Source organism: Balaenoptera borealis (genome assembly GCF_965194805.1).
Source record: "Balaenoptera borealis genome assembly, chromosome: 12".
In the NCBI taxonomy this organism is placed as follows: domain Eukaryota; kingdom Metazoa; phylum Chordata; class Mammalia; order Artiodactyla; family Balaenopteridae; genus Balaenoptera; species Balaenoptera borealis.
The window spans coordinates 63,999,387-64,107,936 of NC_138869.1; the positions used below are offsets into that span (position 1 = coordinate 63,999,387).

General features: G+C 35.9%; 1 pseudogene across 1 annotated transcript; it reads right to left on the minus strand.

The window, feature by feature from the left end:
- Positions 1-44,041: 44,041 nt before the first annotated feature.
- On the minus strand, positions 44,042-78,058 carry LOC309607984 (6-phosphogluconate dehydrogenase, decarboxylating pseudogene; annotated as a pseudogene). The gene has a single exon. The product of its transcript is annotated as a 6-phosphogluconate dehydrogenase, decarboxylating pseudogene (transcript).
- Positions 78,059-108,550: the final 30,492 nt, after the last annotated feature.

The following is a 108,550-nucleotide window of genomic DNA, read 5'->3' on the forward strand; positions in this document are numbered from 1 at the left end:
GTAGCTTTAAAAATAAGATAGGAGAGAGGAACCAAGATGGCGGAATAGAAGGACATGTTCTCACTCCCTCTTGCGAGAACACCAGAATCACAACTAACTGCTGGACAATCATCGACAGGAAGACACTGGAACTCACCAAAAAAAGATACCCCACATCCAAAGACAAAGGAGAAGCCACAATGAGACGGGAGGAGGGGTGCAATCAGAGTAAAATCAAATCCCATAACTGGTAGGTGGGTGACTCACAGACTGGCAAACACTTATACCACAGAAGTCCACCCACTGGAGTGAAGGTTCTGAGCCCCATGTCAGGCTTCACAACCTGGGGTTCCGGCAATGGGAGGAGGAATTCATACAGAATCAGATTTTGAAACCTAGTGGGAATTGATTGCAGAACTTTGACAGGACTGGGGGAAACAGAGACCCCACTATTGGAGGGTGCACACAAAATAGTGTGTGCATTGGGACCCAGGGAAAGGAGCAGTGACCCTGGGGGAGACTGAACCAGACCTACCTGCTAGTGTTGGAGGGTCTCCTGCAGAGGCGGGGGGTGGCTCTGTTTCACCGTGGGGACAAGGACACTGGTGGCAGAAGTTCTGGAAAGAGTTCCTTGGCGTGAGCCCTCCCAGAGTCTGTCATTAGCCCCACCAAAGAGCCCAGGTAGGCTCCAGTGTTGGGTTGCCTCAAGCAAAACAACCAAAAGGGAGGGAACACAGCCCCACCCATCAACAGTCAAGTGGATTAAAGTTTTACTGAGCTCTGACCACCACAGCAACAGCCAGCTCTACCCACCACCAGAGCCTCCCATCAAGCCTCTTAGAGAGCCTCAACCACCATAGGGCAGACAGCAGAAGCAAGAAAAACTATAATCCTGCAGCCTGTGGAACAAAAAACACATTCACAGAAAGACAGACAAGATGAAAAGGCACAGGGCTATATACAAGATGAAGGAACAAGATAAAATCCCAGAAAAACAACTAAATGAAGTGGAGATAGGCAACCTTCCAGAAAAAGAATTCAGAATAATGATAGTGAAGATAATCCAGGACCTCGGAATAAGAATGGAGGCAAAGATCGAGAAGATGCAAGAAATGATTAACAAAGACCTAGAAGAATTAAAGAAAAAACAAACAGAAATGAACAATACAATAACTGAAATGAAAACTCCACTAGAAGGAATCAATAGCAGAATAACTGAGGCAGAAGAACGGATAAGTGACCTGGAAGACAGAATGGTGGAATTCACTGCTGCGGAACAGACTAAAGAAAAAAGAATGAAAAGAAATGAAGACAACCTAAGAGACCTTGGGAACAACATTAAACGCAACAACATTCGCATTATAGGGGTCCCAGAAGGAGAAGAGAGAGAGAAAGGACCCGAGAAAAAATTTGAAGAGATTATAGTCAAAAACTTCCCTAACATGGGAAAGGAAATAGCCACCCAAGTCCAGGAAGCGCAGTGAGTCCCATACAGGATAAATCCAAGGAGAAACACAACAAGACACATAGTAATCAAATTGGCAAAAATTAAAGACAAAGAAAAATTATTGAAAGCAGGAAGGGAAAAATGACAACATACAAGGGAACTCCCATAAGGTTAACAGCTGATTTTTCAGCAGAAACTCTACAAGCCAGAAGGGAGTGGCATGATATACTTAAAGTGATGAAAGGGAAGAACCTACAACCAAGATTACTCTACCCAGCAAGGATCTCATTTAGATTTGATGGAGAAATCAAAAGCTTTACAGACAAGCAAAAGCTAAGAGAATTCAGCACCACCAAACCAGTTCTACAACAAATGCTAAAGGAACTTCTCTAAGTTGGAAACACAAGAGAAGAAAAGGACCTACAAAAACAAACCCAAAACAATTAAGAAAATGGTCATAGGAACATACATATCGATAATTACTTTAAACGTGAATGGATTAAATGCTCCAACCAAAAGACACAGACTGGCTGAATGGATACAAAAACAAGACCCATATATATGCTGTCTACAAGAGACCCACTTCAGACCTAGGGACACATATCGACTGAAAGTGAGGGGATGGAAAAAGATATTCCATGCCAATGGAAATCAAAAGAAAGCTGGAGTAACTATACTCATATCAGATAAAATAGACTTTAAAATAAAGAATGTTACAAGATACAAGGAAGGACACTACATAATGATCAAGGGATCAATCCAAGAAGAAGATATAGCAATTATAAATATATATGCACCCAACATAGGAGCACCTCAATACATAAGGCAACTGCTAACAGCTATAAAACAGGATATCGAGAGTAACACAATAATAGTGGGGGACTTTAACGCCTCACTTTCAGTAATGGACAGATCATCCAAAATGAAAATAAATAAGGAAACAGAAGCTTTAAATGACACAATAAACCAGATAGAATTAATTGATATTTATAGGACATTCCATCCAAAAACAGCAGATTACACATTCTTCTCAAGTGTGCACAGAACATTCTCCAAGATAGATCACATCTTGGGTCACAAATCACGCCTCAGTAAATTGAAGAAAATTGAAATCATATCAACCATCTTTTCTGACCACAATGCTATGAGATTAGAAATGAATTACAGGGAAAAAAACGTAAAAAGCACAAACACATGGAGGCTAAACAATACGTTACTAAATAACCAAGAGATCACTGAAGAAATCAAAGAGGAAATCAAAAAGTACCTAGAGACAAATGACAATGAAAACACGACGGTCCAAAACCTGTGGGATGCAGCAAAAGCAATTCTAAGAGGGAAGTTTATAGCTATACAAGCCTACCTAAAGAAACAAGAAAAATCTCAAGTAAACAATCTAACCTTACACCTAAAGAAACTAGAGAAAGAACAAACAAAACCCAAAGTTAGCAGAAGGAAAGAAATCATAAAGATCAGAGCAGAAATAAATGAAATAGAAACAAAGAAAACAATAGCAAAGGTCAATAAAACTAAAAGCTGGTTCTTTGAGAAGATAAACAAAATTGATAAGCCATTAGCCAGACTCATCAAGAAAAAGAGGGAGAGGACTCAAATCAATAAAATTAGAAATGAAAAAGGAGAAGTTACAACAGACACTGCAGAAATACAAAGAATCCTAAGAGACTACTACAAGCAACTCTATGCCAATAAAATGGACAACCTGGAAGAAATGGACAAATTCTTAGAAAGGTATAACCTTCCAAGACTGAACCAGGAAGAAACAGAAAATATGAACAGACCAAGTACAAATAATGAAATTGAAACTGTGATTAAAAATCTCCCAACAAACAAAAGTCCAGGACCAGATGACTTCATAGGTGAATTCTATCAAACATTTAGAGAAGAGCTAACACCCGTCTTTCTCAAACTCTTCCAAAAAATTGCAGAGGAAGGAACACTCCCAAACTCATTCTATGAGGCCACCATCACCCTGATACCAAAATCAGACAAAGATACTACAGAAAAAGAAAATTACAGACCAATATCACTCAGGAATATAGATGCAAAAATCCTCAACAAAATACTACCAAACAGAATCCAACAACACATGAAAAGGATCATACACCACGATCAAGTGGGATTTATCCCAGGGATGCAAGGATTCTTCAATATACGCAAATCAATCAATGTGATAAACCATATTAACAAATTGAAGAATAGAAACCATATGATCATCTCAATAGATGTAGAAAAAGCTTTTGACAAAATTCAACACCCATTTATGATAAAAACTCTCCAGAAAGTGGGCATAGAGGGAACCTACCTCAACATAATAAAGGCCATATACGACAAACCCACAGCCAACATCACTCTCAACGGTGAAAAACTGAAAGCATTTCCTCTAAGATCAGGAACGAGACAAGGATGTCCACTCTCACCACTATTATTCAACATAGTTTTGGAAGTCCTAGCCACGGCAATCAGAGAAGAAAAAGAAATAAAAGGAATACAAATTGGAAAAGAAGAAGTAAAACTGTCACTGTTTGCGGATGACATGATACTATACATAGAGAATCCTAAAACTGCCACCATAAAACTGCTAGAGCTAATTAATGAATATGGTAAAGTTGCAGGATACAAAATTAATGCACAGAAATCTCTTGCATTCCTATACACTAATGATGAAAAATCTGAAAGAGAAATTATGGAAACACTCCCATTTACCACTGCAACAAAAAAATAAAATACCTAGGAATAAACCTACCTAAGGAGACAAAAGACCTGTATGCAGAAAACTATAAGACACTGATGAAAGAAATTAAAGATGATGCCAACAGGTGGAGAGATATACCATGTTGTTGGATTGGAAGAATCAATATTGTGAAAATGACTATACTACCCAAAGCAATCTACAGATTCAATGCAATCCCTATCAAATTACCAATGGCATTTTTTACGGAACTAGAACAAATCATCTTAAAATTTGTATGGAGACACAAAAGACCCCGAATAGCCAAAGCACTCTTGAGGGAAAAAAATGGAGCTGGAGCAATCAGACTCCCTGACTTCAGACTATACTACAAAGCTACAGTCATCAAGACAATATGGTACTGGCACAAAAACAGAAATATAGATCAATGGAACAAGATAGAAAGCCCAGAGATAATCCCACGCACCTATGGTCAACTAATCTATGACAAAGGAGGCAAAGATATACAATGGAGAAAAGACAGTCTCTTCAATAAGTGGAGCTGGGAAAACTGGACAGCTACATGTAAAAGAATGAAATTAGAACACTCCCTAACACCATACACAAAAATAAACTCAAAATGGATTTGAGACCTAAATGTAAGACCAGACACTATAAAACTCTTAGAGGAAAACATAGGAAGAACACTCTTTGACATCAATCACAGCAAGATCCTTTTTGATCCACCTCCTAGGGTAATGGAAATAAAAATCAAAATAAACAAATGGGACCTAATGAAACTTCAAAGCTTTTGCACAGCAAAGGAAACCATAAACAAGATGAAAAGACAGCTCTCAGAATGGGAGAAAATATTTGCAAATGAATCAATGGACAAAGGATCAACCTCCAAAATATATAAACAGCTCTTTCAGCTCAATACTAAAGAAACGAACAACCTAATCCAAAAATGGGCAGAAGACCTAAATAGACATTTCTCCAAAGAAGACATACATATGGCCAAGAAGCACATGAAAAGATGCTCAACATCACTAATTATTAGAGAAATGCAAATCAAAACTACAATGAGGTATCACCTCACACCAGTTAGAATGGGCATCAACAGAAAATCTACAAACAACAAATGCTGGAGAGGGTGTGGAGAAAAAGGAACCCTCTTGCACTTTTGGTGAGAATGTAAATTGATACAGCCACTATGGAGAACAGTGTGGAGGTTCCTTAAAAAACTAAAAATAGATTTACCATATGATCCAGTAATCCCACAACTGGACATATACCCAGAGAAAACCATAATTCAAAAAGACACATGCACCCCAATGTTCATTGCAGCACTATTTACAATAGCCAGGTCATGGAAGCAACCTAAATGCCCATCGACAGACGAATAGATAAAGAAGAAGTGGTACATATATACAATGGAATATTACTCAGCCATAAAAAGGAATGAAATTGAGTCATTTGTTGAGACGTGGATGGATCTAGAGACTGTCATACAGAGTGAAGTAAGTCAGAAAGAGAAAAACAAATATCGTATATTAACGCATGTATGTGGAACCTAGAAAAATGGTACGGATGAGCCAGTCTGCAGGGCAGAAGTTGAGACACAGACGTAGAGAACAGACATATGGACACCAAGGGGGGAAAACTGTGGTGGGGTGGGGATGGTGGTGTGCTGAATTGGCAATTGGGATTGACATGTTTACACTGATGTGTATAAAACTGATGACTAATAAGAACCTGCAGTATATAAAAACAAACAAACAAAATAACTAATACTAAAGTTTCATTGGGTTATTTGTATGGAAATATGTTAATATAAATGTTTCAGACATTACATGAAATTTCTAAAAATCTTACATGTTCTGGTATAATGTTATAAGTCATAATTCTAGTTATTACTTTAAAATGTATATCTCAGAAATAACTAAATTTCCTTGTCAATTGCATTATTATGAACTTTCATCAAATCTTTAACCGTGGTCATTTCTAAGTCTTTTGTCCTTTACAGACAGTTCTGAGTGTATTCTGATGCTTTTGCAAATATGTTCCTATAAAAGGGTTTCACCTTCAAGAAATTCATGGAAAAGACTCTGGCAAGTACAGGTTTCTGGTAACTGACTGTACTGCTGAACTGAATGAATAAGCATTTTCAGAACTCTAATGAAAAGCTGATGAACTCATAAAAGTGCTAACAAAAGATCGAGATAAAAAAAATTAATTACATGGGACTGAGTGAAAAAAAAAAAAAAAAGAGAGATATTTTGTATAGTCAACCAGGACAGTACCTTCCACTGGAGGTCAGTAACATATATACTGCAAGTTGAATATTGGAAGAGAGAAATCTAATTTTATGACCACTCATAAATATTTTCAAACTAGGACAATGATATGGGTAATAAAACATTACATTCAGGATGCAAACAAGTCACCTACATGGGTCAGGAACAATTTCCTTTTGCCTATGTATTCAACATTTGATTTGTGTGTGTGTGATGTGATGGTAGAAAAAAAAAAAAACTTGTAGATAACACAAAGGGTACGTTCCAGAATATGGAAAAATATTTCCTCACATTTAGGATTACTTTTAAAAAGCAACATAAAATAAACTAAATTAGTTATAAAGGCCACTCTTATCAGCATGATGGGGCTGAACTCCAACTTATGACTACATTCTCTACTTGGTTGATGTCACTCAAGATTGTAACGTTTTTGTCTTGATAAGAGTGATGGGGGAAAATAGAGGTTGGCCTGGTTTTCTAAAGAAAAGCATATTTGTTCCCACTGTATCTTACAAGATCGATATAAGTGTAAAAGACAATAGTGACCAGAATATAACATTCAATAAAGTATTTTTAAACTTAAGTTTTCAAATTAAACTCATGACAAAATCTCAGAAGAAAAAGAAAAGAACATAGCACACTGGAGAGATCTCCATTTCCCCTCCAAATTTGTCCTCTACACTTACCCACCTGTTCTCTGTCTCTGATCTGGATGGACTGGATCATCACACAGAAAAAGGGTTTCCCTGCCCTCTGGATTCTGGGCATATTGATCGATAGGGAGTCCTACAACAGATCAGAGGAAAGGACATGAATATGAGCAGTTTATTATTTACTCCTCTAGGCTAGATGTTTCCCTGACAAAGGAAGGCGGCGCCCTAACTTGATGCTGAATATGGACGCACATCACCTGTGTCTTCTGCCTGGTCACTCAGTTAGTCTGGGCATCAGCCTCTTAGGCTCTATCTGAAGTAAAATGGCTAAACTAGAGGAACAATGCATTGGCATCCAGAGCCCATATTCTAGCAAATATCTATTTTCTAATATAAACCATTCACTTTAATGTATTTTATCACTATTTTCTTTGACTTATGCCCACACCTGAATATTCCCCCAATGTTTACTTCAACACCATGGTTCCCATGCATTTCCAAGTGTTAGAAACAACAAAGCAAAATTTTTAAAGAGGTAATGAGGGCAATGGAAGATTGCAACTAACACACTTCCAAAAGTATTCCCCTTCCCATCAACTATCGAATGACTTCTCACCTGCTCTCCTTTTAAAATTTCTCCTCCATAAACCACATAGTAATAAGCTCACAAAGTATGAAGGGCCTCCTCGTGGCAAGCTACACTTCTTAGAGTCAAAATTTGGAGAAATATGGTTGTTATGTAGTGGGATAATACTTAAAGATTTTAACTTGAAAGTCCCTCTTTTCCATCTTCCATTTTCTTACTGGCAGAAAAGCTCTTCCTCGTTTTTTGACCCTGAAAAGAGCATAATCACACCCTAGAATACTGAAAGGTGGATACATTTCTTTGACTAGAGCACACATAAGAGTCTGAAGCCAAATCATTTTATCTTTGCCATATTTCTAAAGTTGGGAAAAAAATGTTTTTGTTATGGTTTTTGAGTTTCAAAAGGACTTAGCTTTAGAATCTGAGGCCAAATGTGGAGGACAAGAAAAACAATTTACAAAAATTAATGAGAAAGTTTAGAAGATCACATATTGGCATAAATTCAACTGCTTTGCATGTATGAAGATTATCAAAGCCTTCCTTGAGTAAGGAAGGAGCAGACGTGGAGAAGATCAAAGGGAAGCTGAACTGGGTTGAGGTGCTGCCTGGGCCCTGGACAAGGTGCCCACTGTCTTCCCTGCAGGGACAGAGTCCCTGTGGTGTGGTCACAGCCCTTCACTTCATTGAGGAAATGAAGGCCTCTAGCTCTACCAGTAAAGTAAATCTTGGAGCCACTACAAAGTTTTTATGGAAGAGAACTTACTTTCAGTAATTCCAAACGTTACCCCTAAAAGTATGGTCACAGTTTTAGACTTAGCTGTGTTTGAGTGACTCCCCAGTAGATTGTAAACTCAGGACACAATGCCCACAGGCACATGGCAGGCACTCTGTAGGTATGATCCTTAAATGTTTATTGAATGAATAACTAAACCTTGTAATGTAGCTTTTCTTCACTTTTGTGGTGATGCAATCGGTAGAGCTAAAACACAGCAAGATTTTCAGGGAGTTACAAAAGTCTACATTTGCCAATAATGTAATACTTTATGTTCATTTTACATGTAAGGATACCATCCACAGAATGTTTTTAAACATACTTTTTAGCTTCAAAATTATTTATATTGTGTGATTTTACCAATAAAACCCAAAACACAATTTTCAAATTAAATCAGATTTTCCATTCTGATAGACTTTCTCAGTAAGTTTAAAGGAATTAGCAGATCGGCAATCCTGGCAAATATGGGAATCATTCAATTCAATTTGGTTAGAAGGCAATTCCTTTATACCCTCTTAGAGTGAAGTTGTTCTCTCTTATATCTTATATACTCCAGGGTTGTTGAGGGCTATGTCAATGGTTTTGCATTGGTGTGGAAGTAGAGAAAACACTTGTAAAAATGTCTTAATAGTTGTAGAGATTGGTGCTTCCTTGTTTATCCATACTTTAACGCAGTATGGATTCTAGCTGATAATGAAAGAATGGACTGCGTGGGTCCTTTTAGCTCTACAACTGTGTATAGATTCACCCTGCGTTATTGATTCACCCACTCAGCTACCGTCCTTCCCTTCACAAAGGCTTTACAAATGCTGCCCACGACTGGTGCTGAAGAACCCCAAAGGTCAACTGAAAAACACACAGCATTTTTTTTCTGAATGTCTGCTGATACAGTCATGACATTTTTTTCTTTTTAATATAAAGTCATCAATACTCCCAGAAGCTATGAATATCTTATTCACCAGCGTCCATTAACTACTACATACTTAATACAGTGAAACAGAGTTAGCATTGCACTTGCTTTGAAAAAAAATGTGGCTAAAATTTTATTTAAGAAACATATAGTTATTTTCTAATGTAATCCTAAATATAATTTCAAGGAAAAAATGTTGAATACAAATATGTTTTGAAAGCACAAATTCCAAATATTCATATCTGTTTTTATATCATAGGAAATAGCAGTTACAGATTCAGAAACAGAATCTTACTTTTCCAAATTAATGCTTTCAAAAAATATTTGGGTTTTATGCCACTTCTTGTGCAAATTACAGTTGGATTATCACTGGTTGTTTTATTTCATAATCTAGTAGCAAACCTCTGAAACTTAAAAAAAATTATAGTAGTTCACTTTGAAGAACAATTTTTAAATCTACATTAAGTATATATTTAATATATTACTAAAACTGTATATTAACATACTATTTAATATATTAAAATTATATATTAAATATACATATATATAGTCATTCTCAGTTAAAATTGTAACATGGAAAAAAGTCTATTGACTATGCCAAATTCTTTTCTAATAAGTTTCATGAGAGAGACTTACAAATTAATTATTCTACAAGGATTGTTGTTTGTTTGCTGTTGGGTTTGATTGAGGTTTCAACTTTCTCATTTACTTAAAAAAATCTAATTATTTGTCTTACTAATTTATAAACCAAAAAGATAAAGCTTTGTAGGATATTTGATAAATTCTTCCTTGAAATAACAAAGAAGACTAATATAATAGTAGTTAATGGCTATTTAACAGAGTATGTTTTCCCCCAAAGAATTAAAATGTTTACCATTTTATCTCTAATTATCAGAATTATATTTAATTTAATTATACTTATTCAATAAATGCTATGTCTATATAATATGGGAGAATCAGTCATTTTGATCTTGGATGTCCTCGGCCTGTAGTGGCTTGAAGCAGGGTTTTGGTTCCTGGCCAGGGATTGAGGTCGGGTTGTGGCAGTGAGAGCACCGAATCCTAGCCATTAGACCAGTGGTCAGTGACAAGGCCCTGGCCCTTCGGCTTTGCAGAAAAGAATTCCCACAAAGACAGAAAGTAGTGAAACAAGTAAAGTGTTCATTAGGAGGAAAAGAGTACAGTGCATGTGGATAGACACACAGGCAAACTCAGAGGGAGAGTCGCACCCTTGTGGTAGAATAGATTACTTATATGGGGCATTTCTTCTGGGTTTCCTTTGGCCAATCATTTTGATTTGCCTGGTTCTGAGTCTGTATTTGGTTTATCGCAGGATCCTCCCATGTGTGCACGAGCGTCTCTCAGCCAAGATGGATTCCACGGAAGAGGCCTATGACTGGATTTGACATCACTCCCCTTTTGACCTCCAAGGAGCTTTCTAGTTGGTAAGGTCTCTTTGACTTCAAAAATGAGAAATATGTGGTCGCTTATCTTTTATCTGGGCAGCGCCCAGCCTACTCTCTCGATTGTCCTGCTATTCTCATCTTGGAGTATATCCACAGGGAATGAATCTCCAATTGCTTACCCTGGGGGGCCCATCTACCTCCTACCTCAATTTGGTTAAAAACTGATGTAATTGGTTTAAAGGCCCTGCATATGTCTACTAATAGGTGATAGGACTTATTTTTACTACTATAAACTGAGTAGTACCAATGAGGACAATGTACTTCACTGACATTAATGTAAATTTAACTGGCCTCATTTGTTATCCATCTTCCACATGTTTCGTGTTTATCAGATATTTTCTATGGAGCTCCCAGTACAAAATAATGTTTCCAACTTTAATTCCCTAATAATATAAGTCCCTATAAAAGAAACAATAGCCCTTGCTTTACTTTTAACTACTTTAGTTCAGTTTTAAAATTCCTTGATATTTAAGTTAAATAATTTTTCTGACATGTTTATGGGTAAACTTTATTAGCATCCTTTCTAAAAGTCTTATGTATGTGATCCTAAAAAGACATATCTTTTCAGGTTGCCTATTATTCGTTATCTATTTCTATTCAACAAATTTCACTTTGAGTAGTAAGAGTTATGGGAGTTTTAGAGGATATTAAGAAGTTGACATGTTGTAGAATCAGTTCTACAGATTTGGTGCATATGAACTTTCTAAGCAGAAGTCAGATGAATGTAGATTATAAAATGAGGTACCTATTCACTTCATGATGCAGTTTCTGCCTCCAACTTTCTAATGACTATAAGTTATTACCATTAGACTGTGGTTTGGAATTTAGAGAGAAAGCAAAATTCCTAGTCTGTGAAAGAATTAAGCACCAAATCAGGTCACTTTTACTTTAAAGAAGATTTCTTTTTACCTACACTTTTCCTAAGGTAAGCCTTAGTCCTTACTTCCTCCTGGCTGCCAGGGGGATTTGTGCACAGTAGGAGAAATGCCCCACAGCCAAGGGGCAGAGGGGCGAGGGGACAAGGGCTTAGACTGAAGAAACATTTAGGGGAGTCAGTAACAACTTCTGAAAGAGCACTAAGACTGGTTAAACATGTTATGTCAGATTTATACCTAATGTTTCAAAATTTTGACCTTTCACGGTACACAAAAAATTTGGACAAAGGAGCCAATTCAGGTTAAGTATTTTATAGTATTTTAGTCATAAATAGACACTTAAAGTTTAAGACCCTCTGCTAATTATAAAAAAATTCCAGTAGATATTTTTCCATCCCAGAGGAAGCTCTATTATGACTTGAGTCCTCAAGGTAAGCCACTTACAACAGCCTCATTAAAAAAATCACTTGAAATATTTCAACCTTCTTAGTAAGTTAAGTTATATATTTGACTTATTATAGCTTAGTAAGTATAACTTAGTAAGGTAAGTTATATATTTGACTTATTATAGCTTTTCTTATTGCAAATTGTGTAAATCTGGAGATAGGCATTATGAGTTTTAAAAGAATAACAATAGGAAAACTTTCAGAATAGGATCGTCAAACTTTAAGGCTCTCTTGAAGACATTAAGATTACCCGATGTGTTTTCAAGGTGCTTTCTCACATATTTTTAAAAGAATGGTGATTAATACCTGTGGCATTTTTAAAAAGTCATTTATTCTTTGAACGTATTTTTTTTGTTTACTTGAATAACTGAACTTTTAAAAATTTTTATCATTTTTTCTTACTGGTATTGTTGAAGAGCAGATACCTGAATATATGAATTAATGAAAATATTGGCATTATTATTTTTAACTAATTTTAAATTAATATATAGAAACTTCTAAATGTAATTTTTATCATCTCAAACTAAGCATTGAAGAAAACCTTCAAATAATTTTAACATAAGCTAAGACTTTGCAGTTTTCCTATAAGACTCAGAAAAATAATACTAATTGTAATCTTCAGATTTTCTCACAATTTGAAGAAATCTCCAGAATTCATGATCTTAACTTTCTCAGTTTTGATGGGTAAATACAGTCAGTAACAAGAAATAAGGTGGTATTTCAATGGATAAAAATAGAATAAAATGATTTATTTATTTTGTTTTTTGTCTTTCACATCTCTACTTCTATGCTTATTATATTACCAATAACATCTTTCCATAAATGCTGAGGTGGTCTAACCAGCATCCATTCCTTCTTTCCTCCTTTAAAAAAAAATTAGTCTGTGTTCTGAGTATTCTAAGCCAATCATATTAACCTTTGACAATGGTTGTTTTTTTTGTTTGTTTGTTTCAGAAAGTCAGAGTTAAGCCAAAGGTACTTTGCATTCTCCTGGAGATTGTTACTGTCCTAGGAGAGGATATATAGATCAATGAGACTGAAGAAGAGGGCTTACTAAACTCCAAAATTAGAAGAGAGTTTCTTTTTCTCACCATAGGCGAATAGGATAATGTTGCCCAGTTGGTGAACTAGAGCAAAGCCAAAACTAGACCAAAAAGAAAGAAATGCTGAGTGGTAAAGAGATAGAAGCAGAGCCCTGATGGTGTGAGGCCAGGGTCCTGTCCTACCTCCAGACCTCCTGCTCTGTGAGATGAGAAACAATATTATATTCAAGATTTATTTTACATGTAGCCAAAAGCATCCTAAATGATACACCTTCTTAAGCATATCTTTAAGTATATTGTAGCAAATTTTTACTGTTAAAAATTTATGTTTATTGTTCATCCATTCATTTTAATACCTCAGATGACTTCCACATTAATCAGATAAAACAAAAACAACCTATTTTATTCTTCCAGTGACCTGACTAGTCTGAGAACTTAAGACTGGTTCCTACAAAAAGTACAAATGGTACTACATCCTCACTGCCTCTATCATAGGGCAGTACACTGTCACAGTGGGTAATTACCTGCTGAGGATGGATGCCTGTTGTGGTATCAATAGCTCCTTTTGGATCTGCTAGCTGACTTCTAGGTCCCCTCCAAGTTTCTTGTTAAGAAAGCCTAAGAATTATGGTTTTCTCTGGATATATGCCTAGGAGTGGGATTGCTGGATCATATGGTAACTCTGTTTTAAGTTATATCTGGAGAAAATCATAATTCGAAAAGATACATGCACCCCAATGTTCATTGCAGCACTATTTACAATAGCCAAGACATAGAAGCAACCTAAATATCCATCAACAGATGAATGAATAAAGATGTGGTACATATATACAGTGGAATGTTACTCAGCCATAAAAAAGAATGAAATAATGCCATTTGCAGCAACATGGATGGACCTAGAGATTATCATACTAAGTGAACTAAGTCAGACAGAGAAGGCCAAATATCATATAATATCACTTATATGTGGAATCAAAAAAAGTGATACAAATGAACTTATTTACAAAACAGAAACAGACTCATAGACTTTGAAAACAAACTTATGGCTACCAAAGGGGAAAGGTGGGGGGGATAAATTCAGAATTTGGGTGTAACATATATAAAACTGAATCTCTTTGCCATACACCTGAAACTAACACAAGATTTTAAATCAACTATATTCCAATATAAAATAAAAATTAAAGAAAAAAGAAGAGTGAAAGAATGTAAGGAGAGTTCTTGAATCCAAACTCCTTTCAATTAAAGGGGGAACACCAAATTGGACCAATCTCATCCTCTGCTTAAAAATAAATAAATAAATAGCTGCAACAACAACAACAACAAAAAGAAATCCTAAGATGATGACTTTGTTCTCAGGAAAACATGCAGGCAAGAATTTCCCCTCAGCCTCAAGCCTTCATAGTGTCCTCCACTTCTGCCCTGGTTCATCTTTCAATCAAACACATACCTAACCCTCACTGACTCATAATCCAATCTCTTATCAATTTTACATCAGATATGTGAGTTTATTTTTCAGTAGCTTATTTCCTTCTAAGGCCTACTTCTATTCGCAAGAGTTTATCAGCTCCTACTTGATTTTCCTTCAGATAGAAATGAATAATGTATTAAAATTAAAATTAGAATATCTTCATGACCAAGTCTCACTAAATTGCACAAAATGAGCTCTAATTCACTTTCTCATATACATTGATGCCCAAACATACAAAATAGCTAAATTTAAACACCTTCAACATGAATATTACCGTCCTATTTTACCAAGAATGGATCATAATATCTTTCAGTAATTCCTCAGTACAAACAGGCTGGCAACTTGTTCTTTCCTCATAAGAAAAAAAAATCACAAAAGGAGTTTTAAGCAGTCTCTTATACATCAAAAATATTCACTGAATACTCTACATTCATGGAAATTTTAAGTGTTTAAGTGGATATGTAGATGCACAGATGATGTGAATGCAAGATGTGACTCTTGCATTCAAGTGAGTCAAAAAGGCTAGAGAAAGAGAAATAAAGCAAATGAAGAAATAATTTAATGTTAAGTAAAAATTTACAGCACCAAAGGAGAAGAACAGAAATGGTAGAAAAGAAACGAGGAAGGAGAAAGCATTTCCAGTTGAGAAAGACATTCAACTGATTAGGTGACACTTTGACTAATTTTATTTCATCATTTACAAAAAGGTGAAGTTACTCTACATGTGTAAGTTAAGGCAAAAAAAAAAAATTAAGATTTATCGTTAAAAAATGGGTGAATACTATTTGCTAAAGGAGTGTGTCTGAAATTGACTTTTTAAATTACTGTTTAAATTAAGGACATATGAAAGCATTATTTTCTACTTCTTTTTCGAAGAATGTCTTTCATTCCAAAATTTCTGTTAAAAATAGGAAACTGCAGTTGAAATTGTCTACCTTAGAATGTTAGCCATTATTTAACCTGGATCTCCCAGAAACTGTGCTTTAGAATATATTCTAGTTTGTAAAAATTGAGACCAGAAGACATCTTTAAACAGAATTCTGTACCCCACATAACCAACCTTCAAGAATAAAGAAAAATAGGAATTTTTCAGATTAAAAAAAAAAAAAACTATGAATTTTTCACCAGTAGACCTGCACTACAAGAAAGGCTAAGTAGACTAAAAGAGTATGATACCAGATCAAAACTCAAATCTTCAAGAAAATCTGAAGAAAATTGAAAATGATATACATATGGGTAAATTTAAAAGACTGTTTTTCCTCTTAATTTAATTAAACATATATTACAGTTTAAAATATAATATTGTCTTGTGACAGATAGGACTCATGTAGCTGTAATATGACAACTATTATGTATGCAATGGGAGATGGGATAAATAGACCTAGGCAGTAGCAAGATTTCTACATTCAGTGTGAAGTGGTACAATATTGACTCTATATATACTGCAAGATTTGAAGGATACATATTGTAATTCCTAGAACTACCACTAAAAAAAATGCAAAGTGAGATAGGTAAAAAACAATCAATAAATTAAGACTTTATTTGAATTCGTATTTAATAATTCTAAACAAGGCAGAACAAATGAAAAGGCAAAATAACAGCAACAGAAACAAAAACAAAGACAAAAACAAAAACAAAAACCAAAAGTAAAATTGTAGACCTAAATACAACCGTATAATAATTAAGTGCTCACTAACTAAGGGCTCGGAATAAAAGCCAGCCATTGACTGTCAACATGGATTTAGAACAAACAAATGAAAACTAACCCTGTGCTACTGACAAAACCTACTTTAAAAACAAGTTAGTTAAAAGTATGGGAAGGAAAAATAGATGTCCCATGCAAACAGGAAATATAGAAAGGTGACATGGCTGCTTTAATGTCCTATAAAGTAGACTTCAACACACAGAGGACAATCAGAAATAGAAGCTGCATTTCATATGATAAAGCTTCAGTAAATTGAAGAATCTGTATTGTAAATACATAACTTACAATAAGAGAGCTTTAACTAAGTGAAGAATCAAATCAAATGCTTTTGTTGTTTTGGGAATTAAAACTTTTATCCCTTTCAAGAGAAAGCTTTGAGCTATTTGTGTAAATATATTGAATTCATGTGGGTGAGATTTTAGAATTCCTTCATATTAAAGATCAGCCAAGGAAATTAAATAATTTTGCAAATAATCTAACTAAACCCCCAGCCACAAAGACATTTTAAAGAAAGGAGTAGGTAACCGCCAAATACTTTTTCACTTTGAAAATGTGTCTAGGACACTTTTTCGCATTTCAAACTCTCCACCTATTCCTGAAAGAGGCTGGAGTCAAGGCATAGATTTACTTTCCTGTCTATATCTTCTCAGGTGGGTTTTTGAACAGTTGGTATCTTTTGCTGCAACCAAATCTAAAAGATCGCCCTCCCTTAGATACAGAAACAGCCTTAGGATGGAAAATAGACCCTTATCGAAACGCTTATCAAAAATAGTATTTGGAATTCAACAGTATGACAGTTTTGGGGTAAGGGAAAGAACACTTGGTTAGCAGGACTGTGAGCTTTCCTGGCTCATGCACCTATAACATACGGGGCTGTGATAAAGGAGCTGAAGGCTTTCTGAGCCTCATTTTTCTCATCTGCAAAATGCAGGTTACAAAGTATGTGGCTCAAGGTTTTCCCCACCTCTGACCTTAGGGACTTTGTCTTACAGATATGGTGGAGAAGGACGACAAGCATCTTCAAGCAAGTAGTACACTTAGTGCGTTATGTAGCAGAGAATTTGTAAATTGCTACCAACACTAAAAAGTATTTTGTGTTACACAGCTTGTTCATTTTTACATTTTCTTAACAACAACAACAAAAAGAAATCATAAGTATTCAATAAATCCATGACAGTTTTTTTTTTCTTTTCCTAAAAGAAGAATATCTTAATTGTTTCTATTTTTAAAAAATCACTTATTTCAATGTCACCATATCCTCAATAATGTGGAAACAAAGCAGATTTAGATTCACACTGAGTCTTTACTTATACTGACTTTTATGCTTGCATAATAGAGCAACACAAAGCATTTATGTGTAAAATACATGAAAGACAGTGCTGTGAAATACAAAGCCAGTTAAGTCTGACTCAGAATTCACTTATTATTTCCACTTACCCTCAGAGATATATAATACTGAAATAAATCACTAGAATTATTTTACAATGGTGGCAAATGTCAAAATTACAAACATCTGGGCTCATTTAACTTTAAACACAAATAAAAGATTTTCATGTCCAACATGACATATGTTCTATAAGATACACTGGATAAAAATTAGATCTGAAGGAAGGATATTAACATGTGATTTGAGAAAATTCAAATGGCAATGAATACAAGGTACTGATTTTCATCTCCTTTAAAAGTTTGACACATTTATAAAGAATTTACTATTACATGCAGCATTTGTGTTTCAATTTGAAATTTAATATTTATGAAATATAGAACATATAACAATTCTATGTTCATGCAAATCCTGGTTTCTCTAAAATTTAAATAGCTTAATAAGGAATAAGAAGTATATTTTACTTCATAATAGAGACTCATTCATTTCTTTTAATGAATAAGATAGCACATTTTCTTATTTTGTAAATGGTAATCTGTATTTTGTGCTCTAATATGTAAACCTGAATTTATATTATCCTTATATGAAAACTCATCTAAATAGTAACCATAATGTTAAAGATGACTGTAAAATTCTTCCATTATTAAATATCTTAGATTTTGAGTAAATGTTATTTTCTAGTCTTTCTTTTTCATTCTCCTAATTACTTTGACTAGATTTCACATCTGAACTTTCTTGCTAGATCAATCAATTCTGTTTAAAATAAGTTGGTCCAATTTAATCTCTGTTATAGTATTAAGGGGACATTCCCCTAAGAACTTATAAATAAAAGAAATAAGATTACTCCGAGACTTAATCTTTAAAGTCAACACCTAAGAAAAGAGTTATGAAGCAGCTTAGAAAAACACACTGGCTCTCAGCCCTGTGAGACTGGCACATACCATGAAGGCTTAGGTACCCCACAAGTCCACAACCCTCGGGAGGGAAGCTGCCCAAAGCAGGAACTTGTTCACAAGTATCCATATCTTCTGTACTTAGACCGCAGATCAGCATTCTAACCAAGGCAGTCATCACATACTGAAAGTAAGAAGACAGATGGCTTATGGAGAGAGACGGTCTGGGAACCCCACCCAGTATGGGTGTTTTCTCTTAGTAAGTGTGAAAAGTGAAATAAAATGGAGTCACTTGTGTCAGGGGGTTTCAAGTGGAGCAGGAGGCAATTAAGGAGGTGGACCTTACCTATGTCCTCACCAGATGGGAGCATGAACTTTTGAACTGGATCAAACCACAAATATTCCAAGGACTCTGCTAGGAAACCTGCAACTTGTTAACCTCGCTGCCTTTTCCCTCCCTCTAGTGATGGTCTTAGGGATCAATAGCCTTCAGCCAAGGCTAGCTTCTGCCTCCAGCTCCAATTAAAATTCTTTGTAATGCAAACCTTCCTTCTTTGCCTTTAAAAGCCCCTGACTTTTACTTCCTAGCAGGACACTCTGGGTTGCTAGCTGAATCTCTGTGCCCCAAATTTCAATTCTTTGATCCCAAATAAAGAATTTTATTTGCTTGATTATCACCTTCTAGTTTTATTTAGGTCGACCTAAGAAAGAGACCAAATTATATCCTCTCTTGGGATTCTGATGTGAGACACTCAGAGAGGACTGGAGACAACAGAAGAGAAATACACAGAGAAGCTGGGTTGATGCAAGGTCATTAGGGTTACTGCTGTATCACGATATATATTCAAGTCCTCCACAGTTGACTCATATCAGTTACAAAAGAATTCCTTGCTTGTGATCTCATAATAATCCTGCATTCCTCATCACCTATGGAAATCTGAGTGGCTTCTTTGCAACTTCAGTGAGCCAGTGCTAACAGAAGACTGAAACTCATTTCAATGCATTCCCATCTCTAGAGAAAGAATATACCTATAAAAGAGTGGGTTATTTTGCCAGGGAAACATAATGGAAGGAAAGTCACAGAAGAAAATGTAGGCAGTATCCATCCAAACATGGCCCACGGGAGAGGAAGCCTAAGATGGCAAGTGTTCTGGTCCAGTATAAAACCATCTCTGCTGTGATGTAGATGCTTCCATCTCTTTTTAGTCTGAAGGCACAACAGTTCAATTAATCTAAATCCTCTATTCTTATTTTATGGCTTGTAAACAAGCTTAGATTATGCTTTTGTTTCTCATGTATGTGAGTCTACAAGAATAAAATGCATTAATCAATGGGACATAAGTATTCTCTGTGTAGCAATAATTTTTCATCTTGAATTGATAAATTGACACTCTTACTTGTTTACATCAGTTGAGTTACTTTGGTTAATGAAAATGGAACACCCAATGACTATATATATTTTCAGACAAAATAAGATTTCTAGGTCTGCAAAAACTAGGGGCCAGAGCCAGTCCATTTTAAATTGACCATGATAATAAGTGGTCCCTAGTAGGTGACCTAGTAGAGTTTTAGGAGACAACCAGCAGCCAAAAATTCCATTGTCATGGTCTGTACGGGAGACACTTCTCCACCTGCCTAAATTTCCACAGTCACAGTTGGAAGAGGGATGAGGTCCCCATCCATTGTCACTGAAGAGGCAAGTAGATGTGGTCCATTATAATATATTATATATATTATTATATATAATAATGGTCCATGGAAGTCCATTATTCCCTCCAGACCAGTCGTTTCAGTGCTTTCTCTGTTGCTACCATCTGCATTGTCACCATCATCTCATCCAGAGCTGCATTCATTGCCAACCCCATTACTGGAATCTAACAAATATAAAGAATTCCAAATCTAACAAATGTGAAATACTTCTCATTTATGTAGCATTTTCTGGTTCTTTCCCTTATTTCCTATCTCATCCCAAGATTAATGAGTTGGCATAAATTCTGAGTGTTCTCTAAGCTGTGCTTCTCCACGTGCAATGCAAGCTCCTCCTGCATCAGACTCACTGCTCTGTCTGTCGAAATCAAGAGCCTAAGCTCCCAAGGGAATTCTACCCATACTGAGATTAGATAAACATGACTCTGAACTGAGAATAACAGCACATGGCCCTAGTTCCTCGGATTCTGGGAGAATTATGGCCTGCTGTTCTTTCCCAAAGTTTTAGCCAGTGGCTCCCAGCCTGACTGCCTATTTGAAATACCTGGGGACACACCAAAGCACAGCCTCACCCCACACCAACTATATCAGAAGCTTTGGGAAAGAGGTTCAAAGAATAGGATTTATAAACCCCCCCACTGATGATTCTAATGTACATCAAGATGGAAAAACCACTATTCTAGCCTGTATTCTTCACTGTTAATGTATGTTTATTCTTTCTCTGGGCTTTGGTGAGGAACTTCAGTGCGATCATCAGATATTAAGACATCTTAAGTATGTAAATTAAAGCCACAAACACAGACTTTATTAGGAAAGTGGCTATTCATCATGAAAATATGCAAATATAAGGGAAAAATAAATTAATGTGCCCATAAATAAAGAGAAGTAAGTTGTCTCAGCCCAATAATACTCACCACCTCAGATGTTGCCTGAAAGTTGACTGCTTCTGGGAATAAATAAATATCATTGGCACACTGTTTTTTCCAGTTACATTGTTGTTTTGTTAATGAATGTAGGTAAGTGTAGAATCCTAGAATGTTACAGGTCTACACTGTCTGACACAATAGCCACTAGACACATGGGACTATTTAAGTGTAAATGAATTAAAACCAAATAGAAAATTTTGTTTCTCCTGTGGCTAGTGGCTTATACAAAACAGTGCAGTGATAAACCATTATCCATCACATGCAGAAAGCTCTATTGGACTGTGTTATAGACCTTATAGTTTGTTCCACTTTACAAATGAGGAAAATAAAACACAGAAGATTTAAGTGGCTTGCCCCATCCAAGAAGAGCTAGAGAATGAAATCCAAGTTCAGTATTCTGTATACTGTTATGAGTTAATGAGTACATCAATAGTTGTGATGATGATGATCATATTAATAATTGGCATGATAGTAAAAATTATAATAATAAGCCAGACTGTCTTCTGAAAGTGTATACTTCTGTTAATTTATCTAATTTTCACAGGAAACCAAAAAAGCTAGGTTTCAATATTATACTTACTTTAGAACCATGGTAGCAGTGCCACAGGGGTTATCCAAGGATGCACAGCTGTTAAGTGACAGAAATGGAATGACCATATATATACATTCATATATATATGTGTGTGTATGTGTGTGTATGCGATATTATAAATTATTACATAAAGCTAATATAAGAGATTCATTATATCAATAAAGCTTAATCACAGCATTTAAAAAAATTGTGTTGTTATAAAACATTTGAGGTGCCACCAGATATAATTCTCAGCCATTGTACCAGGCAATTGTTTAAATAGACCACTTAGAAATATTATTGTGAGTTCATTTACTTAATCAATATAAGGGACCATAAAAAGATACACTTCAGCCTACCCCTGTCTCATTGGGAATGAAATTCCCAATTTTAGTGCAATGCTTCAGACAAGAAATTCTATTTAAGGAAGACATACTTAGAATAGGCCTCAATTTCAACAAGAATTCAGCTCATCTAGATTAATTGCTTTTGTGGAGGCATATTAAAAATCTGGTCTCTGTGTATATGTGTACACACATTGGCAGGAGCATCAGCTTATTGTTGACAAATGCAGAGCAACATATATTGATAAATATTTCTAATTATTTAGTTTTTACTATATATTTTATTTCAAGCAGTGTAGGATCCCCATATTCTACTTTCTTATCCTGAGATATTGTATTGGGTGTGTTAGTAGAACTTTAATTTGTTTAAACATTTGCAAGGAAAACTAAATCAATCTGTGTGAGAACACGTAACTGGAAATAAAAGACAAAGACTAAGACATAGCCATCTCTGTAATAAAAAAAAGTCAGTTTCTTCGTACTTGCTGTAGAACAAAAAAGAAATAAAAATAACAGCATTTTGGTTTCTGAACTACAATTGCCACTAATTGCCCTGGAATGTTCTAATGATGTCTAAAGAACTATTTTGGGTATTTTTCCCAGTGGATTTTCCCATGCCTTGGATTTTGTGATCTTACTAAACCCACAACTTCTGCATGTTGAGTGTGACAGACACTGAGAATTCCCTACTCAATGGCCATCCTCCTCCTCTTCTTTACTAACAAACTTGAGCATGGTGTCCACCTGAAAAACTGTATTTCCTGGCTGCCCTTGCAAAGAAGGATGGCTAATAAATGGAAAGGAAATTTGTTGGATGGAGCTTCCTTCTTGCCCTCCTTCTTGTTTCTGTTCTCTGCCTTGAACTCAGTTGTGATGGCTGGATTTCCAGAAACCATTTGGATTATGAGACATAATTATGTGCTCACTATAAAAGGTCAGAAATCTTGAGGAGGTAGAGCCAGTGATGAGAGTTAACCTGCCTCATCAACCTTGGACTCCCTACATCTGAATTTGCTCTATGTTAGAATCTTGTAAACTTCATTCAAGCCATTGTTATCTCTGGTATCTACCTCTAAAATCCAAATGAAATTTCTAACATATTCAGTTTTACAAAACCCTGACAACCAAGTCACAAAGATCAAATAAAACAATGATGAAAGGTAGCATGAGAATTATATATATTGTGCACATTTTAAATTTTTTAACTGATGAAACTGAATTATATTTACTAAATTATAATTTTTTTAAAAACAACAAAATAATTTTAAATAAAATCTAAAATATCTAAATCATCTCAAGGAGAAGTTGAAAACGAAACAGAACAAAAACTCTTAAAGTGGCAAAATTTTTCAAAGAATTCACTCCAAGGAGAATGTAGGGCTCAGAAATATTTATAGAGAAGTTTCCTCAAATTTTCAAGAAACAGATTATCCCCATTCTGTATGACTAGTTCACAACATGTAGAAAAAGACGAAGTGCTACCAAATTTGTTTTTCAAAGCTATTACTATGCTGTACCAAAACCTAAAAAGTGAACATTTAAAAATATATATATTAGTATATATTATATATATTATATATTAGTATATTTTGAATAAATCAATGAATAAATAGCCCATATATTATTATGCTGGGGCTCAGAGTTTTAGCTACCAAACTTAAAGGACCAGCAGCCAGGCTGAGCCCATCAAAGTAGGAGAACAAGTTCAGATGACCTTTCCTGAAAAAAAGCCATTTTCAAATTCACTCACTACTGGTTTCCCATAGTATGTATCTTTTAGAAAACAAGTTTCATTGACTGGTTGAAGAAGGTATTGTGAAAATAATAACTCAGACACTACTATAAATTGTATTAGGAAAAAAAAATTCTACTGCAAAAAACAAACAATCTAAAAGAGGCTTAAATCCACTAAAAGGTTTTCATTTGTTTGTTTCATCCCATTTTTCTCACTTAAGAAATTCATAAAGTAAGTGGTCCCAAACTGGTACCGTTAAGGTACTCCAACTCATTATTGTTTTGATACAGATTTTGTCCTTATGGCTAAAAACATTCACCTCTCTGCATTTTGTAGCATATTATAGGCAGACAGAAGATAAAAGGACAAAGCCCAAAAGGTGATGCTAACTGAGTTTGCCCAGTTTGCAAAACTTTCCCTGTGCAGTGACTTCTGCCTATTTCAGTGAATTTCTCTGTGGCTGGCATCAGTACATAGTCACCACCCTTAGACCAAGGTGGAAGGAGTAGAGAATGGAGGTTGGGTCCCAACCAAGAGTGCCCACTATGCTAATCTGTGACCAGTCACTGTTCAAATGAAATTGATAGTTCAGGGCTTCAATTGTGTTAGATGATTTTATTCCAAACTGTTCATCCACACAGAAAATAAAAGCATCTCAATGTCAGAAGAGAAAGATGTGTTAACTGCCAAACACAGTAGGATCTCTTGCCATTGCTTTCCCAGAGGTGGTAAATGAATTACACGTATTAATGACATAGGAAGGAAAATTTATTAGAAGCTCAATGACAAATATGAGTGGTGAGGACACATATGTTCAGTTATTAAATGTTGTCCTTGTAGCAGTATTATAAGTTCAGAAAAGAAAATAATATCTGACTCAGGAATAGTAACAAAGCACCATGAAAATGAATACTGTTATAATTGTCCTTGTAGCAGTATTATAAGTTCAGAAAAGAAAATAGTATCTGACTCAGGAATAGTAACAAAGCAGCATGAAAACCGATACCAGTATAATATGTAAATGTGTATTTTTTATTATTTTAAAAATTACTTCCTGATGTACTACATTTTATCAAAAAGATACTGTGAATATTCAAACCTCACTGTTCAGTAGTATCAACTGGCACAAAAGGAAAATCTGTTATAAAAATAGATAACGTTTTTGAGTGTTCATATATTCTATTCTGTAGGCTAATCATTTTACATATGTTAATTTATTTAATCTTCAGGGCAACAGTAAAAGATACAGTGATGATTAAGTTTATGTATCAAACTGACTGGGTCATGAGATGCCCAAATCAAACATTCTCTCTCAGTTTGTCTGTAAGGATGTTTCTGGGTGAGACTGGCATTTGGAATCAGGGACTCTGTTAACAGGCTTCCCTCCTGATGCAGGTGGACATCATTCAGTCTGTTGAGGCTTCGATAGAGCGGAAGGTGGGGGAGGGAGTAATGTGCCCCTTTTTTTCTGCATCACTACTTGAGCAGGACATCTCACCTCATCTTCTGCCCTTAAACTGGAATTTACATCAGCGGCTGCCCTGGCTCTCAGGCCTTCAGACTCAGACTCAGACTGAGTTACTCCACCAGCTCCCCTGGGTCTTCAGCTTGTAGATGGCAGACCTGGAACTTCCCAGCCTCCAAATGCTGTGAGACAATTCCTCATATCTCTCTCTCTCTCCTTCTGTGAGTGTATGTGTGTGTGTACATATATATGTGTGTGTGTGTATATATATATATATATATATATATATATATATATATATATTCTATTAGTTCCATTTCTCTGAAGAGCACTGATTAATGTAGATATTATTTTTGCTGTAGTTGTTATTATTATTATTACGTCTCAGTTATGTCCAGTTTTCAGTTCAGAAAAAGAGAGGTTGAGTTATTTCCTCCAGGTCATACCTACAGTAAGTAACTGGACAAAGGCCCAGTGACTCTGCTGTCATTTGGATAATCTAAAAGATCGTGAAATGATCAGATGATAGACAGAAAACACAAAATTGTCAGTTCAGTAAGTATGGGCAGAAGCAGCTCTGACACCAACTCCTCCTTTGACATGGAAGTCAAATTATATAGAAAACCCTTTCTCCAGAGATTTTGAAAGATGTCATTTTTGTAATAAGAAAATTACTCCTCCTCCTAAGAAAAAGAGTGGAAGCAAAAGGAAAAAAGTAACTGATGTGGTATTTTGATTTTTCACATTTATTGACACCAACAACATCTAGATGTAGTTTTAGGCTTGTATGCTTCCATTGACTTTCACTTTGGGATGTACAGGACTCTCTGTCTTTAGTTTGGGTGCAGTGGTCCACAACAAGTTCATAATTACTTGCCAGTGGTCCTTTTTCATTTGCTGGACTGTATACTCACTGGGCCTTAAGTCCAGAATTTCTTACACTGCACTTCTGGGAAATTTGTTTAAAATCTTGAATTTTTTCTTTGATAAATTTCTCCCATCCATTTCTATCTCTTTGGAAAGCCTATCATTGGGTGTTGAACCTCCCACATTAATTCTATAATTTTCTAATCCTTTCCCTCCCTATTTGCCATTTCTTTGTCCTTTTTCTTTCCACTTTCTGGGAAATAGTTTTCAACAGAACTTCTATTAAATATTATATTCTTACTCTTAGATTTATAATTTCCAAGCATTTTACTTCTAAAACAAAATAGTTTTTGTTGACTAAATATTTTTAATAGTATCTTGTTCTCATTTCTTGTAAACAATATATTCTCTTTTCACTCAGAGGATGTTAATTATAGGTGTCTTTGAATTTTTCTACTCATGCCTGTATTCAACTTGTATTCTCTGAGTTCTTTTTGTTGTTTGTTTTGGTCCCTAGTTTTATTGTTTGCTATTATTGTTAGACACTTGCCCCAAATGTAAGGTAATCTTTTGTCATCCTGTGATATTTAAGAGTGAATTATTGTTAATGCTTATTGGAAGCAACATGTGATTATATGGTTTGTTTCTGGTACACTACACAGTAGAGAGATCAAAAAGGAAATGTTTTGCTTTTTTATAGGTGCAGCCCCAATATATTAATTTCTATAGATCGTGTCAGTTCCATTAATAATGAATCCTCTCATTTCTCCCCTGGATTAGAAGGTGATGGTGGTAGGGTCATCACAGATGGAGTCAAGTAAGAGAAAAATGGCTGAATATATCCATGTTAAATACACACAACTGTATTTGAATCACCTATTTTCAGCACAGTATGCAATCTCTAAAATACTCATTATCTTCAATTATACACCGTTTTTTTTCTCTAGGCTTCACCTAAGAACAAATGCAATTCTGCAAATGCCTTCACTAGTCTCCCAATTACCCAAGCTTCAAAATACATCACTATCATCAGTTGCTTTTCCTTTTTGAATGCACATAATCTCTTGTCACATACTTCCTCAGAAATAACACGTCTAAGTACTGGTTCAGCTCTGAACCAGTCCCCCAGTGATTCTCTTGCTTTTATCCTCATGATCACAGGATGGCTGCAGAAGCTTCAAGTGTTAGGTCCCCTTTGACATTACCCAATGCCAGAAGAAAGGGAGATACCTATCCTTAGTCATTTTAATTTATTTTGAGTAAGAGAATCCGTCCTAGAAAACTCCCAGAAAGTTTCACCTCAGATCCCATAACCAAGATTACCTTCTATGCCCAGGCACTTCCTGCAAGCAGGATAGGAAACTGTGTCTGACTTTTTTGGGTTTTGTGATTAGAGGTTTCTTCTACCAGCCAGGAACTGGGAGTTTGGAGAATGGTGAGGCATCACCTCATTTGCCAATTATCCCATTAAATTATTAGTGGAAAAGCTGTCTTTCAATTTGTAGCAGCACTTTTATGTTTGTCACTTGTTCAGTTTCTTGTTGGTGTTGCCATCTGTTTCTTTTTGTTCCTGTAATGAGAAGACTTGTCAGAGGGAGAAGAGAAGGTCTTTAAATAAAACACATAAGTGGTTGCTCAGACCTCAGTATGAGCTACTAAGAAAACATGGAGAACCCTGATCACAAAACAGCACCATGTTCCTGGGAAGAGTAGTTCTCTTCCTGAGATACAGAACAGGGGATCAAGGAGTTGATAGTGATTTTTGGTAGTACTTTGACTTAATATCTATTTAATCAGTAAGGTTTCATCCAATAATACACTTGTATCGATGACACTTAGTACCATCATTTCCTTAGGAAGGAGAAAAAGTGGGCATGGAAAATGGGATGCCACTGATCTGGGAAACTGAATGCAGCTTCATTGATGGGACTTTGCAGGAAGAAAAGAGGAAAAAATTCCTCCCTGCTATACCCATAGAAATCTCTCTTCTCTGAACTCTTGTTAGAGTGAATAGTAATTTAAAAATAAGTAGATTTGTGATTATTCTCCAATAACTGTCAATACTGTCTCCTTAGAAAAGTTTTGTTAAAACAATTTCTGAACCAATCACATAGCCCCTCTGACTGCATCTCCATAAGCCGATCATGAAAAGAAGAGCTCTAGGGTGAGACAAAGCAAACAGAATGCTCCTCGGTCCTTTACCTTGGGAAGGGTGTTCTCAGTACTTGTTCACCTAGAAGAAAATTAAACATTTAAATATCTTTGACATTTAAAAGCTATTTAAAAAGAATTAAATTATACTGTTGATAACTTATGTTCATGCAGCACTTTCTGTTTTTCAAAATCCTTTTAACTACGTTATCTCTCATTTAGTAGAAGAATCATCAATATTTAAAGTTACTTGCAGAAAGGGCACAACTAATGAGCATAGGTCCCTCCAAAAAAGGCTCCAGGACTCACACATACCTCCCTTCTCTGTAAAGCTGACCTCACCAGAGGAAACCATGGCCACAAGCAGACCAATCCTGCATGAGCCACGACTGCATGGACTCCCACTGTGGCTCTCACTGTCATTTTGCCAGCGGGGTGGCCCCATAACTAGAACCCTCACCTGCCACAAGATGCCTCCCATCCCCTGAGACCAGAGGCTAGAGCATGTCCTCTCCACTGATGGTTCTGCTACTTTGCTGTGACCTCACCATCATGGTAGTAGTCACCCTAAGGTTAGAAAATAACTCCATCATCACTTAGACACATAAATTATAAAGAGTTTATGTGTATAAACCATTACAAATGTATGTGGTACATGTAAAAATGAGAAATTCTCACTTATGATTACTATCAGGTCATTTATTTTTCATGCCACACACAATCGCAGAAGAGTTTTGGGAATGAGAAGATAAAGATACATAAATCTCTGTTGCTCCAAGCTAATGCGTTTCTATACATTTCACGGTGGCTCTTTGGCATGAAGTCATGTCTTAGTCTTTAGTTCAGATCTGTTACTACAGTGACCATATCATCAAAGGGCATCAGGGTCATACCTGATGGATTTGGTATTGCATTTAGGTGCATTTTCTAGAAACAATGTTTTAAGAAATATCTTAGAATTCCCAAAGTAGGTAGACCACTGAAAAGAAACCTATTTTTTTCTTCTGGAAACTTGGAAGTGAACTGAGCCCCACTCTTGGTCTGTGCCAAGGCATTTAGTCTGGATCCAATTTAGGTATGTTCAAGTTAGTTTTTCCATAGGCTGTGAAAACTTGAAGAAAGTATTTGTTGCTGGAAAGTCAGGAAAAAAAGTATAAATTACATTTCTCAAAGTTTTATCTAACTAGAAGATATGCTCAATAATTTTTCTATTTTAATTATACTAAGCTTAACTACTCGATATATAAATACAGACATAGCTCCACTTATCTGTGACTGGGTTAGAACATTTTTTAGAACAGTTTGCTTTCCTTGTAAATGGGTAAAAATTGCAAGGCTTGTACTATTAACTTAAAACATGTTGATAATTTTAGTAATAGAACAAAATGATTACTTAGTTCAATGAATATCCTGGTGCCTTTGTGAATAATAAAGTTTTATTTAAGGGAGGTACTCATTAACAACTATAAAAAGAGAATTTTTGTCCAGTGTTCTGTGATTTAAAATGCTGTCAGTGCAAAAAAAAAAAAAAAAAAGAAAAGAAAAATTCAATAACCAAACTATAATAGGAATAGAAGAGAGGTTTATTTGAGTCAAACTGAGAACTATAGCCGGGGAGACACAGATACAAGAAGCACTTGAATTGTGTTCCTCCAGACCACAAAATGGGGGAAACTTACAAAGGCAAAACCCACAAAATTACATAAGTTGTTTGTCAAGAATTAGGATGGGAGCTGGCAAGAAGTAAGGGTGCTTGTTAAGCCATGATTCTTTGGGCTCTGAAATGGTTGCATCGTTACAATGAGAGACCTTGAGACCATAAGGTTGCAGGTGGCAGCCGCCAGCAGACATTGTTTTGAGAATGGCTGGTGGAGTTTGATATAATTCAAAAATTCAAGTTCTCAGTGATGTAGGATGTGTCTGAAACCACAGCTGCAATGGCCACGTGACTCCATTTTGGATGCATGAACCACAGTTACTCCATTTTGGTTTTTAAGTGCATTCTTTTTTTAATGGTTAAAGCAGATGTACAACGTATGTCTGATAGGCCACAAACAGGCTGTTTTGGTTAGCCTAAAGTTCAAGTCAAATCATGTATAAACCAGATTGACTTCCCTACACCTCAATATGTGAAAAATTCTTCCATCAATGCTTATACATATATCAACTCATTTCTTCCTCACAAGCTTGAATTAGTTGGTCTAGATGAGAGTTTTTTGCTTTGTGACAGAAATGTTTACTTTTGGAAATCTGAATTCCCATGTATTAGGAATTCAGTCCCAAGTCTTTTCACACTAAAACCTATGTTCGTTCTCATTTTACCCTGCTCCCTCTGATTTTAGAGCATAAACAAATCCCCATTCAGAAAAACACACTTTCAAATCAAATGAAATAGGAGAAAAAAATGCAATGAAGAGCTTGAGAATAAAATCCTACATAACTTGAGAATAAACTCATAATTCACAAAACAAGTTTGCATCTCTTATCCTAATGTACCGCCTGTGTTATAAAAGCATATTTTCATAATTTATTCATGCTGCTATATTATTTCTCTCAATATAAATCCAATGTACACTTCTTTGACTTAGCAAACGTTTTCCAGTAAACCTGACAAAGTTCCCCGCTAGCTGACACTGATTGGTAATAGACAATCAGAAAATCCTGCTGCTGCCGAGCCTTAGAATGCTTTGCCCTTGTTTAAGAGAAGAGACTCATTCCAGTTAGAGACACAGTAAAAGAAGCTCTGAAAAAGACACTCAGTGCTTGATATGTAGCATGTCCCCATTGAATAGAAAGCAGGTGTTGAATGCAGGAAGGATTAACACTAGTAACTAACATTTCAGGAGGGCCAGTGGGGAGAAATTTCAGCCTTCCTCAAGTGACATTGCCACGGACTTGGTGCCCTGGACACAGACTCTGAAGCAGATTTGCTTCAAGGAAGTTTCCTGGGACGACTCTCAGAGGCAGCTCTTGTGAGGAGTGAAGGAAGAGGGATAGGGCAGAGGGAGAAATTGACCTGCCGTGCAGAAGTGGCCCTTCAGGGGTGTCCACCCTGAGGCAATGGCACCCGTCCTCTGGACTCCTCATCAGTCAGTTTAGCTCACACATCAGTGAGTTTAGCTGTGATCTGTCAGCAGCCTAAAGTCCTAGCAGTTGGCAGAATGAGGACCTCAGCCACAAAAGAGGAATCCACACAGCACACAGCACCCACTACACACAGCCGCTTTTCTTATGGGTAGAAGTAGGGAGGAGTTCTTTTCAACAATTTGCACACAATGGGAGTTTCCATTTAAAAAGCCTACTATATGCCTTGCAACATACATAAGTTATTGCTTTAGTTAATCATCAAAACAACCTCAAATATTATATTCTCCTCAAGTCTGTTTTACAGATGAGGAAAGCGAGATTCAGAGATGTTAAATGACAGCCCACAAACAGACGACCCCAAGATTTCTCCCTGTGTAACAGCTGCCATCCTTCTGAGTTTGCTAAAGAGATGGGGGTTTATGGAAGGTCAACTCTCTCTCTCTTGCTGATCCCTAAAATGTGATGAATGCCAAGAAGTGTCTCTCTTTTAATTTCCTGTCTTGCATTGTAACCCCGTCCTGGATGTAGTGCCTGAGGAACATACAGGACACTTGATTTAGGTTAATTTACTGATATTTTTCTTTTCAACTAAAGAGGAAAAAAATGAGATTTTTCCCCCCAAGGTTAATTTTCTTTTACAACTTAAGTAAATTAAATTCTAAGGAATAGTATATCAGTACCTATTTTTCTGAAGTATCTTTTTTTTCCATTTATTGTGACTAGGAACGCAATATCTTATAGATACAATATTTAATTCAAAACCACATAAATGTCACCAGCAGGGGTGCTTTTGGTTTCTTCTACAAGGAAAAGGTAGATATTAAAAGTTAGATTTACTATTAACCTTATAAAGGTAACCAAGAAAAATATTCTGTAGTGGAAGAAAATAAAATTTGTTTTGCATATGAATAAGAGGAGAAATTAACAGAGCACTTCGTTTTAAAATCATAATCATTTCTTCATCATCAAGAAAATAGCTAGGAAGAGATGTTAATTCTAAGAAATGTTTTGAGCAAATTGGACATTAGATTATTTGAGATGAACAATTCGAGTAAACATATTTACCATTTGCATCAGAATGTTACCCTTCCCTTCCTGGAAAGCACACAAAGTAACATGGAAAATAAAAAGAGCACACACATAAATTCCATTTTCAGTGAAATTAAGAGAAAGAAATATCCACCAAATCCAAAATACACATAAGGCTCCAGAAAGATCTGAGAACCAGCAAAAGCCATGCACAGAATGCCATGAGAACTGTCAAGGGGCTTGAGTCATAGTAGGTTTCCCAAAGTGGCAGCTCTACCCTGAAAATGACACACAAGGCTATAGTCCTTGCTACTACAACTCCAGTGAGATCTGCTGTGAGCAAGGCTGAGCTCAAACAGAGCTGAGATGCACCAGGGCACAGACTCTGGAGGTGGGGGAAAACCCCAGCAACAAATCTCATAATTCACTAGCAATTAGTTTCTTGTTGAAAGTGAGGGGCCCACCTTGGAACTCAGAGACCATGTGCCTTGATTGTAAGAGGCAACGAGAAGATGGGGAGAGATCCTTCTGTATGTGGTTTGGTTTGGGGACACAGAGGAGACCAGCTGTCCCAGAGGAGCGCAGAGAGAGACCATATCAAGAAAAGAGTCTATCTCTATAGCAACAGAAGAGGAGACTTGTAATTACAAGGTCTGGAAGCTACATTTCTTCCTCAGCTGAAAGAACATCCTGAAAATGGTTCTTCTAAGAAAATTCAACTTTCCTATCATAAGAAAAAAAAGAGATAGCACAGAACCAATATAACATAAGAATTTTTTTTATAGAAGCATAAAATATACCCTCAGGCAAAAAACAAAACCTAGAAAGAGGAATACTATTACAATTAACAGGAAATTGTTGCATGTTATTCCACCATGAATACACCTGCATATGATTAACATATAATATTCAATTGTAACAAATATGAAGGAAGAACATAAAGTGGAAATACAAAACACAGGGAAGAGATATCTTCTTTTACTAAGAAAATGGTGGAAGCTTCATTTTGAATCACCCTATTGGAAAATACAGAGGACAAACCAAAGAGAAAGATAAAAACCTGAAGTACATACTTACAAAAGCATAGAGACAGAGAAAACTCACAAACTTCAAATTACATGTGAGCACAGCAATTGGGAATTGAGACTAATGGGTCCTGCAGAGAACATGCTCAGAAGGCTGTAATGATGCTGCCTGTAGTAAAAAAGACAACCATGGAGACATCGGGTCTTGGCAGATCTCGTTACCACCATCAAAATGCCCAATACTCCACTAGTAGATGCCTTATCCTGAGAAGGCTGCCTTGGAATTTGCAGGCATAGAAAGGAGGGTGTAGAGAGAGGTGACAGGTCTAGGAAGCACCAGCAAGATACCCTTTGAAATGCAAGTGCATTTCTATGGAAAACAAGACCCAGGTTCCAGGTGAAAAAACTGGAGAAACTCAGTTATGGAAGCAGAAATCATGCAGAAACATGTTAATTTCTGGGACTCGAAGGAGGTATGCTGACCTGGAAGCACTCCCTCAGTATGGATGGAAGTACCATTTGAACAGTGAGGTCTGGGAAGCTTCTCTGGCCCCATTGTACATGTGAGGTGAGTGCCAGCATATAGTCCAGAAAAATCCAAGTCATTCCATTGTGAGTAAGAACAAAAGAAATAAACACGGCATCCATACAAAAAGGAAAAAATATGAAAAAGTGACCAAGCTTCCCTATAGGTGAAGAAAACTCACCAGAAAAAAAAAATCATGTTTCCACAAATCATATGAAAATTGTAAACTCTTAATGAAAAATCATAGCTATTAAGGAAGATTGTAGAGTAAATACAAAAGAATTGTAGAAAGACGGCCAAAGGTCAGAGGATGATCATCATAGAAAGAGGACATGAAGCAAGAACTGGTGCAATTCAGGAGAACATAAACAGACACCAAAATCATTTCAGAAAGGAAGACAAAAAATATGAGGAACTCTAGAGTCTGTCATACAGAGTGAAGTAAGTCAGAAAGAGAAAAAAATATACCGTATGCTAACACATATATATGGAATCTAAAAAAAAAAACCATAAAGGTTCTGAAGAACGTAGGGGCAGGACAGGAATAAAGATGCAGACATAGAGAATGGACTTGAGGACACGGGGAGGGGGAAGGGTAAGCTGGGATGAAGTGAGAGAGTGGCATAGACATATATACACTACCAAATGTAAAATGAATAGCTAGTGGGAAGCAACTGCATAGCACGGAGATCACCTTGGTGCTTTGTGACCACCTAGAAGGGTGGGATAAGGAGGACGGGAAGGAGACGCAAGAGGGAGGAGATACGGGGATATATGTATATGTGTAGCTGATTCACTTTGTTATAAATCAGAAACTAACACACCATTGTAAAGCAATTATACCCCCATAAAAATTTTAAAAAATAAAAAATATGAGGAACTCAACAGAGAATAGATCCCATAGAGAGCCCAGTAAGAGACATGTGGAAAGAAGGGAGAAAGAACAAAATGCAATGTAAATGAAGGTAGAGAGGGAGTGAGAGGATTGGGCCACAACAAAAATATAAATGATAGGCAGAGGGAATCCAATATAGCAGAAGTGGAGACTTCTGAGAACAAAATCAAAGCAATAAGATAGAAATTAAAAATATAGTTCCAGAGAAGTTTCCTGAAATAAAAGAAGGTTCCATTCTACATATTGAAATGTCTCCTTGTCTATTAATCTGAAAGGTTTAACACTAACACATATTCTGCAAACACATTGAATTTTTTTTTAATTAATTAATTAATTTATTCATTTATTTTTGGCTGTGTTGGGTCTTTGTTTCTGTGCGAGGGCTTTCTCTAGTTGGGGCAAGTGGGGGCCACTCTTCATCTCGGTGCATGGGCCTCTCACTATTACGGCCTCTCTTGTTGCGGAGCACAGGCTCCAGACGCGCAGGCTCAGTAGTTGTGGCTCATGGGCCTAGTTGCTCCGCTGCATGTGGGATCTTCCCAGACCAGGGCTCGAATCCATGTCCCCTGCATTGGCAGGCAGATTCTTAACCGCTGCACCACCAGGGAAGCCCGAAAACACATTGAATTTTGAAGTTAATTTTTAAAATATGTTGGTCAAATATGCAAAGAGATTAATTCATTTGAAAAAGAAGAAAAATCAGTTTCACATCACATTTCTTCACAAGAACAATCAGTGTCAGAAGAAAGTGAAGCAACACATGAGACATTCAAGGAAACAAAGTGAGGGCCACCTTACCTTTTAAATAGAACTGTTTATAGCTATAAACAGTTTTGAACAGCAGAGATTAGAAAATGTTTCCATAAGCCTTTTTGAGAAAACTACTAGAAAACTCTGGCCATGCAAGAGATGACTAATGAAAATTTAGCTCCCTTCTGCCAAAATTGTCACTTGATACATTTAGAAGATTTTATAATCAAAAAGTAAAATACTCTAGTGGATGAACCAGAATATAAACCAACTGTTAATGCACCAGAGTTAACTAGTTGTTCTTCTGGTTTATGGCTCTAAGTAGAGAAGTGTAGGGGACACACTGGTGATCCCTGTGAAGTGGGGTCAGCAGTTTTACTACTAACCAGCTATGAAATGTTGCTAGAAAATTGACTGTCCTGTATTTTAGAATTTTTATTTCTTATGTGGACACATTTATAATCTGATGTGTAACTGAGATGAAAATTAAAGATCAATTGCTTAGTTTTGGAAAGAGAAAAGGCATATACACAATGTAGTCTTGTCCCATCTGTGTGACTCTGGGATGTTAGAGCATCACTCTAATTCCTTGTCTCTGTTTTCTTTTTGTAAATTGTGATAGCATAAACAACAAGATAATTTTTTTATGCTTTTCTGTATATTTTATTTTGCTGTTGTTCTTGCTGTGAAGGCTGAATAATTTATATTTGTTTGTTCAGAAAATATTTATTTAGCACCCATTATATGCCATAGACTGTTCTAGTGAATAATAAGACAAAATCCCTACTCTCCTGACCTTACATTTTAGTTGCTGCTGGAGAAGAGAAAATAAACAATAAATATGATAAATACATTGTATAATATGTTACAAGGTGAGGAGTACTATGAAAACAAATAGGGAAGAATAAGAAGGTATAAGAAGTGCCTGGGGAATGATCCTGCTCTTAAAAGGGAATTTATAGTAGGCCTCATTATTGGCCATGATTAGGCAAAAATTAGTTAATCATTTTTAAAATGAAAAGTTTTGCCTTTTGAGATTCTCTAGAACAATTTCCAAAGCCTGGAAATTAACTCCCCTTTTTAAAAAATTGGACTAATTATTGATTTCATAACTTACTTTGCTCTCCAAAGAATCAACCCAGCATTTTCACCAAGTCTATTTTATTATTCCAATATACTGATTCTGATTTTAAGTATATTTGTTCCTTTTATTTTCTCTCCTTAGATAAGTTTTGTTTTTCATTTTCTAGCCTCTTGTGCTAAAAGTTTTGTTGCTTTATTTTCATTCTATCTCATTTAAGAAAACAAGCTTTTAGGACTATGAATTTTTATCTGAGTAATTTTTGTTACATCTAATGAATTATGATAAAGAATGTACTAATTACTGTTATTCTCTATTTTGTAATTGTAATTTAAATTTTTATTATACCCGAGTCATTTAGAGAGAGTTGTTTTTTTTTAATTTCCAAGACTTTTTATTTATACTCTAGTTATTATTTTTTGGTTTATTGTATTATGGTCAGCAAAAGGGGTCTGGATTATTTTATATTTTGTTCTTATTAAACTATTCCTCATCATCTAATATGTAGTAAACTTCAGTAAATGATACCTGGAAACTTGAAAATAAAGGATATTCTTATCAGTAGGAAATAAATTTCTATATATGGATGGATATAGCACTACTGTATATATGATTATGCTTTTGTGAGTTTAAATCTCCAATGTTTGGTATAGTATTCATTAAATACAAAGATGTTTATTTTAATGTGTATTCTATTTTGATCAATAAAAGACTTCTTTAATAAAAAAAAAATTCTTCTTGTTTCTAGAAAAATAATTTAGCAAAAAAATGACAAAGTAACAAGTAGATTAAAATGTGTTGGCCGAATTCACACATGCAAAGAAAGTAGACCAATACACACACACACACACATACACACACACACACACACACACACACACAGAGTAAAGACAAAGTTGGAAGAAGTAAAAAGAGACTAAACACTGGGAAATACAATAAGGGATAGTGAGAAGTAAATAAAATGAAAAACTTTAAACTTTTAAATTACTGGAGATAAAATAATTGAAATATGTACAATCAAAAGAGAACCAACATTCACATAATTTGGGTTCTCTAAGAAAAACAAAATCAGCTATTCATAACTGACAGCACTCTAATAAGTTTAAAGTGTCCATGCATACCGACTTGATGAAGAGAGTCCTGGTTTGCACCTGTTTACCCAGTGTCTGTGCAGTTATTACTCTATTCCCTATCAAAAGAGATTTGTTCTTGAAGATATATTATAAAATCACTCTATGTACAAAGGGAAAATAGAGGGTAACTTCTTTCTCTGTAGTACCATTCAGTATCAGAAGGTAATTGAATAATATTTACAAAGAATTCAAGTGAAAAAGTTTGAACCTAGAAATTTACATTCAGCAAAGCTCTATCTTTGTTATAAACACTACAGATAAACAGTTTTGAACATGCAAGAACTTTGGTAATACTGTTCTTGAAGTAGTAGCTTACTATTACTTCAAAAGTTAGTAATAACTTGTTAGCTTACTAAGTTAGCAATAACTTTGGTAATAGCTTTTCTTGAAGAAACTGTTAGATGCCAACTTTAGCTAACTAAAATATGGCTAGAGAAATTCAGCAAAAAGATGAAAAATGAGCATTTAGTATTTAACTATATAAGACAAATAATAGAGAAAAGGGGATAAAAATATTTAATAAAATTTTTATATAGAAATAATAAGGCTTTTAAAATTTTGAAAGCAGAAGGGGAAAAGTTTCAAAATAGAATAAGATTGTTGTTTAATACATTTTAAGAGCTAAGAGGCAACAAAAATATCATTTAAAATAAGTAATAAAGGTAGTAGCATATTTAAGACTAAAAATGTAAACACTAAGAAAATTTACACTGTTTACTAGAATAATGGAAGAAAAGGAACTTACTAACTGTGATAAGAAACACAAAAACAAACAATAAGCGAAAACAGACAATAAAGTAAGAGACCTTTAAGAAAACACCTAAAAAGACAAAATATCACATATGGCAGAATTAAAACCCCACATATCTTTCATAACATTAAATGTAAATGAATTTAACTCACCTATTAAAGAAAAAATATGCAGATTAGATCATAAGCTAAATAGCAATGCTAGGATGTTTATAAGAGACACTCACAAAGTGATTCTTTAAAGTTAAAAATAAAAGAATAGGCAACTGTAAACAAACAAGCAAAAATTAATGCTGCAATCATAATATAAAACCACATGAATTTCAACCCAAAAGTATTAAATTTGGCAAAAAGGAAATTTCCTACTACCAAAAGCTACAACTAATGATAAACATAGTACAGTTATGAATGTCATAACTGAATATCAAACAAGAGCAAAAATGTTATGTCAGAAATGATAGGAGATAAAAAAAGCAGCAGCAACAAGATTTTATTCCACTTCTTTTACTTTATTACATGTTGAATTAGAGAAAAAAAAATGTCCATTGAAAACTTGAATAAATAATTAATAAGGTCAATCTAATTTATGTATATGAATTTGGTCACTGAAAATAAACAACATGCCTTATTTTTAAATGCCTGTAAAATACTGACAGTCAAAAGACAGCCTCTTCAATAAGTGGTGCTGGGAAAACTGGACAGCTACATGTAAAAGAATGAAATTAGAACACTCCCTAACACCATACACAAAAATAAACTCAAAATGGATGAAAGACCTAAATGTAAGCCCAGACACTATCAAACTCTTAGAGGAAAACATAGGCAGAACATTCTATGACAGAAATCACAGCAGGATCCTTTTTGACCCACCTCCTAGAGAAATGGAAATAAAAACAAAAATAAACAAATGGAACCTAATGAAATTTAAAAGCTTTTGCACAGCAAAGGAAACCACAAACAAGATGAAAAGACAGCTTTCAGAATGGGAGAAAATATGTGCTGATGAAGCAACTGACAAAGGATTAATCTCCAAAGTATACAAACAGCTCATGCAGTTCAATATCAAAAAAACAAACAACCCAATCCAAAAATGGGCAGAAGACCTAAATAGACATTTCTCCAAAGAAGATATACAGATTGCCAACCAACACCTGAAAGGATGCTCAACATCACTAATCATTAGAGAAATCAAATCAAAACTACAATGAGGAATCACCTCACACTGGTCAGAATGGCCATCATCAAAAAATCTCCAAACAATAAATGCTGGAGAGGGTGTGGAGAAAAGGGAACCCTCTTGCACTGTTGGAGGGAATGTAAATTGATACAGCCACTATGGAGAACAGTTTGGAGTTCCTTAAAAAACTAAAAATAGAACTACCATAGGACCCAGCAATCCCACAACTGGGCATATACCCTGAGAAAACCATAGTTCAAAAAGAGTCATGTACCACACTGTTCACTGCAGCACTATTTACAATATCCAGGACATGGAAGCAACCTAGGTGTCCATCGACAGATGAATGGATAAAGAAAATGTGGCACATATATACAATGGAATATTACTCAGCCATAAAAAGAAATGAAATTGAGTTATTTGTAGTGAGGTGGATGGACCTAGAGTCTGTCATACAGAGTGAAGTAGATCAGAAAGAGAAAAACAAATACTATATGCTAGCACATATATATGGAATCTAAACAAACAAACAAAAAAAGGTTCTGAAGAACCTAGGGGCAGGATAGGAATAAAGATGCAGACGTAGAGAATGGACTTGAGGACATGGGGAGGGGGAAGGATAAGCTGGGACGAAGTGAGAGAGTGGCATTGACATATATACACTACCAAATGTAAAATAGATAGCTAGTGGGAAGCAGCTGCATAGTACAGGGAGTTCGGCTCGGTGCTCTGTGACCACCCAGAGGGATGGGATAGGGAGGGTGGGAGGGAGGCACAAGAGCCGGAGGGGATATGGTGATATATGTATACATATAGTTGATTCACTTTGTTATACAGCAGAAACTAACACAACATTGTAAAGCAGTTATACTCCAATAAAGATGTTAAAAAAAAAATACTGACAGTTATTAACTATTGAGAAGGCTACAGAATATTATCAATAAGATAGGTCTGACTGATATATACTAACTCTGGCCAAAGGGAGAAAACATTAATCAATGCTTCTATGATTTAACATGCCTAATATCTAGAATTGAATCAAAAATTACCAGACATGCTAAGGTACAGAAACAAATAACTTGAAACAAAAGCAAAAAAAAAAAAAAAAATAGTGACAGACCCAAAGAGGACTGAAATCTTGGAGTTATTAGACATGGAATTTAAATAACTATGATTAATATATTTGAACATAGGTGAAAAATGAAGAATTGTACCACATAATTGTAATCTACATAGAAAATCAAGTAAAAATGATAGAAGTTAAAAATAGTATTGCTGAAAATAATTCAACAGATAGATTTTAAAGCAAGTTAGACATGGCAGAAACTAGGATTAGTATAGCTTTAAGATAGAAAATATGTAAAAGATAGATAAAAAATTCAGAAAGTTTTTGGAGTCCAAGAAGTAGAAATGATGAGGAAGAAGCAATAAAGGGTATTAGCCAAGAATTTTTCAAAACTGGTGAAAGACATCAAGACAAAGTTTCAAGAAACTTTTCGTACTTCAGGCAGGGAAAAACAAACAACAACAAAAAATAAAGGAAGAAAGAAAAAAGAAAAGAAAATCACACCTGGTCACTAGCGCAGAGGGACGATGAGTGATGTTTGGGAGAGAACAGGAGGGAAGTGTCTGGCTGCTGTTCATATTCTACCTCTTGACCCAGATGATGGTTACAGGTATTTTCACTGTGTGAAAAGTCATAGAGTTTAAGATGTGTGCATATTACTGTTTGTATATTACACTTCAAATTACAAGTTTAAAAATGACTCTAAATGTTTGTTTCTTGTTTAGTAAGCTACTAACTTCCTTCCCCTGCCCCATGGCCACTGAGTCTCATAGAAGGAGGAAAGATAGATAACACTTTAGAAAAATGGGATATAACATAATATAGGAAGTGAAAAGTAAAATCTGTCCCTTCCTGCTCAGCAGATTTCAGAAAAAAGAAAGACAGGAATAAGGGGGAGTGAATACAGTACACATCTTTGTTTCACTGTTTCCTAGTGGAGCTCCAGAGGGGAATGTCCAGTAAAATATATTAAACCATGTTTAGGGATACCAGGATCACTGGGAAGATTGTATTGGGTTGGGCAAAAAGCTTGTTTGGTTTTTTTCCGTAAGGTGGCTCTAGTAGCACTTAGTTGTCTTTAACTTCATTCAAAACAATTTTGTTAGATTGTACTGTGACAGCTGTCATATCAGTATGCATTTAAAAAAAACATTAAAATTGGTAAATGCATAGCCATTTTAATATTGAAGATGGAAGAAAAAAAGTAACATTTTCAGGATATTATGCTTTATTATTTCAAGAAAGGTAAAAACGCAACTGAAGGGCTTCCCTGGTGGCGCAGTGGTTGAGAATCTGCCTGCCAATGCAGGGGATATGGGTTCGAGCCCTGGTTTGGGAAGATCCCACATGCCACGGAGCAACTAGGCCCGTGAGCCACAACTACTGAGCCTGTGTGTCTGGAGGCTGCGCTCCACAACAAGAGAGGCCGCGATAGTGAGAGGCCCGTGCACCGCGATGAAGAGTGGCCCCCGCTTGCCACAACTAGAGAAAGCCCTTGCACAGAAACAAAGACCCAACACAGCCATAAATAAATAAATAAATAAATAAATAAATAAATAAATAAATAAAAAACACAACTGAAATGCAAAAAAAGATTTATGCAGTGTATAGAGAAGGTGCTGCGACTGGTCAAACGTGTCAAAAGTGGTTTGTGAAGTTTCGTGCTGGAGATTTCTCCCTGGATGGTGTTCCATGGTGGGGTAGACCAGTTGAAGTTGATAGTGATCAGATTGAGACATTAATTGAGAATACTCAAGGTTATACCACACAGGAGATAGCCGACATGCGCAAAATATCCAAATCAAGCACTGAAAATAATTTGTACCAGCTTGGTTATGTTAATCACTTTGATGTTTGGGTTCCACATAAGTTAAGCAAAAAAAACCTTCTTGACCGTATTTCCGCTTGCGATTCTCTACCGAAATGTAATGAAAATGTTCTGTTTTTAAAAGAAATTGTGACTGGCAATGAAAAGTGGATACTGTACAATAATGTGGAATGGAAGAGATCATGGGGCAAGCAAAATGAACCAGCACCAACCACACCAAAGGCTGGTCTTCATCCAAAGGAGATGTTGTGTATATGGTGGGATTGGAAGGGAGTCCTCTATTGTGAGCTCTTTCCAGAAAACCAAAGGATTAATTCCAATCCCAATTAGACCAACTGAAAGCAGCACTCAGCGAAAAGCATCCAGAATTAGTCAACAGAAAACACATAATCTTCTATCAGGATAACACAAGACAGCATGTTTATTTAATGATCAGGCAAAAGCTGTTGCAGCTTGGCTGGGAAGTTCTGATTCATCCGCCATATTCACCAGACATTGCACCTTCGGATTTCCATTTATTTAGGTCTTTACAAAATTCTCTTAATGGAAAAAATTTCAATTCCCTGGAAGACTGTAAAAGGCACCTGGACCAGTTCTTTGCTCAAAAAAGATAAGAAGTTTTGGGAAGATGGAATTATGAAGGGAATTATGAAGTTGCCTGAAAAACGGCAAAACGTAGTGGAACAAAATGGTGAATATGTTCAATAAAATGGTGAAAATAAAAAATGTGCCTTTTATTTTTACTTAAAAACTGAAGTCACTTTTTGGCCAACCCAATAGATACTGCTGACATTCTCCCCCTGTCATGTGCAGGCAGCTTACATCCTCTAGGAGAGAATCCTTTCACAGGATTAATGTCAACGTGGGAGGGGGTGCAGTGCCACGCTGGGGTGGATGTCCAGGTGAATGAGGCAAGGGAAGTGGCAGCCCTCTGGTTTCTGTGCTGTGTGTGTAGGGGACCCACGAGCTGCCCCATGCACAAGCGAGAGGTGAGGGGAGAGGGGGAGGGGGTGTTGCAGGAGAAGCAGAGCCTCACGTCAGGACAGAGGGGCTGCTGTGCATGGGGTTTGCTGTTCAAGGCACGAGCTCCTGGAGGGGCGCCAGGAATCATCCCAAAAGCCGGAAGGCATCAATGGCATCACTCACACCTCAGTGTTCACTGATACAAAGGGCAGAACCGAATCAGCACCGGACCACAGAAATCACTGAGCTTCTATGAGTGTCTAGAGGACAAGCAAGGATGCAAGGCCCCCCTGCCCTTCCACACCTGGGACAAAATAGCCCCTTAGATCTCCAGCATGCAAAGTGGGGAGGTGGGTGCAACTGCAGAACAGGAAGCAGTTCCCTAGAGAGACTGAGCAGTTTTAATGAGCTCAGTCACTTCCAATAAAGAATTTACTTTTGAATAGACTAGTTATTTAAACAGAAACAACACTGTACAAACTGGCACATAAAAAACATCAATTACAATAGGAAATGAAAATCCCACATATTTTTTAGCATATCAGAGGATAGGGTATCAATTTATGACCCCACTACATCAAAGAAACCAATTAAATAACATATAACATTTCATACCTTCTAAACTAACCAAAACTAAAATAATAATTCCAAATGCTATTAAAATTATGGTAACAGTATTACACTTATATGCTGATGACAGAATAAACTAGAACATAATTTGGCAATAAAATTCATGAATTATAAGTAGATCCATGATAATATACTTCCCTAAGGAAATAGTGCATGAAAATCCATTACAGCATTATTTATAAAATGAAATAATCAAGAACAACTTAAATGGCCAGTAGCAGGAAATAATTTAATAAATTCTAGTACATCAACTCTGTGGCATATTAGACATCCATTAAAATGTAAAATTATTAAAAACTGCATTGGTATATAGAATTATTTAATGGAAAAATAAAATAAATAGAATATAAAATTATATATTCTATAAACCTACAACTATATAAAAATTCTGTATGCATTTGAAAAAAATCTGGAATAACAATGAAAAAGTAAACATAGTTTAACCATAGAGAGTAAGAGAAAAGATGGTTTCCTTTTAAAAATAGATTTTTGTCATTGTAATAGTATTTCAAAATTTTAAATACAAAATAAGAGCCAATCTCCATTACTGGAAATCAGATTCTGACTTTATGCTTAGATTCCGCCAATTTGCTGCCCTCTTTCCAAGAAAGCAGAGTAGAAGCCTTCAGACCCTATAACCCCGTTAATCTGGGTTTGATTCTTGATTTAACCACCCATTAACCGTGAGACTACAGGCAAGTCACTTACCCTCTCTCTGGCCCATTGTCTTCCTCTGTAAAGCAGGATTAGTAGTACCTACCTAACAGTGTGATGGAGAGGATTAAATAACTTTTCATATTAAAGCACTTTTTCTAAGTCCTAATAATTAGTAAGCATTCTGAAAGTTAACTGTTGTTGTTTTCTTATTGTCGTTTTTGTTGTTTTCCTTTGTTGGGTGATGGGGACAATACATCATGGTTCCTGAACAAAGCATGTGGCAAACACTGAGTGATTCTTGAATTAGCTTCAGAATCTAATGGAAGAGTCTGAGTGCACCTGTCTTTTTGTTTTGATTCTTTTTATTTGTTCACAGCATCGTTAATGTATACAATCTCTTCTGTTGGTATTGAATGGGTAATTTTAGTAGCAAACAAATTGACTTATTTAGAATTGGAATTTTCTTTCTTCTTAGTGGTGTCTTAAAGCAAAATAAATAATGAGTCCATGCAGCTGACTGATGATGTTCAGAAAAAAATGTTTGAGGATCTGAACTTCCCACTTTTCAACATATGTTGTAATTGTTGTCATCAGGCAAGCAGAAGTGGTATCTTCACCTTCATGTACATCAACTACATTTGCTAACAATCACCATCAGTGATCTTTGAATGTTCCACAGAGACATTAAGACCACAATCAGTCTTTTCATGCTGGAACATGAATTTTATAGGCTCTTTTACTCTCCAATCATCCTACATGTGTACTGAAATGAAGTTATATGGGAATTTACTTAAAATAAGCTTTTATGCTTTCCTTCCCAAGTTCTTTTCTTCATAATATACTCTTTAAGTGAGAAAAATGAACACCCCAGATAACAATTATTTGAATGAAAAATAATCAAAATATGTTCTGGTCTTCCTCTTCCCTTCTCTAAATGTTTCTTCCCTCCCATAACTAACCTCTCTCTTTCCCTGTCTCTCCTGCCTTTTCCCTACATGTGTTCCCTTTTAGACTCTGAGCATGTAGATGGGTGTGAGCCATTATATGTCTCTGCTGACTCTTGCCATAGAGAGTGGATGACATGGGACACCATTAGTGAAGACTCAGTAATACAAACACCCTAATCTCAGTACCTTTAAACAACAAGGCGTATTTATCATGGATGCTCCTGGTCCCTCCTGGTCTGGCTACAGCTCTGCCCTGGGTGTCCTCATTCTGGGAACCAAGCTAACACAGCAGCTATTGTCTGGAGTCACCATATTATAGAGAAAGGCTGAGGCAAGTCACACTTCAGCTCTGAACCCTTCTTTCCATAAACGACCTGGATCACTTCTTACATTTCACTGGCAAGGCAAGTCACCTGGCCACAATTAACTTCGAAGAGCAGGAAATTTCCATTCTACAGACCTCAAGAAGGAGAATCACAAATATCTGTGATTAGCATTAATGACTATTGCAAAGTACAACCCTAAACTAGAGATGGCATGATTCCTTATGGCTGCATGATCAGTACCAAAAAGCGTGATCCCTTCCGGTAATTACCATTTTAAGCTAATAGTCATTCCTTCATTGAAAACTAATTTTTTATAATTATTCTTTCTTTTGTATTCTTTCTTAATCAAAGAAAACAGTTTTAAAAGATGACAAATCTATACCTCCTTCAGACATCTAAAAGAACATATTTTCTGCTCTTCATGGCAAAAGAGTTTAGAACCAAATTGTGTGTACATGTTGGTTGGGTGGTTTGTGTGGTGGGTTGGTTGGTAGGTTGATTATGTTCAGTGTAGGACTTACCCAAAGCTTAGGAAACCAATCAATAATGAAAGCTGTGGGAAGAATCTCCCTGAGAAGCCAGAGGTGTTTACCTAACAGAGCTAAGTGAAGTCTAGAGAAAAATTAAGAGCTTTTATTCCATTACATGGACATTTGGGATTAGAGTAATAGAAATTACCCAACGTGTTTGTTATGATTTATGCTATGTAATAATTTTCCAGTAAGTGGTGAAAGGGTTATGATCAGCATGGAAAAGCACTGAAACCTATTTTACATTCAGGTGGTTTCCTTCAATAGTCTGATTTTGAACACTTCCATGTTTGTTTTGTTTCTGAGATGAAAAGACATTTTGACTCCACATATAAATAAAAGAAACAGTTATTATCTGACAAATTATTAATTATTTGTTTATATGGTCTCCACTGGAGCCTTCTAAACCTGGGGAATCCTGTTTAAGCACTAGCATTTATTTTTTTCTACTTTCACCTCACTTTTACAACTTTTTCTATGCCTGTAAGAACACTTTTCCCCAGAGATCTCAAATAAGTACTTGAATAAAACTACAATATAAGCATAGTTATAAAGAATGCATTTAATTTCAAGGGCTGCTCTAAAGAATTTTACAAATGGCATGACAGGGTCCTTTTATTGTCCCCAATTTCATTCCATAGCCTTCCTAAGAGCCCTCCTGAGAGCAGAAATGGACTAGTGTCAATCTTTTTTATCAATTCACCCTGTTACAAAAGAAGAACATTATCCTGACATTATGGACATTGTTCTAGTTATTTGCAGGGTCCCTATTGTAACTTTCTCTCAAATATAGTGCTGAACACAGATGTAATTTCTGAAAAACCTGCCAATATTGTTGGCATTAATGTGATAAGCTCAAATTTTGTCTAGGTAAGCTGAAAAGAAAACAACCCATTAGCTAAAAACAAATGTCTCCTAGAATCAGCACCAGCCCCCAGACTAGTTGCAAATTAGGAAAAGAAACTTTTTGTTTCTCCTCCTCTGAAAGAGCTTCCCAATGAAAGCCCATCTGGACCGGCTGTTACTCAAATATCTGTCAAAGTTTCTATGGTTAGTTATCAGATAATTACCCCTTCTGAATCAGGATATACCAACTTTGGGTCCACAGGTTTCAGAGTTCTACAAATGATCTGTTAAATTTTTAAATTTTGTACTTTTGTGATGGTTATAATAATAATAAAAAAAAATCCTAGGCAAAAATGGTGGAAGGGTTGCCCAATCGCAGGACGCATGCTAGTCTGGGAGTTCCAAATGCCCCACAGCGCTGGCCTTGGTCATCATCTTGGACTCATCTCTGCAGTAGCATCTTTGTATCTTAGCAAGAAGCATTTTTTATTATATTAAAGGTAGCCCTGTTTTTGGAGAATGTCTAAGACGATATAGAAGGGAAAGAAGTCAGACATGAAAGAGGGCATACTGTATGATTCCATTTTTATGAATTTCAGGAAGAAGCAAAACTAGCCTCAAAACCATGCTTCCATCTGTGGCAAGGGGGGTGGCTGGCGGACAGCATTGACTGCAAAAGGCCATGAGTGAGTCCTGTGGGTTGCTGTAAATATTTCATCTGGACCCATGAGGTCATTACTCAGGTAAATATAAATATTAAATAATATATATAAAATTCATATTCTTTACACTTGATTCATGTTCTTTATTGTAGGTATGTCTGTTGCACTTCAAGAAGACATTTTTAATATTAAAATTGTTAGTTTGAAATGGTTTTATATATTTTATTATATTGTTTGTATATTACCTATAACTATTTTTGTTTTATAGGTGTGTAAGAACTATAAACACGAGGAATATATACCTACTGCTAAGTTTGCACACTTTTAAGGTACACTATAATTAAAGCAGTTCACTGCAGCTAAGTGGTCAATGAGAAAATTCTCCCTTTAATGAGGGCTTGGACATACATAGATTTGATATTTACTGCCTTGAGCTGTGACACTTGTCACAAATAATTCCCCCACAGCAGGAGGGAGCTGGGGATACAAGCCTGCTGTCTCTGGGGCATTGCCCCTGAGTCACAAACAGATCCCATTTGGGTCTAAGAAATGGTTCCTGCTTCCTGCTGCGACCTCAAAGGGCCTCCATGGGAGAGCCTGAGTCTCAGAGAGATTGGATACAGCACTTCTCAACCTTCCAGACCCCCATCTACCCTCTTCCCTCCTGTGTTAGCATCAGACAACCATCCAATCCTCATCTCTGCTTTTGACCTGCTGGGAAACCAGACAAAGTGCTCTCAGTGACAGAAGACCAAGAGCAAAGACAGGCTCTGGTCTGACGCCAGCTTGCTAAGAAATGGATTGACCTTGAGCAGCTATTTAATCTAAGCCTCAGTTTTCCTACATTCTAAATGGGAAAAAACTACAGGGATTTTTGAGGCTTTTATGTAAAAATATGTAAAGCACCCAATACAGTAACCAGCATGGTAGGTGCTCAAAAGAATAACTATTACACAATAATTAAATTAGAGACACTAAAACTGTTTAAAGACCTAAAGTATAAGATACATGGCTTTACCAAAGGCATTTTAGGGCTGCGTGTTAAGTTCTCAGAGGCTGAATTCCACCCTACCCTGAATTCCAGGCTATGTTTCCAGCTCTGAGAAGCCAAGACTTCAATGAAGGTGGGCTGCTCTGTAGGCCATTCCTTGTAGTTTAGGGGGCACTTAGTCTAAACACATAATGGAGGCAGCCTTCCTCGTGTGATTTCCAGCAATTAAAGATGACAGTAATATAACAATGTGTTTTGAAATTCTGTTTTAAAAATATAGGAATTCTCTAAGTTAGTGGGTAGAACTTATCAATTTCTTAGTTGAAATTATATCTCAAATAATTACATTTCCTATCATTTTTTGTGAGTGTCCCACATTTATTTAGAAAAATAATTATAGGAAACTAGAATTGTGCTAGAAGAAGCCAAAGATGATTGCACAAATCCAGGCAAAAAAAAAAAAAGCTACTGAATAGTGAATAGGTTTATTAAGCATCTCAATTTCCAGATACCTTCACAAGCATCTGGCAGGTGCTGGATCCTAGGCCATATGAAAGGATATGGAAGAGAGGGTTTACTAGTTATTTAAGTCAAGAATAGCACCAAACATCCAGACAAGTTCTTTGGTTTTGCTTTCCTTTAATGGGTTTTCAAATGTAGACCAGTATAGGAAACTTCCAGTAAGTTGCATTTGTAATCCTTATATCAACAGTCTTTAAATTTCTTCCATTGATCTTAAAACAAATCTGTAGATACAGAGAAGTCACTTATGACTTAAGCTAATTTGTAAAGATTCAGCACTTTCTCTTCGTATGTCAATCCTAGCATCCATCTCCACCAGTACCCCCACCCCCAACAGACCGAGATTCTTGGCAGCAAATATTACAGACTTGGCAACTTTGATATCAATAGTTTCTACACAATAAATATTGAAAGAATAAATAAATGAATAACTATAAGAATGACAAAATGCAAAGTAACTAAAATTTTGTGCAAGTAGACTGAAATGATACTAATACAACCTAAGTCAAAAGATAAGGTATACCAAAAATAAGCAGCTTTATTATTAAAAGCTATGTTGCAAGGTAAAGAGGAAAAACTACTCCTGCCAAGTAAATGAAGGTGATTCTCAATTGTGAGTTAAAGATGTATAGAAGTGCAGACACAATGTTCTGTTACTGGAGGGTGTTGGCAAAAGATCTTAATTAAGGAAGATTTCTAAGATGAATAGAAGAAATTAAAAAAAAAAAAAAACAGTCTTGATGCTTGTCCTCTCATTCTTAATTTATTTTTACCTTATACCTATAGGATCAGCTTTATCATAGAAAGGATACTTTAAAATTCATATGGTTTTCTTATAAAATGTTTTCAGATGACAATTTTATTCATTCTTAGAATGCATATTTATAATCTATTGTAAATCTTATGCGAAATATTCACACATACCTAGCAAACATTAGTATTTTGTTTTGTATCTGAAAAGAGCTAATGTTACACGGAATCCAATAGTCAAATAATCAGACATATCATTGGTGGATAGCAAGCTGAACACCATTGGCTCTAAAGGCTGGAGAGCCTAACCTTGGTTTAAGATGAATTTTATCCTGAATTTGGAAGAATTTTACAGAGGTTAGAAAAACTTTCATAAGAACAATGTTGAGAATCTAGTCTATGATGCAACAATTCCACCCTGAGTATTTATTCAAAAAAAAGGAAATCACTACCTTGAAAAGGCATCTGCACTCCCATGTTCATTGCAGCATAATTTACAATAGTTAAGATAGGGAAGCAACCTAAGTGTCCATTGATGGATGAATGAATAAAGAAAATATGGTATATACATAGATTGGAATATTATTCAGCCTTACAAAGAAGGAAATTCTGTCATCTGCAACAACATGGATGGACCTTGAGGGCATTATGCTTAGTGAAAAAAGTCAAACAGAGAAAGACATATGCTGTATGATCTGATGTGTATGTGGAATCTAAAAAACAACAACAAAAACTCATAGATACAGAGAACAGATTGGTGGTGGCCAGAGGCAGTGGTTAGGAGGTGGGCAAAATGGGTGAAGGTGGTCAAAAGGTACAAATGTCCAGCTATAAGATAACTAAGTCCTGGGGGTGTAATGGTGACTATAGTGAAAAAAACTATGCTGTATATTTGAAAGTTGGTAAGAGAGTAAATCTTAAAAGTTCTCATCACAAGAAAAAAAAACTTTGTAACTCTGTGTGGTTGATAGATGTTAATTAAACTTATGGTGGTAATGATTTTTCAGTGCATACATATGCCAGATCGTTAGACTGTACACCTAAAACTAATTCAATATCTAAGTTTGAATAAGATTTAGAGCAAATATCATGAACCTGTCATCCCCCTTTGAGTTACTTTTTGTTTACATGTGTGAAATAAAATTATTAATTATAACAAAATTTTTATAATAGTACTGTGACAATTAAATTAGACAATAGTAACATATGACATTTAGATTTCTTTAGAAGGTAAGTGAAAACATATGAAGCAAAAAGAGATTCCCATTAGAAGTCTGATACTTCTGCTTTAATCAGTTCCTTTCTTCAGCATATATTTATTGAGCACTATTATACACCAGTCATTGTGATAGATGCTGAAAATCACCAAATTATAATCCTCACAATGACCTAATGAAGTAGGTATTATCCTTTAAACTAGACATCAGGGACTTCCCTGGTGGTCCAGTGGTTAGGACTCTGCGTTTCCACTGCAGGGGACAGGGGTTCAATCCCTAGTTGGGGATCTAAGATCCCGCATGCTGCATGATGTGGCCAAAAAAAAAAAGAAGAAGAAACAGAAAAAGAAAAAAAATCAAAGACTTAGCATGAAAAAAAAAATCTCAAAAATAAAATAGAATAGGCACCAAAGTCTTGGGATATAGTTGACACACATTATATATTTATCAAGTGAATGAACAAATGAAAAAATGGTTCTGATAAAGAATATTAGGTAACTGACCCCAAAACACTCATGACTTAAATCCAGTTTGTTCTGGCTCGAGAAGTGATATCATTAATCAAGAGAGGGTGGGGAGAAATATATAGATACATAGATGCATGTACCAGAGTCACAAAAACCCTCCCTCCTTCTAGGACCTGGAACTCCAGTGCCCACACTCCCATCGTGATCTATAGAATTGCTGAAACTTCTGCTCAGATGCTCAGCCTCTCAGTCAGAACTGAGAGAGCAAAGCAATGCCAAATATGTCTCATCTTATTGTTCTTCTTTTAAGATCTGAATTCCTCCTGTCCTTATTACCTGGGTAGTAATCCAAGGTGTTCAAACTGATATTTTATGTTTTAATCAGGTTTCTAGTTGTTTTCAAACTACATTTCATGATTATCAGGGTCAGAAATCAGGGCTGGGATTTCGAAAGCAAAGCAGGTTGCAATACTAAACACAAATTTTTAAATTTAAATAACAAATTTCCTGGTTGGTCTTTCCCCCATTAGTAAAAGTCTAAAAATTTTGGCAAAAAATGTTATCAGTATATCGCCAAGTATGATCTCCAGAGTTACTGCATTCGACATATTGAAATATTTAGTAAACATATAGTTTCTGAGTCCCATTCCAAAGGTAATGAATTAGAACACTGGGGATAGAACAAGGAATTTTTATTTTTAATTAATTAACTCCCTGACCTATTCTTATATTCATTGAAATTTCAGACTTCAGATCGTGTTGTGTGCAAAGAAATAGTTTGACTACATAAGATATTTGCTTATCATTTGGTGAAGAAAAATCCCAGGCTTTAAAAATGTATTTTCACAACACAAACATCTTATAATCTGATATGCTTAACAGTATAATATAGAGTTAAATAAAAGCTCAAATTTGTTAACTTTGTTTTAGACAGCTATCTGCAAAACACACTGTCATTTTTATGTTCAAATAAAGATTTTAATCCTCAAAAAGAAATGAAATCTTTGCATTTATGATAACCCAGAGTTTTCATATTCTCATATTGTTATTTTGTCTTGTTTTTTTTTTTCCTAAGGTAAAGTTAAAACAAAATTCTAAGCAATTAGAATTTTTAGTAAAAGTTTCAGAGAATAAAGCCTGGGGGCTTATGACATGGTTTCATGCATGCCTATTGCCAAACTGCAATTTTTTTCCTCAAAGTAAAAACTATTGAGTTTAAACATTACAGTGACTGATGATAATTAGAGCTTTGGTTTCCAGATATTTTCTAAATAGAAAATTTCAGAAGATATTTTACAATATCTATTAAGAAGCTCATAGGTACAGGTTTATTGACAGTTTTCAAGATATAGAAAAAGCTGTTTTATCATCTATTCCTTTAGTGGATAGGTTTTGTTTTGGAGGGAAGTGTTTGTTGTTTGTTTATTTCTTGGTGAGGCCAAACTAATTCCAGCCACCAAGGATATTGACAGCAATAATAAATTTAAATCAGAAGGACTTTAGCATGAAATACAAACTTACTTCAGACAAGTGGTGGTATTAGCCTTATAGAGAAGATATTGGAGCATCCAGTCATGAAATAAGCTATGATAAAGTTTTAGAAATTAACTTAGAGTGAAACTAGAACCTAGTAGTAAAGTATGCGATAAAATCAGATGAATTATATTACCTTAGTGTGCTCTCACTCACAAAGCCTAAACTTGTCTATTGTCTCAGTTTCCATGAGAATATCATTCATCTGCAGTAGTATCATGAGGTGGCGAAGAGCCCAAACTTTGGAGTTAAAGCCCAAGATCTGCCCCTAACCAGCTCTGAGATCTTGAGAAAGTGACTTACTCTCTTTTAACCTCAAATTCTTTATTTGTAAAATGGGAATAATAAGAGCTCTAATGCACAGACATGTTGAGCAACAAATAAAATAAAATATTTGCCAGAAAGCCTGGCACATACGAAATGCTCAATAAAAGTTAGCTTAACATTTTCCCTTGATTCTTTTATTTTCTCTAGTTTTTCATGGCATATTAAGTATTTTTGAGTCACTCCACAAATAGTCAAAGCAGAAAAAAATGTCAATAACTTAAAATTTGTTTTTAGCAACCCATTGTGTTTTTTTGTCATTTCCCTTTATTTGTATTTTCCCCACAAAATATCTGCTCTCTCTGATGCTTTCTAATTATCTATGCCCAATATTATATCCTCCACCCAAATTTACCTCCTTTTCTAAGCATAGAAAAATGTTCTTTCTATTTTTGTCAGTATCTTCCCAATGTGTCATTCCCAAACAACTTCATCATGAAATATTAAAAGGTGATAATGTTAACACATGTAACACTTGTATAAGCATGTATTCAAAGTGCATCCTTAGAAAAAATGTCCCCTTCACTACTCAAATATCTCCCTCTCACCTCTTTTTATCCCTGGGTCTTCACCCTCTTGCTGCCACATATTCTTTCATCTCTGAGTACCCAAGTCCTCTCCATCCTTCGATACACATTTCCAAACCTGCTATCATGAATTTTTCTCTCACCATTTTCCTCAAAAGGAAAATTTACTCTTTGAAGTATTATCTGAATTTTTCAAATATGTATTTAGTCTTTAAATTATTTCTAACCTTGTTACATAACAATTCACTTTTTTCCTCTTTCTCTAGATATAGTTTATTGAATACAAAAACTCTTATTTTTTGCTTGCAGAATCTATTCACAGTGTTCACTGTACTAGAAGGACATTACTTTGACTCCTAACTTGTCTGCCTCTTAACTGTTTGATTTCACACAAGTTACTTAAGCAATCTGAGTCTATTCCCTTACCTATAATATAGGGACCCCCATACTTACCTGGCAGGGTGATGATAAAGACAATTAAGTGAGATAATGTCTGTAAAGTACCTCACATATAAGAGGCACACAAAAAAATGGTAGCTTTTACTGTAATGATCATAGATAATGCTGATTTACAGTTGTTCATTTGATTTTTTGGCTTAGATCAAAGCAGTAACTTTAATATTCAGAATCCTAGGGTAGGACATTAGAAGAGTTATCTTTGGATAGGCAAGTTCATTAGAGGAATTGTGTTAAATAAAACCATAACATGACTACCCAGTCTGAGTTACACGTGTCAATCTAGGATTAACTTGACTGCTCTAAAATGACAGCATATTTATCATTTTTGAGATGACGACAGTGAATGATACACGATGTTGCAGAAAACTATATGTCACTAACACTGACTTCAATAAAAATGTTGAGTCAATTGTCTCTCAACAAATTTAGTAGTCTATTCTTTAAGGTCTTTTTAAATTTAAAATTATAATTTTCAATATTTCTATAAATCTTTTCTTTTGATGAAAACATATGGCTCAAGTTATCTTTTACCTCTAAGCCAGTCTAACCATTTAAAATTATTTTATATTTCTTTGGCATCAGTTAATATTATGAACTATCAAAAAGAATAATTCTTCTGAAACCTCTAAAACCAAGACAAATTTTTATTTTGTATATTATATTTTGGGAATATACAAGGTGCTTTGAAGAACTTGTGGTGTAATTAAAAGTGTCTTTTCAAAGATCATCATTTGCTCAGTTTAAATGATATGTCAATTCAATCTGTCATGAGTGGAGAGTGTTCTTACTTTATACTAAATTTAAAAACAACTTTTTCATATTACAAAACAAAACTTCACTGTAAAAATATATATATATTGATTTCTGGTTTCCAGTTCCACAAGTAGGAAACTTGAAAGTTGTCACTCTGCCCTAACAAGTAAAAAGCTGAACAGACTGAAAAATCAACAACTCTTCTTGGCTCCATAATAGAGGGGAGGACATGGGGCAAACTGCTGCCCAAGATTGGAGAGAAAGACAGGTGAGTACAGGAAGTCAGGTGGATACTGGAGCAGAGGCTTAAGAGCAGAAACCATGGGAACCAGGGCCAGGAGAGGAAAACATGACTGTAATTGACAGATTGCTGGAGGTTCAGTGTAGACAAGTCTGAGAGTTAAAAACTGCAGGGGAAATCCAGTCATGAGGCGGTCCCCACAGTATTGTATTACATACAGGAGCATAACCTGGTTCCCACAGTAAATATCTGAGAAAAATCCACTTGCACTTCCAGCAGGGGCAGGGAAAAGGGAACTAGTTTGAAATGTACCAGAGTACTCTGTAATAACCAGAAGTTACAGACCAATGTTTCTCATGAACACAGATGCAAAAAACTTCAACAAAATATTAGCAAATCATATCCAACAATCTATAAAAAAATTATACACTACAGCCAAGAAGGATTTATCCCAGGTATGCAAGGCTGGTTCAACATTTGAAAATCAATTAATGGAATCTATTACTAAATAGCTAAAAAAGAGAAATACAGGATCATATCAATAATACATAAAAAAGCATTTAACAAAATCCAATACCCATTCAAGATAAAAATTATAAAAGGGAACTTCCTCACCTTGATAAAAAAATACCTGCAAAAAACCAACAGCTAACATTATACTTAGCAACTCGAAGCTTTCCCACTAAGATAAGGAAGAATGCAAGGCTGTCTCTTCTCTCCACTCCTTATCAACATTGTACTACTGGAAGTACTACTTAATGAAATAAGACAAGAAAAGGAAATAAAAAGTATATAGATTGGGAAGTAAGAAATAAACTGTTTACAGATGGCATGATCATCTATGTGAGAAATCTGAAAAAATTAACAAAACAAAAAATCCTGCAATTAATAAGCATTTATAGCCTGCCCTTTCCCTGTCTACACTATCCCCCAGTCGTAATTATTATTCTGATTTCTATTCCCATAGATGAGTTGCACCTGTTCTTAACTTCATATAAATGAAAGCATATTATGTATTCATTTGCACCTGGTTTCTTTCACTCAGCAAAACATATTAAAAATGTATTCATGTTTTTGCATATATCAGTATTTTTGTTCTCTTTATTGCTGTGTAATAATAGCCCAGAGTATGAATATACCACAGTTTATTAATTCATTTTTATACTGATTAACATTGATTGTTTCCAGTTTAGGAATTTGCCCTTTAAATTGCTTGGCACTTCTGCTAAAAATCAAGTGACATTATCTGTCTCTTTCCAGGCTTTCTGTTCTATTTCATTGAATTACTTATCTATCCTATGCCAAAAACACTCTTGTCTTAATTACTCTAAGTTCATAGTAAATCTTGAAATGTGTTAGTGTGTGTTTTTCAATTTTCGTCATGATCACCTTGCTGTTCTGGGTCCTTCACATTTTCATATTTATTTAGAAGTTATCTTGTCAATTTCTACCAGAAAAACTGCTGGGTTTTTATTGTGATATTGAATATGCAAATCAACTTGGAGTGAATTAAGATCATAACAGTACTAAGTCTCCAATCGCTGAATATGGTATATCCTTCTGTTTGTTCAGGTCTTCTTTAATTTCTCTCAGCAGTGTTTTCATTTCAAGTGTCCTCACCTTACACTAGCTTCCTGCATTTTTACCATGTGTGGTGGTTTTAAAACATGTCCACAAATTCTTCGCTACTCCTCACTTCAAGAGTTGAGATTAATTCCCCTCCCTGGAGTGAAGCCTGGGTTTAGTGAGTTGCTGCTAATGAACAGAATATTACAGAAGTAATGGTATGTAACAAAAGGACTTTGCAGCTTTCTTCTTGGATCTCTTAGATCACTTGCTCTGGGGAAGACCTATTTACAAGTCCTGAAGACACCCAAGCAGACCTACAAAGAGGTCTCATGGAAAAAACCAGAGGCCTGCCAACAGCCCTGCGAGTGAGCCATCCTGGAAATGGATCCTGCAGCTCCAGTCAAGCCCAGATGATGTCGGTCTGGCTGACAGACTGACTGCAGCCTTGGGAGGGGAGGACCCTGATCCAGAGCCATCCAGCTAAGCCACTCTTGAGTTCCTGACCCACAGAAACTGAGAAATGATAAATGTCTGTGCTTTAATCTGCTAACCTGTCAAAGAGTAATTCGTTATAAAATAATAGATAACAAATACACATATAAAAATGAAATTTCATGTGTGTGTGGCAGGGGGGCTGGATGTATTTAAATATTAATAGTATTAAGTTACCTGGTTGGTGGGAACATGAACCATTTAAATATTACATTTTACATTTCTATGTGTGAAAAATACATAATAAGTAAAATGGAAAAATAAACCTTGACACATAGTCCTAAGAATTCTATCACCAAAATCAAGGAAGTTATTTTGCAAGTCAAAAAAATTATAAACTACTTACTGGTCTTTATCACACTGTTCTCTCAGTGATGAGATATTATTATTAGGTCAAATTTGCAATAATAATAAACAGAATAGTTGCATAATTTAAATTTCAATTGCCCTTAGTGAACAATCTTTTCTCAAATGTTATTGCAGGTTTTATATTACGCAGGTTTTTCTTGGTTTACGGAGCAAGAAATTTTATTTGTCTTTACAGTTGCTCTAAGATCCATGGTAATAGAGTAGGCAAGATACAAAATATATACATACTAGGATGTGTGAAGTGAGATAATCTATAAAAATAACATGCAGTCATCTGCCTTGTGGCTCTGTACACTTTATCTTATTTTAAGGGCATACACACTTGTGTATAGTCTGAAATTGACATTTTATATCTTATTATATATATATACATATATATTCATATACATAATTTTAAACTATTTTTAAAAACTCATCCAAGCTTTGTAACATAGGAGGTACTAGAGGAAGGTGGAAGAAAGAATTGAATGACTTTGATCAAGTAGTCCCAGATTTAGTAGAAATTCTGTAAACAGGGTGATCATATAATTATCACCCACTCCAAGACACTTTTGAGAGTGAAGGGGGATGATTAATTAAGCTAAAACAACAGGAATAAACTCGGACTGTGCTTTGTGAAATAGGACATATATCACCCTATCTTTGAAGCTTGAACAATATTTACCCAGAAAGTAAGAAAATTTTACTTTTATCGCCTCTCCTTGAAAAACTCCAAGGAGCTCATATCTAAGATCACTTCTACAAATTTGATGATAGAATTTAGCCCATCATATTTAGATTTGCCAATTGTAACACAATTTTAATGAGATGATCTTTTTAGTATGGTTATAAACAAAATAACTGTCATCAAAATTAAGTACAGCCCATCTTTACAAATGAAACCTCTAAGAGCTTTTCGGCATTTTTGAAAGCTAATATCCCTACCAGGGAATATTACAGGGAATGTAATACTGAAGATTGGTACAGCACTTGAAAAGTATAATTATAGTTGTTAAATACCATGAAATCTGAGCCAGGAAAGTGAGTAATCTTGTGAATGAAGATGTTATAAATGTGTTAGAACTGAAATGAAGAGTAAGAAAAATGGATGGGACATCAGAAGAAAGCCAAATAGGAAGACAGATGTGATGCTTGTTAATAAACGTGCACTCACACACACACACACACTCATCACTGAGTTTCCTGTGGAAAATATTACTTAAAATGCCACCTGGTAAGCGTAAAGTACAATTTCACTTCCACCATCCACCACTTTTTCTTCTAACACAGATATCTGAACTATTTAAATGAATTTACTGTCTACCATTTTGGGTGAGTCTATCTAGTATAATTCTATTATGAAAAGTCATAGTTCTTTTTTATATTTAGCAATAAAGCATTTTGAAACTATTTAAAAGCTATTCTTGAAGGGTTGTGATAGCTTCCAGTTGGCAAGTGCATTGAAATGCTTTTTAGCTATCATTCGGGTTACTATATGGATTAAGGCCAGCTCCCACTGAGACGGTGGAATTTGAAAATGCAGACTAAATCTGAGAAGATTATTGTGGTGCACTCTTCTTTCCAGGAAAGCAACGCTAATCTCCCTCACCAATAGGAGATTGATATGGGTTAAAATGGTGACTATGGTAGGCAAGAAATATACATTATATTGAGAATATGAGTTGATAAACATTTCTGGAAACCAATCTGTACATAGATTCAAATTTTCACATATAGATAACTTTAGATGTAGAATTGCATTTTTAAGGAAATTGTTATAAGGTAAATAATAGGTAAATTGCAAAAACACAAACAAATTAGGACATATTGTAACACTTTTGACAATAGTGAATAATTGGAAAGACCTAAAAATCTAGCAATAAAGGTATGGTTCAGTTACAAATGATAATGTATTACACTGAGAGATGTCTACAAAGTATTGTTAAGGAAGAATTCAGGTTCAAGTTTGTATGCTGGTGTGTGAATGCATGTGAACACCATTATTTCTCTCAGTAATAAACTGACACATTTACTTCCTGTTCTATCAACTATAAACACATCACCCAGCTTCCTATCTTACTCTGATGACATGAGCTGCCATTCCCTGGCCTTTTGCCCACTTTTCACCTCCCCACTGACATCTGTATTTCTACTTTATCAAGGATGACAATATTTATGTTCTGTTTTATAAGTACATCTAATTGTTTTGCATTTGTCTTCACTGAAAAACAATAGTGCTTGTACTATTATGCCTTTGTAATTACAGGCTCTGCTTGAACAATAATTTAAAATCATAAAAACTGCAAACACTATATTATTGTTTTTCCTGGCATGTCTAATGCTTTGTAAAATGCCTCTTTTTCCCCTTACACCCTTTTCATATCCTCAGTACCTTTGTACTTTACTACAACTCTCTTCTAAACTCCCTCCCTTCCCTCCCCTCGTAGAACTCCCTGCAGGCATCTTGGGTTCTTGCCTCCATCCTGGAGGGCTGCTCTCTAGAAGTATCAAACAGTGCTCTTCCTGGAACTTCAGGTCTCTGCTCTTCTGGATTGTATCATCTCTTTCTGAATGTCATGTCTTTCCCTTTTTATGCTAAGTTTTTGGAAAATGTCTTCAATTAACTTTCTAAGGAAAGGCGCTTAGGAAGCAAAGTTTATGAATCCTTGAATATGTATTTTGTATTCAGCTCTCAGATTTTATTTATTCCTAGGGGATTTTTTTTTCTTTTTACTTTTATTAGTAAAGGGAAAAAGAAATTCACCTGCATAATACAAAGGTTCCAGTTTGATCAAATTCCACAAAAACCTTTCCCTCCTATGTGATAAGTGCTGCTGCCTCTATCAGAGCAAACATACTCTGCTTCCCGAAGCCACAGGGGACATGTGTGAAACACCGCCTCACAGAGCTGGCTCGCACTGTGGCGCACACGCTCAATTCCTGCTCCGTCCCAAAAGGTGAGGGCAGAGGGCGTGATGGTTCTCACAGAACTACTTTACAAATAAACTTGGGTTGACTCTTCAGAGGAGTCTCTTACGACACTTTTTTAAGAGATCTGGTGGGAATGTAAATTGATACAGCTACTATGGAGAACAGTATGGAGGTTCCTTAAAACACTAAAAATAGAACTACCGTATGACCCAGCAATCCCACTGCTGGGCATATACCCTGAGGAAACCATAATTCAGAAAGAGTCATGTACCACAATGTTCATTGCAGCTCTATTTACAATAGCCAGGACATAGAAGCAACCTAAGTATCCATCGACAGATGAATGGATAAAGAAGATGTGGCACATATATACCATGGAATATTACTCAGCCATAAAAAGAAATGAAATTGAGTTATTTGTAGTGAGGTGGATGGACCTAGAGTCTGTCATACAGAAAGAGAAACATAAATACCGTATACTAACACATATATATGGAATCTAAAAAAGAAAAACATTCTGATGAACCTAGGGGCAAGACAGGAATAAATATGCAGACATAGAGAATGGACTTGAGGACACGGGGAGAGGGAAGTGTAAGGTGGGATGAAGTGAGAGAGTGGCATGGACATACATACACTACCAAATGTAAAATAGATAACTAGTGGGAAGCAGCTGCATAGCACAGGGAGATCAGCTCAGTGCTTTGTGACCACCTAGAGGGGTGGGATAGGAAGGATGGGAGGGAGACACAAGAGGGAGGGGATATGGTGATATATGTATGCAATAGCCGATTCACTTTGTTATACAGCAGAAACTAACACAACATTGTAAAGCAATTATACTCCAATAAAGATGTTATAAATAAATAAATAAATAAAACTACTAGTAAATTAAAAAAAGAGAGAGAGAGACCTGAGCAGAAAGTGGGTCAAAGGGCCATGGAAGCACTGCTGTGTGGCAAATGGAATGTACCTGTTTGCGGAGTCGTGGCGCCTAACAGAATCTGATCAGGCATTGTATGAAGACAAGGACACACTGGCACTGTGGCCTGTCCAGTTAGTGTGGAGAAACAGTCCTGGCGTGGCCAAGAGTTCATAGGTGTGGACCCGAAAGTAATCTCGCTGAGCCTGGATTAGGTTGGCTGGCAGCATCTTGTGTCTGTATCCATCACAGAAGGAAAGAGCAGTGGTGAAGCAGAGCATGGGAATGCCTGTCTGGACACCAGTACTGATTGCCCGCTGTCGGGAATCCTGGCAGTTTCCACAGCCGACTTAAAGAAGTCATCTAGTAGTAGATTCGGAAGTCCTGGGTTTCGATCAAATGCGTCTTTTATCTTTCCTAGAAATACACTCCTGCTGATGCAGCACCCCCTCCACATCAGGGCAATGCCACCATAGTTGAGCGTCCAGCCAAATTCAGTGGCTGCCTGTCTTAGCAACATAAAGCCCTGATCATAAGTGATGATCTTGGAAGCATAGAGGGCCTTTCGAATGCCCTCCAGGAATGATTCCTTATCTCCTTCAAACTGGATCTTTTGAGGTCCCTTCAGCTTTCTGCTGGCTTGGATCCTCTCGTCCTTCAGAGATGATAAGCATCAAGCAAAGACCACTTCTCTGATGAGGGTGACAGGGACACCGTACTCCAGGGCCAAGATGGCGGTCCACTTCCCGGTGCCCTTCTGCCCCCACACTGTCCCTGATCTTTGGCAGCAGGTATTTGCCATCGGTATCTTGGAACTTTAAAATATTGGCTGTGATTTCAATCAGGAATGACTCTAGCCCTATCTTATTCCATTCCTCAAAAGCCTTTGCCATCTCCTCGTGCTCCACGCCCAGGACGTTTTTCATCAGGTGGTAGGCCTCGCAGATCAGCTGCATGTCTCCATACTCTATCCTGTTGTGCACCATCTTCACAATGTGTCCTGCCCACTCATCTCCCACCCAGTCACAGCAGGGTCCTCCAGTCCCCACTTTCACAGTGATGCCTTGGAAGATTGCCTTGATGTGGGGCCAAGCCTCCTTATTCCCTCCCTGCATAAATGATGGGCCATACCACGCCCCTTCCTCTCCACCACTAACTCCACTCCCCACAAACGAGATTCTCTTGGCCTTGGGGTCTCAACACTGTCTTGTGGTATCCCTGTATTTAGAATTTCCTCCATTGATGATGATGTCACCAGTGTCCAACAAGGGTACCAGTTTTTCAATAAAATCGACAGCCAGGAGAGTCTTCACAAGCAGGATGATTTGCCAAGGCTTCTTCAGCTTGGAGACCATCTCCTCCAAGGAGTGAGCACCAACCACCTTGGTGCCCTTCACCTCATTGGCCAAGAAGTCATCAACTTTGGAGACTATCCTATTAAAAGCACAGACCACAAGGCCATGGTCGTTCATATTCAAAATTAAGTTCTGGCCCATGACAGCCAGTCAAATCAGGGCAATATCAGCTTGGGCCATTGCGGTGGCAGCAGAGTGGGCTGGAACAGGGAGAGGGGAGGTGCAGATGACTCCCCTTAGGTATATTTTTAATATATTTTTTTCATTCCTTCATAATTTTGAAAGCATTTTTATTGAGAGACTGAATATACAAGTGGACAATGCCCAGACCATATATAAAAATAAAACTCTGACATAGAGAACAGACTTGTGGTTGCCAATGGGGAGATGGGGGGGGAGGGTGATTCAGAGTTTGGGATTATCAGATGCAAACTATTATATACAGAATGAATAAACAATAAGGTCCTACCATATAGCACAGGGAACTATACTGAATATCTTGTGATAAACCATAACAGAAAAGAATGTAAGAAAAGAATGCATATATGTGTATAAATGAGTCACTTTGCTTTACAGCAGAAATTAACACAACATTGTAAATCAACTACACTTCAATAAAATAAATAAATAAAACAAAACTCTGACCCAAAATCTGTGGCAACCAGCCTAGGAAATGAAGCCATTATCTACAGAGCCAGGAAACCAGCCTACTATCTACAAGTCAGACTTGTAGGTCAGATCACTGTCTCTAATGAAAACTCCAGGAAGATCAGACAATAAACCCTTAAACAAAATTGACCAAAAATGACCAGAATTTGATTAACAACTGACAGCTTCTCTAAGTCTTGTTCCCACTTTCAATTTAGTGCCAACCAGAGAAAGCCAAATACACACCTAACCAATCACATGGGATGCCTCGCCTCTAGCAAGCCCGCCTACAGATTTCCAACACCCCAGTCTCCAATTAGAGCACACCTGAAACCTTCCCTTTTTTTCAGTAAAAAGCTTTCCCACTCCTCTGCCTGCCTTTGAGTTTCTGGCAAAACCAAGTGATGGTGGCTGACTCCCTTGCTATAGAAACATATGAATAAATAGCATTTTCTTATTCTCATCTGTGTGGTCTTTGTTTATTTCCACATTATATATGGACTTCTAGAATCCAGGGCTACTCAGAAGCCTGATAACAGTGTGAATTTTTTTAAAAAAATAGATTTGTTTGGGTATATTTCACACATATCATACAAGTCACCCATTTATAATGTACAATTCAATGGCTTTTAGTATAATCACAGAACTGTGCAACCATCCCCACAAAAATTTTAGAATATTTTCTTCCCCCCAAAAGAAATCTGTACCCATTAAAGTCACTCCCCCTTTTCCCCCAACCTCCACTTCCCTAGGCAACCACTAATCTCCTCTCTGTCTCTATAGATTTGCCTAATCTCATCATTTCATATAAAGGGAATCTTAAATATGTGGTCTTTTGTGACTGACTTCTTTCATTTAGGAAAATATCTCCAAGACTCATCCCTGTTGAAACACATGTCAGTACTTCATTCCTTTCTATGACCAGATAATATTTCATTGTATGGATGCACTACATTTTATTTATCCCTTCATGAGTTGGGGTGTTTCCACTTTGGGGCTATTAGTAATACCACTATGAACTTTATTTACAGCTTTTTGTGTGAATATTTGTTTTCATTTCTCTTGGCTAGATACCTAGGAGTGGAATTGTTGGGTCATATGTATGGTAACAACGTTTAATCTTCAGAGAAGCTATCAGACTGTTTTCCAAGGCAGTACACCACTCTCCATCCCAACGGTAATGTATGAGGGTTTCAATCCATCCACATTCTCACCAACATTTTTTTATCATCTGTCTCTTTGATCATAGCCATCCTAGTGGCTGTTAGGTGGTACCCCATTGCTGTTTTGGTTTGTATTTCCCTGATGGCTAATGATTATTGAGCATCTTTTCATGTGCTTATTGGTCATTTGTTTACTTTCTTGTTCATTAAAATCCTTTGTCCATTTTGTAAATTGAGTTATTTGTCTTTTTATTGTTGAGTTGTAAGGTGACCTGTTTTTTAACTTTGTTCTTTTCTTTCTGAAAACTTCAGCATTCTGAATTTTCACAATAACATGTCCAGGCAAACATCTTTTCTTCCCTTTGCTGGGCACCTGGTAGGCCCTTTCAACCTAGAGACTCATGCTTTGGTTCAGCGTTGCCTCCTTTATCAATTCTCTGATGGTTTATTACTCTCTTCTTTCTCTTTCAGGGACTCCCATTTTTAAGTAGCAAATCTTGAATTTATCCATATGTCTTTAATCTTTATTCTCATATTTTCCTTTCTTGTTTTTGGTCCTTTTTATTCTTTTTCTAGATTTGTTTAATTTCTTTCTGTACTCTTTGACTGAGTTTTTCCATTGGTTACATTTTTATGTGTTCCTTTTTTACAGCATATTGCTCTTATTTAATAAATGTAATATCTCTCTAAAAGATCTCTAAAGATACCAGGTATAGAGAGAATTTTAAAGTTCTCCTCTGTTTTCTGGATTAATCATTCCCTCTTTGGCCATTGTTGCTAATTATTAACATTGCTCTTTCTTTTTGACGTTCCTCATTTGTTTGGTCATCCTTTAATGCCTGTTTGACTTTAAGGTTAAGACAGTAGAAAATCTAGCAGAGGCCTTTGTACTGATGGACAAAAGTTTACCAACTTGCAGGTTTCATCTTCTATTGAATCAGTGACAAGTCAGCTGTTGTGAAAGGCCGAGATGTTGAAGGCTTTACTCTAGAAGGCCAGTTCCCACATAAAACACCTGGTTTTACCAGACAGTCCTTTACATTCCTGTAGATATGAAGTCTCCATTCTTGTTTTTATTGTGGTAAGTAAACATAACATAAAATTTACCACTTTACCCATTTTTAAGTGTACAGTTCAGTGGCATTAAGTACATTTATATTGTTGTGCAACTATCACCACCAACCATCTCCAGAACAATTTCATCTTCCCAAATTGAAATTCTGTGCCCATTAAACACTAACTTCCCATTCCCACATCTCCCTAGACACTGTTCTACTTTCTGTGTGCATTGTTATTTACTTATGTTCTTTTTTGAATTTTATTTTATTTTTTATACAGCAGGTTCTTATTAGTTATCTATTTTATACATATTACTATATATATGTCAATCCCAATCTCCCAATTCATCCCACAACCACCACCCCACCACCGCTTTCCACCATTGGTGTCCATACATTTGTTCTCTATATCTATGTCTCTATTTCTGCCTGGCAAACTGGTTCATCTCTACCATTTTTCTAGATTTCACATATATGCGTTAATATGCGATACTTAACTCTGTATGACAGTCTCTAGGTCCACCCATGTCTCTACAAATGACCCAATTTCGTTCCTTTTTATGGCTGAGTAATATTCCATTGTATATATGTACCACTTCTTCTTTATCCATTCGTCTGTCGATGGGCATTTAGGTTGCTTCCATGACCTGGCTATTGTAAATAGTGCTGCAATGAACATTGGGGTGCATGTATCTTTTTGAATTATGGTTTTCTCTGGGTATATGCCCAGGAGTAGAATTGCTGGGTCATATGGTAATTCTATTTTTAGCTTTTTAAAGAACCTCCATACTGTTCTCCATAGCGGCTGTGTCAATTTACATTCCCGTCAACAGTGCAAGAGGGTTCCCTTTTCTCCACACCCTCTCCAACATTTGTTGTTTGTAGATTTTCTGATGATGCCCATTCTAACATGTGTGAGGTGATACCTCATTGTAGTTTTGATTTGCATTTCTCTAATAATTAGTGATGTTGTGCATCTTTTCATGTGCCTTTTGGCAATCTGTATGTTTTCTTTGGAGAGATGTCTATTTAGGTCTTCTGCCCATTTTTGGATTGGGTTGTTTGTTTTTTTTAATATTGAGCTGCATGAGCTGTTTATATATTTTGGAGATTAATCCTTTGTCTGTTGATTCGTTTGCAAATATTATCTCCCATTCTGAAGGTTAATTTTTCATCTTGTTTACAGTTTCCTTTGCTGTGCAAAAGCTTTGAAGTTTCATTAGGTTCCATTTGTTTATTTTTGTTTTTACTTCCATTACTCTAGGAGGTAGGTCTAAAAAGATCTTGTTGTGATTTATGTCAGAGAGTGTTCTTCCTATATTTCCTCTAAGAGTTTTATAGTGTCCGGTGTTACATTTAGGTCTTTAATCCTTTTTGAGTTTATTTTTATGTATGGTGTTAGGGAGTGTTCTAATTTCATTCCTTTACATGTAGCTATCCAGTTTTTCCAGCACCACTTATTGAACAGACTGTCTTTTCTCCATTGTATATCTTTGCCTCCTTTGTCATAGATTAGTTGACCATAGGTGTGTGGGTTTACCTCTGGACTTTCTATTCTGTTCCATTGATCTATATTTCTGTTTTTGTGCCTGTATCATGTTGTCTTGATGACTGTAGCTTTGTAGTATAGTTTGAAGTCAGGAAGCCTGATTCCTCCAGCTGTGTTTTCCTCCCTCAAGATTGCTTTGGCTATTTGGGGTCTTTTTTGTCTCCATACACATTTTAAGATTTTTTGTTCTAGTTCTGTAAAAAATGCCATTGGTAATCTGATAGGGATTCCATTGAAACTGTGGATTTCTTTGGGTAGTATAGTCATTTTCACAATACTGATTCTTCCAATCCAAGAACATAGTATATCTCTCCATCTGTTTGTATCATCTTTGATTACTTTCATCAGTGTCTTATAGTTTTCTGAGTACAGGTCTTTCACCTCCTTAGGTAGGTTTATTCTGAGGTACTTTATTCTTTTTGTTGCAATGGTGAATGAGATTATTTCCTTAATTTCTCTTTCTGATCTTTCATTGTTAGTGTATAGGAATGCAAGAGATTTCTGTGCTTTAATTTTGTATCTTGCTACTTTACCAGATTCATTGATTTGCTCTAGTAGTTTTCTGGTGGCATCTTTAGGATTCTCAATGTATAGTATCATGTCATCTGCAAACAGTGACAGTTTTACTTCCTTTCCAATTTGGATTCCTTGTATTTCTTTTTCTTCTCTGATTGTCATGGCTGGGACTTCCAAATCTATGTTGAGTAATAGTGGCAAGAGTGGACATCTTTGTCTTGTTCCTGATCTTAGAGGAAATGCTTTCAGTTTTTCACCATTGAGAATGATGTTTGCTGTGGGCTTGTCATATATGATTTTTATTATGTTGAGGTAGGTTCCCTCTGTGCCCACTTTCTGGGGAGTTTTTATCATAAATCGGTGTTGAATTTTGTTAAAAGCTCTTTCTGCATCTATTGAGATGATCATATTGTTTTTATTCTTCAATTTGTTAATATGGTGTATCACATTGGTTGATTTACGTATATTGAAGAATCCTTACATCTCTGGGATAAATTCCACTTGATCATGGTGTATGGCCCTTTTAATGTGTTGTTGGACTCTGTTTGCTAGTATTTTGTTGAGGATTTTTGCATCTATATTCATCAGTGATATTGGTCTGTAATTTTCTTTCTTTATAGTATCTTTGTCTGGTTTTGGTATCAGGGTGATGGTGGCCTTGTAGAATGAGATTGGGAGTATTCCTTCCTCTGCAATTTTTTGGAAGACTTTGAGAAGGGTGGGTGTTAGTTCTTCTCTACATGTTTCATAGAATTCACCTGTGAAACCATCTGGTTCTGGACTTTTGTTTGTTGGAAGATTTTTAATCATAGTTTCAATTTCAGTGCTTGTGATTGGTCTGTTCATAGTTTCTATTTCTTCATGGTTCAGTGTTAGAAGGTTATACCTCTCTAAGAATTTGTCCATTTCTTCCAGGTTGTCCATTTTATTGGCATAGAGTTGCTTGTAGTTGTCCCTTATGATGCTTTGTATTTCTGCAGTGTCTGTTGTAACTTCTTCTTTTTCATTGTTAATTTTATTGATTTGAGTCCTCTCCCTTTTTTTCTTTATGAGTCTGGCTAAAGGTTTATCAATTTTGTTTATCTTCTCAAAGAACCAGCTTTTAGTTTTATTTATCTTTTCTATTGTTTTCTTTGTTTCTATTTCATTTATTTCTGCTCTGATCTTTATGATTTCTTTCCTTTTACTAACTTTGGTTTTTGCCTGTTTTTCTTTCCTTTAGGTGTAAGGTTAGATTGTTTATTTGAGATTTTTCTTGTTTCTTGAGGTAAGATTGTATTGCTATAATCTTCCTTTTTAGAACTGCTTTTGCTGCATTCCATAAGTTTTGGATCAACGTGTTTTCGTTGTCATTTGTCTCTAGTTAATTTTTGATTACCTCTTTGATTTCTTCAGTGATCTCTTGGTTATTTAGTAACGTATTGTTTAGCCTCCCTGTGTTTGTGTTTTTTACAGGGTTTTTTTCCCTGTAATTAATTTCTAATCTCATAGCGTTGTCGTCAGAAAAGATGCTTGATATGATTTCAATTTTATTAATTTTGCAGAGGCTTGATTTGTGGCCCAAGATATGATCTATCCTGGAGAATGTTTCATGTGCACTTGAGAAGAAAGTATAATCTGCTGTTTTCAGATGGAATATCCTATAAATATCAGTTAAATCTATCTGGTCTATTGTGTCATTTAAAGCTTGTGTTTCCTTATTAATTTTCTGTCTGGAGAATCTGTCCATTGGTGTAAGTAAGATGTTAAAGTCCCCCACTATTATTGTGTTACTGTTGATTTCCTCTTTTATAGCTGTTCGCATTTGCCTTACGTATTGAGGTGATCCTATGTTGGGTGCATGTATATTTATAATTGTTATATCTTCTTCTTGGATTGATCCCTTGATTATTATGTAGTGTCCTTCCTTGTCTCTTCTAACATTCTTTATTTTAAAGTCTATTTTATCTGATATGAGTATTGCTACTCCAGCTTTCTTTTGATTTCCATTTGCATGGAATATCTTTTTCCATCCCCTCACTTTCAGTCTGTATGTGTCCCTAGGTCTGAAGTGGGTCTCTTGTAAACAGCATATATATGGGTCTTTTTTTTTTTTTTTTGTATCCATTCAGCAAGCCTGTGTCTTTTGGTTGGAGCATTTAATCCATTCACATTTAAGGTAATTATCGATATGTATGCTCCTATTACAATTTTCTTAATTCTTCTGGGTTTGTTTTTGTAGGTCCTTTTCTTCTCTTGTGTTTTCCACTTAGAGAAGTTCCTTTAGCATTTGTTGTAGAGCTGGTTTGGTGGTGCTGAATTCTCTTAGCTTTTGCTTGTCTGTAAAGCTTTTGATTTCTCTGTTGAATCTGAAAGAGATCCTTGCCAAGTAGAGTAATCTTGGTTGTAAGTTCTTCCCTTTCATCACTTTAAATATATCATGTCACTCCTTTCTGGTGTGTAGAGTTTCTGCTGAGAAATCAACTGTTAACCTTATGGGAGTTGCCCTGTATGTTATTTGTCATTTTTCCCTTGTTGCTTTTAATAATTTTTCTTTGTCTTTAACTTTTGTCAATTTTATTACTATGTGTCTTGGCGTGTTTCTCCTTAGGTTTAACCTGCCTGGGATTCTTTGCACTTCCTGCACCTGGGTGGCTATTTCCTTTCCCATGTTTGGGAAGTTTTAGACTATAATCTCTTCAAATATAGTCTCAGTCTTTTTTCTCTCTCTTCTCCATCTGTGACCCCTATAATGCAAATGTTGGTGCATTTAGTGTTGTTCCAGAGGTCTCTTAGGCTGTCTTCATTTCTTCTAGGTCTTTGTTAAACATTTCTTTCATCTCTTTGATCTTTGCCTCCATTCTTTTTCCAAGGTCCTGGATCATCTTCACTATCATTATTCTGAATTCTTTTTCTGGAAGGTTGCCTATGTCCACTTCATTTAGTTGTTTTTCTGGGGTTTTATCTTGTTCCTTCATCTGGTATGTAGTCCTCTGCCTTTTCATTTTGACTATCTTTCTGTGAATGTGGTTTTCCACAGGCTGCAGAATTGTAGTTCTTCTTGCTTCTGCTGTCTGCCCTCTGGTGAATGAAGTTATCTAAGAGGCTTGTGCAAGCTTCCTGATGAGAGGGACTTGTAGTGGGTAGAGCTGAGTGTTGCTCTGGTGGGCAGTGCTCAGTAAACCATGCTCAGTAAACCTTCAATCCACTTGTCTGCTGATGGTGGGGCTGAGTTCCCTCCCTGTTGGTTGTTTTGCCTGAGATGACCCAGCACTGGAGCCTACAGGCTCTTTGGTGGGGCTAATGGTGGACTCTGGAAGGGCTCACTCCAAGGAATACTTCCCAGAATTTCTGCTGCCAGTGTCCTTATCTCTGTGGTGAGCCACAGCCACCCCCAGCCTCTGCAGGAGGCCCTCCAACCCTAGCAGGTAGGTCTGGGTCAGTCTCCTATGGGGTCACTGCTCCTTCCCCTGGGTCCTGATGCACACACTAATTTGTGTGTGCTCTCTAAGAATGGAGTCTCTGTTTCCCTCAGTCCTGTCAAAGTCCTGCAGTCAAATCCCACTAGCCTTCAACGTTTGATTCCCTAGGAATTCCTCCTCCCGTTGCCAGACCCCCAGGTTGGGAAGCCTGACATGGGGCTCAGAACCTTCACTCCAGTGGGTGGACTTCTGTGGTATAATTGTTCTTCAGTTTGTGAGTCGCCCACCCAGATATTATGGGATTTGATTTTACTGTGATTGTGCCCCTCCTACCATCTCATTGTGGCTTCTCCTTTGTCTTTGGATGTGGGGTATCTTTTATGGTGAGATCCAGTGTCCTCCTGTCTTCCTTCCTTCAGCAGTTAGTTGTGATTCTGGTGCTCTCACAAGAGGGAGTTTATTTATTATGTTCTATTTCATGCATTTTTGCTTTGAGTTCTGTGCTGGAGGAAAAGATGTGTGGGAAATGAACATTATCCAGCTACAACCTTTCCATTTACCTCCACACCCTTGTTTTCAAGGCTACACTCACTTGGACCCCTCCCCCACCCCACAGGGTTTGTAAGGTGAGGCTTTTCTGATTTGTGCCCCTCTTTGGATGTTTTCTAAGTTGTGGTTTCCTCTCCCTTTCTGAACCAGGCCCTATTCCTTCACTCACTCTCTACATCCTGTATTTTCATAAAATCTTTCACACACCATTGACCCTCCCTTCACATCCTATTTCTACATTTTTATTCCTAGTATGATGAGTTTTTGAACTCAGTAGTAGATATCATTATATGTTCAACCTGCCATGTTAAAACATAAGCCTGTGCTAAAAATTTTAACCTCTTAAATATTACCAAGTCTACTTAAACAGACATCTAATAGTTTTATATCTAAAATCTGTAACAAAATTCAAAGAGGTATTTTTCAAATAAGAAAAATTCAAAGAGGTATTAAGAATCAGTATATGAGACATGCACTTTTTCATAAATAAATTTAAATCCTAGACTCCTATACATAGCTCAGATATAGGTTTAAAATCAACTACTTTTGTGACTACCATATTTAAGTTCTTTAGTAATTCTTTACTATTAAGGTCTCAGCAGAGTAGCATCTTGTCATTAAATAGGCATTTGCTGTGTATTCATGAAAGATAATGAGGAACTGGATTCCCCTTGTTCATTATGACCATACAGGAAAGAGATCAACATAGAAGCTGACTTTTAAGTCCAGGTATGGGCATTTATTAACTTTCCTTGGACAATTTTCTCAACATCTCAAGTCATTCTTCATCTGTGAAATAGGTTTAAAATAACACCTATTCACAGGACATCTGTGAAAAATAGATAAAGCACGTGTAAGTCTGGGCTCAGAGTAGATGCTAAATGGCTACTAGCCATTATTATCCAAAGTTGGACTCCACTATCATCCCCTGTGAGTCAGGGCCCTGGGTCTAACATTGGCTGTGCTACTCAACCTCATTGCTGAAGTGGGGATGACACTGAGCCTACAATAAAGGGTCATTTTGAGGCTGAAAGATAATAGAGATACAGGATTTAAAACAATGCTCTTATTATCCTCATCTACACCATCACTACATGATTATTTGGTCTCTCTAAAGCAGACCATATTATTGAACCTAACGCCTACAGAGTCATGGTGAAAAGCTGAATCCAAACATTATTTTGTGATCATGCCACCTCCCCACTTAGTCTTTTCCTTTGCTCCTCTGCCCTCCACCCCACCTCAAAATATTTAAAGTCACTTTTATCTTTACATGTTGAACTGATATCATATTTATAATATTCCACATTTGAATCATCACCAATGGCCTATGGAATAAATAGCTATCTTTATCATCTTTAAAAATAACTGAAATCTACAGAAAACTGCTTCACTTTTAACTTCTATTGCTTCTACACTTCACTGAATTTTAAGTGTGCCTTTCCTGAATTGCTGCCATATTATTTTTTCCTTCAGTAAGAAGGAAAATTGTTAAACTTCATTGCAATTGCCTTTAAGAGTTTTCTAACATTTTATCTTAACAACCTGATCTAAAAAATAATCATTATTTCCACTATAGAGTTTTCTTACAGGTGGAAATGCAGTTCCATTTAATAGAGATTGAGTTATCTAGAGTAAGTTGCACTGGCTTTCAGCCAAAATGGACAAGAAACTCAAATTTTACCAAGTCATGATTTTTTTCAACCTGCTTGCTTGTAAAGCCTATTTTGATTAACTAGGTGTCATCTAAGGAGATGATATTCTTACTTATTTTCCTTTTTACAACATGTGTCTTTATACCTGCCGGTCCCTTTTCCTGGGCTCCCCTCCCCATTGTGTCCACTTTACAGCCCCCACCCATTCTCCAGATCCAGCTCACTGTCACCTCTGATGTTTTCTTCTTAAATTACTGAGTCCTACTTAGTTACATGCTCCTCTTCGTTCCCTCAGAATTTCATCCTTACCTCCACTATAGCCCTTACCACTATACATAGCAATTGCTAAAGACCAGTCCCACCCACTGGACTGAATCTAAGGAGTGGAAGTCAGTGTGGGTTCTTCTCTAACTTTCCAATACTTTATGATCAATAAATGTCTGTTGAAAGAAGGAAGGACTTAATAAGTCATCCCATTGGAGGACATCAGCTACTTTCTTTTGTTCAAATCTCCTCCTTTAGGAGAACAATGCCCAGACTCACATATCCTCAGAGACCCATGAGGTGATACAGACTTTGGTTCCAAAGATGGATGTGTGGCCTAGGAATGGACAATCAGAGAACTCAAGCACTTCATCCCACTGACCACTAGGACTAAGTCAAGAATGGGCATGTGACTTTTGTGGGCCAAGGAAGGTCATTGCAAGGAGAATTTGGAAAGATGCACTTTCTTTTCTTTGGGACGACCACAGGAGTGATCAATGTAAGACTAGAGTTGATGATGGTTGTCTTTGCCACCACACGGGAACACTTTACCAGAATGAAGTTAATCCAGAAAAAAATCAGAGCTAAGGAATGGCTCAGGACAGACTTCAGCTGACATCATTTGATTCTCAACTCCAGACATGCCTAAAATCCATTCTTACCTTCTTCCATTACATAAGTTTTTTGTTTTCTTAAGCTAGTTTACGTGTCATTTCTGTCACTGGCAATAAAAAAAAAGTCCTGGATAAACACAGTTACTCTCTCAAACAAGGTTGTGAATGTTTAAACCATGGAGTGAAACACACTATTATTGGCCGCATAGGTACCTGACTTATACCTTTGGATTCAGTGGCATACTGCTGTAAACAATAAGCTAACCCATCACCAACTATTTTTACAGGAATAAATAAAAGATAAAAAATGTTTCCTTCCTCTTTCAAAATCCCCTGACACAGTTCTGCTATGAGATTGAAAGTATATGCTCATATGCAAAAACAAATATATTGTGATTTTTCTTATTGTCAAGTTGATAAACGAAAACAAGGAAATGAAAACACTACATCAATAAAAATATTTTTAAAATTAACTATTTCTTCCTTCCACAAGAAAGAGTGGGTTTTTGGAGATTTGATAACATAAGAATAAACCATGCTGACATACTGAAACCCCAGTTGTGAAGATCCATTGCACACATTCTTGAACTTTAATATGCATAGGAGTCATCGGAAGGTATGCGTTAAACATTAGGATTCAAAGGCACCGTCCCAAAGATTCTGGTTCATTTGCTAGAGTGGGACCAAGAATCTAACTTTTAAATAAGTACCACAGGTCAGTCTGAATTAAACTGTGCCTTGCTCTCTGAGGTAAAGGGAATCATAAAATTATGAAACTCAGAGCTGAATCTTTCCTTACAAGGTGAGAAATGAAACTAGCTTTCACAAAAGGAAATATTAAACAGAGAAAGTGTTAGATTTTAGAGTATTATTTTCTTAGAAAGCGTAGGAGAAAAGATATGGAAGGCTTCTTCTGACCAGAAAAATATAAAGCCCCAGTTCTATTTCTTTCTCATTTAGAAACTAGTTTATTTCTTTATTTTTTATTAAATGGGACACAGAAAATTGCTTAGAAATAATATGGCTTCCTGAACCTTACATCCAAGGCATAAAATTGGGTACATTCCTGGAACATAAACTGTTAGATTTCAGAGGAATCTTACAGGCCATTTAACCCAACCATTATCAGATGTTGGACTCTTTTCTGCACTATTCCCGAAAAGTGGTCATTCAATCTCTGCTTGAACATATCCAATGACCCAGAACTCATTACTTCATGAGAAAGCAATTATTTTCTCTTATGGTCAAAGTTTGTGTTTGTTTGTTGGTTTGTTGGTGACAGATTTACTTTTCCCTTCCTTTAGGCTAAAATCTACCTCCCAGTATAGGATTTTCATCAGTCTTAGGCCTGCTTGCTCTGTTGACACACAAAAAATATAGCTGTCATATTTGAAAAGTTATCAGGAGGACACCTTCTCAATTCTCTCTTTTCCAGATTAAACAACCAGTTTCTTCAGCTCTTTCTTTCCTGCCTCAGTTTCTAGAGATTTTCCCCCATCTGATCACCCCCTGCCCTTTCTTCTCCTACTTGTTCGATATCTCTCTTGATTTAGAGGATTTAAGGAACGGGGTAAATATGTTATTCTGGTTTTTCAAAACTAATTCACGAGGATTAAAGCTACTCTTAACAAGTCCTCTTGCTGCATCATACTCTCAGCAAAGAATAAAGAAAGCTCCTTTTAACTGAGAGCAATAAACATCAGGAAAGTGGCGATGCTAGATTTTCTTCCCCGAACCTGCAGAACCCCAGGTGTCTCTCATTTGAGGTGATGGTATATGTGCTTTGTGACTCCCTGGACCCAGAGAATGTCTCCTCTTGGATCCCCGTTTCCAGGTGCTTGTTTAAAAGGCAGGAACAAAGGGTGTTGACAGATCGGTCATCCTGTCCTAGGGCCAGCCGTTCCTCCTGCAGTATTGGTGCCCTTGCTACCAAGATGGTGACGCCAGAGTGCACGCCTGGCTTGTTTAATTTCTCATTTGAAGTGAGTCACTAATTTTTACTAGATCAACATGTAACTTTCCTGGTGAATCATTTTTTAATGCTAGAAAGAGAGCATTTTAGGGATCCATCTTTGCTGTCTGGAACCAGGATGTTATTTTTGTTTTAGGTTTTTTTTTTAATATTAGTACTTGTCATGTGAAAAAAAATTTGACATTTTCTTGTCCTTTATTCATCCCCCAAGGCACAAGAATGATAAAGAAGCCCCTGATTTACTTGTATTAACAATTCAAGCCTTAGATTTGCTTCACGGGCTGGTAAGAACTTCCCTGAGCCTCAGAGGAGGCCCTCAGACTGGCCAAGTACAGGGCATCTGGACCTAAGTGTAGAGTGTGACCTTTACCACCAAGAATATTTACATGATATAAAGTGGTAGGTCCTGCAAGAGAGGTACAGATAAAGTATTTTGAGAATATGAAAAAGAAGATATTGTTTCAGGATAAAGTAAATAAAGTTTGAGTTTTCAGAGAAAGAAGGGCCAGAGACTCCAGGAGAGGGGGCTCCTGTGGGAGGAAACTGGGGGAAGGAGCGTGGGGTGGTGGCTTCATCCATAACCTAACACTGGAGACCAGAAAATAAAGTATTACAGCAGATATAAAATAGCTCATGAATCCTGCATATTCTTTTCTAAAGTGATTTACTGCTAATAGTATTAAAAGATGTAATCAGTTATTTCTATTCTTTCTGATAAAATCAATTAAACAAATTCATAATGCAAATGAACTATTCTTTTCCAACTAGAGGGGTCTAAAAAGTAAAACACTACTGCACTAATTTTAGGAGCCATATACTGCTACCAGTAATTTGCTCTTAACTAAGTAGTCTGATTCTGACTAGACATATATGATAAAGTACAATGCAGAAGAAACTTAAAACACCAAGTACATATTATATGACTCCTGTAAAATTTACAAGCACAAGCTTGTGGTTTAATTACTAATATTTCTCAAATTTCATTTTATTTATTTATTTATTTATTTATTCTCGTCATCATTTTTTTCCCCAAATATTATTAACCTGCCATTTATTTATTTATTTTCAACATCTTTATTGGAGTATAATTGCTTTACAATGGTGTGTTTGTTTCTGCTTTATACCAAAGGGAATCAGTTATACATATACCTATGTTCCTATATCACTTCCCTCTTGTGTCTCCCTCCCTCCCACCCTCCCTATCCCACCGCTCTAGGTGGTCACAAAGCACCGAGCTGATCTCCCTGTGCTATGTGGCTGCTTCCCACTAGCTATCTATTTTACGTTTGGAAGTGCATATATGTCCATGCCACTCCCTCACTTTATCACAGCTTACCCTTCCCCCTCCCCATATCCTCCAGTCCATTCTCTAGTAGGTCTGTGTCTTTATTCCCATCTTGCCCCTAGGTTCTTCATTACCATTTTTTTTTCTCAGATTCCATATATATGTGTTAGCATATGGTATTTGTTTTTCTCTTTCTGATTTACTTCACTCTGTATGACAGACTCTAGGTCCATCCACCTCACTACAAATAGCTCAATTTCGTTTCTTTTTATGGCTGAGTAATATTCCATTGCATATGTGTACCACATCTTCTTTATCCATTCATCTGTTGATGGACACTTAGGTTGCTTCCATGTCCTGGCTATTGTAAATAGAGCTTCAATGAACATTTTTGTAAATGAATCTTTTTGAATTATGGTTTTCTCAGGGTATATGCCCAGTAGTGGGATTACTGGGTCATATGGTAGTTCTACTTTTAGCTTTTTAAGGAACGTCCATACTGTTCTCCATAGTGGCTGTATCAATTTACATTCCCACCAACAGTGCAATAGGGTTCCCTTTTCTCCACACCCTCTGCAGCACTTATTGTTTGTAGATTTTTTGAGGATAGCCATTCTGACCAGTGGGAGATGATATCTCATTGTAGTTTTGATTTGCATTTCTTTAATGATTAATGATGTTGAGCATTCTTTCATGTGTCTGTTGGCAATCTGTATATCTTCTTTGGAGAAATGTCTATTTAGGTCTCCTGCCCATTTTTGGATTGGGTTGTTTGTTTTTTTGATATTGAGCTGCATGAGCTGCTTGTAAATTTTGGAGCTTAATCCTTTGTCAATTGCTTCATTTGCAAATATTTTCTCCCATTCTGAGGGTTGTCTTTTGGTCTTGTTTATGGTTTCCTTTGCTGTGCAAAAGCTTTTAAGTTTCATTAGGTCCCATTTGTTTATTTTTGTTTTTATTTCCATTTCTCTAGGAACTGTGTCAAAAAGGATCTAGCTGTGATTTATGTCATACAGTGTTCTGCCTATGTTTTCCTCTAAGAGTTTGATAGTGTCTGGCCTTACATTCAGGTCTTTAATCCATTTTGAGTTTATTTTTGTGTATGGTGTTAGGGAGTGTTCTAATTTCATACTTTTACATGTAGCTGTCCAATTTTCCGAGGACCACTTATTGAAGAGGCTGTCTTTTCTCCACTGTATATTCTTGCCTACTTTATCAAATATAAGGTGACCATATGTGCGTGGGTTTATCTCTGGGCTTTCTACCCTGTTCCATTGATACATATTTCTGTTTTTGTGCCAGTACCACACTGTCTTGATTACTGTAGCTTTGTAGTATAGTCTGAAGTCAGGGAGCCTGATTCCTCCAGCTCCATTTTTCTTTCTCAAGATTGCTTTGGCTATTCAGGGTCTTTTGTGTTTCCATACAAATTGTGAAATTTTTGTTCTAGGTCTGTGAAAAATGCCACTGGTAGTTTGATAAGGATTGCATTGAATCTGTAGATTGCTTTGGGTAGTAGAGTCATTTTCACAATATTGATTCTTTCAATCCAAGAACATGGTATATCTCTCCATCTGTTGGTATCACCTTTAATTTCCTTCATCAGTGTCTTATAATGTTCTGCATACAGGTCTTTTGTCTCCTTAGGTAGGTTTAATCCTAGATATTTGATTCTTTTTGTTGCAATCATAAATGGGGGTGTTTACTTAATTTAAATTTCAGATTTTTCATCATTAGTGTACAGGAATGCAAGAGATTTCTATGCATTAATTTTGTATCCTGCTACTTTACCAAATTCATTGATTAGCTCTAGTGGTTTTCTGGTTACATCCTTAGGATTCTCTATGTATAGTATCATGTCATCTGCAAACAGTGACACCTTTACTTCTTCTTTTCTGATTTGGATTCCTTTTATTTCTTTTTCTTCTCTGATTGCTGTGGCTAACACTTCCAAAACTATGTTGAATAATAGTGGTGAGAGTGGGCAACCTTGTCTTGTTCCTGATCTTAGTGGAAATGGTTTCAGTTTTTCACCATTGAGGATGGTGTTGGCTGTGGGTTTGTCATATATGGCCTTTATTATGTTGAGGAAAGTTCCCTCTATGCCTACTTTCTGGAGGCTTTTTATCATAAATAGGTGTTGAATTTTGTCATAAGCTTTCTCTGCATCTATTGAGATGATCATATGGTTTTTCTCCTTCAATATGTTAATATGGTGTAACATGTTGACTGATTTCCGTATATTGAAGAATCCTTGCATTCCTGGGATAAATCTCACTTGATCATGGTGTATGATCCTTTTAATGTGCTGCTGGATTCTGTTTGCTAGTATTTTGTTGAGTATGTTTGCATCTATGTTCATCAGTGATATTTGCCTGTAGTTTTCTTTCTTTGTGACATCTTTGCCTGGTTTTGGTATCAGGGTGATGCTGGCCTCGTAGAATGAGTTTGGGAGTGTTCCTCCCTCTGCTATATTTTGGAAGAGTTTGAGAAGGATAGGTGTTAGCTCTTCTCTAAATGTTTGATAGAATTCACCTGTGAAGCCATCTGGTCCTGGGCTTTTGTTTGTTGGAAGGTTTTTAATCACAGTTTCAATTTCAGTGCTTGTGATTGGTCTGTTCATATTTTCTATTTCTTCCTGGTTCAGTCTTGGAAGGTTGTGCATTTCTAAGAATGTGTCCATTTCTTCCAGGTTGTCTATTTTATTGGCATAGAGTTGCTTGTAGTAATCTCTCATGATCCTTTGTATTTCTGCAGTGTCAATTGTTACTTCTTCTTTTTCATTTGTAATTCTATGGATTTGAGTCTTCTCCCCTTTTTTTTTTTTTGATGAGTCTGGTAGTGGTTTATCAATTTTGTTTATCTTCTCAAAGAACCAGCTTTTAGTTATATTGATCTTTGCTATCGTTTCCTTCATTTCTTTTTCATTTATTTCTGATTTGATCTTTATGATTTCTTTCCTTCTGATAACATTGGGGTTTTTTTTTTTCTTCTTTCTCTAATTGCTTTAGGTGTACGGTTAGGTTTTTTATTTGAGATGTTTCTTGTTTCTTAAGGTAGGATTGTATTGCTATGAACTTCCCTCTTAGAACTGCTTTTGCTGCATCCCATAGGTTTTAGGTCATCGTGTTTTCTTTGTCATTTGTTTCTAGGTATTTTTTGATTTCCTCTTCAATTTCTTCAGTGATCTCTTGGTTATTAAGTAGTGTATTGTTTGGCTTCCATGTGTCTGTATTTTTTATAGATTTTTTTCCTGTAATTGATATGTAGTCTCATTGCGTTGTGGTCAGAAAAGGTACTTGATACGATTTCAATTTTCTTAATTTTACCAAGGCTTGATTTGTGACCCAAGATATGATCTACCCTGGAGAATGTTCCATGAGCACTTGAGAAGAATGTGTGTTCTGTTGTTTTTGGATGGAATGTCCTATAAATATCAATTCAATCCATCTTGTTTAATGTATCATTTAAAGCTTGTGTTTCCTTATTTGTTTTCAGTTTGTATGATCTGTCCATTGGTGAAAGTGGGGTGTTAAAGTCCCCTACTATGATTGTGTTACTGTCAATTTCCCCTTTTATGGCTGTTAGTATTTACCTTATGTATTGAGGTGCTCCTATGTTGGGTGCATAAATATTTACGGTTGTTATACCTTCCTGGATTGATCCCTTGATCACTATGTAGTGTCCTTGTTTGTCTCTTGGAATAGTCTTTATTTTAAAGTCTATTTTGTCTGATATGAGAATTGCTACTCCAACTTTCTTTTGATTTCCATTTGCATGGAATATCTTTCTCCATCCCCTCACTTTCAGTGTGTATGTTTCCCTAGGTCTGAAGTGGGTCTCTTGTAGACAACATGTATACGGGTTTGGTTTTTATATCCATTTAGCCAGTCTATGTCTTTTGGCAGGAGCATTTATTCCATTTACATTTAAGATAATTATCTATATGTATGTTCCTATTACTACTTTCTTAACTGTTTTGGGTTGTTTTTGTAGGTCTTTTCCTTCTCTTGTGTTTTCTGCCTAGAGAAGTTCCTGTAGCATTTGTTGTAAAGCTGGTTTGTTGGTGCTGAATTCTCTTAGGTTTTGCTTGTCTGTAAAGGTTTTAATATCTCTGTCAAATATGAATGAGATCCTTGCTGGTTAGAGTAGCCTTCATTATAGGTTTTTCCCTTTCATCACTTTAAATATGTCTTGCCACTCCTTTTTGGCCTGCAGAGTTTCTGCTGAATGATCAGCTGTTAACCTTATGGGGATTCCCTTGTGTGTTATTTGTTGTTTTTCACCTGCTGCTTTTTATATTTTTTCTTTGTATTTAATTTTTGATAGTTTGATTAATATGTGTCTTGGCGTGTTTGTCCTTGGCTTTATCCTGTATCGGACTCTCTGAGCTTCCTGGACTTGATTGACTACTTCTTTTCCCATATTAGGGAAGTTTTCAACTATAATCTCTTCAAATATCTTCTCAGTCCCTTTGTTTTTCTCTTCTTCTTCTGGGACCCCTATAATTCGAATGTTGGTGAGTTTAACGTTGCCCCAGGGGTCTCTGAGACTGTCCTCAGTTCTTTTCATTATTTTTTTCTTTATTCTGTGCTGCAGTAGTTATTTCGACTATTTTATCTTCCAGGTCACTTCTCCATTCTTCTGCCTCAGTTATTCTGCTATTGATTCCTTCTAGTGTATTTTTCATTTCAATTATTTTATTGTTCATCTCTGTTTGTTTGTTCTTTAATTCTTCTAGATCTTTGTTAAACATTTCTTGCATCCTCTGGATGTTTGCCTCCATTCTTTTTCCGAGGTTCTGGTTCATGTTCACTATCATTATTCTGATTTCTTTTTCTGGAAGATTGCCTATCTCCATTTCATTTAGTTGTTTTTCTGGGGTTTTATCTTGTTCTTTCATCTGGTACAGAGCCCTCTGCCTTTTGATCTTATCTATCTTTCAGTGAATGTGGTTTTTGTTCCCCAGGCTGCAGGATTATAGTTCTTCTTGATTCTGCTGTCTGCCCTCTGGTGGATGAAGCTACTCAAATTTTATTTTATGTGAAAAACTCTTGAGAATACTGTGGATGGTCACATTATCACCACTTACTACACTGCTGACTTACCATCCAATCTCTGCCTGCACTTATACATATGTGTGTGTGAGCACATAAAATATACATGTATAATATTATTTGACTAACTGATAAAGCATGATAATGCCTAGTGGAATAATTACTAACAAACTAGACACTGGTTGTTTAGGATTTACTTGTCTAAAAATAGCAATTTATTTTTTCTTACCACTGCTCCATTAAAAATTTCTTGTATTATATATTAGTTCTGATAATGCATAAAAGTAACGAAATTGTTTTATCCTTGTGCCTTTCCATCTACTCTTTTCTTTATATTGTCCATAAAATTTACCAACTTGAAATCTAAGGCTTATCTAAAATAAGGTTGTGGAACAGAAATAATGGTAAGACCTCATGTTTATTGAGTATTGAACTAGGCACTGTTCAACTCTAACCCTAACCTTAATTCACTAGTCCTCTTAATGGCCCTTCAAGGCAGGCACCTTTACTGTCCCCAATTCTTGAGAAACTGAGGTGTGGGAAGGTTAGTCAATTTGCCCACAGTCATGTAACTAATAAGGGGTAAAGAGTTTGGCTATATGATGGTAACCCCTGTCCTGTGCTGCCCCCATATATATATGTACATGCATAAAATAACAAAATATGTCAAGATTAGGAACTATGATCAGTGATGCATACCTGCCACATAGTTTTCCATAGTTTCACTTATGGACTTATGGTCCATATGTGAAATTGTCCCAAAGAGAGGAAGTTTTAGAAAGAATTATATTTTTGAGGGTTACCGCTATTGAGTTCTTCATTACATAGTAATTGCTAAAATAATCTCTTTCATCTTTTTATCATCAGCATTGAGCACAGAGCCTGGGCACATAGTTGGCACTCAGTGAGTACACATTAAATGAATAAATGATAAGAAATCAGATCCAGAGAACAGCCACTTAAATGGCTATATCTCAAACCAGGAACATCACTAGTTTATCTTCTCAGTGGAAGGAGACCAAGGGGAAAGGCCAGTAGAGAGAGTACAGGTTGTAGAATCAGACTTAAATTTGAAATCAGATACAAATACCATTCGTTAGATCTATGACCTTAGGTAACTCACTTGACTCTTTAAACCACTGTTGCTTTATCTTAAAAATCACAATAATTACAATTGACACCAATGTGTTGTTTTGAGCATTAACTTTTGGTAAAGTATCTGAGAGAGTCTGATGTACAGAGAATAGCTTAACGAGTATAGTTCTCATTCCCCATGGTCACTCTGGCTCAGTACCTAAATTGCCTTATAATTTCCTTTTCTAACTCTATTCCCTCTATTGAACCAATACTGCCATTGACACAGTCTATTTCTGAAGTTTTCCCATTGGTCCCTTTCCTGGAATTTTCCCTGCCACCACTCAGCTTCTCCCCATTACTTTGTACAAAGAGTATTTTAATTGTTCATTAGACAGTCTCTCTGTATCCACACCATGTCCTGAAAGGCAAGTCTTCTTAAAGATGATGAGCCACATGCAGAGCAGACCTGATGGGTGTGTGACGTACACAATCACACAGGACCCTGTGCTAAGGACCATGTTTTGTGTAATGTTCTGCTGTCACCTCTCGAAATTCTTAATTTATTTACGAGTCCCACATTTTTTTCCCACTGAGCTCCAAAAATTATGTAGACAGTTCTGGACATACATTCCCTTGTTTGGAAAATGAACAGCACATTTTCCTTGTCCATTAAACCAATGACATGCATTCAGGGTCTTTCACAACATGGTCCCACGTGCTCCTCCAGACTTGCCAACTATACACAGTTCAACAGGGCTTTATTCTTCCATTTCTTCATCCATTCAGCAAATCTTATAAAATATGATCCTGGCTACATAGGAATGCACAGTATACTTCTGCCTGCCTCTCCATCTGTAGTTCCTAAGTTTCTCCCACAACTGCTCCAGCCAAACAGGCCAATATTCACTTCCCATAACCTCCCTTAAAATGTTCTGCCTGTGACATTTGCTCCTCTGTTCTGTCTGCTCAATCACTCTTTCCCACCTTATTTGCATGGCTTGGCTTCTTCTCTTATTTCAAGCTCATAAATACCAGCTTAACAGACTTTTCTTAAACCTTGTCCATAAAGTGTGTTGTAATACACTGTTTGTTTACTTACTTCCTAATAATATTAAAAGATGATCATGAAAATAATAATGGTATGGGTCATACTGTATGTAATCCATACAACAACTCTCTGAGATCAGCATTGTTCCTTCACAGCACCTGGTCAAATGCGTACTCATTTTGTGAGCTTACTCTTTTATTAGGTCTCCTTCATGTGATGGTAAGTTCAAGAAGAGCATGTCACCTCTGCTCATTGCTGCATCCCTATTTCTTGTACCTAGTAAGTATTCAATAATTTTCTATCGAATGATTGCTTACTCTGTGCAAGGCTCTGATGTTGATGTTGTGCATTTCCCAAATGATCTAGAAACCTGCATATTCCTCTTTCCTGAATATGTTCATGGTTTAACACTGCTTTTATTCTTCCCTTAGACTGGAATGCACTCCCTTTTATTAAAATTCTATCCATCTAACAAAACTCATTTCAATTAGCATCTTTCCCATGAATCCTTTAATTCTTCTATTCTCTCTCTTATCCCTTTCTGACCCTTGCCTACGTCTCTTCCTTAATTTCCATGGCATATTATACTTCTCTTATGGTGCTTATATCTTGCTTTCCATTGTAACTATTTTTGTGTTTATCTTTCTTTAAAAAAATAACAAAAGTTATATCTTGCTCATCTTTGCATTTAGTGCAGCAGCTGGTATAATGTTCCACCCATATTAAGGACTTGATACATATTGATTAATTGGGATTCCACGAATATTCACATTTTTGTGGAGACCTGGGTAATCATCTCCAAACCTCAAATAATCCTAAACGATCCTGATGCAACAATGTATCCAACGAGGTTCTAACCATTCTTTAATCTACATGAGGAATGGAGATTTGGGTGAAGGTGATTAAGAATTTTTGCTTTTCTTTCTCTTTTCCCCTTTGAGAAATCTGTGCTTATACAACATATATTTCCCAAGCATTCCCAGAGATAAATTTAGCTAACAATAAAAGAATAGCATAAGAACCGGCAGGGCAGAGTGAATGAGCATGGTATTTAGAATCAGATACATCTAGATTTGTAAACATCACCCACCAATACCAAAGAGAAAAGTTTGACAAATTACATAACCTATAGTTCTCCAGTTTCCACATATGACATCTAAGGAAGATACCTCAGAGAGTTGTTATGAGGGTTAAAGGCAAAAAAATAAACCAGTATGTCAGTCATTAATGCTAATTTTAAAATATTAAAATTAAAATTTTGAAAATCTTGATACAGATGTCTGGTTCAAGATGGATGACTGAGTATATATGTTTATTTCTTCTCTTCCTCCCAAAAATGATAGTAAATAATTTTTAAGGCTGAAACACCCAAGAGCAAATAGAATGAGTGGAGCCACCAGCAGACTTGAGATTTCAAAATAAAGAAGGTAAAGGAAGAGGACTGACAGAAGCTGAAGAGAGGAAACCATGGGATATAATAATCAAAATTTGCACAGAAGAAGATAAGGTCAAGGGGGGATTCAGCTAAACCTACAGATCCTTGGAGAAGATCTAGATTCAGAGGAAAGAAATTATAGACAGCAAGTGGGTGGGGGTGTGCAATGGGGAAATGCCACCTGTGCTCTGAAGGAGGATGCTGCTGACCCTCAAATCCCTTTAGCTACAGAATCATCAATTCAGTGCAAGCTTAGACTAAAGATATTCTCAGACACATATGACTCCAGAATTCCTTTTTAGGAAGATCCTTTTGAATGCCCTCCAGCAAAACAAAGAAGTGAAATATGAGAGGAAAATATGGGATTCAGAAAACAGGAGGCAAGCTAGAAGAGCAGTGAAGGAAAAAAATGAAGAGGACAGGTGACAGAAATAAGACAAAACAAGAGCATGAAAACTACTGATGCTGGAGTAAGATGTACAGAAAGGGGACAACACAGGTTGTATTTTATGAATGATGACCTGGACACAGAAGTGCTAGGCAAAATCTCAGTTATGAGAAAACCAAACACTAAAATACAATTATATTTGAAATATGAAACAACAGTTAATCCAAATTCAAAGAGGAGACCAATGGGTTTAAGAAGAAAAATGCAAGGGGATTTTAAGCAAGAGTCAAAATGAACAAGAAGCTGAAGGCATTAGGTTTTGGTGAAAAGAACTTATGATTCTCTCCCCAAGAAGAAAACAGCAGGATAAACCAGTATGGGGTTCTGAGGTGGGAACCACAGTCCATATGTGGAGGAATGTCTAATGTAGAATGACTAAAGGAGAATGGGAAAGAGCCCATATGAACAATCATCCTTGAGTGAAACAGAAGTGGTGATATTGGAAACATAGAGAAAGAAAAAAAAAATCCTAGCAGACAACTTGGCTTTGCAATGAGGAATATTCCCACAGTCATAATAATATCATAGTCATAATAATATAAATGTCAATTACCAGCTTTCAACTTTGAAGATCAGCCAATTAAAAAATATGGATATATTAATTATGGTTACAAAACAGCAAATGTTTTCAAACTTGCCAATTTAAAAGTAAAACTAGACTGCCAGAAATGGGAAGTGTTAGTGTTACAGAACAAAACTTGGGTCTACTCACCTACATGCAGTAAAGCCAGTCTACTGACACCGGGTCGTGGTGAGGGAAAGTGCAGCATTTACCGCAGGCACCAAGCAAGGAGTACAGGCTGCTAATGCTCAAAAGACCCAAACTCCCCAATGGGTTTCAGGGAAGCATTTTTAAAAGCCAAGTGAGGGAGAGGGTCTGTGATCAGCTCATGCACAATTCTCTGATTGGTTGATGGTGAGGTAACAGGGCCGTGTCACTGAGGTTAACATCATTAGGCTCCAGCTAGTCTGGGGACTACGTGCTCATGGTCATTATGCAGTTAACTTCTTCTATCTGGTGAGGGTTTTAGTGTCTATAAAACAACTCAAGAATGTGCACATATCCTTCAGAGAGGAACTAAGGATTCTGTGACTCTGCTATATGGTGATTTACTTTTTAAATTGTCACCAGTTCTCCTAGCCCAACTGCTATTTCTTATTACTACATGTTCACCTTCTTTCAATCATTAATTCTTGAGCCAGCCTTTTGTGAGTCAGGGGAGGCCTGGGAGACTACAGCTTTTCTACAAACAAGAGGTAGGCAGAGGGCATGAGGGGGGCAGTCTTTCCCAGGAAGGCCCCATAGGGCCCTGCTTGGTTACAGAAGGAGGAAAAGGAGGGAAAAGAACAGGCAGGGGCACTAATTTTCTTCTCTGACAAACTGAGGAGTCAAGAGATACTGACTCTAGTTAATGGAAAGAGATCAAGGTTAAGTATGGTATATATATTACATATATTACTGATTGCATAGGTAAACAACTGAGGAAATAAAACAGCAATATTAGGCAAAGTAGGTAAAAATTTGGGGGGTTAGAAAGTGGAAGTTGGCAATAAAGTCCACAGTTGATAAGAAAAGAAAGAGTGGCAGAAGTCAACTGCAACAGAGGAAACCACTGAGAGGCTTTGCCCCTGGGATCAGGCCTGGGTGGGAATGGGTAGAAATGGATACACTTGGGAACTGCTGTTTTTCATAACCAGCCCTTTCATGCTATTTTATTTTCCATTTATGTGTTTGTATAATTTATATTTTTAAGTTAATATAAATAATGAAAACACAAATTTTCTATGTAGAGCCAATGTTTCTTAGTAACAGAACTGAAATGATTTATAAAATTTTTTATATTGTTAAGAATAGCAACAAACACAGAAGCCAATTTTTTGCATATTTCTAATTTATTTTGAAAAGCATTCTTCAAGTGTGACTCTTTCTGCCCTGGGAGGTTGAATCTGAATAAAATGTAAAATGAATTTAATAGTTATAGTTCAGATAAGGAGGTTATGTCTCAGGGGTTCTGGTTTCTTGATTTTTTTTTTTTTTTTTTTTTTTTTTTTACCATTCACTGTTGACTTAACATTGCTCCTTTTTCTGATGGGTTGTCACTGCAATAGACTCACAGAATAGCTATGCTTATAAAATCACCTAAGGGAAGTTACCTGGTTACAAAAAAGAAAGATAACTGTTCCAAACAAGTAATGTACTGAAAAAAAATGCACAAAAGCGAGATTAAGGGACTCCAAAGGGAAATTCCTGTTAGGTGTCTGGCATAGCAAAAGCAAAGATGATTTCTGTTATCAAGTGGAACAGAGAACCATACCTAAGATTATTTGAGCATAAAAATGGGGTCTTATTGCTTTTTACCTCAAGTCTTTATTCTTTTTGGCTAAAGCTACAAAAGCAAACAGACTTTAAAAGCTTAAAATCTGTTTCACCTTAGTTACTTCACACACACTTTGTTTGGAACACTGAACTTTTAACCAAGAGCCCCGTTTCAATTCTTTCCATATTAAACCATTTTTTAGATAAAGTCATTACACTTTATAATACTCTATACATATACAACTTAAGCCCTGAAGTAAGTATCCAGTAAACTGTCACTAAACTCAGTAATTTAAACAAAAGCACTTGGGGTCCCAATTTTCAGGATATTTGAATCAACTTTTCATTTTACATACTGCAGGCAATTATGCAACTAAAATCAAAATTGTAGTTGAATTTTAAAATCTATAATGATTTTCCTCATTGGACAAAACTGTCTCATTTTATCAGAAATAATTTAGCTATCTCTAAGGATTTAGATTTTCTTCCGAGTCTTTCTTAACAGAAATCTCATTATAAATAAGGGCTGAGCCATTGAGTTGGTATAACTAGCAGGTAAGGTTAAGCAGGCTGAAGAGGCTACTTCCTGCTGCCCAGACCCAAGATAAGTAACTTGCCAAATGCAACCAAATATATTTGTCCTTAGTTACTTACTGCTCATAAAATCTTCTAATTCTCAGGATGCTCACTAGTCCCCTTAAGATTTTTGTTAGGTATCTTCTTTTTTTGTTAGGGTACAGCTTTTTTGTTGACTGTGTGTTTATGAGAAATAGGAATACATTGAATGATATAATAGTATCAATTGTTAGAGAAATACCCCAAAGTAAATGTAAGAGAAGTTACTGAGAAGTGACACCTGTGATAATAAATAGAAAAGTGGACTGTCAGAGTCTGAGCAATTATTTTCATAAAACGATGCCAGACCCTTATTCTTAAATGAGAAACATCACTTTAATATTTTATAGATATCATGTTATTCAAAATTATATTCTCTATGTCAGCACAATATGGGATTCTAAATTTTCATCTTAAGAAATTTTTCATTATAGTATAGAGTAGCATAGTAACCAGTTGGAAAATAATATCCATTTCATTTTGAAGTTGTTTATTCTTTTAATTTAGTAATACAAGCATCTCTACCTTAAATTACATATCCTTGGCAAAGATACTTTTAGCTCAACTCGGTTTAGCAAGTATTTATCCTGTAGCTACTGCAAATCAGTGCTGTATTAAGCATAGAAGTTTCAAACATAAAGCAAAGAAATGCAAGAAAGTTGAGAAATATTTTTCTCGTATACTGATGTGAATTTTACAGCGAAATCTTTCAGGAGAACAATTATGAGGTTATGTATTAAAAACTTTAGTACCTTTGATCCAGCAATTCCATAAGTTTAGCTTAAGATAAGCTTAATAGGAGGAACAATGCATGCACAATGTATTCACAATATGGCACATTTATAATTCCCCCTTTAAATGCAAATGTCGGTATATACTTTTTTATTTTGATATTCTCCTCACTTTGGGGTCATATATGTACCTTGACTATAAAACAGAAATTTACTGAGGGACAGAGTAGTTTAGAGAACTATTCGAGAGAGACCCTCAGAGAATTATCAGGGAGAAATTCTAAAAGTCTTTGTAAAGAAAAGGAAAAGTTCATAGAAAAAAAGAGGAAACTATCACTATCATTAGAAAATAGAAAAAAAATTCTTCTCCCCATTCCACACTGACAGATGAACTGTAGGATTCACAGTTTATAAAGACTGCATGCATCTGAGGCAGCTCACAGGTCACTAAATCACATAGAATACAACAGGACCAGGGATTACCGTGTAAACATTAATAAGAAATGCTGTAGTTTCCAGCAAATCCAAAAGAAAAGACTCTTTCACACATATTCAGAACTAATAATCAAGTTTAAGGAAGCAGTTGGCATCTATATTTATCTACGAGAAAACACTTTTTTTTCATATTAACTGTAATATTATTAAACTTGTAAGAGCATCTATCGGTTTATTTCAAATATTCTCTAGAGTTGGGTGGGTTAGGGAAGGGTAATAGGAGAAGGGTAATAGGAGGGGCAACAGGAGGATGAAAGGGCAGGAATAGGGCAATTCGAGAAGCCAATTATGTTTGTCAGAACTCATAGAATTATATACTTAAAAGGGTAAATTTTACAGTATGTAAATTATACTTCGATCAACTTGGCTTATAGAATAAAAGAAGTCAATTATCTGGGAGAAATTTGGTTGGGAATCCATCAGTTTCCTTAAAATTGCAGTTATTCAGTTGACTTAGATTAAAGTTAAATTCTTAGTAACTGTGAAGAGATAATTTTAAACCTTGATTTTGAAGTTCAAATTTTCTAACCAAAGTGTTCTGGTTTGGATGGTGGGGTATTGTTCTTACCAAACTAAAGCTTAACTAGGTTATAAATGTCATTTGCTAAATGTTTCTAAGGCAAACTCAGTCCCTAGAGCCTGTTAACTAATCAAGTAAGCATTGCATACAATTAATTTAAACAAGCTTCTAGACTGAAAGGCAACACTAAGAAAGATTTGTGATCCAAAAGTAAAGTGAAAAAATTGTGTCACAATTAGGAGAAATTTTAGGCATGGTAGTTTGTTGTTGGTTTTTCACTCTCATAGAAGCAACATGGAGTCTCATTTACTTTTCTTTCCTTCCCATGGGAAGAAAATTGGAGGCCCACCTGGTTGAATGGAACTGAAATAATAGACAATACCTTTATAAACTAGGGAAGAGGGGACTGCAAGAATGATTTCTCAGCTTAAAAATCCCACTGTCACAGTTGAGAGATAATACCAGCGGGTACTGAATCATGGAAGTCTAGGCACAAAGAATTTACAGAAGAAAATTTTACTAACATGTTTTATTAAATTTAGGATTAAAATAAACCTTTAAAGTAAAAGTTAAAAGTTTGTAAGAATGATACCTAAAGTTGCTTTCTATTAAAAACTTTCACTAAGTACCAATTTCTTGAAAGACAAAACTACCAAAACTCACTCAAGAAGAAATAGATAACATAAATAATCCTATTCTTTTTTTTTAATTGAAGTATAGTTGATTTACAATGCTGTGCCAATCTCTGCTGTACAGCAAAGAGACTCAGTTATACACATATAGACAATTTTTTATATTCTTTTCCATTATGATTTATCACAAGACATTGAATATAGCTCCCTGTATTATACATCAAAACCTTGTTGTTTATCTGAATAGTCTTATTCTATTAAAAAAACTAAATATGTCATTAAAAATCTTTTATCAAGTAAAACTCCAGGCCCAGATGGTTTCACTGGTGAATTCCACCAAATATTTAAGGAAGTAATGGTTTCACTTCTGCATATTCTTTTCCAGAAAAATAGAAGTGGAGGGAACACTTCCCTACTCATTTTCTGAGGCCAGTATTACCTTAATACCAAAAGCAGACACATTACAAGAAAATAAAAATATAGACTCAAGAGCATATTCCTCGAAATTATAAACACACATCATGAACATATTCCAGATTCATTAAACATTCTTCAAAACAGTTTTAGTAGCTTCATAATAATACACAGTATTAGGTATACCTTAATCACTTTTCCTACTGTTGGAGGGTGTCCTAAAAGAGCCAGTCATTTCCCTTCTTTTCCACTCAAAAGTCTGTGCCCTTATTCCTTGTGCAGTAAGGCAGATTCTCATTGGAATCTGTCTCTGAGGAATTTGTAATTGAGAGACCAAGAAAACTGAACACTTAGCATAGGTTCTAGGCCTTTTGGGGGTCTGGGGAGCAGCCATGGTTGAGCTTTATGTGCTGCTGAGCAAAGTTGCAGAAGAAGCTGGAGAATGGATCAAAAAAGCTGTTAAGTTTTTTGTTTCCTTATTTATTAATATTATCCTGAATGCACACACAGAGTTCTGGAGTGGAACAGTTTAATTATGATTTACTTTACAACAGATAATCTTATGAGTACCCTGTGTCTCACTCACTTAGGGGAAGGCCGTGAAAGCTAGATGTTATCCTACACAAACGTAGGGTCTGTAGTATAGGAAAGAAAACCAAAACCTAATGAATCTAAGTGTCCTCTCCCTTCCAGATAAAGAGAAAAAAGCCTTTGTTCCCTGGGAATGATGCTAGGTTCCCACACCAGCCTTTTGAAAGGCAAATAAATTTACCCAGGAAAGATAAAAACCAATGTCCAACTTTACAATCCGGGATGTCTCCACATCCCCGATCTCACCTGACTCCTTGAAATCAAAATACATACCTCCATAAATAAGTGATATCATAGGGTATTTGTGTTTCTCTTCTGACTTCTCTTAGTATGATAATCTCTAGCTGCATCCATATCACTTATATATGGAATCTAAAATATGACACAAATGAACCTATCTACGAAGTAGAAACAGACTCACAGACACAGGAAACAGACTTGTGGTTGCCAAGAGGGAGGGAGGGCGGGGGGGGGGGGTTGGACAGGGGGTTTGGGGTTAGCAGATGCAAACTATAGCATATAGAATGGATAAACAACAAGGTCCTACTGTAAAGCATAGAGAACTATATTCACTATCCTGTGCTAAACCATAATGGAGAAGAATATTTAAAAATGTATATATATGTACAACTGAGTCACTTTGTTGTACAGCAGAAATTAACACAACATTGTAAATCACCTATACTTCAATTAAAAAAAAAAGAAATACATACCTCTGGAGTTATGTAAATTTCTCTGGAGTTATCACTGTTTTAACTCACCTCCCACAGCTTACTCTTTTAGCCAGGTCCCAGGTTTCAGTAAAATTTGCTCAGAAAAATCCCTAACTGCAGAAATACAAAAATATTTTCTTTACCACCCCTCAAACCCAGGAAAGACAAGAGGTCATGGAGCACTAGAGACTGATGTGAAGAGCACAGCTGTCCTGGATACAGATGACTTTTTCTTAGTTTTCTGTCTGGGTTAACAGAAAACCAAACTAGTTGTACTTCCTGCTCTTGAATTCCATGAACTATTTGGGAATGCCTGTACAAATCACTTTCCCCCATTCCTTCAGCTAACTACCATGGGTTTCAGATGCATGAAGCAAAATAACTCCAGATGAGGAGAGATATTAAAGTTGTTCACAATTTTTCACTAAAGCAAAAATATATTTAAATATATATTTTAAAAGAGGATAGACTGTGTATTAAATGGCATAGACTCTTTAAAGTTAATATCTATTTAATATCTTTAAAATTAATATTTATTAATAAAATGATTTCCAGAAAGTTTGCAAAAAAAGTTACAATCCTACAGAACATACAAGTGCTCACTTTACCACATCATCTCTTACACTGAGTATCAACACTTAAAACTTGGCTCATTTGTTAGGGCATATGAAAGTGGTACCTCACTGTGTGAATTTGCATTGCTACAACTAAAAGTAAAACTGGATATTATCACACAATGGTTTTCTACATATACTAGAATCTATTGTGAGCTATGGATCTGTTGTTTTTGTACCGATAGCAAATTGCTTTTTTTTTTTCATGGTGCAAAAAGGAATTACGTGGTTTATTTCTTGAATGTTAAAAGATAGTCTCTCTTCATAAAAAAATAGGAAGAAGAAAGAAGCAAGTATAAATGTATCATGATAAACAATTATTTTTAATTTTCATAAATATTTTATGAAATTTCAGGGGAAAGTATATTTATGCACAGGAATCAATTATCTACAATGCAATGTGTGACTAGAATATTTGTACTCAAAAATCCTGAAACTCCTAAAATAACATCTAAAACGAGAAGCTGTATTAAATTATCTCTACTCCTTTAACCTATGCTATGTCTTATCAAACAACATATAGAAAACCAGATGTCTTTCATTTCTATTACCTTATGACACAGCAAGTTCTCTAAACTATATCTGAGCATTACTTATTTTGCTATTTTACCCCCAAGCAATTGTACCAATTCAGAATGAAATGCTATTTCTGATACATCTACATGGGAACAGCTGTACAACCCAGGTGCTAAGTTGTTGCATTTATTTTTAGCCATGTAGAAAAATGAATAGCTTGTATGTATTTTTAAGATTTTTTTTCCCTTGACCTTATCTAAGAATACCTTTATACAAAATAAAAGTGTGGGTCAAACTTTATAAAAGTAAGTCAGTATAAATATATTTATGTTTAAATCACAGGGGAGGTTTAATTAAGATAGATAATAAAAATTTTATATAAAATAGCAAAATAACGCTCTTCTTTTCCATCTAAAAGCCTATCTGCCATTAATGTTGCCAATACCAAAATATATTATAAAAGGATTAAAAGACTGGCATTTTATTTTTTTAAATAAATGATTTTATATTCTAAATCTCAGAAAATATTAGTGATCATAAAACTTAAAAACTTGTTAAAAGATTCTGATTATTTAATAAACACAATAACAATAACATCTATAACAATTAGTTTCACTGTTACTTTTACATTATATAAACATACATATAGATATAGACATCCCTATTTATTTTGATATATAATGCATACATTCGTGGTAAAATTAATACATCCTCTACATTCAAGCACTGTGATGGATACTGAGCTTGCAATTTTATTCAAAAATGAACTTTAAAACATGAATATTGAGACCCAGAGGCCCGTGAAGTTTCCTTAGGTGTTTTATGAATTATAGTTCCCTGGTTTTCTATACCTCTCTGAGTCTTGTAGCCTTTGCATTTAAAGATGATGTATGCTAGGTAATCTGTAAGTATCAGAATTTTAACTATGACACAGAGATCCTGTTTACAGAGATATTTGTACCTCCTCATGACATAGCAATGTGTTCATTCATTAATTTATTTAACAAATATAAACAAAATAAAAACCTCCAGACACATAGTCTGAGCCCCACCAAAAGAACGTTGTTTTTTACTCCTGCCCTCAAATAATTAAATCTGTGGCCTGTGGTTTAGTGGATGTATTAGAGCAACAAAAAACCTAGTCCCAGTTTAAAATACAGACTAGCTTGACACAAGAAGCAGCATGCCTTTTACTGGAGTAGTAGTTACTTCTGTTGCTATAGTCTTTATACACCATAGTTTCTTTACATACAGTTGCTGATATTTAGTTTTGAAAAACTTGCAAGACATGGAAGAGACAAGACGATTTGACACATTGTCAAGAGACTAAAATATTCAAAAGAACCAGGCTCAGAGATCTTGCAAATGTTAGAATGATCAGACAAGGGTTTTTTAGTGTCAAGATTTTGTTAACTGACATAGTTGAAAAAGCATGCAAAATCTGTGAACAAGTGGGAAATTTCAGAAGAAAGATAGAAACTATTAAAAGAAGCTCAATAAAAGTGGAGAAGTGGTAACAGAAATAAAGGTATCATGGTGGGCTTATCAGAAGACTGAAATAAGCAGAGAAAATAATTAGTTTGAAGACATGTCAATGGAATTTATCAACACTGATGCATGAAGGAAAAAATATTTTTTAAAGAAGAAAGAAAACGGTACATGCCATCTGTAAATCAAGGTAAAATGGTCAAACATATATGTAATTGGAGAAGAGAGGACAAAAAGAGAAAATATAAGGGAGAAAGAATGGTGCCGCATAAATATTTAAAGAGATGATGTTTTCTCAATAGTTGAAGAAGTTCCTTTTATACTGACTCTCTGACACATAGCAACTATAAACTGGATAGAAATACCATCAATAAATCAATAAAATAAATTTTAAAAATCAACCTTATAATAATCAGAAATTCTTAATGTTAATATAGTCATATTTACCAACATTTACCTTTAAGTCATTGCATTTGTGTGTTGTTTATGAAATTTTTCTCACATCTAAGTTATAAAAACATTTTTATATAATATCTCTCAATGCTTTATTAATTTTCAGGCATGTTGTGAAAATGGAGTCTATATTTTTATATCTGGAGGTCTATTTGTCTCAACGACATTTATTGAAATATGCATATTTTGCCAACTGTTCCGTTGTGCCATTTTACCATAAATATTATGCTTATACATTCATGAAAATTTTCAGATTTTCAGTTTGGTTCCATTGGTTGACTGCCTGGTATTTTGTGCCAATACTGCACTATTTTAAATATTGTGCTTATGTTATATTTATCTTTGCAGTTCCATATGAATTATATAAGTAATTCAATACTGTCAATTATAACAAAAAAAAAACTGATGGAATTTTGATTTGGATTTCATTGCATCTAAAAATCGATATAGAGGAGAACTGCTACCTCTACAACACTGAGTTGTAACTCTGAATAGGTTAATAAGGGGAAAAAAGCAGATGGAATTACTGAACTAGATTGATGATAAATTGTAGAAAAAAGAAAGAGATGTTTACATTTTAGACCACAGATTTGGAACAACTATCAGTGATGACACATCCTGGATACGGCTGTTGGACTGAGTGGATAAGATGAAATTCAGGTAAAGGTAGTTAAAATTCAGGACTACCAAAAAGAGGGAAGGAGGGAGAGGGAGAGAGAATTTGAGGCACTAAGTGGAATATACATTACAAATACCTTCACAAAGGAATATAGAAAATGGAAGACCTGGTTTGGAAGCACGTGAGCCAATTTCAAAATCTTCAGCAAATGCGAGGCTAGATTGGGATATTTATCCTATGTGGTTACAAAAAGTGTTAGAAAGAGGATGTAGTTGGTCTCAAAGCAAAATGATGTTTCAGAGAAGGGGAAAGAAGTATTTAGATGTAAGCAGGACAACGAGTATCAGCTGAAAGCAGAGTGGGGGGAAAATGTAACAATTCCTTCAAAACCTGATTCCTTGTTCATAGAGGCAAAAAGATTAAGGGACTGTTCAGTCAAACATTCTAACAGGTAGAATAGATTTACTATGAAATAAAGGGCACAATGAAAGTTTTTTTAGAGGGTAGAGTAGTGTGAGAGTGGGTCAGAAGACTAGAAGCAGTTGATAATAAGAGTATGAGACAAGGGAGAAGGTAACTTGGATTGGAGAACAGAATACTACCAGGAAAGTTAGATATCTAGGGTTGAGTTGGCCTGAACTTTCTGGGCCGTGTGGATTTTGTTGCAGTTGGGTTTGTATGTGGTTCTGAGAAAGCTCTACTTTTAGGTGACAGATGAGAAACTAGATAAGTTGCGTCCCAGGAATAATATCAAATTAAAAGAAAACCTGAAGCCGTTGTGCAAAATTTGTTATAAGCCTTGCAATGTTATTTTTTTAAAGGAAGATTGCTATGTTTATACATTTTTCTAAAGGTGAAATACTAAACAAAAATTTGCTTCTATTTCTAAAAAAATATACTTAAGTATGTGTGAATTTTAAATCAAAAACCTAGATTCCAAGCTGAGGTTTCATACGGTAAAATGGTATGTTCAAACTACATATTGCTCATCATAATTGAAAATTATAAAAATTGTTCTTCCAGTGAGTGCTGGGCTGTTAACAGATCTTAGTAGAACTAGCAAAGCAAATTGCTTTTTACTGTAGTTTTATAACATGATTTCGTATATAGTAGTACATGCCCTGCTCACTATTTTTGTGAAATTGTGCTGACTATTGTCGATTTTACTATCCAAAATGAACATGAGATGAATTTTAAAATTACTCTGTCTAGCTTCAAAAAACATAGTAATGAGGCTTAGAATGTAATTACATTAAACATACAAATTACATTGGGAATAATTCAGTTGTTCTGGAGCCAGCTCTTAGCAACTCAGAAAAGCCAACTGTTAAATAATTCAGGAATTTTACCAGGTGGTTTTAAATTCCTGGTATCTTGAAATCAGCCATGGTGGAAATGTTTACACTATGGAAATCGGCAAATGCAACAAATCATGGCTCCCTGGTTTACCAGTACACCACTGGAATAATTTATGATATTATGTATTTATGTTTCTTTTAGATATTTCAACAAAGTTTTTTAGCTGGATTTATTTTGATCCTATACATCATTTCTAGGCAGTTTATAATTTATTAGCTATTGTGAATGCACGCTTTTCCTTCCATTGAAATTCCCAAATAACAAAAAAATAGTTGACTTTTTTTGCATTTTTTTCCATCTGGTTAATTTATTGATCTCTCTTATTACTTCTAATAGGTTTTCCAGTAATTCTCTTAGGTTTCCAAGATAAGCCATATCATATGCAAATTATGGTAATTAAATATTTTCTTTTCCAAAAGATATACTTTGTAATTATTTCATTTTTTATTCAGTAGTCAAGAATTTCTGGAAATGTATAAAATAATATGAGTAGAGGGTTTTAGTGTTTCATTGTGTACAATTATGTTCACTTTTAGGTTGAAATAGGCCCTCCTTATTATGTTATATCACCACTCATAATTTTATGCTGTGGTGGTAGCAATAGTGAGTGGTGGCAGATTCACTGGTGGTGGTGATGGTGGTTTTGTGGTTTTCATAGCTGTTTTTAACCAGAAATAGGTTCTGTGGATTGTGTGTCAGTGAATAAGAGCGCAGCGCTGCAGTCACATTTCCTGGGTTCATGTCCTGAACATGACTTTGCTATTTCCTAGTTGTATTTAAGCTATCTGTGCCTTGGTTTTCTTTTCTGTAAAATTGGTAAAATAATAATAATAGTACTTATTTTTTGATGGCTTTGTGAGAATTCAGTGAGCTAAGTTTATAGAGTACTTGGAACAGTGCCTGGCACAGTCTAAGCATTCAAGGAAAGTTAGTAATTATTATTAATTAATACCCTCAGAGAAACTTTTTAAATTATATTTTTTTCCTTTAGTATATTGAAGTGTTATTTTAGTGCTGTTCTTGCATTCTTGGGATAAAACATACTAAGTTGTATCAATTTCTCTTTTTTTAATTTTTAAAAATTTTATTAATGTATAGTTGATTTACAGTGTTCTGTTAATTTCTGCTGAACAGCAAAGTGACTCAGTTATACATATATACATTCTTTTTCATATTCTTTTCCATTATGGTTTATCACAGGATATTGAATATAGTTCCTGGTGTTATATAGTAGGACCATGTTGTTTTTTCAATTTCTCTTAATAACCAGTTGAAGTCAATTTGCTACCAAACTTTTAAAAAAATTTTTTTCCAAAAATAAATAAGATTATTCTATAGTTGGGGAAGTGTCTATGTCAGATATTGAGATTAGTATTCTTTTGACTTTATAAAATTTACCTGGGAAGTTTATAGCTCTTTCTATACTCCAAAACCATTTACCTGGCATATAATATATCTTCTTTTTTGTTCTAATGATATGTACTTGAAGGATTTTGTCCTTTTTTCTTGATCAAACATGCTAAAATTGTGCATATGTTACAGGATTTATTGCAAGTAAAAACCTCTTGAAATTATTTATCATTTCTACTATTTTGTATCTTCCAATTTATTAATGTCTGTGTTTTGTTTTTCTCATCCCCTTTCATTTCCATTGGTTTGTTTCTCTGTTTCTAATTTCTTTACCTGAATGCTCAGTTCATTTATTTACATTCTTCCTTGCTTAGTAACAAAGCATAATTTATTGCATCTTTAAAATGCATATTGAATAACCTGAGTCATTTTTCATTTGTAATTTGGAAAATTACATACACCAGTGATAGATGGTATATTACAAGTCCTGTCATACCTTCCGCTAGCACCTATGAATGTGAATATTCACTGTTAATCTTTAAAAATCAGGACACACCCTGAAACTGGAAGCAACCAAGATGGCCTTCAATGGACAAATTAATAAACAAACTATGGTACATCCATACTATGGAATATTATTTGATGAACAAAAAGAATAAGCTGATAGTCTATGCAACAATGTGGATAAATGTTATATGAGATTGCTTAAATGCGTATGCTTAAGTGAAGAAAGAAGTTTCAGAAGGACATATAGTGTATAATACTATATATATGAAATTCTGACAAAGACTAAAGTACAGAGATAGAAAACTTATGCGTGGTTGTCAGGGGCTTGAGGAGGCAGGAGGGTTAACCAGGTGAAGCACAGAGAAATTTTAGGGCTATGAAACTTTTCTGTCTGGTATTGTATGGTGGACACATGACATTGTGTATTTGTCAAAGCTTCTAGAACTTTACAAAGAATAACTGTGATGAAAACATCTAGCTGTATGAGCACTTGATTGAGTTGAAAGTTTAACGTATAAATCATTTAAATCAAACAATCATCATTCATGATCTCTATGCTTTGAGTTTTGTTTATTTCATCTGTGGAAGGGAGAGAGGAAAGGCAGAATTGCAAAACCCCTGACTCTAGAGTCAGATAAACTTGGGTTTGAAATCCAATTCTAGCTCTTCCTAGTTATTTAAACCTTGGCACATTACTTAAAATTCCCATTGCTAAATTTTCTTCCCTATAAAGTGAGAAAATAATATCTGCCTCAGCATTGTTGGAGGATTAAATATTAATGCATATAAAACTCTTAGCCTGGACTGTAGTTTCATGTTCAATAAACTACATGCTGTCTTCCACAATAACTGTGTTTATTATTTCTCCTTTTTTATCTAATAGTTTGGATTTTTAGATTATATATCTTTTTCTGTGCATTAAGTACATGAGCCATAACTTTATTGCACATCATATTCTTCATAAATATTTATATTTTAGTTCTATTTTGTTTGAAATTAATAATATCACATTTGCTTTATGTTTGTTTTCCTAATAAACATTTGTCTATTTTATTTTTAATCTTAAAATTTTTTTTACTATTTTATTTTGAGTTTTTCTTTAGGCACGATTTAACTTTTAACCAATAGGTATCCAGAAATAGGAAATGGAGAGAACAAAAAGAAGTGAAAAAAGGGGGGAAAGACTAAAGGAAAAGATAATAAAAGAGTTAACAACATGTTGCATACAGGTCTTTTTTTTTTTTTTTAATAAATTTATTTGTTTTTGGCTGCATTGGGTCTTCGTTGCTGTGCGCGAGCTTTCTCCAGTTGTAGCGAGCAGGGGCTAATCTTCATTGTGGTGCTTGTGCTTCTCACTGTGGTGGCTTCTCTTGTTGTGGAGCACAGGCTCTAGGCGCATGGGCTTCAGTAGTTGCAGCATGGGGGCTCAGTAGTTGTGGCACACGGGCTCAGTAGTTGTGGCTCGCAGGCTCTAGAGCACAGGCTCAGTAGTTGTGGCGCACAGGCTTAGTTGCTCCTTGGCATGTGGGATCTTCCCGGGCCAGGGCTCGAACCTGTGTCTCCTGCATTGGCAGGTGGACTCTTAACCACTGCGCCACCAGGGAAGCCCTGAATACAGGTCTTTAGACTGAAAACTCTCCAGAGCAATGAATGACTAAAGGCCTACATCTAGAAATGTCCATATAACATTGTAAAGCCTCAAAGATAAAGTCCTAAATGTTTTTAAGGAGGAAATGATACCTACAAAGAAATAGGTATCATTTTAACATAGTATGTCCCATCAATAAGCTGGATTCCAGAAAACAGCAGAGCAATAGTTTTCAAGTTTTGAGAGATAAATTGGGGCCTAAAATCCAAAATGCTGGTTTATCCATAAAATTAAGTGAAAAAGAAAAACATTTCAAGTATTCAAGAGTGTTGACTTTCCACACCCATCTCTCACCCCCATCCTCTCTTAGGAAGTTACTTGAAGTCATTTAGAAACAAAAGGAAGGAGTAGATCAGGAGCAGTCAGAAGTGAAATTCAGGGAAGAGTGGACTCCACTCTGGGAGCAGGGAGAGGAGTTCTAGATGCCTGGCAGTCACATAGAGAAGGCCAAGGAATTAAAGGGCTCTGCAGTGCCTGCAGGAAACAAAGTGCTGGTATGACTGAAGTGGTTAAAAATAACAGAACTGTGGTTAATAATACAGTATTGTATACTGGAAAGTTGTCAAGAGTAGATCTTGAGCATTCTCACCACAAAAAAGAAAGTGTTGACTATGTTAGCTATGTAAGGTGATGGATATTATCTTGATCTTGGTACTTACTCTACAATGGATATGTGTAACAAATCATTACACTGTATCCTTTACATTTATACAATTATATGTCAATTATTCCTCAGTAAAGTTAATAAAATAAAAATAAATAAAATAAAAGACCTTGAGGATGTGACAAAGGCTCATTTCACCTCCCTACTAGCAATATTATTCTTAAAGAGTTAGGACATGAGTCATTTTAGGAAAGAAATGGTTCTCCAATGAACAATATTTACAGTCTAAATAATGTAGTCACTGTTTACTGGTTATCAGCTTTCAGGAATAGATGTATGAATAAAATCTAGTGGACTTATTTTCTCCATTACCTCTTTCTGAATCCCTATTGGTTAGAGAAAAGATCACCCAGGTATTTTCTCTGTGATCTGTTTTATTTCGCTTTTACTGTTTTTGTCTTTTTTTTTTTTTTTTTTTTTTTTGCTTTACTTTTGGAGATAATTCTTCCAACTTGATTTTCCAGCCCTTCAACTGAATTATTTCACTCGATTATATTTTTTCTATTTCTAAAAGAGAGAAGATAGCTCACTGACAAAGTAAAAGTATAGGACTGAGATCCCAGCTCCCAGAGGCCCCCAAATTCCTAGACTCATGGCCTCCTTCCTCCAACTTCAAACCCAGCTTTCATGAGCTGAATCACTCTCATGCTTCAGACTCTACTTCTATCTCATCCTTCTCACCCAGCCAGAGAAGCTGTCTGCTTTTAAGTACTGATGTAATTAGACTGGGTATACCCAAATAATTCAGGATAACTCCCCATCTCAAATTCCATACCCTTAACCACATCTGCAAAGTCCATTTTGCAATGTAAGGGACTTACTTATACTCACAAGTTCCGAGAATTTGAGTTGGATATCATGGGGCATGAAGGGTACAATTCTGTCTACCACATGGACTGTAATATATTTATAGACATGACTGTATTATAGACCTATAGACTCAAACCGTGCAGTTCTTCACACAGGGTCTTACATGTTGTACATAAACTATACAATATACTTATACATTGTATATAGACAATACTATCCCATATTATAGACTCTTTGAGATTCATGCAGTTGTTAACACAGGATCACACACATTGTATATGTTCAGTTAACATTTATGGATTATTTAGAATGTTATCATGGTTATTCTTCACATCTTTTTTATTTTAAGTATTCTCCCTATTGTTTTCCTCATTGTCTCTGGCGAAAATACTACTACCTACTTTAGAGAAAATATAAATAGAGCCATTTTAGAGCCTTCATCAACCTGACGTTATTACAACTCCTCTATCCCTCTATAGTTTGTCATTTAAAAATCACTTCTTATTTGCTATTTTTCCTTCTTTGAGCAATATTTACAGTCTCTTCACTTTCTTTTTCTAATAAAATGGTTATCCTTGTCATCCATCCTTCCCTGTTACCCTTTGAAACTTACCCTTGATAAGAGATTTCAATTTTTTGTAGAAAGCCCAATACGGATACCAAGGAGTTAATGATGGAGTGCCATTTGCTGTATCAATTTCATCTGAAACACAAGGATAATGTTTCCAGCTGTGGCATCTGGCTCCTTGGCAATTTCGTCAGACAGTGCCAGCCGCTATTGTAGAGTTTTGGGCTTGTCACGAGGATTAAGCTGTAGTACAGATGTTTCTGCCACCTCAGTGCTGTATAGTACAAGTTGGTTTCAATTTTTTTCTCTAATTCTTATTTTTCTCTCTATTCCTATTTTGTTAAAGTACCTAGGAGATCTGTGTCTAGGTAAAATCTGCATTCTGACACATGCTTTCTGGGGCAGGGGAGAGGGGAGAACATGCACCATATCCACTTTCAATAGAATTTTAGTATGATTTGAATATAATTTCCTTTGCAAATAAAACTAAACTGAAAAGTTTTTATTGCTTTTGTTATAAGCGTTGTTGTTTATGTGTAAGTAACAGCTTTTTTAAAATAGTAAGCAAAACAATCTAAAAAGAGTACATTCCTCTGTTAAATATTTTTTAAATACATAAGTTACTTGTTTAACTAACTTTTCTAATCTACTCTTACTGTCAGCACATAAAACAGAAAATGTTTCTTAATAGAGTGTATTTAGTGAATGTTATCCTTATCTTTCTCATGAATTCATTTGCTAAGTATGGTTGTTAAATTGCTAACTAACCATCAGTGTCAAAAAGAGTGATCTAGTTTGCTCATTTTCAACTTAATTCTAATGTTCTCTAAGCAGCCTCATTCCTTTTGACAGTATGATGGCTCCAAATAAGACATACCATAGAACCACAGATCTTAAAACTGTAATGGAACTTAGTGCTTTCATTCATTTTATAGATGACAAAACTAAGAATCAGTAAAGTTTAAAAAATATGCCTAGGACTTCCCTAGTGGTGCAGTGGTTAAGAATCCACCTGCCAATGCAGGGGACACAAGTTCGAGCCCTGCTCCGGGAAGATCCCACATGACGCGGAGCAGCTAAGCCCGTGTGCCACAACTACTGAGCCTGCACTCTAGAGGCTGCAAGCCACAACTACTGAAGCCCGCGCACCTAGAGCCTGTGCTCCACAACAAGAGAAGCCACCACAGTGAGAAGCCCGTGCACCACAACAAAGAGTAGCCCCCACTCGACACAACTAGAGAAAGCCCATGCGCAGCAACAAAGACCCTATGCAGCCAAAAATAAATAAATAAATAATTATTTTTTTAAAAAAGAATATGCCTAAAGTCACACAAATGACACACACACTAGTGACAGGACCAAGCCCAGAACTCAGTCCTTCAGCCCCAGTCCTGCTCTCTGCAATCCTCCACTGGCCACCCTAGTCCAAGTCCATGGTCTGTGATCCTTAGTTCTACTCTTCTGTCTGAAACTGACCTTGTACCAGAGACCCACCTCCACCTCCTATCCACTACCTTCTCCACACACCTTCCTCACCAGGCTTCATTCTCCCTCTATTCTGTTTCTGCCTCTGAGCCTTCAGTACCCCTCCCTCATTCTGAGAGAGCTCTCCAGACACAATGGGCTGTCCTGAACCTTCTGCAGAGAGTGCTGCCCTGTCATGAGGGGGCTGAAATGACAACAGATGTCCAACTACTATGGATGAGAAAAAAGTACTTATGAGACTCAGAAAGTTCAGGAATTATGATAAAACTCAGTGCTTTAGACCATAAGCAACTTGAGATACAGGCTCTCTTAAAATAAAGAAAGAAAGAATGTTATATACAATGAGTTTCTCATCCCATTTTACATCCCATCCTGGGAAGGCTGTACATGAAGAATTTCTTACTCTCTTCTTCATCCCATCCTGAGGATTCCAGTCCAGGCTTTACTCTGAATGCCAGCTGGATTCTTCTCTTTGAAATAGATTGTTATTACAAATTCCCATGCAATGGGTTTGACTAGTTCCATGCCTCAATCACTTTCTTACTCAGGATAGAGCACCTATAATTCCCTTTTCTTTAGTCTTGTTAATTGAAAGTTTTTGCATTTGATTTGGACGGTGATTAATTCTTTCATTAGGTGGCTGTTCTAAGGGAACAAGACTAAAATATTTCTCTGCAGGTTGGGTGTCACTGAAGAAAATCTGTCCAAGTCCATCAAAGTGTGGCCCAGCCCCACAAACAGAGGACGTGCTCACTGATAAATTTATCACCTCGAGAATCTTCAGAGCAATGGCATTCACACTCTTCAACTCCCTCAGGTACTGAGATGTAAAGTAAGGGCTGCATTTCTGAACAGGAGAGGAATGATGTTTCTTGAGATGATTATAAATGGAGTAGTTAATAACAAAAAGGCAACCTGAAACAGAATCCTGCTGGAAATAACGGAGTAATATCTTTGTTAATGGAGAAAATATTTGTCTCTTAGAATGAAAAAGGAGATGGCAAATAATGATACTAATCATAATTCTCCAAAAAATAAGTACAAGAAAAAATGTTTTTCTGTTGACTCCTACGCCTACTCCTCCTGCTGCCTATTGTATATAATAAGTACATTAAGGAAATAAGTAGGAAAATAATGCATTGAAATAAACATATTATGTTAATGGGCAAAAATAGTCAATATATATTAAGATTTAATCACATGGCATTGGACAAAATTAATCAAATCTTGCATCACCCTTGCTTGCAAAGAGTTTATGATCTAAAATGATAGTGCCAAAGGCATACACTTTAAAAAGTCAGTTTGATTTATGCAAGAGAGATTTTTTTTATAATAGTTTTGTTTATTTTACTATTGGGGAACATTTTCAAGTCACACTACAGTGCTGTTGAATTCCCTCCAGGAAAGAGAGTATGAAGGAAAACAGGACAGTTGAGAGTTATGCATGGGTAAGACTGCAAAAAAAGAAAAGGACAGAATGTCAGTGCATGGTGTTGTGTCTTTCTGAGAGTTAAGGCCTAACAACATAAAGAAAGTACCTCCAAAAGTGCAGGTCCTGAGACCAGTTCAAACCTCACTCTCTCTTGAGTCGGTGTCACTATCCCAGAACTGGAGCTAATTTGTGGCCAGTACAGTGGAGTGCCTGTGTGTCCAGAAGAGACCTGACAGCCCAAGTTAGTCCACAGGCTTTCAGACAAACAACTCTCTTCCAAACATGGACACTTTCTGGGCCAAATCTGTACTCTGTAATTTAAACCAGAATCAGTCTAATTTTCTGGAGTCTGAGGATGGAGTGATTTTTACCTTACAACAAGGTTTCCCTGTAGAGTAAGTTTCTACCAACAGACCTGTTTCATCCTTTTATTTAATTTTTTTTTCTGGTGTCAAGAAAAAAATGGTAATGAAATACTGTAGCCTAAATATAAATAAATATGGGTCAACTGTCTATTATTGAATCAAACTTTACTAGGGGTTTGAAAATCGTGATGAATCTCTCATTCCAATCAATACCTTT